At 53.0% G+C, this 127,432-nt stretch overlaps 2 protein-coding genes and 1 pseudogene across 4 annotated transcripts; 2 read left to right on the top strand and 1 right to left on the bottom strand.

Annotated features, from left to right (window-relative positions):
- The first annotated feature begins 11,482 nt into the window (after positions 1-11,482).
- Positions 11,483-14,663, top strand: LOC122754003 (annotated as a pseudogene).
- A 26,632-nt stretch (positions 14,664-41,295) lies between these two features.
- Positions 41,296-67,263, top strand: VILL (villin like). The gene is made up of 19 exons (XM_043976545.1): positions 41,296-41,426; positions 41,629-41,703; positions 42,804-43,000; positions 43,295-43,403; positions 44,379-44,489; positions 45,033-45,232; positions 45,848-45,926; positions 46,319-46,417; positions 47,028-47,181; positions 47,277-47,377; positions 54,244-54,381; positions 57,317-57,475; positions 59,863-60,042; positions 60,947-61,092; positions 62,286-62,430; positions 64,004-64,192; positions 64,409-64,477; positions 65,035-65,367; positions 66,936-67,263. Exons 1-19 carry the CDS (start codon positions 41,361-41,363, stop codon positions 67,047-67,049), a joined length of 2,664 nt encoding a protein of 887 aa, XP_043832480.1. The 5' UTR covers positions 41,296-41,360; the 3' UTR covers positions 67,050-67,263.
- A 1,398-nt stretch (positions 67,264-68,661) lies between these two features.
- PLCD1 (phospholipase C delta 1) lies at positions 68,662-116,371 on the bottom strand. 3 transcript variants are annotated; one of them, XM_043978991.1, is made up of 15 exons: positions 115,774-116,370; positions 91,440-91,604; positions 82,958-83,186; positions 80,067-80,196; positions 79,242-79,473; positions 78,752-78,953; positions 78,434-78,578; positions 78,093-78,242; positions 77,323-77,475; positions 76,318-76,462; positions 74,894-75,010; positions 73,715-73,893; positions 73,300-73,432; positions 70,748-70,897; positions 68,662-69,379 (listed from the first exon to the last, which is right to left on the bottom strand). In XM_043978991.1, exons 1-15 carry the CDS (start codon positions 115,805-115,807, stop codon positions 69,294-69,296), a joined length of 2,250 nt encoding a protein of 749 aa, XP_043834926.1. In that variant the 5' UTR covers positions 115,808-116,370; the 3' UTR covers positions 68,662-69,293. The 3 variants fall into 3 exon arrangements, with proteins under 3 accessions (XP_043834926.1, XP_043834858.1, XP_043835006.1); XM_043978923.1 differs by lacking the exon at positions 115,774-116,370 and adding an exon at positions 102,654-102,753; XM_043979071.1 differs by lacking the exon at positions 77,323-77,475 and having other exon boundaries at positions 115,774-116,371.
- Positions 116,372-127,432: the final 11,061 nt, after the last annotated feature.

Below are 127,432 nucleotides of genomic sequence, written 5' to 3'. Positions count from 1 at the left end.
CCTTCCCTTATAACAAGGAATTGTAAAAGCAAACCGCCATATCTATGGAGTCAGAGAGCATATATGATGTCTTGCACCCCTAGTCCCCCACCTGCCTCAGCAGAGAGAGGAGAGGTGCATTTTATGAATATTGGTTCTTGCTGAATACAGTGACAGCTGCTATTGGAGGATTGGCTGGTGACTGGCAGCTGGCCCGTCCAATGAACTCCCTAAAGCTGTGACCTTTTTTTTTTTTTTAACAGAAGTAGGAACCATTTCCATGCCTCATAAACGAACAGCCTACAACACTAAGCTAACAGAAAGACTGGCCTTTTGGGTAGAACACCTGTCCCACACAAATGGGCCCTGGACAGGTGCCCCCTTTGGCTGCCATTCGGGATCAGCTCAGGAGTCAGGAACCCCCTCCCACAAAGGCAAGCCCGGCTAAGGGGCTGCTTTGAGGCCCCGGCTGTGCAGGGGCCTGGCTACTCTAGCCTGGGCTCCCTGCCCTAGGAGGGCTTTGCATCTGCTGTCATGCCGGAGGGTTGTGATGGGAAGATGGAGCTCCCCTAAAGAGCAGTGCAGGTGCTCTCGTTGGAATACTCCCCCCACATCTGTTTCACCCAGCTCAGTCCTTAAAGATACCAGGGTGATCGGTCAGCCAGGAGTCACAAAGACTGGAGCTGAGGCCAGACAAGTCCCTTCTCTGGGACCCCAACACCCCCGTGTTTAGAATGAGGTAGTGTGGGGCAGCGGTCAGAGCGCCAGCCGCGGCCAAAGAGCTCCAGGCCTATCAGTGCTGTTTGCCAGCTGTGTGACCCTGGCCAAGCCAAAGGCTGTCTCCGGGCTGGATGGCCACTAAGGTCCTTGCCAAGATTTATGTGTCGCCCCATCTGGTCAACAAGGTGGGCAGCAGGATCAAAACAGCCGTGGCATAGCCACTGCTCTCTCAGCCTCAGGCCCTTTATTCTGTCCCTCCCCAGTGTTCCTGGGGCCATCTGTCTCCCCCTGTCAAAGGCACTCCGGCCTCACGACCATGTAGGCCATCCTCTACTAGAGAGAACAGGAAGGGAAACTGAAAGAAACCATCGCTGGTGGGATCCACGATTAGGTGCCAGGCGCACTCAGGCTCAGCCCATGGAGCCAGGGCCAAAGTGAGCCTGTCCTTGCCCATGAGCAGCCTGCGTCCCATGCAGGGGTCAACACATAGACATATGGGTGTAGGAAGAAGGACGAGCTGATGGGTGGAGAGAAGGAGGGAGAACAGCTGGCAGGAGCGGGGAGGCGGCTGGGTCAGGGATTCTACGTGGAGCCAAGGTGTGGGTGCAGGAGCAGTGAGGGTACACAGAGAATGGGGGAGGGAGCCAGTTTGGCTTGACCATAGAGTTCAGGGAGGGGAGGGGTGTCGAGGCAGGCTAGAGAGGCCCCACTGTGCTCCTTTTCTACAACTGCCCATCTTTGGAGTCCTCATGCTGACCAGTCAACCTCCATATCCATGACATCAGAGGTAGGAAACCAAGGAGATGCACCTCAGCAGGGTCCTGCCCCTCCCAGCAAACACCCCTGGCCCTGGTCTGCTCCCTTGTGGCCCCAGGAGGCAGGCCGTCTTCATAGGCCCAATCCCCACCCAGCCCATCCCTGAAAAGGAATTCCACTAGAACATCTCTGACCAAAGCTTGTCCAGACTGAAACCAGACAGACCTCCGAGAAGGGGCCCCACCACCTCCCTGGGCAGCCTCTTCCACACTGGGACGGCTCTCGTTCAAGTTTTCCCTGACAGCCAGACCAAATCTGCCTCTTTGCAACCTCCCGTCCCCAGCCCTGACCCGCCCCGCTTGGTTCAGCCTCAGGGGCTGCTCCCCTCGGGTTCTCCATTCCTAACCATGTGGGCTTGGGTATGGGACGATCCTCTTTGCTAGTTTGGGAGGCCTCATCTCCTGGCCCACGTATTGGGGGACGGGGAAGCTTCTGTGTCACCTTGGGGGCAGCCTCCTCTCCCCGCTTACTGAAGCCCTAGCCTCCTTCCCAATCCAGAGACCACTGTGACTGAGGTTCTGTGGCCATCCCATTGGTATCTTGGCCTGGTTTGCCAAAGGTCCCCTTCTGTCCTCCCCTTCAGTCCTCCCCTGCACCTCTGGATGCTGCCTCAAGCCTTCTTTAGGGTGTCATGTGTGGGAGGCAAGAATAGACATCTCTACCCTTTTCTGAGGTAGAAGCTTAATTCCTGCCGGGCAGGGGAGTGTGAGGTTGGGGTGAGAGGCTGGAATTCTATCTGCCTGCTCCCTTAAATGTTGTTAGTCTAGGATTTCATCTAAACTCCTGCTCTCTATTCATTAATGGGGAAAGAGAGGCCCCCCCCAAGATTTCTATCCAGGGCTTGATGCTCTTCCCACCAAACACCCACAGGAAGTGCCCACTCCTCCAGTTCCGTGACAAACACAAGTCAGAGAAGGTCTGCAGAGGAGAAGAGACCCTGGGAGCAGGGTTTTGTGGCTGCTGCTGCTGTTGAGGTGTTCCAGTTGTGTCTGACTCTTCCGGACTCCATTTTGGGGGGAACTTGGCTCAATTGAGAGTCCCAGATCTCGCCCAAGGGGAAAGTTCCCCGTCGCCTCTAGTGTAGCAGTTGGGATAGAGAGATGCTAGCTGATGCTAGCTCCTCCTGTGCTGGTTTCCTCCCAGACTCCCTCCTTTCAGTCCTGGGGAGAAGGTCACCTTGTGTATCACCTCCCTCAATAACCCCACCCAAGCCCTCCTGCAGGAACAGGACACTCATCTCCACCAAGGAAGAGTCCCATGACAAGGGGCTCACTCTGGGGCTTGGCTTACATGCCAAGTTCCTAGTCATCTCTTACCAAAGTTAATGCTATAATTCCTTTACCTTCTGCAGGGGTGGTGACAGGCCTGGCCCTAAACGTCTTCTAGGGTTAACTCCACACCTGAACGATCTGAGAGAAACTAGCAGATCCAAAATGTAGCCAGTCTTTTTCAGTGATGCAGATTGTTCTCGATCCTGAAGGGGAAACCCGGGATTCAGTTCCCCACTGAGTTCTTGTCCATATTGAAGCCAATTTCTTCCCATTTAAAACGGAACAGTGCCTTGCTCAGTATAACCCCACCCCAATCTATTATTGAATGATGAATGAACCAACCATGTTTGACCTCCCAAGGCAAAATGAGTTGACTGGGGGAGCTGCCTGCTCTCTGACCAGGGCTTGCACTGGGTTGCCCTGTGGCCACAGAGATGTCTCTGGTCTCTCCCTGTTCCAAGATATCCTCCACACCACTGCCAAAGGGATATTCCTATAGCCCAGGGAGGACTGTGCCATTCCCTGGCTTAAGAAGCTTTGGGGCCTGACTCCTTAATTCTGAGACAGCAAAGACACCCATTGGGCATTTTAGGCTGATCACACCATCCTATTGCTGGGATCATTCCAGCCTGGACTCTGTGCCTGACCTTCCATCTCCTACCATCATGCCTCTGACCATCTGTCTCAGGGCCCAGGATGCCATCCATCCTCCTAGCTAACTCCCTTGAAGTAGTGGCTCAGGTGTCCCCTCCTTCCAGAAACCTTTCCTGAGCTGGAGAAGACAGAGGGTTGTATTCAGAAATGATCATGTGGGAACAAAGGATATCAAATTTTTAAACTGTACATAAAAAAACCCATGTTAAAAGAAGACTTTTTCTGATTCTCCAAGTTGTTGGCTTCCTTTCCTTCGTGAGATCATTGAATTTATCTTGGACGTGTCCTGGTCACCTCTGGCCCCAGCCCTGAGTTCACTGGTCTCCTAAGGAGGTCAAGGATCTTCTCTTCTCTACTTGGCTCAAATCCCCCCGGACTGTACTCCTCCCATTTTAGGGTCCTAGATGAGCCTCTACTCCGTGAGCTGCCCTAATATTAGGTTCCTTTGACAAAAGAATATTTGCTTCAAAGATATCAAGATCAAATGTACAAACATTCTCCCCAGTACCTCCGTAGCATCATCTCCCTGATCACCTCCCTTCCACCTTCCCAAGGGAAGAGTATCAGGCCTACTTACAGCTTTGCTCAATTCCTACATTGCATTAGACCCACCTAGTTCAAGTCCAACGTCCCACGGCCAGCAGCCTGGCCCCTCAATCCCCAGGGCTTCACTGCTGGGCTGGTGGTCACGTCTGGACTAGGCTCCTAGCTCCTTGTCATTGCAAGGAGCTTCTGGGGTGTGGGGAGAAGAAGCCACTCCCCAAACAGAGACTGGAAAAAGACAAAGGGAGAAGCCGCAGCTGGGGCCTACTTCATGGCCTCTTGGCCTAAAGGTTAATAGGGAGAAGATGAAGGCCTTAGGGACCTCCCCGCTCTATCTCATGACATAACAGACCTTCAGATAAAAGAAAAAGCCCCAAGCAGGCTGAGGCCCATAGTTCTAGGCTATGACATCAATGAAAAAAGGCTGTTCCCAACACGTGGGAGGCCAACACAGAACGTCCACAGTTTTCTGGTCTCCCGAAAGCAGATCCCAGCATCTTCCACCCAGTTAACTCCATCTTTGGTGACTGAGGCACGTGCCAAGTCCTCCTGACAGGTTCGTAGCCAGTGTTTGCTTCTCTGGAATAGCTTCCATCTTCCCTGTGAACAGAGGTTTCCTGAGGCCCGGGAAGATGTCACTTTTGCATTGATATCCTTCATACTTAGCACAAGGCCTGGCCCGTGGAAGGCGTGGCTGAGCATAACTGCTCCCTAGCTCTCTCGATCACTCTCCCTCCCTCCCTCCCTCTCTCTGCCTCTCTCCTTTCCTCCCTCCACCTCTCCCTGCCTCTTTCCTCCCTCCCTCTCCCTCCCTCCTCCTCTCCCTTCCCTTCCCCTCCCCCTCCCTCTCCTTCCCTCCCTCTCTCGCAGCTATTCCCTAGAATATGCTTTCGTCAAAGGTTGGGCTCCCTAAAGAGCAGCTACAACTTGGGGTTCTTGGGAGCTAGATTACTGATGCTGTTGCTTGTGAACCCACCTCCTCTGTGTTTCCCACTGATTGTCAGTCAGTAGCCTCAACCCTCTTTTAGCAAAGGGATTGATTATGATGGCATAGTCAGGTCACCACAAAATATTCCCCCCCAAAGGCTGGTGCATGAGCTCCAGCCCAGCACACCAGTACCCAGTACGTGGGTACACCACCCAGGGCAAGAGCTGGCTTAAGCCTAGAGTCCGACTCAGTGAGGCCCGTCTGTGTAGACTAAATGTGACAAGAGAGTGAGCTCTCCCAGGGTTCTTCGGTCCCCAGCCAACATCCCCTCTTTTCTGACGAGTCGCACTTCCTGGAGTTGCTTCCTCCACCGGCTAGCTACTCCCATGTCCATATTTGTCCTTTCTGGTGTCTCTGCTCCAAGATCTCCAATCACATGGTCAGTGGGCAAAGGGGGATCAGAATCCGAGCTCTGGGCTCCCTGTCCCTCTCCCTGCTCCGCCCTCCGCCCCGTCCAGCCCAGGGTCTGCCTCTTCAAGCTATTCTGATACCTGGAGTCGTCTGCCACTCAGCTGGACTGCTGAAATTTCTCCCAGCTTTAAATTCACCAGAGATATGGTTAGCTTGTTTGGTTAGCTGATCCCTAACTTCCTGGCCCAATTCAAAGAGGAGTTCACACCTAGTGAAAGGATCAAAGGGTATAAAGACAATGAACTTGAGATAGGTTATACATGTGAAGTCACCAAAACACATTTCCACATTAGTCATGTTGTGAAAGAAAACACAGACCAGGAAAACAAGAAAAACAAAGTCTGCTTCCATCTGCCTTCAGACTCCATCAGCTCTTTCTCTGGAGGTGGTGGCATTTTCTTTCCAGTCAAATGGTGAACCAGAGAGTTGGAGCCAAACCCCTGTCAGGGAGTCACCCTTGGGGGTTTGGTGAAGAGGGATGGTAGTGGTGGAGGAGAAAGTTTGACTGTGTTCTTGAAGAAAATGAACCAGTCAAAGACAAGACATCAACAGGGATCAGAGAGACATATCTGAGGGCAAAGTCTCCCAAGAAAAGAAGGGACACTTCTGTTCTCCCATCCCCTGTTTTAGTGCCAATAATAGCCTGAGGGAAGAGTGGGCTGGCTCAAGCACATAGCACCTTTGTTTCTTTTGTGTTTATTCTTTCTTGATATCAGAAGAATGACCTTCAGAAATGGAAGTTCCAAGTAACCACACATATGGGACTTATCCAGACATCATATCAGATGGGGACTTGGGGAACTGCAGTAGCCACCAACAGAAAAGGTGTTTGCAGATGGAGTAGAAAGATAGTTTCCCAAGGATGGCAATAACTTCATGGAACAAGAGCCCTTGTGACAGAGAGAATGTGACTGTGGGTTCAATAACCCTTGGAGCCCAGAAGAAAGCTATCACTAAGAGACAGTTCATTAGTACTCTGAGAAAGGAGAAAAGGAATGCCAGCAAACAGGAGTTGTGACTTGACCCTTTAGTCATATAACGTACTCTGAGTGTGAGCCCACTTTCCCCAGGGACATATGTGTTTATGAGGAGAGTGTGCTCCCCAGTTTGTGGGAAATGTTTTTGTACTGACCTTTCTTGCTAACAGGTTTTAGGGAGAACCCTTTTCTATTTTTTATTTTATTTTATAGCTTTCAACATTTATTTTTATAAGATTTCTAGTTTCAAACTTTTTCTCCCTCCCTCTCCTCCTTCCCCCCTCCCCAAGACAACAAGCAATCTGATATAGGTTATATATGTACAATCACATTAAACATATTTGTGCATTAGTCATGCTGTGAAAGAAGAATCAGAACAAAAAGGAAAAACCTCAAAAAAGAAAAAAAATAGAAATAGTATGGTTCAATCTGCATCTAGATTCCACAGTTCTTTTTTTCTGGATTTGGAGAGCATTTTCCATCATGAGTCCTTTGGAACTATCTTGGACCACTGCATTGCTGAGAAGAGTAAAGTCTATCACAGTTGATCACTACACAATGTTGTTGATACTGTGTGCAATGGGAGAACCCTTTTCTAAAATGAAGTCTGTCTGACAAACCGATGTTAAGGAGTAGCTCACCAATGGGGGCTCATGATCTTTAACACTAGAAATCCTAGTCCCACAGGATTTCTCCAGAACCTTGAGTGAAACTGTAGCCAGCAGCCCTTTGGGGGACCCAGCCTGCAAGTGGGAGTGGAAACTGGAGAAGGGAGCCCACAGTGCATCAGATGCCACAAAGAGACAATTTCATGGGAAACAATGATCTTGCTTTGCCGTGGATAATGCTGAACTCATAGATGATATAGTTAGATTTTTTTTTTTTTTTGCAGGACAATGAGGATTAAGTGACTTGCCCAGGGTCTCGCAGCTAGTAAGTGTCAAGTGTCTGAGGCCACATTTGAACTCAGGTCCTCCTGAATCTAGGGCCAGTGCTTTATCCACTGCGCCACCTAGCTGCCTGATATGGTTAGATCTTGAAGGGACCTTAGAAGTCCCCCTAAAATATCCCTAGCAAGTGATTATCCGGCCTCTGAAGTTCTATCTCTAGACATCTCAAGCTGCCTTCGGGATGCCCTCAGCCCCTCAAACTCAACACACCCACATCTGAATGTTGAACATATTACTGGCATGATGTGCTATGGTGCTGAGAGCTATACTTAAGAGTCAGAAAGAGCTGAGTTCGAAATCTAACTCTGCTACTTCCCAATCATGTGACCACAGACAAGTCTTTTAACATCTCAAATCTCCATTTCTTCCTCTACATTTAGTGTGTGGGCATAGCACCCAGGCCTCGTCCTCTCTGAGCTTGCTCCACTCACCCAACCTGCCTTCCTTCAGCTTGCTCAGGGCTTCCCAGAAAATGCTTCTACAGCGAGCTTTCTCAGGGTTGTAGGGCCGACTCTGATGGGAGGAACAGTGTATTCAGGAGCGTAACTCCCAAGTGTACTTGGAGTCAGGGTGCTTCCCATTTACCAAATCAGCCGAGACAATCGCACTGACCATCGGTCAGAAACATTCAACGGAACAGGGAATGGGGAGGACCAGGAGTAGGAGCCACAGGCCTGGGCAGCACACACCTCTGTACAGTGGGCCCTGAAGTCTTTGGTTTCATGCAGGGACAGGGTGCGCCATAAGTCACTGCCTGCCTAAGCTGTTCTTTCTAAGCCTCTCCACCCTCCTCCTAGAGGAGGACCACTGCTCTGCTAGATGCTGTGCCCAGGCCATGTTCAACTCTTTAAGCAAAAACAGTTTCAGAGGCAGCTAGGTGGCGCAGTGGATAGAGCACCGGCCCTGGATTCAGGAGGGCCTGAGTTCAAATTCGGCCTCAAACACTTGACACTTACTAGCTGTATGCCTCTGGGCAAGTCGCTTAACCCTCATTGCCCCACCAAAAAAAAGGCTCCCCGGGCCTGGCATGTGCCTAGCTTTTCTATGTGTGCTCGCTTGCCTGGCTCTGAAGGATTTCCTGCACAGTCAATCAGTCAAGAAGCATCTATTAAGCACCTACTATGTGTCAGGCACTATGTTATATGCTTCACAAACATTCTCTCATTTGAGACATCCCAGGTCTCCAGCTCCGATCTTAGTCCTCATCAAAGTGATATGTGAGGGGGCAGCTAGATGGCGCAGTGGTTAAAGCACCGGCCCTGGATTCAGGAGTACCTGAGTTCAAATCCGGCCTCGGACAATTGACACTTACTAGCTGTGTGACCATGGGCAAGTCACTTAACCCCCATTGCCTTAAAAAAAAAAAAAAAAAAAAAAAAAAAGTGATATGTAAGTTAGATGCTGGGGAAGTGGACCTTCCAGCCACCTTTCCTCTGGTCTCATGTGTTTTCTTTTTGCTTTTTCAGTGTTTTCTCACAACCCAGTTCCAGCAATAAAAATGTCCCAGTCAGAAGAGGGTGTGGCCTTCTGAGCAACTGTGGGGATGCCCATCTATCCTCCTCTTCACCTCACACCTACTCCCAGGGCCATCTCACTCGGCTATCCTGGATTCTCCTTTCTCTCTCTCACCTTCCATCACGGCTCCCTCTGCAGCACTCTTGTATTCATCCCCTCTTCTCTGCCCCACCCCACCAACGCCCCGGCAGCCTCTCCTCACCTTCGAACTGGTCTGTTGTCATGGCTTCCTAAACCATCTTCTCCCCTCCTTCAGGGACAGATTAATCTAGATCAGTCACAGATCTGGTCATGTCAGTCCTCTTCTCCAGGCCCTTCTGTTAGAGACTACCGAAGGTCAGGGTCTGCCCTGAGCACATCCACTTCCCAAGGATGCAGATCCTCTGAAATGATTCCAGGAAATCCTGCCCTTGGCTGAGGGGTGCCCTGTATAAATGTGATGCTCGAGCCTGAGGTAACAAGCCACTCCATCCCTCGGGGCTGGCCTGGCCACCTTCTGGGGGGAGATTCTCCACGCGCAGCCCCCAATCATTCATTTATCCCAATCCGTGTTCCAGCTGTTATAATCACTCTCCTTCTCCCCCACCAACACACTCAGCAGGATTTACTGTACTCTTTTCCGAAGGGGTAATACACATCTGTTCAAGGAGATTTAGAAGACTGAACAAAAGCCTTGGCCCAACCCAAGCGGGTGTTTCTTCGGTTGAAATTCCCTCTGGCCTTGGATCGGGGCTTCAGTGGCGTCTTGAGGCTCCAGCTATTTCCTACTTGACAATTTCTTTGCCATCTCTCCCTCTAATAAGGAGGGAGGAGAAAATACTGAATCGAATCTGCGTTAGTTTCCCCCCATTGTTCAGAAAGAAAGAAAGACTAAGTCGGCCTGACCTCAGGTAGAGGTCTTGGTTCACTCCCCTAAGTGGCAGAAGATATTCCTCTCTTTACCCGATCACTGCCTCCAGATACTTTCCACTGAACCTTTCTACAATGAGAGCATAGCCTCACCGGGGCAGGGGTCAGGACCACCACTCCCTTGCTCCGGACCCTGCTCCTTTGGAGCTGCCTCGGCGTGCCTTCATCCTCTTGGCTCTCAAGCCAAACCTGCATCATCCTGAGCTAATCCCCGCCCGCCCATCTTCTGGACGTGGGGAGTCGCTGTGCGGCCAATCTGCCCTGTTCTGCTGAAGGGTGAGGGTCCTATTTACTCTGATCATTTCATAGACAGAATCTCAGCCCTTGAGAGGTGGAAGCCGCCTCACTGGTCATCCCGTCTAGCCTCTAAACCAGCCTGGTCCTGCCGGCTTCATGACATGCACAGGGGTGCGATGCCGGCTCGGGCCCAGTGACCGCGGCTTTCTGACTGTCCCCTCCTCTTCTCTGCCCCCCCCCATTCCCGGCTTCCTGCGGGTTTCCATTGGACCCCACTTCCTACAGGAATCCCCTCGGGCTCCCCTTAACTCCGGTGCCTCGGCCGGGCTCATCGCTTCAGCTCCGTTAGACTGACTGTAAACTCCTCCAGGGCAGCTTGTCTTTTGGCTCCGGGCATCCTCGGGCATCCTCGGTGCTTAGGGTGCTTAGCACAGCACATATTAGGCACATATTGGGCGCTTAATAAAGGCTCCTGTATTATTACCCCCAGTCCGGAAACCCGAGACCGACAAGGGCATGTGACTTGCCCACGGTCACCGGGTTTCAGGCCTGCGGCGTCCCCGCCGCCTCCAGTGGGAGCCTCCGGGCCCATCTCCAAAGAACCGAACCAGGGTCCAGTCTGGACCCAGAGGAAGGGGCCCGGAACCGGCGGTGGAAGATGCAGAGGCCCGTGTGGGCTCTCAGACTATCTGGGCCAACGGCATCCTGGGAGGTGCCGAGGCCTCCGTGCAGGCGGACCCCCCGAGGGCCGAAGATGACAACCATGCAGAACCGCGCGCACTCAGCGCTTTCAAGTGAAGAAGCGCTTCGAGGACCCAAGCGGGCTCTGGCGCCCCCTGGTGGCCCCCGGGCCTCCCCGCCGCGAGCCGCCTGCGCATGCGCACGGCCCCGCCCTGCCTCGGTCGCCATCTTTCCAAGGTTCACACTATAGTCCCCGTGTCGCATTTCTGAATTAGGGGAATGACCGGGGCCCAGGCGGGGGGGGGGGGGGGGGGGGGGAGAAGGGACGGAGGGGGTCGGCGGATAACTCCCTTTTCTCTGACGGGCCCCCGCCCCCTGTCGACACAAGTGGAAGCTCCTGGAAGGCAGGCGCCAAATCAATGCTCTTCACCCGGGGGCCTCGAGAGAGCGGGGCCGCAGGCCTGCGACGGTCCCCTTCCGTATCTGGCCTTCCTCAATCTTTGCAAATAAATAAATTAATAAATAATGGGTAGGGGGCGGCGGGGACGGATCTGAGACCGGCGCCAGGCGGGGAGCAGTGGCCCGGGAAAGGGGTTGAGGTAGAACCAGCGAGAGGTGGAGGACCGAGCGGCTAGAGGGGCCAGTGCCGACAGCCCAGCCTCAACAACTTCCGGCTCTCAGAGGCCGGGAGTGATGCATTTCCTTGGAGGAGGTGAAAGTAGGCGCGCACACGCCGCGGGTTGGTGAGGGGCGCCATGGGTGTGGTGGCGACGGAGGCCTGACTCAGGCGGAGCCGCCCGGCGTAGGGAAAGGGTCGTGATTGGTCACCTGATGGTGACGTTCGCGAAGGCCGGAGGGAGGACTACAGGCACCTTAAAGGGGCCGTACTTCCGGAGCCTCGGCGCCCTTTTCCCCCTCCCCTCCCCCCCTGCCCCGGGACAGACAAGAAGATTAGGCCGCAGGTTAGCGCCAATGATGGCGCTCTAGAGCGCCTACCGTGTGCCGGGTACTGTGCCAAGCGTGTGGGCCCTCACAACAAGCCGGGGAGGGAGGTACAGTTATGGTCATACACATTTTACAGAGGGGGAAACTGAGGCAAACAGGGGGGAACGACTTGTCCAGGGCGGCACAGCTAGTAAGCGTCAACAGGCAGATTTGAACTCCAGTGTCCTGGCTCGAACAACTGGGGGGGTTTTAGGTGGAAAAGAGGAATAAACCACCCCTGAGGGTGGTGCCAAGACCAAATGCCACACCGCTGAAAGAATCCGTGCAGGGGAGGAAAGGGGGCATCTTGTCCTCCCCGGAGAAGAATCAGTCCAGGCTGGACCCGACTGGCCGAAAGGAGCGCCCCTCCCCCCCTCTATGATTCTGTGCTGCCTCTAAAGGCAGAGAACCCCGGACCTCCACGTGTGACACGCTTCTCTCTCTGGCTCTGCAGCCCGACTGCTGATGTCATCGAGTAACTGACACTGCCCCTGCGGCCACCAGACCCACTGGAGGATGCCGCCTTCGTCCTTCTTTGCAGCTCTCGACCTTCGACCCTAGCCATCTTCCCTTCTCTGTCGGCTCCCTCCGGGGCTCCTCCTACCTGTCTGACCACTACTGCCACCTGGGGGTGCCCCGCAGGTCTGGGCATCGGGCCCCCTCCAGCTCTCCGTGCGCCAACTATCAGACACCTCTTGTGATCACTGAAGTTAAACGTGCTGGAATGGAAATCATCTCCCTAAACCCTTCCTTCTTCTTAACTTCCCTATTACCCTTGAGGATACCACAATCTGTCGGGTCACCAGGGCACCCCCTTCCCCATAGGACTGACCGACCTCTCTCACTCCACATACCTAATCTGTGGCCATTTTGCCTTTGTAACATTTCTCATACCTGGCCCCATTTCACATCCCCTCGTGCCTGGTTTATTTTGGTAGCTTTTGAGTTGCCTCCTCTCCACCTCAATCCATCCTCCATTCACTTGTCAAATATTTTCCTAAAATGGTCAGGAGGGCAGCCAGGTGGCAGTCATAGTGCACAGAACACCAGGCCTGAAGCCAGGAAGACTCACTTACCTTGCTGAGCTTCAGTCTAATCTCAGACACTCACTAGCTGTGTGACCCTGAGCAAGTCATTTCACCCTGTCTGCCTTGGTTCCCTCATCTCTAAAAGGAGCCGGAGAAGAAAATGGCCAACACTCCAGTGTGTCTGCCAAGAAAACCCTATGTGGGGTCACAAAAAGTCAGACATGACTGAAAACAACTGAACCACCAAAATACCCATCTGACCATGTCCCTGCCGTGGTTCCCTATCCCCTCCAGGATCAAATAAAGCCCTTTACGATTCCTTATACCCTGGCCCCTTACCCTCTCTCCAGTCTAATGACACTTTGCAATCCAACTGTTCTGTGAGACCCTCTGACTCCCCGTTCCACTTTGTCACTGGCTGTCCCCGTGCCTGGAAATCTCTCCCTTTTCACCCTCTCACAGCCTCTCTGGCTCTTTTCAAGTTTCAGCTAAAATCCTACCTCTTACAAGAAACCCTTTAATTCTAGTGCTTTCCCTCTCTTGATTATCTCAGTCTGTCAGTATCTTGTTTGTACAAAAAGTGCTCAAGAGCATGAGCTGGTTTTGCCATCCTTTGTATCCCTGTGGTTCAGTGTGCTGCCTGGCACATAGTAGGGGCTCGTTCAGTGTTTGTTGATGGATTACTTGTAACAGGTCGAGCTCTATCAGATCTTTGGATCTGATAGAACTGCTAAGATAGCGTTCCAGTGCAGCAGTATCACTCAGCTTAAAGGGGTATCTCCCTCTGAATTTGTGTGGTGGATGAACAGCCTTCTCTTGAGACAGAAAGAAAAAGAAGTGACACAACCTGGTGGAGTGGATGCCGACGGCCTACGAGGATGGACTGAACTCAGGGTCACTTAAATGACTGCTACATCCAAGCAAGAGCCTTGGGTTTTTGAAGAGCTGGTCCATGCTGGAAAAGTATCTAGGGAGTGAGTGCTCCAGATTGCCCACATGAAGAAATCTCAGTTTCTATGACCTTTGGAACAAGCCACAGAAGGAAAGCAAGAAAACTGCACAATCCATAGAGATTCAAAGTCAGGGCTCCCAGAGAACCTGTTGAAAATGGAGTTGGGGGCACCTAGGTAGCACTGGCCCTGGATTCAGAAGGACCTGAGTTCAAATGTGACTTCAGGCACTTGACACTTACTAGCTGTGTGACCCTGGGCAAGTCACTTAACCCTCATTGCCCCACCGAAAAAAAAAAGAAAATGGAGTCCAAGACAAAAACACTCCACGTAGTAGATCAAGGGCCAAGAGTGGAGGGGCCATGACAGACCTACATGCCAGTGTCACCAGTGGGACACAGATGGAAAGAGCTCTCTTCCTTTCCCGGTCGGTTCTGAGACGTGCAGGAGGCGTGAGTCGGACTATCCGGCTCGCTCGGCCAAAAGGCCGGTCGCCAGGAGCTGGGTGTGTCGCAATACGTACGTGACGCTGCGGTGGCCCTTCGAGAAGTCAAGGATGGACCAGGAGCTGAAGCTGATGGGCGAGTAAGGGCTCCTCGACAAGCCAGAGGTGTGGCCGGTCAAGTTCATGCTGGCCAAGATCTGCAAGGCCGTGGGAGCTGCTGACGCTGGATGAGAGGGACCCTTGGCATCTGTTCAAAGGCAACGCCCTGCTCTGGAGGCTGGTGCGCATCAGCGTCCTAGACAAGGGCAAGATGAAGCTGGATTACATCCTAGGCCTGAAGATCGAGGACTTCCTGGAGCAGCGCCTGCAGACGCAGGTCTTCAAGCTGGGCCTGGCCAAGTCCATCCACCACGGGCTCGTGCTGATCCGCCAGAGGCACATCAGGGTCCAAAAGCAGGTGGTGAACATCTCCTTTATAGTGCGACTGGACTCCCAGAAGCACATTGACTTCTCCCTGAGCTCACCCTACGGAGGGGGCTGGGCAAACAGGGTCAGGAGGAAGAATGCCCAGAAGGGCCAGGGGCGATGACAAGGAGGAAGATTAAGTGCCAGCCCCCACCTCTGCTCCCCAAAGTTTGCTGCATTGAAATCAAACTCTTTGATCTCTGAAAAAAATTGTTTAAATAAATAATATTTTAAAAAAGAAAGAGCGGGGCAGCTGGGTGGCACAGTGGATAGAGCACCGGCCCTGGAGTCAGGAGTACCTGAGTTCAAATCTGGCCTCAGACACTTAACACTTACTAGCTGTGTGACCCTGGGCAAGTCACTTAACCCCAATTGCCTCACTAAAAAACAAAAAAAAAAAGAAAGAGCTCTCTTTTGCTAGAACCGGGACCCTCTGTGGACATCTCATATCCACGTCTGAGAAAGGAACAAGAACCAACATGGTACTGAATTCCAAGTACTGTCCACCAGGAAAATAAGAGGGAGCCCAGGAAGGAGGTCATAGGAATGATGTCATCACTTCCTGTTGGGACTTTGCTGCTGGGACTCATTGGACCCTCCACAGAACCGTGGTGATGATTGCTAATGTCGATTGCACTGCTCTCCTGCACAGTGGACCTCATGGCCATTATATTCCAGTCATTTTGTAAGAGACACTTAAGAAGGATACCACAAAAGTAAGCTATGAAAGGCTCAGGGCTTGCAGGATTGAGTGATAAGAGCCCTTATGCTTGGAGTAAGCTTGAAGTCTGTCAATGAAACCCAGATGCAGCTAGATGGTTCAGTGGGTAGAGTTCTGGACTTGGAGTCAGAAGACCTGAATTCAAATCCTTTGTCAGACACTTGAAAGCTCCTCACATTACTTCTGTCTACCTTGGGTTCCTCAGCTGTTACCTGGGGATAATGATAGCACTAAAGTCCAGGGTTGTTGTGAGGATAAGATGAGATCAGATCTGTTAAGCGCTTTGCAAACCTTAATGAGCTACCAGATGCCAGCTACTATCCTCATCATGGGAGGATCATGGAAGGGTCGGCCTTGATTGGAACCAATTCCAGTCTGTTCCAAATAGTGACAAGATTCTGCAAGTAGCCAACACCTGCATGCCATGACCATCCGTGGGCAGTGACCCACAGGAAGATGGAGGCAGGTGTGGGTGGACTGTGGGAAAGCAGTGAAGAAATACTGGCTATATTGACAAACTATCAAAAGCACTGGAAATAACAAAAAGGGGGAAAGCTTGCTTCCTAATGGGGAGACACATTTATGACTGGATCCATACCAAAAAAGACACAGAATAGGCAGAAAGTAACCCCAGAGGGAAGACGCTGACAACTCTGGGGGAGGGGCTGAGAATTTTTCTCCCCCAGAAGGTGGCACTTGAGCTCAGTAAAGTATAAGAAAATTGGGAAGGTCCTGATTGTGAAGAGCTTGAAATGCCAACCAGGAGACTTTCTGTTTGAAGGTAACAGGTTGCCCCTGGAGTGTATTGAGCGGGTGTACTTATGTGTCTGGGGGGAGGAGGGTGGTTCTTGGTCAGAATTGTGCTTGAAGAAAGTCACTTTGGCTGGTTGAGTGGAGGATTGATTGGAGCAAAGAGAGACTTGAGGCAGGGAACCAATTAGAAGGCTTCTAACAGTCCAGGCAAGAGGTTTCGAGGACCTGCTCCAGACTGGTGGGTGGGTCTCCATATTCAGAAATGCAGTGTTAGAAGGTAGGAAGGATCAAGAGTCAGAAGTTCAGCAAAAAGACAGGTCATTCAGTCAAGTCAACAAGCATTGGTTAGGGGTTTACTTTTTTTTTAGTGAGGCAATTGGGGTTAAATGACTTGCCCAGGGTCACACAGCTAGTAAGTGTTAAGTGTCTGAGGCCGGATTTGAACTCAGATTCTCCTGACTCCAGGGCCAGTGCTCTATCCACTGCACCACCTAGCTGCCCCCAGGGGTTTACTCTTGGTGCCTAGAACTGTACTGAACACGGGGAATACAAAGAAAGGCAAACAAACAGAAAACAGGCCCTTGCCATTCTAATGAGGAAGACAACGTGCAGTCAACTATGTATGTATGGCCCGGATAAATGAGAGGTAAGTTCAGAGGGGAGGGAGGCCCTGGGGGATGCCAGGTGGGGTTTGATCTGAGCCATGAAGGAAGTTGGGGATGAATGGAGGTGACAGGGCAGAGCGTCCCAGAATGGGAGTCAGCCAATACAAAGGCTTTGTAAGAGCATGCAAGAGACAGATTGTACTGGCAGGACAGCAGATGTCCCTGAGGGTGAGGTGTCTGTTTGCATGATGTGCTCAAAGAAAAAGCACTACCAGTTTGAGCTGCATATTTGGAGAAATGTGAGCACTGCGAACATTCAGAACTTGTCTTCATGGGCTTTTTTCTCTGGAATGAGAGCAGAACATAAATCACATCTTTGTGGTGACTGATCGGTTTACCTGGTATGCTGGGTGTGCCCAACCAGGAAGCAGAAAGCTGCCTCACCTGATTAAGTGTTTCTCAGGGCATGGTGTCCCTGCTGAGATCCAGCCCAACCAAGATGGCGAGCCAGCTGACAGAAGGGACAGATGGTCAACTCAGTGAACTTCAGGTAGAGTCTGCACACTTCTCCAAAGTCTGTTGGAACAGGCTGAGAAAGCAACCTTGTCTCAGACCGAGATGCGCCCCAACTCAGAATCCTTCACTGTCTGCCTCAAGTCTCTCTTGAGGCTGCCCAGGTGGCACACTGACTGCTGCTCCTGCATGTGCTGTTGCATCTGCTTCCTCTATGCCTTTGTCCAGGCTGTTCCCCCATGTCTGGAATGCTCTCCTGCCTCACCTCTGCTTCCCACAGCTCAACAAATATCAATTAAGCATCTACTATGGCTCAAGCTCTGTGCTACAGACTAAGGATACAAATACAGTGAATGAAACTGTCTACCAGCAAGGAGCTTATCTTCTATTCATTGATTGATTGATTGATTGCAGGGCAATCAGTGAGAGTTAAGTGACTTGCCCAGGGTCACACAGCTAGTAAGTGTCAAGTGTCTGAGGCTGGATTTGAACTCAGGTCCTCCTGAATCCAGGGCTGGTGCTTTATCCACTGAACCACCTTGGTGTCCCCAAGGAGCTTATCTTCTAAAGGAATTCCTGCTCTTAAGGCTCAGCTGTGTTGCATCCCCCAATAGACTGTAAGCTCTGTGAGGGCAGGAACTGCTTCAATTTTTGAATCTAGCACAGTTCCTGACACATAGTAGGCTCTTCACAAACGCTCATGGATTGACCAATTAATCCAGTCCTCATTGCTCTGAAGCTGGTGCTTCTCCTGAAGTCTCTTGTCTTCCATAGTTCTCTCCTCACCTCAGCCTCCCTCCAATCTGGCGTTCTGGTATATCAATGGAGAGATTCACGGACACCCTGCTGCTGGCCTCAGATCAGCTGGGAGGCACCCAGTACACTGCACTTGCCTCAGGTGGCGACAGAGAGACAGAGAGGTGGGAAAGCCTCTTGTCTGGCCCAGCCCCAGCAGCCCCAGCAGCCTCCTGTGGGCAGACACTCCACCCATGCCTCCTGGAGGGGATAGGGTGGCAGCACCTGAGGAATGCTCCTCGTGCATCCTTCCTCACCCTCTTTCCTACTCTTCTACAGCCCTTCCACATTTCAGGGGCCAGCATCTGGTGTTGCAGTGGCCAAACACATAATCCTTTGGAGGCCAAGCTGCTGGCAAGAGGCCAGTACCCGGGGCAGCTGGGGAGCTCAGTGGATAAAGCACTGGCCCTGGATTCAGGAGGACCTGAGTTTAAATCCAGCCTCAGTGTCAGACACATGATACTTATTAGCTGTGTGACCTTGGACATGTCACAACCCTCACTGCCCCGCAAAAAACAAACAAAGCAAAACAAAAATAGAGGCCAGTACCCTTGCCTTTTCCCAGGTGGAGTTTCTGTTTCCTTGGCCCCACTTCTGAGAGTTGGGGGTCACCTTGGGCTTGGGCTGAGGTGTAAAAGTGGGGCCCCACCACCCTAGTGCTCAGCAGAATGCTTTATATGAATGAATGAATTTTAACAAGGACATTGTCTTCCTGGGACTTTATGAACAATGACAGTCTCAAGATTCAGAAGCACAGAAGAGACTCTTGCTGACCTGTCAGAAAGACTGGTGAGGGAGGGAAAGGAGCACAGGGTGGGTCTGCAGCAGGGTGGGCAAGTGGGGATGGGGTGCAGCCATCCACATTCTCACTTAGCCCTTGTGCTCAGCATAGCGTCAATGTGCTCTGTTGGTGCTCTTTGCCCCTCCTCATTGTTTTTTGCAAGGGACCCTTCAGAATCAGGATTCCTGAAGGAGGATGCTTTGGAGGTGATGTAGGGACCCTAGGAGTCCAGACCCAATGATCCTACATTGTGCCCTGGGCTTGTGTCCATTCATTCATTCATTCATTCAGTGACTTGCCTAGGGTAGTGGGAAGATGGGTGAAGCTGATGGAGGAAGGAAGCATGAAAAAATGGGGAGTGAGATAGTGTGTGGGAGATGGGAGATAGGGGTGAATGTGGAGGGCTTGGGGAAATGAAAGAGGGGGCTGAGGATAAGGGCATAAGAGATAAGGAGAAGGCAGAATGGAGGCAGAAGCAAGGATGGGAAATGGAGGCTGAGTATGAGAGATGGGGAAATGTTTGGGATTGGAAATAGAGAATGGAGAAGTCATGGGGTGGCCCGCCACCATGCCGGCCAGGAGGCCCAGTGGATAGAGTGTCCCAGCTGGACTCAAATCCTGCCTCAGACACGCTAACCTTGTGACCCTGGGTGAGGCGCTTCTTTGTGCCTCCACTTCTTCATCTGTAGAATGGGCATATTGACAGCCCCTGCCTCCCTGGGTTGTTGTGATGATGACTGTGAAGCACTTGGCACGGTGTCACATATGTGCTAGCTACTATGGTTATTATTATCATGGAGAAGGGGGGCAGCTCCAGCCTTGCTGCTTAGAGATGAGGCGGAGGGAGCTCACAAGAACTTGAAGGGAAAGAGAGGGGCTCTGGTGTCCACTGGAGGGAGATGTTCTTGGGCTCCAGCTGGGGCTCCCAGGTGTAAGGGGGCCTCCAGAAGACAATGGGGCTGGAGGAGGGCAGCCTGCCCCAGGGAGGGCAGTGGGAGGGGGACAGGCTGTCCTGGGGCCTGGGCTCTGAGCTGCAACTGTTGCAGAACAGGTTTTCCCCACGGCAGCCCTCTGCCTACTGCCCGTTGTTTAGAGGAGGAGGAAGGGGGAAGCCAGGGCCAGCTCCTTGGGTTCCCACGATCCCTGGGACAGCCACACCACAGAGACCTCCCCTTTGTGGGAACCACTCCAGATCCCAGGCCTGCGCTGGGGTGGGGGCTTGGAGGAGCCCCAGGCTTGATGAGGTGGGGGGTAGGGGCTCCAATGGCTCTACAACTAATATCCCTCCCCCTCCCTGGTCACACAGGGGCCTTTGTTAATATTTACCGAGAGCCAGGAGGCCATGACTCAGAGATAATGGCAAGGAAAGGGAAGGGAGCAGGCTACCAGTGGCCCAGCCACCCCTTGTCCTTCTCACAGGCCTGAGGGTCACAGGAGCCTTTCCCAGTGTCAGGAAACAGCCTGTGGCCCTGGCTTCTAAGCCTGAGACCTGGCCTGGCCCCATCTCCCAGGAACCCTCCACCCACAGTGCCCCCCCATGGCATTGTTGGTGGTGATGGGAGACAACCTAGGGTCTGACCCCACTCCTCAAGCACCAGCCCAGAGAGGCTGGGAGTTTTCCTTGAGGCAGCCAGGTGGTGCAGTGGCTAGCATTGGGCCTAGAGTCAGAAAGACCTGAGTTCAAATCCTACCTCAGACACTTAATAGCTGTGTGACTGCAAGTCACTTTACTGCTATTTGACTCATTTTCCTCAACTCTAAAATAGGGGTGATAATAATAGCACTGACCTCTTTTTTTTTTTTTAGTGAGGCAATTGGGGTTAAGTGACTTGCCCAGGGTCACACAGCTAGTAAGTGTTAAGTGTCTGAGGCCGGATTTGAACTCAGGTACTCCTGACTCCAAGGCCGGTGATCTATCCACTGTGCCATCTAGCTGCCCCAGCACTGACCTCTTAAGGCTGTTGTGAGGGTCAGATGAGGTGTTTGTAAAGCGCCCCACAGTGCCTGGCACACATACATGCTCCTTTCCTTCCCTCTTTCCCTCTTTCCCTCTTTCCCTTCCCTCCTTCCTTCCTCCCTCCCTCACCAACTTCCCTCCCTCCCTCCCTTCCTCCTCCCTCCCTTCCCTTCTTCCTTCCTCCCTCCCTCCCTAACCACCTTCCCTACCTCCCTTCCTCCCTCCTTCCTTCCTTTCTTCATTCCCTCCCTCCCTTCTTCCTCCCTTCCCTTCTTCCTTCCTCCCTCCCTCTTCCCTCCTTCCTTCCTGGGGTCCAACTTCACTCCCAGGGAGGTCCAGGCACCAAAATCTACCCCGGGGAGTCAGTGGCCAGCTCTGGGATTCCTCAGGGGCTATGCAGAAAGTGTGACCGGGAAGCCCTCAGTGGTATTAGTGTAAGCAGGGTGGAATCTAAGGGAATCTCGAAGCTGGCTTAGTTTCCACAATCCCTGAGCACTGTTCTGGTCCAATTAGGCGGGCTGCCTGAGTCTGGGGTTTCCCTAAAGGGAAGGATGGAGCAGGACAAGCAGGATGAGGAGGGAGGCTGGGCAGCGAGCGGGAGCTCCTGGGGTTAGTCCTGTCCTGGGGGGGGGGGCTGGTTTCTCTCTCCCAGGAGCAATGTGGAAGCAGGGGTGTTCTGGGTGTGGTTTGGCTGCAGGCGGCAGCTTTGGAGCACACATCTGTGGCCAGTCACACTAACTCCACCTATCTGTGCCATGCCAAGGCCCTTTCATTCATGCGTCTCCACTTCTGCCCTCTTTGTGCCAGGTCCTGTTTCCCATCCTAGAACCCTGGTCCTGGAAGTTGGGCCTCAGATACCAACTGGCTCAGCCTCCTCCTTTTACAGAGGAGGAGACGGTGGCCCTGACGGGGAAGGGACTGTCCCAAGGTCACTCATCCAGCCAGTAGAGAGCTGGGAGTAGGCTCCTTCGACCCCTGGCACTACCCTAGGCAGGAACAGCCACAGTGGGGCTGGGAGAGCTTCTGCCCCTTGCCCAATTCTGCCTTCAGATAGCGGACACCTGCTTCTGTGAGGGTTGTAAGCAGGCAACAGGTTTGGCCGAGATGCCCCCACCCTCCTAGTCCTCTCTGTGTGGCTCAGATAGAATCAGCTACCAAAAGCCAAGATGTCCTGAAACGTGCTGGGGAGGACCCCAAAGACCTGGGGTTGAATCCCTTGCCTCACTCCTGACCATGCATGAATGGGCTCTGGGGTCCAGCTCTGAATCTGGCTCAGTGGTCTTTCCTCAGATCGTAAGCCCCTCCTTGTAAAGCCAGTCCCCTTCCTCCCTGTGCCTCCTCTGGGAAGCCTTCCTTGATTTCTCCAACCCACACTGTATTCTTCCTTCTCTGACCCCTATTGGCCCTCAGAGGAATTACAGGCTTAACAATGGGGGCCAGCCTGGGTGGTCCCTTTCTCAGCCAGTTTCTGAGTTTGGGGGCAGAGGAGGGGGGCTTCCAACTCCACCAGCTGTGGCTCTGCCTCCAGAGGAGCTCTGGACCCACTCAGGTATACCTGAGTGTGAGCCCTCACCTGCACAGCATCACCCTACCACCGTCCCCAGGCATGCTTCGTGCGTGTCATTCCCTTGCACTGGCTCCTGTTCTCAGTGAGCACCTCTCCTTAGCCTCGAAGGCCCCCCACAATGCAGCCCCAGCCTGCCATCCCAACCTTATTTCATGATCCTCCCTCATACAATCCCTGTAGGGGGAGGCACTGGCTCTAACCATTTATTAGCTGGGTGACCCTGAAGGGATCACTTAACGTCTCTGGGCCTCGAGTTTCCTTCTCTGTAAAATCAGGGGCTGGGACTGGATGAATGAAGAAGCATTTATTAAAGACTGCAAAGACGCTTGGATACGTCTAACGTCTTCGCTTTAAATCTCTGGCCCGATAATATTGGCCTGTTCTCTTCCCCCACCCTGACCCTGCGCCTTGGTGCACACCTTCCTTGGGCACTGGTCATACTCACCCTAATGATTGGAACACCCCACAATGTCCCCTCTGAAAACACTTCTCTGCTCCAGGCCCCTTCCCACCTCCCTTCCTCCTGCAATCTGCCCTAACTGCACAGCAGGATTGCTCTCTCCTTCCCTCCTTCCTTCTGCATCCCAGCTTGAGGCTCCTTGGGGAGTTCTCTCTCCCTGTTTTCCATCACTGGTAACCCAAGGGAGACGAGTCCTCCACCATGGAGTTGGGTTCCTGTCCCCTTCAAAGTCAGGATGCCTGTGTCCTTGTCTTTGTACGGAGACAGGAGGGATTGCCCTGGGGAGAAAATGGACTAGTGCCTTCCAGGGATGGGCCTTTCTGGATGTTCTTGAGGAGTGACTCGCCCTCCCTGTGCCCCTGGAGCCCAAGTGGAGAATGAGAGGGAGGAAAGTGGGAGCACAGACTGACAGAGCCTTCTTCTCTAGGCCAGGGGGAAAGAGGTTCAACTTGGCTCAATCGAGAAGCATTCATTAAATGCCTACTGTTTACCAGGCACTGTGCTAAGGCACTTCGGGGCCTGTCCTCTGCCCTCAAGCAGCTCATGGAGGGCAGGGGGATTTCCAACCCAGACAGGAGCCATCTGTTAGTGTCTGTTAGAAGGGAGGAAACCTCTGAGAGCGAAAGGTGAGGAAAGTCCACCTCCCCCTCACACACCGGGGGAGGAGGGGTAAGCATTGATTAAGTGCCTACTGTGTCTAGGCTAAATGCTTAACAAATATGATCTCATCTGCTCCTCTGAGCAGGCCCTCTCAGGTAGGTGGGGTTATCATCCCCAACGGTAGGGCAGGCACAGAGCTAGTGACTCCAGACCCAGCTTTCCACCCGCTCTGGTGTGGCCCCCCAGCAGAGCCACAGGGGACTTGGTTCTTCATTGAGCTGAAGAGGTGATTGGGGCCCAGAGAGGTCATGTCCCTGGCCTGGGGTAGCAGTTTAGCCACTAGCAGGCCTGGGATTGAGCCAACCCCAAATCTTCATCAAGTCCACTCTTCTCCCTGTACAGTCGCTTCTGTTAGCTGGACCTAGGGCCTCAGGCGCAGCTTGGGACGAGCCAAGCTCCCCTCTGGCCTCTTCCTAGATAGGTGCCAGGCTTGGGGACACCCAGGGCGGAGGGGGGGAATCCCCTCAGTCTTTGGGATTGTGACCAGCCTTCGTGCCCATGCTGGGCTTCTCCATCCTGATCCTCCTGATTCAGGCATTGCTGCTGCTTCTGGATGGGGGCAGCCACAGGCCACTCTGTGCTAGATAAGAGAGCTAAGGTGGCCAGCAAGGTGGGCTGGTGGCCGGGCTAGGAGTCAGCCAGTGCCTAGAGTTAAGGAAGAGGTAGACAAATGATCAGGGGTAAGAGTCAGCCTGTGGGAAGGTTTAGGATTAGGGCTCAATCAGCAGCCCGGGTTTGGAGGAGGGCACTGGCCTTGGCTGAGCAGGGTCAAAGGTCAGCATGGGCCCAGACCCTCTTGAATTGTCTAGCCAGGGAAACAGTAGCAGCGGGAGCCTTCAGCTGAGGGCCCGAGCCTGAGTTTCCTGATGGCCAGAGGCTGTCACAAAGAAGTACATGGGTTGGGCACCCAGGGGGCACTGGCTCAGAAATTTCTGTGTGTGGGTGTTCCTGTCAGCTCCTGGGTGTGCCGCCTGGGGGCAGCGAGAGCTAGGGTGAAGGCACAGGCGGATTGGGTTACATAGCAGCCTGGTCGGTGCCCAGGGCTCTGCTGCCTGCAGGAGCAGCTGTGGGGGGAGAGGAGGAGGGGGAGGGGAGGAAGGGCGGGCACAGAGGGCCGGTCACAGAGGCAGGGGGGCACCAGGAGGGGGCCAGACATTCAGCCTAGCCCATCCCAGTGCAGACCGCAGGCCCCACTGGCCACAATCAAGACAGGTGAGGCGCGCCAAGGTGTGTCCCGGTGAGTCCTAGGTGGGGAGCCCCCACACGGAGGGGCCTTGGGGGAGGGAGGTGAGGGTCAGAGTCCCAGCCACTCTCCCCCCCAGTTTTGGGCCCTGGGGGGCTGTGCTCAGGAATGCTGGTTCTCAGGGGAGCCCAAGGCTGGAGAGAGGACTTTGGGGGGAGCAGGGTTGGGCTACAGGGCGCCCTGGGAACCTGGAGGGGTGCAGCCGCATCAGGGGGCTGCCCCTGACTGGTTGGACCTGCTTGCCCGCCCACCCCCACCCCGACCCTCGTCCGTGGCCATGGGCCCTGCTCTCTGGAGGGAGAAGGGGAGGGCTAGTGAAACATTAACATGCAGGAGCAGCTGGAGGCTGGCACCCGGGGCTCCGAGACACCAAGGTGTGGTGGGCTGCAGAGAAGTGAGTAGTCAGAACGCCGCGGGGGCCCCAGGTGGGGGAAGGAAGGGGACGAGGGGCGGGGCCGGGGGCTCCGAAGCCACCTTCGCATCTTTCTCGCCCGTGTATCCCAAGGGCCCGAGATCAAGGCATCCTCTCCGCCCCCCCCGCCGCCACCCCAGTATCCTCGCTCCAGGCGGCGTCTGGGCTCCCTCTCTCCCCTACCCAGCTCGTGAAAGTTCCCCAACCCAGGAGCCCGTGGGGGAGAGAAGGGCTAGAGTTCGAGGTTCAGGTCCATGTTTGGGGTGGGGAGCTGGAGTAGGGTCAGTCAGCCCACTGAACCTCCCGACTACGCTCTAGCCATCAGGGCGGGCCAGTTTGTGAGGGCTTTGGAAAGCCCCTCTCCTCCTGACCCCTCCCTTGCCACCACACCCCAGGGCTTTAGGGGGTACAGGGGACGAGGGGGGAGGGGGACTGGAGGCACGAGAGGGAGGAGGAGGAAATCACCCGCCTGCTCCGCAAAGTCTTAGAAAACTTCCTGGGGGGCGGGGGGAGAGGAGCAGGCAAAAGAGGGGGGAGGGGGGTTCTTGACCAGAGGTGAATCAGGGGCTGGAAGTGAAGGGGGTGCTGGGGGTGGGGTGAAGGTGAACCAGGGAGAGGTTTGGGCAAGGGGAGGCAAAGTTGGCTCCCCCTTTTCTGCGTGTGGAAATGGATGGAAAGGGGAGTGGCCCACTCCCGGGCCCCCCTCCTCCCCCGCCTCTGCCCACCTGAGCCCCCGCCAACTGCCAGTGTGCTTCCTAGAGTCTCCCCTGGCCTCAGCCTCTCCCCATGACCCTAAAGAGCACGGGGGCGCCCCCCGCCCCCGGCTGAGAGGGTCGTTCTTTCCTGCCTCCGGCCGGCCGGGGCCGGGACTCACCTGGAGACCGCTTCCCCCGCCTAGAAGCCGAGCAGCCAGGCTAGGGGAGGGGCTGGAGTGGGAGGTGGGCGTACGGGTAGATCGTAGGGGCAGACCCAGCTGCGAGAAGCAGAATGGTGGTGAGAAGTAGAGGAGAGGGACAGGGCGGTTCATTTCTGGGGCCCCCGGCCAAGCCGTCTCGTCGGAAGAGACCGCCGGACTGCTGGGGGGGTGGGATGCGGCGAGGGGGCGCCATGGCAGAGCTGGCTTTGTCTCCTGGTGGCAGAGACAGATATTTGGGCTTGATGGAAGGAAAAGCTATTTGGACCGAAAGGGAAGGGACAGCCCCCCAGATGTGCTCTCCACATCCAGAAAAAAAGGACCGCGGGAATCTGGATGCGGATTGAACCAGACTTTCAATTTTGGTTCTTTTTGAGGTTTTTCCCTTGGGCTCCGATTCTTCTTTCACAATATGACTGAAGTGGAAATGTGTTTACTGTGATTGTACATGGAACCTCTATCAGACTGCCTGCTGTCTTGGGGAGGGGGAGGAAAGGGAGGGAGAGAGAGAAATTTGGAACTCAAAACCTTAGAAAAACAAATGTTGGAAACTATCTGAAAAAAAAATTAAGATTGGGGAAAAATACCCAAGGCCATCCCCAGTCATCCTGACGTCTATCTCACACTGGACCCAGCCGGCTCTGGAGGAGAGAGGCTGGTGACCTTGCATAGCCTCCCTCACTTTAATCCCATTCACTGTCACCATCCTCTTCAAGGATGAAGGACAAAAGGCAACAAGCATTGATTAAGGGCCTACTATGTGCCAGGCACTGTGCTAAGTGCTGGGGAGTACAAAGAAAGACAAACATAGGCCCTGCCCCCTGGAGCTTACACTCTAGTGAGCACAGACAGAGCCCAGGCCCCAGGGCACCTAAAATCAGTTAAAAATATTTGGATAACTATTTCAATATAATTGGTAATCCTACATATTTCATTTTGTGCATTTTAAAATTGGTGCTGTGGGCAGCTAGGTGGTGCAGTGGATAGAGCACCAGCCCTGAAGTCAGGAGACCTGAGGTCAAATCCGGGCTCAGACACTTAACACTTACTAGCTGTGTGACCCTGGGCAAGTCACTTAACCCCAATTGCCTCACCAAAAAATAAATAATAAATAAATAAAATTTTAAAATGTGGTGCTGAGAAGGGTCCAAGACACAGAGTCCAAACTCCCGCCCTAGGGGACACACACCTTCAGAGAAGTGAATGAAGGTCAGAAAAAGAGACTGAGTAGATTTGTCCAGACAAAGGGGAGAGAGGCATGGAGCCCAGAGAGAAGAGCATGTCCCAGGAGGCAGGACACGCTGTGTCCAAAGCTTCTGAGAGGGCAGGGAGGACGAGGGCTGAGAAGATGCCTGGGGATGGAGCAATTAAGGAATGTTTGGTAACTCTGGAGAAGTGGGGGGCTGTTTGTAGGTCTTCAGACTTACTGGATGGGGTTGAGAAGTGGAGCTCAGGTAGTGAAAGCTACCTTTTCTAGACTTTGACTGTGAAAGGAAGAGAGGATTGGGGGGCTAGAACCACAAGAATTTGGAGCTGCAAGGGACCATTAACCATAGTTGGACACATACGGAGACACAAAAGGGAATCCCCACCATGACAGTGTGAAGCTGGGATCATCCAGCCTCTGCTTTAAGGAAGGGGACAGGTGCCAGGGCAAGGGCAAGGTTAGGCTTGGTTGTTAGGGTGTGTGTGTGTGTGTGTGTGTGTGTGTGTGTGTGTGTGTGTGTGTGTGTGTGTGTGTTTTGGGTAAAGATATCTGGCCATGTTTGGTAGGAAGACAGCTGATCACACACAGATGGTTGCTTTTACTGTTCCAAGGCCCCGATGTTGTAAGGCAAGTTGGGTTGTGACTTGCACAGGGTCACACAGCTATAATTGTCTGAGGTGAGATTTGAACTCAGATCCTCCTGACTCCATGGGCAGCACGCTATCCCACTATACGACCTTGCTGCCCTGTCAATTGTCATTTAAAAATATGAGTATCCACCAAAAGAGAAGCTGATCAAAATGTTGCTAGTACCAAAAAAAATTAGAGGGGGCTGACTTAGAAATGCAGTTAGACAAAAAAGAAAAATATTGAATATTGGGGGAAGTGATCTAGACAGTTTTATATGATTATAGATAGCTTTGAGTTTCTTTTCTGAAAACTGCCTGTTTCAAATCCTTTGACCATTTATCAATTGGAGAATGACTTATACTTTTTATAATTTGACTCAGTGCTCTATTATTTGAGAAATGAGGCCTTTATCAGAGATACTTGTTTCAAAAATTCTTTCCCATTTTCTAGTTCCCTTGTAATCTTGGTTACATTAATTTTGCTTGGGCAAAAGCTTTTACTTTTATATAATCAAAATGATTTATTTTACATTTTGTTTTGCTCTCTATATCTTCTTTAGGTCCTGAATTCTTCCTCTGCCCATAAATCTGATAGATAAACAGTTTCCATAATCCCTTAATTTGCTTGTGGTATCAGCCTTTATGTGTAAATCATATGCCCATTTGACTTATTTAGTAAACGTGTGAGATGTTGGTCTATAACTAGTTTCGGCCATACTGTTTTCCTAACAGTTTTGTCGAATTAACGAGTTTATGTCCCCAAATCTTGATCTTTGGGTATCCTATACTAGATCACTGGAGTCATTTACTGCAGTGTAAGGTGTCCTATTCTACCCCACGATGCACTTCTATGTCTTAGCCAGGACCTACATGGTTTTGACAATTACTGCTTTATAATACAGTTTGAGATCTGGATCTGAACTGTCTTCCAGAAGCCGCCTCCTCCAAGAAGCCCATCCGGTTACCCCAGTGGGGAGGGTTGGCCTGGACCCTCAGGGTTCTTGTATTACTCACCCTTTCCATGTTATAGAGGTAGAGTGTCTGACCCTGCCTGCCTCTTCCATGGGGTCTCTAAGACCTGGATTGCGCCCCTTCCTCCGGCCACCTCGTGGCTTCCTTCAAGACTCAGCTAACGTCCCTCCTTCTGTAGGCGCCCTTTCTGGGCAACCCTTTGGCCACTAGCTCTAGTCCCCTCTGTGGTTACCGGCCATAAACTCTGCCTCCATCTTGTCTGATGTTGAATTGAGAGCTGTCAAAGGTCAGATCAGGCCAGGGGTGGCCCCGGATAATCTCAGAGGCCTCATGGCCCTCTGAGAGCACCCGGGCTGGTCTCTCTACTCTTGGTTTGTAAGGTGGGACCTGGTGCCATCCTCAGAGCGGAGGGCTGTTGGCAGAGTCTGCCACTCCTCCACGGGGTCTCAGTGGGGGTTACTTGCAGCCCCGGCTGGTCCTCACAGATCTTGGTGGTTGTAAAGCCTGGTGCTATTGGTTTGCCGAGCCTGTGCTTCTGGGGAGATCCTGGTTGTTGTTTGCCAAACCTGGGCCTATTACAGGATTTGCCCCCTTGGACAGATGGTCATTTTAAGCAATTGCTTAGCACCTTTAAGGGGGGCAAGCAGCCTCTGCCCCAATGAGCCTTCCCACCATTGTGCTGCTGCCTCTGACCCAAGCTATGACTGCCGCAGGGCACCCCCAGCTCCATCTTTATTTAATGTGGGCCTTCCCAGAGTTCTATTTCTCCCCACTCTGAGCACCCCCCATTCTTAGCCTCCCTATAAGACAGTGGGAATCCTGCCACTGAGAGCAGAGGGGAGGGGCTTGCAGAGAGAAGGCATTGAGAGACAGTGCTGAGGCCAGGCATCAGCCCCGGCCTGTGGACTGACTCCTGGACTGTGGGGATGCTGGGCAAAGGCTCCACAGAAGACCTGACCCGCTCCTTCCCTTGGTTTGTTTTGCTGGGGCTGACTCAGCCGGGCCTAGGACCAGCACGTACCTCCCTCCCTGGTGAGAGGCTTGCTGGGAGCAGAGCCAGGCCACTCACTACAGTGCTCTCCTCAATGTCTCTGGGTTCCAAACTCTCTGAGGGGAAGCGGAGCTTCTTAATCCTTGGGCTGAGCCTGTCCAAGTTTCCCCTTGCTTCCCCCAACCCTTCTCCTCTTGGCCGGACAGGAGCAGTCTCAGAGAGGGGAGCTGACCTATACCATAGAGACCCTGGTATGAGGGCAGAGATACGGCCCTTGTTCATGGACTGGAGGCAGGGAGGTGAAGCTCCCCAGGGCAAGGAAGCCAGACAGCCTAGTGGGCATAGGAAGAGCCTTCCCTTGTTGAAGTAAGAGAGATCCTGACCCTGTCACCTGTGTGGCCTAGGCTTCTGCCCAGGGAGGGGAGGTCTCTAAGACCCCTTGGCGCCATCTTTGCTTCCTGCCCTTTGGGACTTAATCTGTCCATTTTCACTCGGGGTACTCTGCAAACATTAACCCAGTGTCGGCTCTCCGGCCTGGGGACCCTGGGAGAGGTCCAAAGATTAGGGTGGACAGAGTACGAGCGGTCATGGAGCTCTCTGCCTCTCAGGAAGGGGACGGCACCAGCTCAGCCAATTGTAACCCTGGGAATGAACGCACCCAAGAGCATCAGGAGCGAAGAGTCAGATGGAGGGAGGGGAGAGAAGAGGACACGTCAGCAGGGGAATCCAGGAAGGCCTCCTGAAGGAGGGGGCATTTCACATGGGCTTGGAGGAAATGCAGCAAGTGCTAGGGAGAGGGATCCGTCTGAACTGTGGCATTGACACAGGGAAATATGGAGGGTGGCTGGGAGGGTGGCTGGGAGCCACGCTAGGCCTCAGGCACGTCAAGCGCTGGGGGAGGGGGCCGGGGCATGGGAATGGAGCCCGAAGAGCTAGATTGTAGGCAGATCTCGGAGGGCAGGAAGCGGCAGGTGGGGGACTAGGGAGCCCTGCACAGGAGGAGATGGGGAGAGCCCGGGAGGGGACATCACTGGTGAGCAGGGAACCACACAGCTGATGAGGCAGGGCAGGGAGGAAGGCCAAGGCCAAGGAGGTGTCCAAGCAGGCTGGGAGCCCATCTCCTGGGCCCCAGGCCTCTCCACCATCCTCCAGGCAATCTAACCTAACGCTTCCTTCTGCCCAGCCTGGATTTCCTGAGCATTTCTCCTTGAATTTTGAAAGATTCTGGATGTAGCCAACATCGAGAAAGAGGAACATTTGCATATGTAAATTAGACCAGAGGGACAGGATTATGTACGAAATCTGGGATTTCTCCCACACACAGGTGGCGGGGAACTTTCCAGGTCGACCGGCTTAGCTGTGCACCCCTCTGTTCTCTCCTGTGGGTTTTTCTTAATCTTCAGCAATCTTTTTTCCTTTTTTGGAAATCTATGACTTCCTCCTTCCCCCTTAACTAAAAAACAACTCTTACAAAAAGTGTGCATGATCCAGCAAAACAAATTCCTGAATTGACCGTCTGGAAACAAGCCGCTGTATGCACCTCGTCAGGAGATGGGCAGCATGCTTCAGCGGTCCTCTGGAATTAGAGCTGGTCATTAAGCAGAATTCTTGAGTCCTTCCAAGGTGTTTTTCGCTAAGACGGGTCTGTTATTGTAGTCACTGCTCTCTTGGTGCTGCTCACTTGACCCTGCATTCATTCAGACAAGTCTTCCTAGGTTTCTCTGAAACTGTCCCCTTCCTTATTGCTTGTGGTGTGGTAATATTCCATAACACTCACCTGTCATAACTGGTTCAGCCATTCCCCAGCTGACAAAGACTCATTGAGTGTTCTGTTCTTTGCTGTAACCAAGCTTGGTGGGTCCACCTCCCACCATTCCTCCCCCCTCCTCCACTCAGTGCCCAAAGTGAGCTTCCTAGCCTCATGACTGGGGCTCGGTAAACTCCAGTGGCTTCCTGTGGCCTCCAGGCTCAAAGCCCCTCATAACCTGCCCCTTCCAACCTTGCCAGTCTTATGACACATCACTCCCCAAATGTTCTCTCCATTCTGGGTGTTTTCTCTGGATGTTCCCTATGCTGGGAACTCTGCCTCCACTCCTCACTGTCCTGGCTTCCTGTAAGTCCCAGTTAAAATCCCATCTTCTGCAGGAAGCCTTCCCCAACTCTCTTTGTTCTGGTGTCTTCCCTCTGTTCATTATCAACACTAAAGCCCGTATATAGCTTGTTTGTGTATAGTTGTTTGCCTATGGTCTCCCCATTACACTGAGAGCTCCTTGAGGGCAGGGGCTGGTTTTTTACCTTTCTTTGTATCCCCGGTGCTTAGCCCAGGGTCTGGCACATAGTAGGTGCTTAATGTTTGCTGATAGACAAAGAGAGCTGCTTTATTTTTTGGTCTTTTTCTTCTTTCTTTGAGCCCTTTAGGGTTTAGATCTAGGACTGGCATCTCTAGGTCAAAAAGTATGCCGAGTTCAATGACTTTGGGGGCATGCTTGAAAATTGCTTTCCAAAATGATTGGACCAACTCACAGGTCCGCCCACAGACCCTCCCCCTTTGTCATTGTTAGGTTTTGTTGTCTTTGCCAATCCGATGGATATGAGGTAGAATCTCAGGTTACTTTAATTTTTCTCAGTTTTAGTTATTTTGAACACTTTTTCATGTGGTTGTTGAGAGCTCGGATTTCTTCCTTGAGAACTACCTTTTCACATCTTTTAACCATTTGTCTATTGAGAAATGACTTATTCTGATATATTCAAATCAGTTCCTTATATATCTTGGATATTACACCTTCACAACAGATACTTTTTTCAAAGGCTTTCCCCCAGTTAAATATTCCTCTCCCAATTTTAGCTGCATTGTTTTTATTTGTGCAAAACTTTTAAATTTTCCGTAGTTAAATCGTTCATGACATCTTCTGTGGTTCTCTGTATCCTTCATTTGCTCATGTTCTCTTCCCCTACCCTGGTTTTGAGAGGTCTTTCCTTCCTTGCTTCTCCAATTTCTCTATGATATAACCTTTAATGTATAGGTTACATGTCATTTTAGAGCTCATCTTTGTATGTGGTAGGAGATGTTAGTCCAAAAGTAATTTTTTCTAGCCTACTTTTGAGTCCTTCCAGCAATTTTTGTGGAGCCGTGAGTCCTTAGCCCCGTAATTAGAGTGCTGAGGCTTATTTATGATTGCTGTGTGTTATAAACGTAGTCTGTTCTACTGTTTGATCTCTCTATTTTTAACTGGTACCCATTCACTCTCACAATGGATAGGCATCCATTTCAAGGATTTCTGTTTTTCCATTCTTTTTTTTTTTTTTTTTAGTGAGGCAATTGGGGTTAAGTGACTTGCCCGGGGTCACACAGCTAGTAAGTGTTAAGTGTCTGAGGCTGGATTTGAACTCAGGTACTCCTGACTCCAGGGTCGGTGTTCTATCCACTGCGCCATCTAGCTGCCCCTGTTTTTCCATTCTTAAACACCTTGCCTGTCATTCTTGTTTGACTGATCTTTGGTTTTGGGTCCCCACCGCCCCTTCTCTCTCTCTCTCTCTCTCTCTCTCTCTCTCACACACACACACACACACACACACACACATAGAGCCCATGGGATCCCCCCCAGAAGTCACTGATAGTTAGGGGTTTCCAAGCTCCCATAAGGCCCTCAGGGCTGCAGAGAGATTTCATTAGCTCCTCATTTCACAGGAACATTGAATGTTAGAACGGGGTGGGGGGGGGACTGAGAAATCACCTCTTCCAATCACCTCATTTTCCAGATCCCATTTTCTTCCTCCCCTCTTCCTCCTCTTCCTCCCCCTTCTTCTTTCTCCTCCTGCTCTCCCTCTTCCTCCTCCTCCTTCTCCTCCTCCTCCTTGACAAGGCCACCCCTTCCACTTGTCCCATCCAAAATGAAGTCTTCGTGAGGTCCTGACGTGGCTCTGCCAGCATCATCTCTTTCGTCTTATGATTTCATCTTCCTAGGAACTCCCCTGGCAGAAATTTAAGGTCTTAGAGAAGTGCCTGGGGCATTGAGGGGCTGAAGGGGTCCCAGGGGCTGGCATGAATCAGAAGCAAGCTTCAGGCCAATGTCTCCCTGACTCTAGGCCAGCTCCCTGTCCCAGCCGAGGCCTTCCTGCCTCTCACTTTCCCCTGTTCTGCACAGAGAAGTTCTTTTCAAGCATCTGTTACTCTGAATCTGTTGTCACACTTGACTGTTTGACTGTATTTGTCCTCACTGACCAGAGCCAGGCCTGGGGTGGAGACACACCCAGTGGGCAGCACCCAAGGAGCCAGATTCAGGGAGCAAGGACTTTGAATAATATGCCTTTGAATAGACACATGTTCTTTCTTTTTAAAATATTTTTTGATATCCATTTTTCCATAACCTTCATTTCTGGATACATCCCTCTCCCTTCCCCCATCTGATGAGTCACCCTTGTAATGAAAAGGGCAGGAAAAAAGCTGCTCAACAGACTCAATTCTCCAGGCCTGTATGAAAGTATATGTCCCATTCCACACCCTTGGTCCCCCACCCCAAAAAGGAGGAAAGAGAGATATCAGCGTAGGTACTTTCCGTAGCAGAACATGTGGGTCTCCACATCTATGATTTGTTTGGGAATGAAGGCTGTGTTGCCCGTCGAGGCCCCGGGTCCCTGGGAGAGGGGAACATGGGAGGCTGGGGAACTCTCAGCCCTGTGCTGAGCAGGACTGCTTGGCCTCTAGGACTCTAAGAACATCCTTTTAACAGGGAGCATTCACAGGTGCCCCGTGTCCCAGGAACTGGGCCATGGCCAGGCTGGATGGGCAGAATCACTTTAACTGAAAGATCTCCTGGGCTCAAGCGATGCTTGAACATTGGAGTCACTGACAGCTGCTGCCAACTCCAGGACAATAGAGGTGGATGTAAGTGCAAAGTATGGCCTTCCCTCCTATAGAGGGCGCCCCTGCTTCTTAAGTTAGCCGAGTCCTTCAAAGACAGGGACCCCTGGGCTCCGAAGCGCCCCCCCCCCCCCAGCATGAGCCCTGGCTGCCTCCTTCCTGTCCTTCACAGACAGGCCACTCTCTTTGAACAGGAATCTCAGCTCCCATGGCCAGGACCAGGTGAAGCAGCCTCTATTGGAGACACCTGGGGCAGGGGGACCACCACCATGTCCCCCACAAGAATTTCCACCCTGGGCAGCTCTCCTGGTTGGACTTTTCCTCGGCGTTATGCCAGAACTGGTCCCTGGAGTGTTCACCCATTGATGTGGGGTTGGGGACAAGCCCCTTGCCAGCGCTTCAAGTCCTGGAAGAGGACAGCTCCCACAGCCCTCGGAGGGGGACGGGGGTGGGGGTGGGGGGCTGTTCTCCAGGCTCAGCTCTCCCAAAGCTCCTGCCTTCCTGGTTTCCCTTCCTGGCCCTTCTTGCTATTGACTTGACTTCCTCCTGGCCCCTAAGGGTCCCAGGCCCTCGGGCCCCAGCCAGCCCCTGGCTTCAGGGCTGTTCAGCTCCAGCCTGCCTTGGGCAAGCCAACGACAACAACGAGTGTCTAGGGTGCCCCCTACCCCTGATCTGTCCCCTGAGCACCCCAGACTTCTCAGACTCAGCCTCCTCCTTGTCCTCTGGACACCTCAGACGCAGTATGCTCTAAGCTGCCCCCTCAGCATTCCCAGCCCGACCAGTTCAGTTCAGAGCCCTGGAGAATTTCTTTTTTCTTTTCCTTTCTTTCCTTCTTTCTCTCCTTTCTTTCTTTCTTTCTTTCTTTCTTTCTTTCTTTCTTTCTTTCTTTCTTTCTTTCTTTCTTTCTTTCTTTCTTTCTTTCTTTCTTTCTTCCTTTCTCTCTCTCTTTCTTTCTTTCTTTCTCTCTCTCTTTCTTTCTTCTCTTTCTTTCTTTCTTTCTTTCTTTTTCTCTCTTTCTCTTTTTCTTTCTTTCTTTCTTTCTTTCTTTCTTTCTTTCTTTCTTTCTTTCTTTCTTTCTTTCTTTCTTTCTTTCTTTCTTTCTTTCTTTCTTTCTTTCTTTCTTTCTTTCTTTCGTGGGGTAATGAGAGTTAAGTGACTTGCCCAGGGTCACACAGCTAGTGTCAAGTGTCTGAGGCCAGATTTGAACTCAGGTCCTCCTGAAGCCAGGGACACTGCTTTATCCACTGTGCCACCTAGCTGCCCCCCCCCCCTGCCCGGAGACTTTAAAAGAGAGAACAGCCATCTCTAAGCCCCACTCCCCAGGGCTTCCAGGGTGGGCCTCCACCTCCCTCTCCCCACCCCCAGCCCCCAACTATTTAGAAATAGTTGCTGGGTCTTTGGGGTCTTCCTCCCCAATACCTCCTGTATCCAGCCCCTTCTGTACACTACCAGGCCACCTCCCTGGTACAGGGTCTCATCGTGTCTTGATGGCTTCCTAACTTGGCTTCTTGCCTCCAGTGCCCCCCTTATCTCTGAACCCCCAATCACAAGGACGCCAAACCTATCTTGCCACATCTATGCTCAGGACCCTTCCTCCGAGGGTCTCCCTCACCTCAAAGGCAGAGGATACCTTCCTTCTCATCTTTGCATTCAACACCAGCCAGTCTTCTTCAGGCATTTCTCACACTCCTCTGTCTGTACTCTCCCTATTCCAGCTCTTTGGAAAGATGGCCCAAAACAAAAATAGCTCCTGCCCTCAAGGGGTTTCCATTTCAGGAGGGGAAACAATGTATGTGTGCCTGGTGATAATTAAACAGCAATGAATTCAGACATAGAGAGGTCATCTGAGAGAAGGGTCAAACTCGAATGTCTGAGGTGACGTTAGGAGGGAGGCCGGAGGCTCTGAACTGCTAAGTAAACAAATGGAAAGTGTATGTCATGCACTGGGGACAGACAGCTGGGCAAAATCCTGGAGAGGGCAGATGGGAAGTGTTTGCAGAGAACATGGGGCTGGAACTGAGTGCTAATGTGTAAGAAGCTTGAATGGCTCCCTGGGGCCCGACTCTAAAGACCAGGAGTGTGAGTTTGATCCCAGAAGCCATGGGGAGCCCCTAGGGCCTTTTACAGAAGGGAATGACAGAGCAGATCTGGATTGTGGGAAGATTATCTCCCTGGTCGCATGGAGGAGGGACTGGCCTGGGGAGAGATGAGGCAGGGATAGGAAGGCTCCCAGGATGGTTCAGGAGAAGGGCAGCCAAGGGCCAGAACTAGGGTGGTACTTGTGGGACTGCGGAGAAGGGAGACGGACAATGAGAGATGTTGTGGACAAAAGAAAAACAAAACTTGGCAGCTGATTGCGATGTGGGATGGATTTAGGGTCAAATTGATCATGAGTCATCCCAAAAGAATTACAAGACTCAGTGACTCGGTTTACCAAGTTTTATTGCAATACTGTGAGTGACCACAGGGACAGCACTATGAAGGTGTCTCTCCAATAGGGAAAGAAAAGCTAGTTGTATTTATAGTATGGATGATGCAGCGAGCATTAAGGTTCCTTCCAACTGTCAAATCCTGCAATTCATCTTCTGTTCCTTGCTCTTGTTTCCATCTTCTCCACACATCCTTTTATAATCTGATTTGATTGGTGAATTCCCTGTGTCGGGATGGACAAGGAGAAAAAGGAGCAGGCTGTGGCTATAGTCCAGACAAGAGGCAATCAGGGCATGGGCTGGGGCGTTAGCGTTGTGTGGGAAGAGAAGGGGATGGGAGAAATGTCGAGAAGGCAGAAATCACAGGATGGGGGTGTTAAGAGAATGAGGCATTGAGGAAGACACCAAGATTCTCAGCCAAGGACACTCAGAGGATGGAGGTTCCCCCAACAGGAAGAGGGACCTTCAGAAGAGGGGAAGGAGAGCAAGTTCTATTTGGGATTTCCTGAGTTTCACATGCCTACAGGAAATCCAGTTCAAACTGTCTATCAGGTAGTTGGGGAAGAAGTTGGTTATATAGCTCTGGGAGTCATTTGGATAGAGACAATAATTGAACCTTTGGGAATGGATGAGGTCAGCACGTGATAAAATATAATAGGAAAGAGGAAGAACCCAGGACAGAACTTTGGGGACACTCACGGCTGTGCGGCAGGATATGAATAATGTGTGTCAGGACATGCTTAGCTTTCATCTCCTTCTCTAGAAAACCTTTCCAAACGGAAGAGCCCCTTCCCTACAATAATCCCATCATTTCTACTCCCCAGAAACCAGTTCTTCCCTGTTAGTGAGAATCAAGGCCAGAAGACAATTTTTATTTGTTTATTTACCTTTTGAAGTATGAAATTATCATGAAGGTGAATCAAGAAGTTATTGGCTGCTCCACTTTGTCATTTCCAAATGAGATAACACTTGTGAAGTGCGTAGCATTGTGCCTGGTACATAGCTGTGCTTAATAAATGCTTGTTCCATTCCTCCCCCTTCCCACTTCTTGTGTGTGAGAAAGAAAGAGAAAAGGGGGGGGGTAGGGAAGGGGGATAGGGAGGGAGAGGACATTTATTACAGCCAAATAATATTATCCCGCCAATCTAAGTGACGTGTGTGAGGTCACATAGGCTTGCTCCGGTTGGGGTCTTTAGCTCCCCTGGCTTATTACCCGGACTTGTTATCCGGAAATGACTTTGGTTTAACCGTGGCAAACACTCTGCTTAGATGTCTAGATGTCCATTTGACACTCAGTTTGGGTCAAGGCCAAAGACATTTGGATAGGGGGGAGGCAGGGATGTAGAGGGCAGTGCTGTGCTCTGGCGTGGCCGTGTCATCCAGTCTACTTCCTCTGGGTCTGTTTAGTTTGGAGAGGAGAAGAATAAGTGGCTTTGGAGCTATCTGTATTGGGGTGGGGGTGTCTAGTGGAAGGTTTGATTTGTTCTGCTTGGCCCCGGGAGACAAAACCAGAAGACTGGAGAGTAGACGTGGGCGGTGCATAAGGAAAACCCCCTTTTCACCATGAGGGCTCCACCCGATGGACCAGGCTTGGGCAGCTGAGGGGTCCTGGTCCCAGACCGCTTTAAATGGAGGCTGAATAACCACCCTCCCACCTCTTCCTCCTGCTCCCCCCTCCTCTTCTTCCTCCCCCTCCCTCCTCTTTTTCCTTCTCACCCCCTCCTCCTGCTCCCCCCTCTTCTTCCTCCTCTTCCTCCTCCTCCTCCTGCTCCCCCCTCCACCTCTTTTTTCTATTTCATAAGTCTAAGAGTGAAAAAGAGAGCTTAAAGGTCATCCAGCCCAACGCCCTCATTTTACGGAGGAGGAAACAGAGGCCCTGGAGGGCAGAGACCCACCTGATGTCACACAGGCTCTTTCATGCTGCCCTTTTCTCTGCTTGTTGTCCATGCTGTGGTGCAACCTGCGTCTAGGCCACATAGAGCTGGTCTTGAAAGTCTGAAGATGGAGATTGTACAACCAAGTGTTCATCTGTGAAATGGGCTGACATCCCTGGGCACATTCTTATCAAATTCCAAGCAGTGGCAGATGGGAAGATAAGGGTTGGTTGGAGCAGAGGCTGGGACACAGCAGCTACCCTTCCCCTTCCCTCACCCTCTTTCAGCAGCTTCTGACATATCAGGGCCAGGGAGAGGGGGGAGGACTGTGAAGGGCCCAGCCTGCAGAGCCTCGGAGTGCAGGAAGTCAGGCAGAGGGAGCCCCAGGCTGAATTGGGGGAGATAGGCAGGTCTCAGTAGTCATCATATGGTGGAGAGAGGGACTGCTCTTGTGTCCCCCCTGACAGCTCATGAAGAGGCCTGGGAGGAGGCATTTGGTTTGAAGCAGGAGGAGTCGAGGGCAGATGGAAGAAGACCTATGTGGGTGAAAGGGTAAACTGAGGCAGGGATCCTGAGGCCGGGAGAGGCTTTCTCTGCAGGCACTTGAAGAGATGATGCTGTTAATGCCTCCTCTGTCATCCAGCTTGAGCCCTCCCTGTCTGCTGGCTCCTGCCCTCTGCCCACAAAAGTGCCAGTGTCTCCCCCAGCCTCAAAACCCTTCACCTGCTCTGCCCATCCCCACCTGTATCTCGCCTCTCTCTTGTGACCCAGCTCCCTGAGAAGGTGTCTACATTTGGGGCTCTAAAGTTACCAATCATCTTATTTTTGTATAATAAACATTTTTATTTAAAGTTTAGAGTTCCATGCCCAGAGGGCTGTGGGGCTGTGCAGACCCTCTGACCTAGCAATACAGCTAGGGCTTATCCCAAGGAGATCCTAGAAGAGGGATAAGGACCCACATATACACAAATATTTCTAGCAGCTCTTTGTGGTGACGAAGCATTGGAAATCAAGGGGATGCTCATCCATTAGGGAATGGCTAAACAGGCTGTGGTGTATGACTATGATGGAATTCTGTTGTGCTGTAAGAAACGATGAGCAGGCAGATTTCAGAGAAACCTGGGAAGACTTAAGCAGACTGATGCTGAGTGAAGTGAGCAGAACCAAGAGAACATTGTACACAGTGACAGCAACATTGTGTGATGATCAGCTGTGATAGATTTAACTCTTCCAAGACAATTCCAAAGGACTCATGATGGAAAATGTTCTCCACATCCAGAAAAAAGAACTGTGGATTCTGAATGCAGATTCATCCATACTGTTTCTACTTTCTTTTTGGGAGGTTTTTTTTTTTTTGAGGTTTTTCCCTTTTGTTCTTATTCTTTCACAACATGGCTAATGCAGAAATATGTTGAATGTGATGGTACACATATAACCTATATCAGATTGCTTTCTGTCTTGGGGAGGGGGGAGGGAAGGGAGGGAGGAAGAAAAAATTGAAACTAAAAATCTTATGAAAACAAAAGTGGAAAACCATCTTTACACATAACTGGAAAATAATAAAATACTTTGACGTTGAAGTTTTGAGTTCCAAATTCTATCCTCCTTCCCTCCATGCCCTCTCCCCTCCCTGAGGCAGTAAGCAATCAGATGTGAGTTATACATGTGCAATTATGTAAAACATGACCAGATTGGTCATTTTGTGTGAGGAAACTCGAATAAAAGGGAAAAAATGAAAGGAAGACAGTGAGAAATAGCGGGCTGTAGCCTGCGTCCATCGATACCAGTGCTTCCTCTGGAGGCGGCCGGTGTGCTCCGTCCGTCCTTCGTCCTTTGGGACCACTGGTCACTTACTCTTTGGCTTCTCAAACACTCTCGCCTCTCGGCCCTTCTTACTGGAGACATTTTTCCTCACCCACAGGTATAGGGGCTCATGACCTAGGTCTACAGAACTTCTTACTCTTACTACAGAACCCCCACACTCAGTCACTGACCGACCCCACGTGGGGTGGAGACCCACAGTTTAAGAAGCTAGGTTCACTCCCAATCTTGTAGCAGTTTCTCAGGGGCGTCCTTCCTAACCACTGTGCCTCCGACACAGTCCTCACCTCCTTCTCCTCCTCTCTCTCTCCTCTCTAGGCTTTCCTGCCCCTGCTCTCCCTTGCTTCTCCTCCCACCTGCCTGGCCACATCTTCTCAGCCTCCTTTGCTGCTCTTGTGCTAGGCCATGCCTGCTAAGCATGGGGACCCCCCAGGGCTCTTCCCGAGCCTTCTTTTCTTCTCCCTCGGTCCCATTTCCCTCGGTGATTTCACCAGCTCCCATGGATACACGATCGTCTCTATGCTTACCCATCTCACCCACCTCTGGTCTCACATCTCCAGCCGCCTTTCCGACATCTCACACTGGATGTGGTGTAGACGCGTCCAAAACAGACCCTACCCCCCACTCACTGCCCCAGCCCCACTCCTTGTGCTTTCAGGCCAAACCCAGAAAGATGGACAAGGATAGTGAGCTCCCCACCATCGACATGTTGCGAGGTCTGCAGATCTGGGTCATTGAGGTGAGAGGCACTGAGCCCAGACAGAGATGGAAGGCAGGGATGGGACAGTGAGGAGGGTCATTAAGGGTCCTTCCCAGGAGGAGGCGGAGCATCCTTGTACTCTGAGGAGAGGGGGCAGCCCTAGAGGCCTGGCCCCTAATCTGGGCTCCTGGGGTGGGGGTGGGGGATGCAGTACACATGAGTCTGTCACCCCCTTCTCTAGAAAATGAAGATGGTCGGCATCCCCGAGAAGGCTTATGGGAGTTTCTTTGAAGGTGACTGCTACATCGTCCTGCACGTGAGTGGTCCTGGAGCCTGGCCCCAAGCTGGCTGTGTCCACTGCAGTTATCCGGTCAGAGGAGCCTGGGCCTGGGTGCTGGGAGTGGGTAGTCCAGGGTCCAGGCTCTCCCCCACCCCAGTGCCAGGCATGCGGGCACCTCAGATGACACACATCTGAGCTACATTTCCCTTTCCCTGATCCAAGTCACTCCTTCTGTCTGGGGCACCATGAGGGCTGGCTTTGAAGTCAGAGGACCTGGGTTTTAATTCTGCTCTGCCACTTATGGAGTGTGTGACCTTTGACAAATCACTCGCCCTCTTAGCCTCAGACTCTTCATGTGTGACATGATGCAGTTGGACTAAATGCCCACTAACATCTCTCCCAGCTCTTAATCGGGGTCCGAGTTTTGGTCTCTGGGGTCCTTTCCCCCCTCTTCTGTCCCCCTCACTTCCTCTTATCCAGCCCGTCTCCCAGCTCAGCAGCCTGTTTCAATCCTGCCGCCCCTCTGACCCCACTGCGCCATCCCAGGCAAGGCCCTCACTGGCCACCCAGCTGGACTTCTGCTGCAGCCTTCTTCCTGGGCTACCCGCCTCTCCTCTCTGCCCCCCCCCACAATATGGTGTTCAGTAGCATCCCCCTCAGGCACTAGTCTGGCCTTGTGTACCCTGCTCAAAGCCAGGAATGGTTCTTAGAGCCTCCCCAGTGAGATCCAGGCTGCTTGGCCGGGCACCCAGGGCCCAGCCTGCCCACTGCTTCCTGTGATGTCTTCTTGGCTCCAGTCGGTGCCCTCCCCGTCCTGAAAAGTCCCCTGTCCTCCCTTCTGCCTCTTAAAAGCTGGCCCATTCAAGACTCAGCTCAAATGCTCCCTCCTCCATGAAGTCTGCCCTGATTGAACCTCAGAAAATTCAGTTCAATCCAACAGACCTTTATGAAGTGCCACCCATGGGCCTGGTGTGAGGCTGGATGCTGAGGACACCGGGTGTGGTCTTCAGGGCCCTTACATTTTCCTGGGTGGTGGGGGTCCAGCAGAATGGAACCCATGCCAAGAGAAGAGAGAAGGAAGGAAGGATGTCCCCCTGTGGGTCTGGCTCCCAGCCTGCACTTCTCGGTGTCCCCAGAATAAGAAGAGCAGCCGGGGCCTCTCCATTGACATCCATTACTGGATAGGCAAGGACTCAGCGGTGGATGAGCAGGGGGCGGCAGCGGCCTACACAGCCCAGCTGGACAGTCTGCTGGGCGACATCCCCGTTCAGCACCGCGAGGTCCAGGGCTACGAGTCGGATGTCTTCAAAAGCTACTTCAAGAGCGGGATCATGTGAGTGGGGCTGAGGCCAGGGTCCCCGACAGTCACCACCTTGGCTCCATTGTCACGACTTTGGGACATGGCGTTGTGATTCCATTTTACAGATTGGAAAACTGAGGCCCAGGGAGTAGGGAAGTGACCTGCTCAGGGCCCCACAGACGGGAAGGAGCAGGGGTTGCCACCTGGGGGCCCACTCCCTGTCCCTGAAGGAATGAATGGTCAGCGGGTGGGGAGCTGGGTCCTCCTGCCACCCGCTGCTGCATCCTATAAGCCAGCGAGTTGAGGCTCTCTCCCTCCCTAACCCAGTTACAAGAAGGGGGCCGTGGCCTCTGGCTTCAAGCACCTGGAGACCAACATGTACAACATTCAGAGACTCCTGCACATCAAGGGAAAGAAGCCTGTGTCGGCCACAGAGGTGAGGAGGCCCTGGGCCGCCCTGGGGAGAACAGGGGACCTCCCCCCCATCCTTGGGCCTGGGCTCCTGGGCCGAGGCATCCAGGGAGGGAGGGCCCAAGCAGCGTTGCCCGGCTCTATCCCCAGCACTTGGGTGTATCTTAGAGCTCAGGGCAGGAGGAGTGGAGGCCCGGGGGCCCCGAACAGGGTGCTTGTCCCAGCCCTCCGCTGACATGAGTTTGTGGTCAGTCCCTCCATTTCTTTATCTGCCCTGCTGCTGCTGCTGGTGCTGATGGGAGGGTCTTCCTGGCTGTGACCAAGCCGAGCCAAAGTAACTGAGCAGGAAGAGGGTGGCCAAGTGGGCCAGCCGGTGGGCCCCCAGCTCCCAAAGGGAACGGTGATGGGGAGGGGTTCAGGGACAGGAGGAGGAAGAAGGCCGCTGTGCTGGGGTCCTGGCCCAAAGCCTCCTTGGTCACTGAGAGCTCTTTACCAGCCCCCCTCCCCCTACTCACAGGCGCACACATGCACACATATCACACACAAGCACACAGACAGAGGTACAGTCACACAGCCCCCAGACCCCTGCCCAAAAGATACAATCACCCACACTAATTATGCCCAAACAGCTTCCCCCCATACAGACACCTACTCACAGTAACAACAGTCCCCCCCACACACACACACACACCTTCACACAATCACACACCAGGTCCTAGTGACACCATCACAAACACTCACACAACTACACACGACCACACACAGATTCCTACCCAAGCACAGCCAGATGGGTGGACACAGTGATAATGACCCGCAGTCCCAGAGCCCCACAGCTGCACGTGTAGCTGTCGGGACAGGGACCCCCAGAGACAGTGGAGACAGTAGAGCAGAAGGTTCTTGGAGCCCTGGGACCATCAGAAGGCTCAAGGTAATAGGTGGGAGGGGCTTCCTGGAGGAGGTGGGGGCTGCTTTGTGCTCCCACCTCCTCCTGGCTCCCCAGGTGGACCTCTGCTGGGACAGCTTCAACAAGGGAGACGTCTTCCTCCTGGACCTGGGAAAGGTGCTCATTCAGTGGAATGGTCCTGAAGCCAACTTGCCTGAGAAATCCCGGGTCAGTGTCCCAGGCTGGGGGCCCCAGCCCTGGGCTAGGCATCCTGGGAGGGCGGCTGGAGGCAGGGAGGGAGGAGCAGGCCTGCAGTGGCCCTCAGGGAGCCAGGATTTCTAGGAGAGTGGGAAAAGTGGGATTTGCCCTGTCCCTCCTTGCGTGGGTGTGGGCAGGGGGTGGGCGAGGCTCTCCCACTCAGCTGAGGATTTTCCTGGGCACCAAAGAAGCCCCTCGCACTCCTCTGCCCCTCCTCCCCAGACTGATCTTGGGGGGCTTCTGCCCGCCGTGCTCCTGGTGACTTCAGCGCCTGGGTCCAAATGTCGAGGGGTTGTGGGAGATAGCGGGGCTGAGATAGGTTGGGGCTGAGTACATCCAGAGGAGGGGAGTTTGGCCCCTGCCTGGCCTTGCTCCAGCCTCTGAGGAGCCCAGAGCTGAAGCAGGAAGATTTCGGGAGGAGTGGGAGACGGCGGGGAGTGGGCGGCTCTGGTGGGCCTTCTGGCTGGCGGCCGGTGCCCGCTCTGCATGTCCTCCCTGGTCTGTGGCCCCCAGGGACTAGCCTTGGCCCGGAGCATCCGGGATGGGGAGCGGGCCGGCCGTGCCCAGATCGGGGTGGTGGACGAGGAGCGCAGCTCGGCGGACTTGCTGCAGATCATGGAGACGGTGCTGGGGCCGAGGGTTGGCATGCTCCAGGATGCTGTCATCACGGACAAGGTCGATGAGTTCCAGAAGGCCAACCTGCGGCTCTACCAGTAAGTGGGTGTCTGTGGGGCTGCTACCGTTCCCATGGTAGGGGTTCGTGCTTTGGAGCTGGGAATGACCTTAGGTATCTGGTCTGACCTGCAACTGTGTGGAGGAGACAATCACGGTCACACACCATCACACAGACACACACATCATCACACACAACCAGGGAGGACCAATCCTTTGCTCCTCTCCTTGGAGGCACTGAGGCTCCCCCAGAGCCCCTATGATCACATACAGCATCTTTCTGGGGAGGAAGAGAGGCCCCGGAGCTGAGCTCCAGCCTTCTCCCAGGAAAATCAAATGAGCTGGAAGCCAACTGGAAAGGCAGGGCCAGAGCAGATCTCACTGACTTCCGGGACGATGGAGCTCAAAGATGGGGCAGCTCGATCACCCCTTTTTACAAAGGAGGAGATGGAGACCCAGAGAGACGGAGGGGCCTGTTCGAGGCAGGTCTCCTGACTGCCAAGCCCAGGGTCTTTCCATTAATGTAAGAGGACTGGGGGGGGGGGGGTTATGGGGCACATGGGTAGGACTGAGCCAGTGAGGAAAAGGAGAGCCAGCCCTGGGGAGGGAGGAGGGGGGATGGAGCAGGTGGGGCTCACCCCGCCTACCTTCTCCAGCCTCTACGAAAAGGACGAGGACTTAGTAGTGCAGGAGATTGCCACCCGGCCTTTGACGCAGGACCTCTTACAGCACGAGGTAGGCTCATGGCTGGCCCAGGGGCCCTGGGACCAGCTCCCACTTCCTGGGCGTTGTGGTGGGCAGCAGGCGGGTACCAGGCGCTCCAATGGATGGAGGGCAAGGACCTGAGCTCCTTGGGCTTAGAGGGAGTGGCGTGGCTTCAGGGCGACCCTGAGGCTCTTGCCCATGATCACGTTGCCCTCTCCCAGCCACACCAAGTCCTGTGCTTGGGCTCCAGCCCAGCTCATCTCTGTGGCTGCACTCTGCAAAGTGAGTGGGAGGTCCCCACTCAGGAGGCGGTCATCAGTTTCCTTGTCTGGAAAATGGGCCTTCAGAACCTGACCCGACCTCCTTCCCAGCGTGGTTGGGCCACCCCGAAGCACATGCTCTCGCGGCCATTCTTCTCCTAGGACTGCTACATCCTGGATCAAGGGGGCTTCAGGATCTACGTGTGGCGGGGCCGGGGCTCCAGCAAAGAGGAAAAGAAGGCAGCCTTCAGCCGAGCAGTGGTGAGGAGCAGTAGGAGCTTTCCCTGGGAGTCCTCAGGCAGATGTGGGGGACACAGCCTCCACTTTGGGGGAGACCCCTTCCAGTGTAGGAGCCACCCCTTTCAGTGTAGGCACCGTCCCCTTCCAGTATAGGAGCCACCCCTTTCAGTGTAGGTACCCCCCCTTTCAGTGTAGGCACCGCCCCCTTCCAGTGTAGATACCCCCACTTTTAGTGTAGCAGCCACCCCCTTTCAGTGTAGGTACCCCCCCTTCCAGTGTAGGCACCGCCCCCTTCCAGTGTAGGAACCACCCCTCATGCCAGATCTAGGGCAAACCTGGCCAGATGTCAGGGATGCTGGGATGAATACCTTGCCCTTTAGAGAAAGGCAACTGAGTATTTGGAAGGAAGTTGTGAGAGGAACAGATGGTCAGGCTGTCGTGGGTGAAGAGTGGGCTTCACTGATCCCTCAAGGGGACTCCCAGCTGTGGAGAGCGGAGGGGAAAGAGTAGGAGGTGTGATGCACGGGCGGGGGCTGATGGGGAGCTGCAGGGATGGGGGTGGGGATGAGGAGGAGATCTTCTCCCATTCACATGCATCTTTCCCCCTCCCCTCCTGCCTCCCCCTGCCCAGGGCTTCATCCAGGCCAAGGGCTACCCGGCCACAACCAACGTGGAGGTGGTGAATGATGGCTTCGAGTCGGCCATGTTCAAGCAGCTGTTTCAGCAGTGGACTGAGAAGGGCCAGACAGAAGGGCTGGGCCAGACCTACAACCAGGCCAAGACAGGTGAGGGAGGCCTGGCTGCGGGGTGGGAGGGGGGTGGAGCTGGGGTTCAGCGGGGCCCCTGGACTGAGAACCATGTTTCTTTGGCCCATCCCCAGCCAAAGTGGAGCCCATGAAGTTCGACGTGACCCACCTGCATGGGTGGCCAGAGCTGGCTGCAGAGCAGAGGATGGTGGATGACGGCTCAGGGAAGGTGGAGGTGAGGGGGGGCAGGGGAGCCTCGGGAGCCAGTCCTCCTGGGGGAGCACACCCAGAGCAGCCGTGCTGAGGAAGCTCCTCCCCATGGGCCATGCCAGGAGGTCAGCAGACACAGGGGTTGGAAGCAGTGCCTCCCCGGCCTCCCCTTGCAGGGAGGGCAAAGAGGCCAGCGTAACTCCAGAGCTAGTCTGGGTTTGCTTTGGGAATCAGGCACACCATGCTTCCAGAATGGCACCTGCCCTGGGCAAGGGGAGGGACTGGGGAAGAAGACAAGGATGACACCTGGTTCTGAGCTTGGGGCACTGGGAGATGGCGGTGCCCTCATCTGAGTAACAGGGAAGTTAGGAAAGGGGGAGAGTTCGGGGAAAGAGAATGAGTTCAGTTTGGGACATCTTGATTTTAAAGGGTCCACAGGGCATCCATTTTCTTATGTCCATTAGGCATTTGAGATGAGAGACTGGGGGCCAGCCAAGAGGCTAGGGCTGGAAAAGTAGACTTGAGAGTCATCAGCAAAAATAGAAATGATAACAGAATCCATGGGAGCTGAAATAGCATAGAGGGAGCCCAGAAGAGAGCCCAGGATCCTGTGGGACACCCACCATTATTAGGAATAATCTGGATGAAGATCCAGCAAAGAAGGTGGAAGAGGAAGAGGAGAAGGGGGGGAGGAGAGAGGAAGAGGAGGAAGAGGAGGAGGAGGAGGAAGTGGAGGAGGAGGAAGAAGAGGAGAAGGAGGAGAGAGGAAGAGGAGGAGGAGAGAGGGGTGTCCTGAACATGTTTAAACTTGCTGACTTCTTGATCATCAGTGGTAATGGTTTAATGTCGTATCTAGTATTTGGGGGGCAGTGTTCTTCAGAGAGGCAACATGAATGCCTCAGCCAGGAAGTAAGATACTGGTTGTGAGACCCTGACCATGGCAGAGCAGGTGCCAACCTGTCTTGGTGGAAGAGGGAGTTTCCCATTAGGGGACTTCATGATACTGTGGAGATCACAGTGTGGAAAAAATGATCTAATGAGATTTGTCTCCAATTCTCTTGTTCGGTCTTAGTCTTGTCACTTGCAGGGTCAAAACCATCTCCTCCTTCTGGAAAGCAATGGGTAGCCTAGGACCTGTCTCTGTTGAGAACCAGTCTGGACAGTACAGGGATGGCTTGGGCTTCCAGGGCTGGAGCAGAATTCCCTTTGGATTTTGTCTTGGGCCCTGTCGTTGGTCAGGCGGCTGATGCTCTGGGCTGTTGGGCTTCTCTTTCAGACGGTAGTTTCATCTAGTTGGGATAATTGTATTAAGTAACCATCCCTAAGAGTCTCAACTCTTGGCTGTTGGTTGAGCTGGGTGCAGGGATGGAATATTTTTTAAAATTTCTTTTGCCCTGGTTGTGACCTTGCTTTGTTCTTTTCTAATAATTTTGTTCATTTGAGCTCGAACGCTTTAAAAATTGGAGTTGCTCTTTATCTGTTTAGATAGATAGATGATAGATAAATAGATGATAGATAGATAGATAGATAGATAGATAGATAGATAGATAGATAGATAGATAGATAGATAGATAGATGACAGACAGATAGAGCATTTGTTAAGTATTGACTATGAGCCTGACACTGTTCCAAACACAGGGAATACAAATAAAAACAGAAAGGAAGTTAGCCCTGCCCTCAGGGAGCCTACCTTCTAATGGGGGAAGACAATATATACTGTAGATAGAAGGTGAACATGGTGTGGAGATGGGAGGGCTGTGGCCTGGAGGCCTGGGTCCCAGCAAGCTAAAGTAAAGTCTGGCCTGTCAGCCCACAGTGGAATCCAACATGAGGTGAGGGGGAGGGGGGGAGATGAGAATGATCATTGTGGCACCTTCTACAAGGTGTGGGAATGGTGGTGGGGAAGATCCTCTGCCCCCAACCACCACCAAATTCCTCATTTTATTTATAAATTTGAGGCCTTTCTCATGTTCAGACATATTCATTCCTGCCTCATTTGGATATTTCCCTCTTCCCTTTTCCCATTGGAATTGCACTTGGTTCCTTAGTGAAGTTTTAAAATCATGGAGTCACCTCCATTCCTTCCCTTTCTCATTGGCTGGGATTGCCCCACAACCTGTTCTGGCCTAAGTCCAGAGATTTCGATAAGGAGGAGTTGTATTCGCCTTATCTTGGCTTTAATTAGCTGGGTGATTTCAAAAAAATGATGTCCTCTCTTACCCCTTTGGCTGACTGAGGATCACCACTGCCTACTCATTCTGGGACTGGGATCCCTAAATCTAGGCTAATTTGGGACTCAACAAGCAGTGGATCGATCTTCTTAGGGATCTTCCTTGTGTGCGGGGGCGGGGTATCCTTTCCCCCTTGAGTGCTCTCTATATGAGTATTTTTGTTTGTTTGTTTGGGGGGGTTGGGGGGGACAGGGCAGTGAGGGTTAAGTGACTTGCCCAGGGTCACACAGCTAGTGTCAAATGTCAAGGCCGGATTTGAACTCAGGTCCTCCTGAATCCAGGGCCGGTGCTTGATCCACTGCGCCATCTAGCTGCCCGTCTATATGACTATTAATGAATGAATGAAAAAGGCACTTATTAAGGGCTTCCTGTGTGCCAAGCACTGTGCAGCACTCTGGGGATACAAAACCTGAAGCAAAGACAGCTCCTGCCCTCAAACACACATATGGGAGCTGTGGCCTCTACATACCGGGAAGAGGGTTGGGTTTGGGAATTTCTAGTGGAGAACTTCCATTCTGAGGAAAGCCCCAGACGCAGCTGTGCTTCAGTGTCCGGTGGAGTTCACCAAGCACTTCCAAGAAGGGTCCTCCTCACCTCTCCTCCCCCACTCCTTTCTGTTGTCCTCAGTGCCTGGCTCTGAGGAAGTGCAGAAGGAAGGTTCATTGACTTGACTTTCCAAGGCACTGACACTGTTGATCATGTGTCCAGACGGGGAGGTGGGGGAGAAGGTAAAGTTGTGGAAAAGATGGCAGGAAAGAAAGTGACTAGAAATATGGCTAAAACCAAGTGGTGTAGGGGCCTCAAGTAACCACCAACCGGAAGGGAGGGGGCCAAGGCAGGAGTCTGGGAACAAAAGGGTCTTAGAGGGAGCGTCTGTGCATTTGTAGTCCCACTGCCAAACCCAGGGCCTTGTACTCAGTAGGTGTCTAATAGATGTCTGTTGAAGTTAAAGGAACTGAATTCAGCTTTATAATCTCCTCTGTCTCTGTCAGTCTCTGTCTCACTGGAAAGTTTTTTTTAAATAGATGTCTTAGTAAATAGACATTTATTAAGTGCTTACTATATTTCTAGCATGGATTTCAATTTCTAAGTATTTTAAATGTGAACAATCTCATCACAAGGAATGGCAGTTTAATGAAGGATTTCTGGATAACTAAGGGACATTGAATAAATCACTGACACTGCTAGAGTACCACAAAAGGCTTAGTCCTAGAAATAAGTTGGGTTAGTAAACACAAAAGTGTTAACAAAACAATACAGGAGACAGGGCCGGAGTGGAGTTTACAACGGCATGCCTTGGAATTGACTGATTCTTGACCTAGTGCCAATGCCAATGTGGTTGTATACACTGGAGTGCCTTCCATACTTTTAGCAAACACACACATATCCTGTTTTGTTGTTGTTGTTAGTATGAATGCTAAACTAACGATAGAACAATAGCTGTGTCCTAGAACAAAAGCACTCAAAATGCCCACCTTGATTTGTTTGTTTGTTTTGTTTTGTTTTTTTTGCGGGGCAATGGGGGTTAAGTGACTTGCCCAGGGTCACACAGCTAGTAAGTGTTAAGTGTCTGAGGCTGGATTTGAACTCAGGTACTCCTGAATCCAGGGCTGGTGCTTTAACCACTGCGCCATCTAGCTGCCCCCCACCTTGATTTTTAACGTGACTTTTCTAAAAACCCAACAGGAATCTTACACCAAGACTTCTTTGCTAGTATGGATGGAATTCAGTTGCATGAGGATTTCTGTGTAATGGCTTCTGCCCAGTCTCTCTTGCTGCATTATCCAGTAGAAGAGAGCTCTAGACGTCCAGTTGGGAGGGACTTGGGAAAATAACTCTCCTGTGACCCTCAGCAGCTCATAAACCAGGACTGAGTCACTCAGGGCCTCTCCAGGCTGGGCCCCATACTACAACCATAAAATGGGGACAAAAGCCTCTTAATTGCTTGAGCAGGTGCTATCTGCATAGGTAGAGGGAGTTCCCTCACCTGAGAGTTCCCTATGACAACAAAATCTCAGCTCCAGTTAAAAAACATACAAGGGTATCTCTCATCCAAGGACTGTTGGGAGGCTCTGAGAGACCGTGACTTGCACAAAGGGCCTTGTAGCCTTATCTTTTGGTTGGATTTATTCCAGTCTGATAGTGAGATGTTAACACATCCTACTACCATTCTCCCTTTTTTGCTTCCTCTTCTGAGCCTTGGACCTGCCTAGTATAACTTTGCTGCAAACCTCTTAGGTGCTCCTAGATTTTAAAGGGATAGACTCTCATTTTGGATTGAATATAGAAAAATGTCTGTCTTCTCCCTCATTACTTTCTGATTTAAATTAGACTTTCTCCAATGGCAATGCATTTTAGCTTGCTGTGGTTAACAGCAATATTATAACATTTAACTGTCCAGACTGAGTCTGTCAATTCTTCTGGAATGAATGTGGTTCCTGTAAATAACATATTGTAGAACCCTGGGTTTTTTCCACCTCTTGTCTAATTCAATTTCTTTTTCATTGAAAAATTCAGGTTGTTTATATGCAGCATTATGGTGACTTGAGTTGTTCTTTCTTCCCCACCATGCTTTCTTTTTGTTTCATTTACCGCCATGCAATGCCATCTCCCTTATTGTGAGAATCAGTAGCGAACACAGGTAGAGTGCTTTGCACACTTCAAATACCATAGAAGTGGGAGCTGTGTTGGTGGTTATAATCACTGGTATTTGTGTCAATTTCTCAGAACCACATGATTCTTACAAAGGAGGCACCTGCCAAGTCTATTTCTGGATAGCTCCCAATCAAAGATAAGGACTTTGAGATCACTCTCTTTTCCATCTTTCCCTGCCTTTTTTTAGTCTGAAACATAGTGATTTAGTCAGTCCTGTGTTGGGAAGAGTCTTGAATGCTTTTGACTGGTGCTTAATCTGATCGGAAAAAGTGCCAATCGTTTCCAGTTCTTCTCACTCGGATTTATCCTGGCTGATTTTCAAAAGCCCCTTGGAAATGCATGTGTCTCTCTGGGAAGTCTTTGGATGCTTCCTCTTGATAATCCTGGACTCAAAGCTCTTGTTTCTTAATTTTGTGCATTAGATTCCAATAGTCCAAATGCTCTGCTATCTGCACTGATTCCCCCATTTGATTGTGAGCTCCCTGAAGGGAGAAAGGTTTTTGCCCTTTTTTTTTTTAATCCCTGTGCTTAGCACAGTGCTTGACATTTATAGTATGTGCTTAATAAATGTTTATTAGCTGGCTAACACCAATCAGCCAGCATCCCTTAGGATGGTGTTTCTTTCTGTCTTCTTACAGCTGTGAGATATTTTCCCTATTGCTACAGTGTTCCACTGTAGCTACTGTGTCTAGAAGAGTCAGCACAAAGTTTTTTAGGGTTAGGTTTTGCAGATTCTTTCTGTTTCTATGTTGCCACTTGTTTTCAATCATTCTTAAATTTTTCCTGGATGATTTTCTGGAATACAGTACTTGGATTCTTCTTTCTAGCTTTTCCAAGATGTCAGTAATCTCGAAGCTGCCACCCTCCAGGTCCATCACTTGGGATAGGCATCATTTCCAGTTCTCTCTGGGGTTGAATTGTTTTCGGAAATAGCTTTTCATCTTCATGTCAGTTGCCTGCCCCACCCTAGTCTGTGGTGTTTTGCTTCTATTGTACTGAACTTTTTTAGTTTTTTTATTAGATTCTCTTTGGCCTTCATCTCATTAATGTCCCTTACTGCTGCCCTTTCAAATCCTGTTACACCGTTCCCGATTCGTTACTGGTTCTTTAGCCTGAACCCTTTGGCGGCTTCCCACTAAACCTGCTTCCTACCAGTTGGCTTAAGTTAAATTGGCTTAATCAGTGGTTAAGGCTTTTCCCTTGTTCAAATGCTAGTCTCCCTGGGAAGGGGGACACCCTCTGACCTTTGTTAGTTATTAATACTTTAATGAAGATGAGCCTTTCTCCTGAGACAGTTATTGGCTCAAAGGTAGGTCCGAAATTGGCTCAAAAGACCTGTGTCCCAGAAGTGGCTTGGGCTGTGAAAGGGACAGGGGGTCGGGAGGAGCTATGGGGTCCAGGGGGTCAAACTCTACAGTTTCACGAAGGGAGGCCTCTGGCTCTCCTTGTCCCCTTTTAGACCCTGGGAGATGTCTTAGGAAGCTCAGTCACTGAGAAGAGGCAAGGGGAAAGACCAGAATGAAAGAGGATGCAGCAGGATGGGAGTCAGAATGGGTCCCCACCTTTCTCCAGGGGAAGGAAGTGCACAGAGAGGAGGAGAGAGGAGAGTCTCCTTCTCTGGGGAGGTGGGAGGATGGGAGGACGTATGGGAGGGAGCCTTCTCCATCTTAGGGTCACTGAAGAAGCTAAAGGACCTCCCCCCCTGCCTCTGGTGGCTGGGTCTGGAGATCAGGAGGTGGGGAAGTAGAACTGAGAGGGGCCACTAGGTGGCGCAGTGGATAGAGCACCAGCCCTGGATTCAGGAGGACCTGAGTTCAAATCTGACCTCAGACACTTTCCACTTACGAGCTGTGTGACCCTGGGCAACTCACTTAACTCCCATTGCCCCCCCCCAAAAGAGCAGCAGAAGAACTGAGGGACTGGTCCTCGGAGGCTGGGGTGGGGCCACTAGGACCCATCTGGACACCTTGCCCCTCCCTGCACTTCCTATCTCTGCACTCCCCAGGTGTGGCGGATCGAGGACTTACACAAGAAGCCTGTTGACCCCAAGAAGTATGGGCAATTCTATGGGGGTGACTGCTACCTGGTGCTCTACACCTACCAAAAATCTGGGCGGGCCCAGTACATCATCTACATCTGGCAGGTGAGGCTGCCCAAGCAGCAGCAGCAGCACTCCTGGACCCCTCCCACCTCAGGCCAGCCCTTCAAGGTCAGGAGGTCTCAGCCCTGTGACTGCAGAGAGACCAAAGAGAGCTTAGATGTTCTAGTGCCCTCGGTGTGCTGGGTCAGTCCTAGCTGGCCTGGCCTTAGAGGAGGGGAGAGAAGGAGCCTTTGGTCTGGCTGCAGAGACCAAAAAACCGATCACGGCTTACACGCGTGCATGCGCACACACTCTCACTCTCACTCACACACACACTCTCACTCTCACCCACACTCTCACTCTCACTCACACTCTAACCCACACTCTCACTCACATACACACTCTCACTCACACACACACTCTCACTCTCACCCACACTCTCACTCACACACACACTCTCACTCACACTCTCACTCTCACCCACACTCTCACTCACACTCTCACACTCTCTCTCACACTCACTCTCACTCACACTCTCACCCACACTCTCACTCACACTCGGCCTTGTCCACACGGAACCTCATCTGACCCTCCCAATAACCAGGTGAGGCAGGTGCCCTTCTTATTCCCATTTTATGGATGAGGAAACTGAACTCAGATGGAGTGACTTGCCCAGGGTCAGGCAGCACGTACACATGCCAGAGGCACAGGGCTCACCCTGCCACATTGTGCCGCTCTTGGAGTCAGGAGATCTCAATTCAAATCCAACCTCAGACCTCATATGGTTGAGGGACTTTGGGCAAGTCCCATTGCCTCTTTGCTTCTCCATCTTCAGGGCTGTGAGAAAAGTGCTTTGCCAGCCTTAAAGAAAAAATGGAGAGGGGAGTCCTTATTTCTGTTGACATTAGGGAACTGTGGAAATATTTTAACTTACTGGCCTAATTTGGGGGGACTAATCTGACCGGGGACTAATGTGGGGACTTTTGACTGACTGGCTATCTGACTGCTATTAATTTAATATGGGCCGTTTAAAAATTTCTCCACACTGCTCCCAAATTGATAAGCAAATGATTAAGAAGCCTCTTAATTAAATAACCAAAGCAAAATTTATTTATAAAAATCAATGTAAACGATAAGGGTTAAGAAATGCAAATTATACAACCTGTCTGCTTTTAATACAATAAGGGCCGTTGCCGCCTCTTGCTTTAGGGTATGGCCAGCTTTCTCCAACTTTCACTCTTTTTCTCCTTCACTACAGCTTCCCTGCTTCACTTTCACTTCTTTTATTTTTTGGGGGGGATGAGGCAATTGGGGTTAAGTGACTTGCCCAGGGTCACACAGCTAGTAAGTGTTAAGTGTCTGAGGCTGAATTTGAACTCAGATCCTCCTGAATTCAGGTCCGGTGCTTTATCCACTTCACTTTCACTTCTAACTCCAGCCCCTTTCACTTTGTTGACCCCCCTGAAAAGCCCCTTAGCGTCCTCACCTCTGTTGCCAACCCCCTGGCGTCTCTAGTGTCTTGCTTTCTCCAACCTCCTGTATCGTCCACCCCCCTTTCATTGTCTTCTCCCCTGTATATATGTTCTTTCTCCCCCTCAAACCTCAGGCTCTCTGCGCCCCTGCACATGCCAAGCTAATCCGCCAGCCGCACTAGGACTGTGGCCAGCGGGGCTTGAGGGGCCCGTGCCCCATGCTGAGTGCCTGGGACCTCCGCACGGGCTATGCTAGGGTCTGGCAGGACAAGCCTGGGATCTCCTGGCAGCTCCCCTCAGGGTGTAGGGAGCTGAGGCTTCCCTCCCCCCCCCCCCAGCCATCTGACCTGGCGTCCTGAAAAGCCCACGGGGCTGTTTTGGCTCAGCTGAAGTGGAGGGGGAGGGGTACCAGCCCCTAACACAGAAAAAAACCCTGAGAGCCTAAGGCTTTTTCATCTCAGCCCAAAGGCAGGGTCCCCAAATCAAAATAAATTCCCACAGAACCATTAGGGTCCTGACTATGGAAAGAAAACTGCTCCTAAGCAGGGAAGGGGGTCAGAGAAAGGGGACATCTTGAAGGATCAGGGAGGCATCCTGATGGATGGGGGTGGAGCTAGCCAGAGGAGAGGGGTAAGTGCATGCCAGGGGCACCAGACTGAGCAAGGGCGTAGAAGTGAGACCGAATGGGCTTTGTCACAGGGACAGTGAAGAAACCAGCCAGGCTGGAGCAGATGCTGGGGGGGGGGAGGAGGCTGAAGACAGGCTGGGGACTCTTTTGAGGGTCAGTGTGAAGAGGCAGCCAGAGAGAGGACAAGTGGCTTGTGAGAAGTCAAGGGAACTGGACCGACAGGCCCTGAATATTTAGAACATGAGCCGACAAAAAAGGTGGGAACGAGATGGGAGAAATGGGAATCTTGATTAAGACAAGAGGGAAGGAGAGAGCTCTTGGGGGGGTGGGGAGGAGAGGCTCACCCTGGCATGGCATGGGGAAACTGCTATGGCCAAGCCCACCAGTCTGGGCTGGCACTTTCTCCCTGCCCTGGGCCTACGCATGAGCTCCTCCTCACCCCTCTCCTCCTGCCCTGGGCCTGGGCACCAGCTCTTCCTCACCCCTCTCCTCCTGCCCTGAGCCTGGGCACCAGCTCCTCCTCACCCCTCTCCTCCTGCCCTGGGCCTGGGCACCAGCTCTTCCTCACCCCTCTTCTCCTGCCCTGAGCCTGGGCACCGGCTTCTCCTCACCCCTCTCCTCCTGCCCTGGGCCTGGGCACCAGCTCTTCCTCACCCCTCTCCTCCTGCCCTGGGCCTGGGCACCAGCTCCTCCTCACCCCTCTCCTCCTGCCCTGGGCCTGGGCACCAGCTCCTCCTCACCCCTCTCCTCCTGCCCTGGGCCTGGGCACCAGCTCTTCCTCACCCCTCTCCTCCTGCCCTGGGCCTGGGCACCAGCTCTTCCTCACGCCTCCCCTCCTGCCCTGCCTCCTCCTCTGGGGGGCGGGCACCGGGCCCTCCTTGCTCCCCTTTTTCTATAGGGACGACATGCGTCGGTGGATGAGGTCACAGCTTCGGCTCTCAATGCCATAGAGCTGGACCATATGTACCAGGAGGAGCCCACACAGGTGCGGGTGACCATGGGAAAGGAGCCTCGGCACTTCGTGGCCATCTTCAAGGGGCGGCTCATCCTGTTCCAGGTAAGGGGCCAGTGGCGACAGGTCCTGGGAGCGCCCTCCACTTTGTCGTCTGTCAGGTGGCGTGTTGGATCAGGGGGCCTCTGGGCAGACCACTGAGAGGCTGGAGTGCATCCAAAGAGGGCAGCTGGGCCAGGGAACACCCCCAGGCCACTCTGTTTGAGACTGATTGAAGGAAGTAGAAGACACAAGAGGCTTGCCAGCCCGGCGCCATCTTTCTTCCAGGGGCTCCCAGGCTGAGGAGGGCAAGAAAGGGTCCTGCTCTTCCTTAGCAGGAAGTCCCTAGACTAGCAGATGATCAGATCACAGCAGCGTAGACTCTGAGCCAATCCAACCAAAGAAGAATCACCCCACCAACAAACGGTCATTGGTCATCTGGGCTCTTATTGAAGGATGGGGAGCTCACCACCCCCTCTGTAGGTAGCCTATTCTACTGACCCTGGGACAACTCTCATGGTTGGAAGCTTCCCCTGCCCCCCATTGGTCTTTTGGACCCTTCTCCTGGGTGCTCCTGGTCCTGCCCCCAGGGCCAAGCAAAAGTCAGTGAATCCCCTTCTCCAGGATGGTCCTGTGTGTCCTCTCTATCTCTGGTCTTCTCTTTCCCCCCTAAACATTCCCAGTGGCTTCAGCCAGCCCTCTTGTTACATGAACTTCAAGCACTCCACCGCGCTGATTGCCTTCCCTGGGCACTCCAAAGCTTCTTGGGGTCTTTCCAGAGGTCACTGGGAGGCCTCAGGAGGCCCAGTGACTTAGCCAAGGGAGCAAGTGGCCATGGCCTCTGGACCCGAGCCTCTGGTCCTCATTTCAGCTGAGCAACCACGGAGATGCTGCTTGTCTGGTTCTTAGCCAGGCCTGTGGCCCCTTCTCGCGGGCTATTCCAGTGGCCACAGTGGAGGGTTGTCCCCTTTAGAACAGCCCCGATAGGTGAATCTATTCCAGGCACAAGAGCAGTAGCCCACAAATGGGCTGCTGTCCATTTGGAGGAAGGTCTCTAGTGAAGTGCCCCAGGGATCTGTGCTCACTCCTGGGTCGGTTCCCGTTTTGATCAAGGACTCGGAGGAAGGCATAAATGGCCTTCTTACCCAAACTGCAGATGGTGTGGAGCTGGAGAACATAGCAAGCCCTGACCAACAGAGTCAGACTCCAGCTCAGAGATCTGCTCCGGCTAAGACACTCGGCCAAATCTAATCATTTACAAGTCTACATTGGGATTAAAAAAACCAACGACTTCCTGCGTACAAGATAGAAGGGAGCATGAGTTCAGGGGAAAAGATCTGAGGGTCTTAGGGGACCACAGGCTCAATCTGAGTAAATGATGGTGTCAGAGGCTGTGCCAGGAAAGGCACAGCATCCTGGGTGAAGAGGTGATAGTCCCGCTTGGCTCTGCCCACATGTCATCTGAAGTCTTGTGTTCAGTCCTGGGCACCCTCATTTAGGCGAGACCTTGATGAGGCAGACTTGCAAGGAGCACATTTATTAAGTACTTAGTGTGTATCTAGCACTGTGCTAGGCACCAAGGATATAAATGCAAGCAAAAAAAAAAAAAAAAAAAGATTGTACCTGCCCTCCAGGGCAGGCCACGTCCTGGTCAGCATGGGGGAAGAGCCCGAAATGGGGGCTGAGAAGGGAAGGAGTGGGGCAGCTAGGTGGCACAGTGGATAAAACACCGGACCAGGATTCAGAAGGACCTGAGTTCAAATCCAGCCTCAGACACTTGACACTTACTAGCTTTGTGACCCTGGGCAAGTCACTTAACCCCCATTGCCCCACAAAAACAAAAACAAAAAAAGGAGAAGGGGAGGAGGGGGAAGGGTCATGGTATCAGAGTGCAGAAACTGGGGTGGGGAGGGGAATGATGGCAGCTTGGTGGGGTCCCTCCTGGAGGCCCTGGAGAGCAGCTCCAGGGTGAAGCTGCCCACAGGAGAGGGATGGCGGCAAAGCCTGTCGAGGCAGAAAGCTGGGGCTGAGCTGAGTTAGCCAGGGAAGAGCTTGTGGAAGCAACTGAGGGTCAGTGGTGGCGGCACCAGCAGCACCAGCAGCACCAGCAGCAGGCAGCACTGCTGGCTCCAGAACCCTGAGCCAGTGCTGGAGCCCAGCCGCTTAAATGCCACATGAGGTGGCAGAACCAAATGTGGGGTTGGGCAGAGCTCTGTATAGGCCTCTATGCCCGGGTTGTCTTAAATGGTTCTGGGACGAAAAGTGTCACAGTGCTAGAAGGCCTAGACCTCAGGGGCCAGGCCAGGGCCAGTGGAGAGTGGGCCACGCGAGTCGAGTCTGCCAATGAGGACAGCTGGGCTGGGCTGGGGCGGCTGCCTGGCAGCTCACTGCAGGGCCTCCTGTGGAAGTGCTGGGGGCTCGGGCTGATGGAGGCACCGGCCCTTGTTTTCCAGAATGGCACTGGCAGGGATGGCTGTGCGGATGCCGAGCCAGCCATCCGGCTGTTCCAGGTGAGGGGCACAGATGAATTCAACACCAAGACCGAGGAGGTGCCCGCCCGAGCCTCTTCCCTCAATTCCAATGATGTTTTCCTGCTTGCCACCAGCCAGATCTGCTACCTGTGGTGTGGGAAGGTAGGAGAGCCCTCCCCGCCACCTTGGTGGGCAGGGACAATGTGGAGGGGGTGGGGGGGGGATCTAGCTGAGGGCCCGTCCTGACCGGATGGCTGCCTTCTAGCCATTCACTCTCTGTTTGGCCAGGAATCACAGTCTCAGCCCCATTCCTGTCATGTTCTATGTCTGCTGGGCAGCCTCCGATGCACCAGCCTTCCCTGCCTCAGCCTTCTGGGGCTTCCCCAACCCACTCGCAGGGCCTAAGAGTTCCCACAGGGGCAAACCCATGGACGCTTTGTTCATTCCCCCCTTCTCTTCCTTGATGATGTCATCTTTCTTCAGCTGCCCTTAAAACCCATTTGTGCTCCCTTCTCTCTGCCCCCTGTACATGTGGCCTTCATTCTCCCTCTTCCTGCTCTTCTGTCCTCTCCCTCCCTTTTCCTCCCCTCCCCTCCTTCCCCTTCTCCTCCCTTCTCCCCTCCCCTCCTTTCCCTTCTCTTCTCCCCTGCTCCTTTCTCCCCTCCCCTCTTTTCCCTTCTCCTTCCCCTCCCCTCTCCTCCTTTCCCTTCTCTTCTCCCCTGCTCCTTTCCCTCCCCCTCCCCTCTTTTCCCTTCTCCTCCCTTCCTTTTCCCTCCCCCAGTCCTCCATCCAGCCCCTGAGTGTGAACATGTCCTCAGCTCCATTGTGTGCCAATGTTGAGCTTGGCTGTGGGCTGGGAAGTTCTGGACAGGTCTCAGGGCTGAGCAGTCAGCAAGGGAAGGGCCTGCAGAGATGGGTGAGCCCGAGGCCTTTCCTGGAGCCACACAGTGGAGAGCTGACCTCTGCCCTGTGGGTACCAGCTGGGCTCTGGTCTTATGCAGGGCTAGAGCTGGAGGGGGGGCAGAAGCAGGCTGCACACCCAGTCCCTCCTCTTGCTCCCCTGCAGGGCTGCAGCGGGGATGAGAGGGAGATGGCTCGATCAGTAGCAGACATCATCTCTCAGACGGACAAGCAGACAGTGTTGGAGGGTCAGGAGCCCCCCAGTTTCTGGGAGGCACTGGGGGGCAGAGCCCCATACACCAGTGATAAGAGGTAGAAGAAAGTGGGTGGGGAAGAGGGAGAGGGGAACCAGGGGCTCCCAGAACTGCAGGGTCAAGGGAACAAACCCTTTCTCAGGGACAGTTAGGCTGAGAAGCTGCCTACAAGTGCTTTCCCATCCAGGCCCTTGTTGGACACCAGTCTTGACAAAATCAGGGGTATGAGACCCATGCCACAGATGAGCAAACTGAGCCCAGGAAGGTTCTGTGCCTTGATCAGAGCTCACCCATGGGGCCAGGAATGGAGCCCAGGCCTTCTGGTCCCCAGGTCTGGGCCTCTGGTTGTGACATGGGAAGCAAAGGGCCAGGGGCTCTCATCACCCCTGCTTTTTCTGTCATCCAGCTGAGGCCTTGGCTAGCCAGTGGGTGAGCCAGTAAGGGGGCACGGCCTGTCCTTGGGAAGCTCCCGCTCTGCTTGTGAGGGAAAGACCCAGACAGAGGGCACAGAGGGGCAGTGTGTGAGCAAGCCCAGGGGCATCTCCTCAGTGGAGGTCCACAGGATGGGGGAAGGGGCCAGCCATGGTATCCAGAGACAAGGCGGGGCTTGGGCCTGTTAGAAGCTCCAGGGCTGCAGAGGAATGGGGAGACCTCGAATGCCAGGCTGCTGAGGACAGGGCAGGCACAGAGGGAAGGAGCCCGAGGTTGGACCAGCTATGAAGAGATCAGGGGCTTCTGTCTATGCGAGGCCATGCACTGAGCTGGGAAGGGACTGGCCAAGGGGGGAGGGGGGCAGCTTGCTTCCTGGTGCTCTCCTGAAGGGAAGGAGCTGCTCCTTCCCATCTGAAAGACACAGACCCAGGCCCGGCTTCCACAGGTCCCGGGGCCAACATCTCCCTTCCCAGAGATGAGGTGGGAAGCTCACCCACGGCTGGGCCCCTGGGAGCCCCCACAGCTCACGGCCCACTTGCCAGCGGGAGCCGATGAGAGCCTCTCTAGCACTGGTGCCCACCTTGCTGGGAAGCCTGCAGTGAAGGCTATGGGAGCCTAGAATGGGGGCAGGATCAGAGCAAGATGGGGTCAACCAGGAGGGCTGCCTGGAGGGGGAGCGGAGTACAGAGTCGGGTTTGGGAGAAGAGGGTCTGGCGTGGAATTGGCAGAAAGAAGCCAAGGTGGGGGAAGGCCCATGTTTTCTCCCTCCCCCTTGATGGTTGTTTCCTGCTCTTACCACCTCATGGGTCATGGACCTAGGGTCCCAGAGAAGGCCTCCTCCCACCAGCCCCGCCTATTTGAGTGCTCTCATCACACCGGCCAATTCATCATGACAGAGATCATGTTCTTTAGCCAGGAGGATCTGGGTGAGGATGACATCATGTTACTGGACACCTGGGAAGAGGTAAAGCCTTGGAATACCCTCCCTGCCCTCCCCTGCCCTCCTCTCTCCTCCCTTCCTCCCTTTCTCTCCCTTCCCCTCCCCTGCCTTTCTCTGCCCTGCCCTCATAAAGCTTAAAATAAACATGTCTGTGTCTGAGAATATGTGTGACATGTATGTGCGCATGAGAGAGAGAGGCTGTGGGAGCCTCTCCTGGCATCGTGGAAAGCCCTGCACCTGGGCACACGCACCCACTGATAGACACCATCAGTGGGAAGGGTATGTACATGGAGGGAAGCCACGGTAGCTGGTGGAGGGGGCGTAAAAGGCTGGCACGGTTGTGTCAGAAGTGCTGCATGAATGAAATACAACGAATGGGAAGCATTTATTGAGCACTCACTGTGTGCAGAGCCCTGTGCTAAGCTCTGAAGATGCACAGATGAAAGGGAGGCAGGCTGCCTCAGAGAGCTGAGATGCTCATAGGGGGACACAAGCAGAGGACGGGGTGGCCAGGGAGGTGGACATTGGCTGAGGATGTCACTGGATTGGTGAGGGGAGCCACAGGGTGTGGACTGATTCCTGCTTCCCAGAAACAAGAGAGGGTTGACAGTCTAGAGATGGAAAGTGAGGACGGCTGCCGGCCCAGGCGGAGGCCAAAATGGGAGCTGAGGTCTGGCCAGGGGCTGGGTAGAGATGAGGGTGACAGGAATTGGTTCTCATGCCTCTGAGCTGGGGAATTCCCTCAAGGCAGATGGCAAGAGGGTGATGGCTGAGAAGCCAGAACGCAGATTCGGGGTTTTCTGGGGGTTTGTTTGTTTTAGATGTTTGCTTTCTTTCGGGGGGGAGAGGACAAAAGTCCCAATAGGACTGTTGCTGGGAGTGACTGGGATTCTGATATCCTGGAGATATTAGGGAGAAAAAGCAGAACAATTCAAGAAAGAGGACCTTTGGCGGGGGGGGGGGGGGGGGGGGGAAGTGCTCAGATGAGCTGCTGGGGGGGGCCCTAACTCCAGCCCAAGCTTGACCTCCAACCTACTAGTGGTTTCAGTGGGGCAGCTAGGTGGTGCAGCTGAGTTCAAATCTCACCTCAGACACTTACTAGCTGTGTGACCCTAGGCAAGTCACTTCACCCCAATTGCCTCAAACATCCAGGGCCATCTCCAGTCATCCTGATAACATATCTTGCCACTGGACCCAGATGGCTCTAGAAGAGAGTGCGAGGCTGGTGACTTTGCCCAGCCCTCTCTCACTTAAAGCCAATTTGGTCATGACGTCTGTCATGGTTCTCTTAGAGAAGGAAGGACAGGGGCAGCTAGGTGGCGCAGTGGATAGAGCACCGGCCCTGGAGTCAGGAGGACCTGAGTTCAAATCCAGCCTCAGACACTTAACACTTACTAGCTGTGTGACCCTGGGCAAGTCACTTGACCCCCATTGCCCCGTGCAAACAAAAAAAAAAGGAAAAGAAAAAAAGAAAAGAGAAGGAAGGACAATGGCTCCAGCCCCTCCCTGCTGTTAGAGCCCACCTTCCCCCACCAAGGAGGATTCATTCCCACAGTGTTGTTGCCAGGGGCCACAGGACTGTTCTCTTCCATCTCAGGTCTTCCTGTGGATTGGGAAAGACTCCAACACATACGAGAAGAAAGAGTCAGTGGCTATGGCCCGAGAGTACCTGAAGACCCACCCAGCGGGCAGGGACCCTGCAACCCCCATTATTGTGGTCAAGCAGGGCCATGAGCCCCTCACCTTCACTGGCTGGTTCAGTGCTTGGGACCCCTACAAGTGGAATGTGAGATACAGTCAGCCCCAGCCCCCTCCCCCATGTGTTCCCAGCCCCCATCCCTCTCCCCAGCCCCCTCCTCCTCTCCAAGCCCACCCCTTTCTATCCCCTTTCTTTTGCTCCATTCCTGTCCCATCGCCCATTCCATCTTCATCCTTTTAGTCCCTGCACCAGCCCCATCCACCCCTCCCTCAGCCCTAACAGCGCCCTCCTCCATCCCCTCAGAATGGCAGGTCCTACGAGGAGATGAAGAACAACCTTGGAGATATGTCAGCCATCTCTGAGATGACTGTGGTGAGTGAGCTGGCCTGGGCGGGCTCTGTGACCCTCCCCAAGCTGACCAGTTGGCAACCACGGATCAGGCCTCACCAGGGCAGGCCGGCTCCCCACTGGGCAAGCTGAGGCCCAGAATGAGGTGGGACTGACCGAGGCACCTTCCCCAGGCTCAGGCCAGGCTTGGCAGCTGCCCTCTTGTCTGAGTAAGCCACCGTGGGGGGAGGGCTCAAGGGATTGAAGGGGAAGGGGCAGGTGAATCCTCCCCGCCCCCTGCCCCAGGAATTAACCCTTTGCTGGATCTTTCCCTCCCACAATTTCATGTGATCCTCACAGGAGCCCCACAAGGCAGGCAGGGCAGTAGGAATTTGTCTGCATTTGACAGATAAGGAAATTGAGGTCCAGAGCAGAGTAGTGTGACACCCTTGCCTAGCAGTGGTGGGGGGGGGGGAGGCAGAGGCCCTTCTAGCCACCAGGTGTGATGATGCCTGAATGCCCCTCCCCCACCCACCCCAGGGAGAGGGGGGCCCCTCCTCAGGGACTGCGGCTAGGCCTTCCGCTCTCCTTCCCTGGCATAGGAGCTCAACAACATCAGTCTGCTCCAGTGGCTGTCAGACAGCGGCCCTGCCACCCCGGGGGTCGCAGCCCCTCTGACCCCCAGTGGGCTCCCGGCCATGGCCCCAGAGGCGCTGAGCCGTGCCCCCAGCTCCAGCTCCAGCAGCCCCAGCACCAGTTACTACAGCGGTAACAGCAATTACAACAGCAACGACCTGGCCCCCAGCTGCCCCATGGCAGCCGCCACCCCCACTGCAGTCAGTACCGCCATGCCCACCATCCCCATCCCCGTGGAGCAGTTGATCAACACTACAGTGGAGGATCTTCCCGAAGGCGTGGACCCATCCAGGAAAGAGGTGAGGGGGGAGGGGGAAGGGGGAGGGGGAGGGGAGGGGACCGAGGGGGAGGGGGAGGGGGGGAGTAGGAGGGAGAAGAGGAGGAGGAGGACAAGGGCAGGGCTGGGGCCCCTGGGAACCTGGAGCAGCTCAGGAGTGGGGGCCAGGGCCCGAGGGGGTGCTGCTGCTGGTGTGGGGGGAGGCAGAACCACTGAGGCAGAGGCAGTGGCCCCAGGACCCTTTCCAGGATCCTGACAGTCCTCCCCCCACCCCATAACTTCTTGGACCTTCTGTGGACACGGACTCCTCCCTGCTGTGTTCCCTCCCTACAGTCCCTTGCTGTGAGCCCAGGGCCCAGCGCAGGGCACAGGGTGGTGGCAGATGGGGTACAGGAGGGGCGGTGTTGTACAGCACAGGACCGAGCCCTGGAATCTGGAGCCATGACATACACCCTGTGTGACCTTAGACAAGTCCCTTCCCTTGTCTGGGTCTCTCAGCTTCTTCCCAACTCTAAGCAAAGATGAGAGAGCAAAGGGAGATGAACAATTGTAATAATTTAGAGACACCGAGCATTGACAGCGATTTAAGATAATCTCATTTTGTCCTCTGAGAGGGAGGGGCTGCTATTACCCCCATTTCTACAGAAGAGGAAACTGAGTTTGGAAGAATAAGTGACTTGCCCAAGGTCATACAGCTAGAGGCTGAGGCTGGATTTGAATTCAGATCTTCCTGACTCCTGGCCCAGCGCTCTAGAGGGGCAGCTATTGGACCCCATCTGGTTGTCAGAGCCCTAGCCTTAGGGGTCTGTTGTGGTGTCCTGAGTCGACACCTCAGGTTCCCTGTGGAAAGTCATCCCTGCGGCTGACTGCCCTGGGGCCTGACCTAAGGGCCCCACAGACTCTGGTCAGACCTCGCTTGTATTTGATAAAGGGTTCGAGGAGGCCAGAGAGCAGCGGCAGCAGAAGACCCCCTCTCACCCAGTGAAGCTCTGTTAGTACAATTGGGGCCCTGGGCAGGGGGAAGGGCAGCCCTTCTTGGTTCTTCTCAGTTCTTTTCTGTTCCAGCCACACTGATGAAGTGCCTACTGTGTGCTCTGGTGTCACAGAGACCACAAATACCCTGCCCTTGAAGAACTGACCATGGACTGGGGCACAGACAGAGCAGATGCAGAGGGAGGGGGAGGGGGAGGGAAGGTCTCACGCTGGAGGAGGAGTTTGAGCTGAGCAATGTAGTGAGGAGAGAGTGCTCTCTGGGCAAAGACAAGGAGGTGGGAGATGGAACAACCAGCAGGTCAGGTCGACTGTGGCTCCTGAAGGGGAGGAGCGCACGGGAGCACCGAGGTCAGTGTCCAGCGCATGAGGGCTGGCAGCTCTGCTGATGGCATGTGGAGAGTTACGGGTCAGGCCTATTCTCTTGGAGCCTTGGTGTGGCCTCAGAGCTGGCACAGATCAGAGGATACAGAGGCTCTGGCCGGTGGAGACCTTGGCCTGAGCCCCCAGAGATGCCCCAGGGAAGGCCCTGGCCCGGGGCAGCGCCAGCTGAGCCCACACCAACCGGGCGCCCTCATACCCTTCTGCCCCTCCCCCCAGGGCTATCTTTCTGATTCCGACTTCCAAGACATCTTTGGCAAGTCCAAGGACGAATTCTACCGGATGGCCAAATGGAGACAGCAGATGGAGAAGAAGCAGCATGGCTTGTTCTGAGGCATCCCCGAGAGCGCTCCCCTGCACGCCTCGGCCCCACCCCTGCCCTCTCCCACCTCCTTCAGAACAGCCATTCCAGCTGATCGGCCGTGGAGACACTCATCCTCCCTGGAGTTTGGGGGGCTGAGCAGAGGGGGGGGTCATCAGCCCTGCTTTTGGGGTGCCCTCAGCAGAGCCAAGATCAAGAGACTTGTGCTGCCCCCACCACTGCCCCCATCTGACAATAAAGCCTTGAACATCATGCACCCCCTGTTGGCCTGAATGGGGAGGCTGGGCCAGGGCTCCAGGTGGGCCTCTGGGAGGGAGGGGAGCCCCCCAGCCTGGAAGTGCTCCAGGGTCAGAAGAACCTTGTCCATCATGAGGAGTGGAGCCGGTCTGCACACACCTGCTCACCCATTTTTCATGGCTACCTTGAGAGGGCAGGGTGAGGGTGGAATGGGGTAGAGGACAGTCGGCTCCCTCAGGAGAGAGGGCAGTGGAGGCACACACACACACACACACACACACACACACAGACCCTAGAACCCTGGAATGTTAGACCTGGAAGGGCAGTGTGCCAAAGCAGTTATCGATCAGAGCTTGGAGTGAGGACAAGCCCACCTCAGATCTGGCTAGCTGTGGGAGCCTCAGGGATCTACTCTACCTCCCTGGGCCTCAGTTTTCTCATCTGTGAAATGGGCATAACGACATGCCCCCCCCCCATCTTGAGGATCCTATAAAGCAGCGCCCAACAAAGTGCTTTGCAATCCCCAGAGAGCTCTGGCAATGAGGAGACCAAAGTTCAGCCAGGGGATGTGTCCGGCCATGGATACTGGGGTCAGAGCAAAGACCCCTCCCATTTGAGGCCCAGAGCTCTCGCCACCTCCCTATGTTTGATGACTGCTTGGCTTATGAGAGACTTGGAAGTGACACCCAGAGTGTGTGTGGGGTCATTCCTTCTGGGCTTTGCAGGGGGAGGCCCTAAGGGCCACCTCATTTTCTTCAGCTTTCCCCAGACTTCCACCAGAGGGCAGAGCTCCCCAGGTGAGCTGGGGGGAGTACAGGAGGGACTCGGGGAGAAGGCAGAAAGAGCAGGATTTGGAGTACCCCTGGACCTCAGTTATCCAGACTCTCCCCTTTCCTTGGCCCACAGAGTCAATGGTAGCAATGGGACCAGAGACCCAATCTCCCATCCCATGGATTTCCAGGACCAACACCCAACCTGTTGCCATCTTTGTTCTGAAAGAGCATCATGACATCAGAGTGATGTCATAACTTGCAATGAATTGGATTGAAATGGGGGGAGGGGCTGGGCAAGGTCGCCAGCCTCACTCTCTCCCCCAGAGCCATCTGGGTTCAGCAGCAAGATACCCATGACTGGAGATGGTCCAGGATGTTTAAGGCAACTGGGGTGAAGTGACTTGCCCAGGATCACACAACCAGTGAGTGTCTGAGGTCATATTTGAACTCAGGTCCTCCCAGCATCAAGGCCAGTGCTCTATCCACTGTGCCACCTAGCTGCCCCACCTCCCAACCTAGGAGGACCTCAAAGGGAGACCTGACGTCTTCCCGATTCCCAGGCCCTGGTTCTGACGGACGGTCCGTGCTCAGGCTGGATTCAGGAAGCATGGGGCAGAGGTTCTGCTCGTTGGAGCCTGAGGTCATTCTAACTTTATTCAAAGCCAAAGCAGGCGTCCAAGCACAATTGTAGTGTAACCTTTCTACTGGAATTCACTGAGACAGAGCTAGTGAGCCAGCAGCCCAGGGGGCATGTGCCCGCCTCCCCTGGCTCATAGGTCTCTTCCTGCCTCCTGGCATCTCCTTGAGGCACTGCCAAGGGGTGGCTGGGGCAGATCGCAAAGCCCTTCTGGGCTGCGGCTGAGCAGGGCACACGGGGGTCTGTGTGGGACATGGAGGGACCAGCACTCCCAGGCCCTCTGGACCGTAGGAATCCTGGCTCCTTTGGCTCAGGAGTGGAAGGGGGAATGTCACCCAGGCTTGTCTGCAGCAGTGAGACTCACTGTGTAGCCTGAGAGCGATCCCCAACCTGGAGCCCTCCAAATCTTGGCCAGGGCCCAGCAAGGCACATTTCCTTTCTTCTGCTGGGCTCCCCTCCCCTTCTCACTGGTCCCAGGACGGCCCCACCTCTCAAAGATTGGGGTCTCTTTGGGTGAGCAGGGCACCGAGTGGGCAAAGTGCCCCTGGTTCTTTGTGAGTCAGCCTCTTGTCATTCCCAGGCAGGGAGGCCGGCCAGATCCTTCCCCCTTAGTCCTCGGTGTTGATCTTCACAAACAGTGTGGCTGACGGATATTGGTCCCCATTCTTGGACAGGAGGTGGATGTGGCGATAACCTAGTGAGAGCAGAGAGACAGAGGGAAAGAAAGATGAGCATCAGAGACACAGAGAAAGGGACAGAAGGACACTTCCACAGACAGACAGAGAGGCAGAGACAATGAGAAAGGAAGGGAGAGACAGATGGAAGATATGAGGAGAAAAGGAGGGAGGAAACAAGGAAGGAAGGGAGGAGGGAAGGAAGGAAGGGGAGGGAGGAGGGAAGGGAGGAGGGAAGGAGGGAAGAAGGGAAGGAAGGAAGGAAGGAAGGAAGGAAGGAAGGAAGGAAGGAAGGAAGGAAGGAAGGAGAAAAGGAAGGAAGGGAAGGAGGAAGAAAGGAAGGAGAAAAGAAAGGAAGGAAGGAAGGGAAGGAAGGAGGGAAGGAAGGAAGGAGGGAAGGAAGGAAGGAGGGAAGGAAGGAAGGAGGGAAAGAGGGAAGGAAGGAAGGAAGGAAGGAAGGAAGGAAGGAAGGAAGGAAGGAAGGAAGGAAGGAAGGAAGGAAGGAAGGAAGGAAGGAAGGAAGGAAGGAAGGAAGGAAGGAAGGAAGGGAGGGAGGAGGGAAGGAAGGAAGGAGGGAAGGAAGGAAGGAAGGAAGGAAGGGAGGGAGGGAGGGAGGAATTCTGATGTGCCTGACCACGGGGTAACTCAAAGTGTTCACTTGTCCCAGACTGGCCAGTCCGAGCATTAACCTGGCCCAGGATCAAAGCAAACAGCAGGAGGGACCTTCTGCCTAGCACTCCCCTCCCCCCTCCCTTCCAGAGCTTTCCTGCTGCTGATTCTTTCTGTTTCATCTGTGCCGTTTCCCCCATTAAGGGGTAGGTAGGTAGAGCAAAGGAACTCAGTGGGTGCTTAATAAAGGCTGAGTGAGTCAGGGGTGGCAAGTTCAAATCCTTCCATGTACTGCCTGTGTGACCTTGGGCAGGTCCCTTTCCCTCCCTGGCCTGCCTCAGTTTCTTCAATGGTTGAGGGGGCTGGCGTTGGTGGTGTCTGAGTACTTCCCAGCTCCGCCCTGATCTTAAGACCTCTGTGCATGTGGACATCCCAGCGCATGAGGGCAGAATGGAAAAGAGCCCAAATCCACAAGTGCGTCTGAACATAAGGGCTGCCTGATGGGGGGAGGGGGCCTGAGAGAACGGATGGGGGTATGTGCAGGGGGTTGCTGAGAGGAGGAACTCATGGGAGAACTTGAGGAAGGGAACCTGGAGGGAGGGGGCCAGGGCGGGATTGGGGGAGGCCCACAGAGCTGTGGGAGCCCTTGGGGAAGGGAAGCCCTGCGGGGTGAGGGGGACCTGGGGATGAGGGACGTTCCTGGGCAGTGGCCTGGCCCTAGGGGGCGCGGGGGGGGGGCACCTGCAGGCCTTGTGACCTTGGAGGTTGCACGGCCTCACCTTGCTTGAGGCTAAAGAAGGGGATGGTACATTGGCCCACAAAGTCATTCTTGGAAGATGCATCATAGTCTTCCACCACGAAGCGGACCAGGGCGAGCTCAGGGACGTCCACCTCAAACTGGAACTCTTTGTCCCACCACGGGTTGAAGCCTGCAGAGGGCGGTGTGGGGGGAAGTGCAGAGAGACATGGGCTGGGGTCATTCTGTCCTTCCTCCAGCCTCGGGGCAGGGCTGGGCCTGAGGCTTCCGGCTCCTGGAGAGGGACCAGGCTAGCCCCTCTGCCTCCCCCCCCCCCCGCCCCCCTCCCCCCGGGAAGTTCAGCTGCGGGCCCATGGCTCCTTCACTCCTGCACCTCCTGTCCTGGTCCTAGGAAAAGCCCTCGGAGCCCTTACGGAGCAGTGAAGGCCTCCATGCCCAGACTCACAAAACTCTACTATCCCAGAAGAAGAAACGGCACCCCCACCAGGCTAGGCCAGCCCCGCCCCGCCCCACCCAGGCCAGGCCAGGCCAGCGATGGATCACCTGGCCTCCCTGTCAAACCTCAGGACCAGCCCAGGCCATTTAGAACACCACCCCTGAGCCCTCTATCCTCTTTCCTTCCCACATTGCCCAGGGGCCTGGCAGCTCGATTGGTTTCCTTCAGCCGCCCCCTCTTTCTGGGACCGCCAGCCTCTCCTTCTTGGTTCTTCCCCTCTGCCTACAAACGCTCAGAGGAAGTGAGGGTCTCATTACTGCAGGTGTTCAGACAAAGGCTGCGTGACCAGCGACTTGTCTGGGATGCTGGGGATGGGGATTCTTGCGTTGGCACAGGTTGGATGAGTCGCCTCAGAGCCTTCCCCCAGGTCTGGAGTTCTCAGCCTCCCTTATTCCACCTCAAGCTTCGTGCCCTAAGCCCCCCTGCCCTTCCCACAATGGACTGTCCTCTCTCCTCCCCTTCACTGCCAAACCCCGCTGAGCACGCGTCTGCCTCCCCTTCCTGACTGCCCCCTCATCCCCGGGCCTTTCCAGCCCCCCTGAGCACAAAGGCTCTCCCAAGGCCACCAACCCATCCCTTCCCTGTCCCAGGCCCCCCCACCCTGCCCCGCTCCCGGCCGCCTTTCCTCCGCCAGCCCTCTCTGCTCAGCTGGGGCTCACCTGTGTCACTTCCTTTTTCTTGCCTAACAACGGGTTCCTCCTAGTTCTGTCTGGGGATTCTCCCCCTCTCCCTCTGCCTGCCCCTCCCCCAGCTCCTCCATGCATGGCTGCATCCTTGACCTTCTCCCTACACTCTCCCCTCTTAGTTAAATGGCCCCTAAACACTGATAGGCACCCCACACACACTCTCCCTGGAGGTCAGCTCTGCTTCCTAGTTACCCACAAGCCATCCCAAGTCCCCAGCCCCAGCTCCTTTGTCAGATTGAAACTCAGTATAGCCCCCAGCCCCCATCTGCCCCTGCCCCCCATGTCTGCACTGACACATCCTGACTGTGCGGCCTGAGTCACTGATCTTTCTGAGCCTCAGTTTCCTCATTTGTAGAGGGGAACATTGCCAATTGTAGCACCACTCCTGGGGTCATAATGAAACATTAGCAAAATGGGAGTCTCAGGGTTTGGGTCCAGATCTGAGGTTTCAAGCACTCGTCCCTTCACCCCAAGATTATTGTGACGGCTGCAGTTTTCTGTTCAAGGGCAGGGTCTTTGTCTGAATAATAATAATAATAATAATAACCTTTAGAGACATGACATTGTGGGACCCTCCCAGAAGCCCTGAGACAGGCACAAGCAAGGTGACGTGGATCCACTTTGTGGATGGGAACACAGAGGCCAGAAGATGCTGAAGGTGTGATGTGAAGCCCAGACCCCCATGGCATGTGCCTGTACTCACCCCCATACAGTGCACAGACACACACACACACACACACACACTCACACTCACACACACTCACCACACACAGCCTTTGGATATGACCATGATGTGACACTGTCCAACCCCCTCTTTCCCAAACACTTTCCAGCTGCCCCATATCTTTCCCCAAACTAGCTGCCCCAACGTGGCATTTACAGCTCCAAGGCCAGGCCCCTCTGGGGGCCTCCCTCACCTGCCCTGGCTCTGCCCTTGGGGGCCGGGCAGGATGGGCAGCCTGACAGCCAGAGCCACAGCCATGCCCAATGAGCTGCTGAGTCCCTGGCCCCTAGAGCCCCCCTTCCACCTCTGAGTCTGTGTGACTGTCGCTGTCTGGCTGCAGGCCCTCCTGTGGCCCTGGTAGCTCCTCCTCGCCTGCCTAAGCGCCACCAGCTTCTTCACCCCAAGAGTGCACAGCATGGCCACCAGGACCTTCGTCTCTTGGTCACCCAGCCCTGCCCTGGATGCCTCCCAGCTTACTGATGTGTTTCTGCCCCGAGCTGAGCCCAGTGCCTCAGAGCAGGACAGAGCCCCAAGGGACTTGCCCCTCCTCCCTCCTGGCCTCTCTTGACTTGCTTTTGTGTCACAAGGCCCTAGGGCCCCAGGCCACCCAGCGCCAGGCCCCAAGGATGTCCTGGGACAGGCCCATCCCTGCCGGAGCCTGTGCTCACCATTGTTGTCCACCACCGGGGTCTGCATGCTGGCGTTATCACGGGCAACCCCATGAATCTCCACAGTCACCTTGGGGTCCACGATTGAGTTTTTGTTCTTATTCACTTTGGGCAGCTGCTGCCCGGAGATGACCTGAATGGCAAAGGAGGAGCAGGAGAACGAAGAGGTCAGGGACGCCAGACTGAGACTGCTTGGGAGGTGCCCAGAGCACAGCTCAGAGAGAGAATGGGGAGAAGCATGGCCAGAGCCACCCCAGAGATGCCAACGGTAGTCAGGCCAGAAGCAGAGGGAAGGGGGACAACGGCCAAGGCGGGGGCCCAGGCTGGTGGGAGGCCCCTTGGCAGGGCTGGGCGGGGCAGCCTCCTCTCAGCTCCTCAGACCCCAGCAGACAGACCTCCGCCCGCACCCCCCTACCCTGACTCGGAGTCTCTTTCGGTTCCACCACGGCCCCTCAGCCACAGCCCGGGGGTTGAACTTGGTGCTGGGGTCCCGAAGGAAGTCAGGCTTCAGAACGTAGCCAGAAAACCCATTGTCCTGGAACCGACCTTGGTACACATCCATCTCCGTCCCCGGGGTCTGGAAGTTCAAGGCCACTAGAAGGGGGAAGGGCAGAGGCATCCCTAAGGAAGGCGCAGGATGCCTGGGGACAGACCCTGGACATCACTTGGTCCGACCCCATCATTTTACAGAGGAAGCTCAAGCCCAGAGAGGAAAAGCCCACAGTCACAGAAGGAGAAAGCTCAGAGCTAGGACTAGGCCTCAGGCCCTGGGACACAGTGACCTGGCTTGGGGTCACCAGAGGCAAAAGCATCAATTCAGTCCATTCTCAGTTGAGCACAGGCCCTGGGCCTGGGGGGGCCTGAGGGGGAGGGATGGGAGCACGGTGCACCTGGAGTCAGAGGGCATGGCCTTGTAGCCAGATCCCACCCTCTGTTTGCCTCAGTTTCCCCATCCATAAAAAGGGGGTAATCATAACACCTGCCTCCCAGGAGGGTTGTGAGCATCCAGTGAGCTAACTATGAGTGACTGACACAAGAGCTACCCAAATGCCGGCTGTCACTGTCACATCTTATTGTGGAGGGGCTCTGACAGGAGCATCCCAGGGATGCCCCTCTCAGTCATCCTGCTTGCCGATCAGCACACACACCCCTTGTCTCTCTGAGAAATGGGAAGGATGCCCAGCTCCTCCTGAGCTGACCCGGGAGCCGGGCCTCCCAGGGGGCCTGGAAAGACCAGCCCAATAATCTTGTATTTGTCCTCCAGGAGAAGGTAAACTCTCTGAGGGCGGGACTGCGTCCTTGGGTCTGCACCTCCACAAGGACCCAGGGCTCTGAGCACTCAGTGAATGGAAGTTTTCACTCCAGGTTTCAGTCCTTGACTCTGAGGATTAAGTAAACTAGCCCCAGCTTCAGGCCCGCATTTAAGGGAGGGCAGGGGGCCAATGCAGAGGGCCCACCCAACCCAACCCACTTTCCCTTTACACAGGACCGATCCCGCCCCCAACAACCCGATTCGCTGAGCTCCCCAGCTTCCCGGCCCCCTCCCTCCCCGGTGTCCAACCCCCGAGCTGGGTCTGACACGCCTCCCCCTCACCTATCTGGCAGCCAACGTTCCACATGTCCACAGGGTTGTAATTGGATGAGTCCGTCCTCCAACCAGCAGGGTAGATTCTACTCAGGTGCTTGGTGTTATGGCGGATCAAGTTGTTTCCTGGTTGGGAGCAGAGACCCTTTCCGCTGCCACCTCTGGCTGGACCAGGAGACTCCCCCCAGAATGGGGAAAGTGCGGCAGACAGAGGGGGCAGCCCAGTAGTGACCCCAACCCCAGTGCATGCGCACACACATCCCATGCTGACCACAAGCCCCAGCCTCACAGCCTTCCAGGCCCCTTGCTTCCTGCCTCATCCCTGCGCCTGGCTTCTCTCTGGTGGTCATTGGACAGCAGGCTGCCACCCCTGCCTGCCCCCCCTTTCCTTCCCCTCCCCTCCCCACCTCCTGTGGCAGACCATAAGTCTGAGGCCAGCTGAATTCAGATGGAAAAGCAGCTGGATTCAGTGAGCTCAGAGGTCCTTCCAGTCACCTGGGGCCTCTGCCACTTATTCTTTGGGACCCTGAATAAGCCTTCCCCTCCGTGGGACATTCCCCAAATGACCGCACCCTGTAAATAAATCACAGCCAAGCTCCACCATCCCTTGATGACAGATGGGTGCTGTGTAGGGGGATTCCCTCTCATCTGCGAGGAAGTCTAAATGACCAGGTATAGGTGACAGTTGTGGAGAGCCTCACAAAGGTTTACAAAGTTCTCCAGACACACCGGATCATTTGAGCCCTGTGGCCTTCTGCAGAAGGTGCACCAGGTATCAAGATATCCATTTCACAGATCAGAACACGGAGGCCCAGAGAAGTGACATGATGGCACGATGGCGACAATAGTCAGTATTTATGGAACACAAAGTGTTTCCCAACCGTCTCACAGGTGCTAACTCATCTGATCATTTGACTTGCTCACTGTCATCTAGCCAATCGATGGGCGAAGGGGGCTCTGGGAGAGGTTCCCAGTCCAATCTCTCCTACATGGGGAAGAACTAGGGGAATCTCTGCATCCTACCAGGCAAAGGTCTCACAGCCCACTTTAGGAAAGATCAGGGCCCACCTACAACCTGCAGCAAACAGTGGCTGGTCTCCTAACCTGTCAGAAAGCTAGCCCGTGTGTCCTGAGGCTTACCGCAGCCCCCAGAATGTCATTGAAGAGTTCCCCAGCCTCCTCCCCCTGCTCCCCCCAGAGCCAGTCAGATTGCTTCCCAAGGAGCACAAAGCAGAGGGTTGTGGGAGTGACCTCTGCCTTGGGAATCCTTTTCTTTTGGGGGAGGTGGCCGGTGGGGGAGGGAAAGAAGGTAGGACACAGCTTTGCCGGGTCCTGCTCTGGGGCCTGCTGGCCCACAGTCCCCACCGAGCAAGAAAGTTTGGGATGATTCCCGGTCCGGTGGGACACTGCTGGCTGGCTGGCTGCATACGCACCCGATTCCTGGGCCAGTTTGAGAGCGCGGTTCTCTGTGAAAGACGACATCTCGTAGAAGGCGGGGTCCTGGAATCCACAGAAGTGAACGCTCTTGCAGTAAACGACCAAGTCGGACAGCTCCTTGGCCAACTTCAGCTTGTCATTCTGGGAGGGAGAACAGCGATGGAGACTCAGAAAGGATGGAGAGACCCAGAGACTGAGGGAAATACGGAGACGGAAGGAAGGACAGAGAGAGTCAGAACAGGAACAGACGGTTCCAAAGGCCCACGTGCAGACCCAGCCAGAAGAAGGGACAGACTCAGAGTCGCACCTGAGAGCAAGAGGCAGAAAGACAGAAAACCAGAGGAGACGAGACACACAGGGAGTTAGAAAGATTCAGGGTCTGGGGGAGAATTAGAGACAGGAGGAAAAGAAAGAGACTGAAAACAAAAGGGACCAAGAGGCAGGGACAGGCTGAGAGACACCCCTGGAGAAAGAACCAAAGACACCGGAGATAAGGAAACAGTGGGGGCTGCTGAGGATGGGTGTGTCCCCAGAAAACAAGGGGATGACTGGAGAGCTGCTCAGCAGTGACCTGACCCAATCAACCTCACAGGCACACAATGAATGCACACACATGTATACATGGATGCACGCCTACACATGCACACACATGCACGGGTGCACACAATGCACGGATGGTGTGCGCATGCACAACGCATGGATGCTTGCATATGCACATGCACACACATGCGCACCCATACATACATGGATGCATGCATACACACCCAATGCAGCACATACATGGGTGCATCACACAGACATACATGGGTACACACATGCGCATGCACGTGCACACACACACACACACACACACACACGCTTTTCCTGGTTCTCCTTCCTACAGTCAGTCACAGCTCTTGAGCCGGAGTCTGGGGACTGTGGGACCCAAAGAAGGGACACGTGGGGACACAGAGACAGCCAGAGAAAGCGAGAGCCCCCGAGCCCCGGCCAGGGCTCCCTACAGCTAGTTTCTGCTTCACTTTCATCTTCACAGCCTCATCCTCCATTTCTGCAGCCTCATCCTCATCCGAGACGTCGGCGGCCTCTGAGCCCCCCTGGGTGGCCAGCAGGCCCCCCAGCTTCTTCCCCTTCACCAGGATCTTCTTCTTTAGTTGCTGGGGATGACATACAGAGGCTCAGGACTTGCCCAAGTGGCACCCATCACACTGGGCAGCTTCCATCTGCCCAACATGCCACCCTTCCTGCTGCTCCAGCTACCCCCGGCCTTGGGGACAGGGAAGATGAGGTGACCTTCCAGGCTCCCCTCCAGCCTGAAGTCCATGAATGAGCAAGCCCACAGCAGAGTGTGGCTGTGGGCCTCACGGCCCCATGGCTGAGCCCACGGGAGGTGTGCCTCCCCACCTAGGCACATACGGGGCAATGTGGCACATGGAGACAATGAGTGCCTTGGAGTCAGCAAGACCCGGGTTCCAATCTCACTTCAGACATTTACTAGCTGTGTGGCCCTGGGGGACGATGGGGAAAGCACAGAGCTTCGAGTCAAAGGGGACCTGGGCCTGAATCCTGAGGCTGCCATTGACTGGCTCAGATCAGTCACAGACTGCCTCTAAAGCCTCAGCTCCCTCATGTGCAAAATGGGGAAAAATAAGAGCCCTTTCTGCTACATCAGGTGGTCATGACAGAAAGTGAAAGGAGTGCAATCAGCAAGGGCTCTCCCCCTCCCCCCCCCCATGGAGAGGCCTCCTTGCTCTGCCAGCCCCTCCCCCCTCACCTCAGGGGAAGGGAAGTCCGTCACCAGGTCATCCACCGGCCTGTCGAGCAGTAAGTCCCCCAGGATGGTCCGAAGGTGATGGGCCATGACTCTCTGCTGCTCCAAGGTGCAGTGATTCTCCAAGGAGATGATGACTGGGTATGGTGACACCTGAGGAGAGAACCGTGCATGGTCCCCTCCTCCAGGAAGCCAGCCCAGACTGACCCAGCCGATGTCCTCATGGAATGGGATCCCTCTGGCCTTAGAGCAGGCCTCGCCCCGACAGCATGGGATGTGGGGGGGGGCAACTCAGTACAGACTCAGGAAGAAAGCACCCCTCCTCCCATCCCAGCCTGTCTCACCTTAAACGCGTAATTCTTGATGGCCTTGATGACGTCACAGAAGAGGACCTTGGAGGTGAAGGTATAGCCATGGTAGATGACAGGCTCCATGTTGGGGCCGTCCCAACAGTCCAGTTCCACACAGCGACAGCCTTTGCACAATGCCCTGCGGACATTTGGAGGGAGGATTGGGGACTGCGGCTCCCGGGCTCCCTGTGCCTTAGCAGCCTCAGCGGCGCCACCTAGTGTCAGGCGGTGAGGGAAATATGGAGACGGGGCATGGGCTCCAGGAGCCGCTGGGCAGCAGGTCCCCTCCTTCCTCCTCTCCCTGGCTCCTACCGGATGTAGGCCTCTGTGCTGCTTGGCCCCGTGAGCTGGTCCTCCATCAGGTAGGTGTTATGGGACGAGGAGATGAGGTAGGCGCTGAGCGGCTGGCTCATGTCCTGGTAGACTCTGCGATGGGCCAGGCTGAAGGCACTCCCATCCGCCGATAACAAGTACATGAGGAAGCCATCCTTGGTCATCTGCTTCTGCTCCTTGGCTGTGGGAGGACAGCCCCACCCCCGATAGCAGTCAGACCAGGCTTGGTCCAAGACTCCCCCCAGAACCCAGTCCGGAAGTCCGCCTCGGCCTCCCTCCCCATGGGGTCTTAAAGAAGGCGTTTCCCTTCTCCATCCCTAAGAGGAGGGGAGGCCCCAGATGCCATCCTTCCCCTCTGGGCTTCAAGAGGCAGTCACGATGGGCTGAGTGGTTCTAAGCACAAAAAGAGTGCAGTTCCCTAGGGAACAGGGAGCTGGGGAACGGCCGCCCCCGCCCCTACCACACTCACCGGCCTCACTGGGCTCATATGTCTGAATGAGAGCCTGGGCCAACTGGGGACCGGCCTCCTTTTCCTTCTGCTCCTGCTTCAAGAAGGCCGCCAGCTGGTCCACAGACAGGGTCTCCCGTGAGCCGGAGAGGGCCCCAAACAGGCAATTGATCTCTTCCCGCTGGGTTAGCATCCGGTAAAACGTCTCAATCTCATCGTCCTCCAAAGATTCTGTCCGGGATTTGTCACATTCCTGCAAGGGTTGGGACTGGCTCAGGGGCCCCACCACGGGAGGGTCCAAGGGCCACATGCCTCAGGAGCCCCCAGCCTGCCTAAGCAGCCCCAAGAGGGACCGAGTCTCTCCCCCCGCACCCCCAGCGTGAAGCCTGTGGGGCTGGTAAGGAAGGTGCCAGTGTCGCCTGGCAAACTGGATCAGAGCCCAAGACACCAGGACCCCCATCACACGTTTCAGGGCTGACCCAAAGCTGCAGCTGCACCCCCTGAGACTGAAAACTAGGGAATTGTTTGTAGATCCAGGCCTGCCACAGCATTTCCTGGGACCCCCAGCCCCCCACCCTGCCAAGGGTTGGCCCTCTGGACCTCTGGAAAAAACGTTTTGTTATCTTGCATATGCTTGGCATTTATGGACCTGGGATAGGTAGATGGGCTCTCCCTACTTGTTTGGAGGCTGGGGGTGGGGTGGGGGTTGGGGTCTTCATCACATAGTAGGTGCCCTGTACATTTGGGGGATGAACTGCATTTCTGATTGGCTCAGATTATGTCACTCCCATGACGCCACGGGGCACCAGATAAGCCTCAGGGCTGCCAGGAGCACCTCTGTCTTACCTGAAAGATCTTCCGGGCATAGCTGTCATCCATCTGGACGTTCACTTCCTTCAGGAAGTTCTTCAGCTCCTTGAAGCTCATTTTGTTGTCTTTGTTCTTATCTGCCTTCCGGAGGCACGAGTGGATCCAGCTATGGCTAGATGTAAGGAAAGCCGGAGAAAGAAGGGGCACCCAAACATGACTTTAGAAAATCTGGAGTTGACTCCTAGCTTAGCATCTTGATCCTTGTGTGACCTCAAGGAAGCTCTGCAGTTCCTGAGCACCTTAGACTCCCTCACCTGACCTCCAAGGGTCTTCCCAGATTGACATCTCTGAACCTGTCATCACTTCCTTTAACTTACGTGTGCCAGGGACCCAGGGAGAGAGAGAGGCAGAGACAGAGAGACACACAGAGAGAGACAGAGACAGAGGGAGACGGAGAGACAAAGGGAGACAGAGATGAAAAGAGGGGGAAGGATGAGAGACTGTAGTCCTTGGGGGGAGGCTCACTTAAGTGGGGAATGGGGGCAAAGGAGGAGGGGTTCAGAATACCCTCACATGAGGCCTTGTAAATGTCCATTTTCCAAAAGAAAAGAGGAGAGAATCTGCAAGCTGGAAGCCAGTGAGGCTACCTTTGATTCCTCGGAATATCCTCTTCTAACACCCTAGAGGTAATCATTTGGGGGGTAGGGGGAAATGAGGGTTAAGTGACTTGCCTAGGGTCACAGAGCTAGTAAGTATCAAGTGTCTGAGGCTGGATTTGAACTCAGGTCCTCCTGAATCCAGGGCTGGTGCTTTATCCACTGCACGGCCCCAAGGGAATCATTGAAAAGCTGGTCTCCAGCATCCAGAAAGGGAAGCATTGATTCCTAAGGGCCAGTGTGGCTGCATCAAGCCCAGGCCTTGCCAGGGAAACTAAACTGGTAGATGAAGAGGAAGGCTCTGGTTTACCTGGATTTTAATAAGAGGTTTCATCAGGTATCCCATATTATTCTTGTGGAGAAGACAATCATAGCCACCATTTATGTACTGTGTACCTGGCACTGCGCCCAGCACTTTACAAGGACCTCATTTGATCTTCACAATAACATTAGGTGCTAACATTATTTCCCTTTTACAGTTTGGGAAACTGAGGTGACAGAGGTGAAGTGACTTGCCCAGGGTAACACAGCCAGCAAGAGCCCCAGGTTGGATTTGAACTCAAGTCTTCCTCCCTCTAGGTCCAGCACTCTGTCTACTGCACCACCTCAGTGCCTAGATGGAAAGAAGATGGCAAAGGGTGGACAGGGCAACCACACAATTAGAGTCACAACCAGTTGAATGGCTGGCAGACTCAGTAAGTAGCCATTGTTGCTCTGAGGTTGGCTTGGAAGGAGATCTTCAGTAGAGAGCTCCAGGAATCTATACCAGGTCTGGGCACTTTCACATTTTTATCGGTGACCTCGATAAAGACACAGATGACTACTCCTCAAATGTACACATGGGGGTGCAAAACTGAGAGAAAAAGGAAGATCCAAAGAAGTCTTGCTAGTCTACAGCACTGGGCTGAATCTAATAAGAGGGAGCTCAATAAGAAGAAGTGGAAAGTCTTACACATGGGTTGAAATAGTCAGCGACACAAGAATGGAGGAAATATGCTCAAGATAGCAGTCAGCCTGAAAAAAAACCAACGATCTAGAGGTCTTAGTGGGCTATAAGCCAAACAGGAGTTGACAGCTCAATGGGATCTTGTGGGAGGCTGTAAGTGATATTCCCTGGGCACTCTGCTCGGGTCTCATCATCTCTAGGGGCCACTGATAAGGAGATGAGTGTCCAGAGGAGGATGGCCAGGATAGGGTTGGGCCCTGGGTAGGTAAGACCCAAGCTGTGTTCAAGTGTTCAAAGGGCTGTCACTTGGAAGAACCAATAGACTTTGCATTTGGCCCCCAGGGACAGAACCAGGAGAAGTGTGTGTATGGAGGAAAGCACATGGATTTAGAACTGACATCTGGAAGGATTTCCTAACGGTGAGAATTCACCCTGAATGGAATTGGCTGCTCCAGAGAAGCGCTGGGAGCCTCTCCCTGGAGGTCTCTGAGTGAAGGCTGGCAGAGCAGAAAGCCAGGCTGGGCAGCTGCATGATTGTGAGAGTCCTCTGGGAATTCAGGCTAGACTAGGTGGCTGATGTCCTTTTGAAGTCTGCGCTAAAGCTGCTCACTCACATCAGCTTTGAGGTCCACTAAAATCCCTGACTCTCTCTCCTATTAACTCGCCAAACTGTGTTTATACACACAGCTGGCTCCAAGTAGGCTCTCTTGACCCCCCAGTGCACAGTGGAGCTCTCAGAGATGGCCTTTTGTGCCTTTGTGTCCCTATTTGTAGATAAATCCCTGCTGGGGAATGCCCCCTTCATCACAGCTGGACTTGAACAGGCTGAGGTGGAAGCCCCGTCCCCATATTGCCGGCCCCCAGCTTGCCCTCAGTAGCTGCTGTTTGTGGCTGCCAGTGTTCACAGAGTCCAATGCTCCCAGAGGCAGATCTCTGGACTTCCAGGCTTTTCACTACCTAACCCAATGATTCTTCATATCCCAACACTGGACAAGCTTCTCCCAGGGTCTCCCTTCCTTCACTGTCTCTGTCTCTCATCCCACTGGCTCTTTCAGTCAACCAGGGGCTTTCCCAGGAAGGGACAGGAAGGCAGCTGCAAAGGCCCATGGAAGTCTGTAGAGGGAACCACCCAGGCCTTCCCAGGGTTATTATGCTCAGAAGTTCCACTTGAATGGATCTGCATAAGAAATGCATGAACCTAGACCTTCCTAGGCAGAGAGCCTCACTGTGGGTCCCTGGGGACATCCCTGCCCCTCAAGCCCAGGGCCAGGCAGGATGACAGGGGGCTGGGCGTGGGAGGATCCCCCCCTCAGCCAAGAGGATACTGCTGGAGTTTCTGCTTCTGGCTCATGGAGCCCGCGTGCACGATGATCTTACGAAGCCCCTCCACCCAGTGCTGGGCTTCCGTCTCAGACTCTGCAATGAGGTCCAGGTTGCTTCTCTGATCCTTGAAGATGATGGAGAAGCATCGGTGTTCCGGGGCATCCCGGGCAAACTTCTCCATGCCCTCAGTCTGGTGGCCCTGCCTCACCTCCTGGATGTCTTCAATGGAAACTGGGAGACCGGAGGGGGAGAGGGCAAGGGGGTTAGGGAGAGAGAAAGCCAGAGGGAGGGAGGGAGGGAGGGAGGAATTAGAATCCCCCCCCACCCTCATGTTCACAGCTTTTGTTTCCAAAGCTCTTTCCCGCCTGTCACCTCACTCACTCACCCGTAACATTGCCAGCCTTGAGCTGAAGAAGGGAAGAAGTATTGATTAAACACCTACTACTCAAAGAGTCACCTTATTTGATCCTGAACCCCAGGCAGTAGGTGCTATTAGGATCTCCATTTTACAGTTGAGGAAACTGAAGCAAACCAAAGTGATGGGACTTGTCCAGGGTCACACATCCGGTTAGGCAGGTGTCTGCGGCTGGATTTGAACTGGTGTCTTCTTTTTTTTTTTTTTTTTTGGTGAGGCAATTGGGGTTAAGTGACTTGTCCAGGGTCACACAGCTAGTAAGTGTTAAGTGTCTGAGGCCAGATTTGAACTCAAGTCCTTCTGAATCCAGGGCTGGTGCTCTATGCACTGTGCCACCTAGCTGCCCCTGAACTGAGGTCTTCTTGACTTGAGCTCCTGCACTATCCATTAGGCTTCCTAGCTGTCTCGAAGGGCCACAGACATTGTTTGGACCAGGGCTTCTCAGCTGTAGTCTCACCTGACTCTGGAACCCAGGAAGGCCAGACCGCAGGATCCCAACTCTGGCGTTCTAAGGGATCTGGGGTGCCAACTAGTGAAAACCCCTTAGTTTGGAGATGGGAAAATGGAGGTGCAGGAAAGGGAAGGGACTTTTTCAGATGAGCAAAGTGGACTCAGCAAAGTCAAGCAGTTTAATTTGTCCAATGAATTAGAGGCAAAGCCAGGACCAGAACCCAGGTGTCCTGATCCCTAGTTTCCTATTGGGAGCGGGGAGGGGGGAGGCCATGACAGAAGGCAGAGAAATGCAGAGGCTCAGGGACAGGCAGATGGGCTACATCTCAGACAGAGCCACCCTCCCCCACCCCGTAGTCTTGGCCCTTTTCCTCCCATCCCCAGCCCTGAGGATCAGGGGGTGACAGCAAAGCCCAGCTGCCCCGATATCAGGTCTGAACACTGCCTGGGAGGCTGCACGAGCCCCTGCCCCCATCCCCCACCCAGGTTCTGGGTGGAGAAGAAAAGAACAGGAGCCAGGACAAAGGGGAAGCAGATGTCCCCTCTACACAAAGCACCGCTCTGTTTGCAAAGAGGTTGCTCCCATCCTCCCATCAATAGACCCCGAGACGTAAGCTGTGGCCAGAGCAGAGGGGAGGGGCTGCACACAGCTCCCAGACATCTGCCAACGCAGCCCCCTGCAGCCCTCCTGCACTGGTGTCGAGTCCCACCCATGAGAACTGCGGGGGCTGCATGGGAACAGAAGGAAGGGAGTGGACCCACAGGGATCCGACCTGTGCCCTTCGTGTGGCTGAGATCACTCAGTGCTGAACTAGCTAAGACAGAGCTGGGATCAGATACACTGTAGCCATTCTCTGTGCAACTGTGTATCTAAGGTGGGAGTCAATGGGGTGGGGGCTGCCAATGATGATCAGGTGATTAGTGAATCCAGCTTCCATGGCCCTGCCCCTCAATGCCCCCCAACCCAGGCCAGCTGTCCTTGGAGCCCACTGCAACGGCGGTCTCCCCTAAAAGAATTGTAAAGTCCAGGCCAGAAATTATGCTCCAATATGCTCCCTTCTCTCCTGCTGCTCCCCCCAAGGCAGCCTCAGATCATGTTATCCTTGAGGTTCTGCCCGGACCACAGAGTATCAAGCTTGCAGTACACTAATGCCCCCAGATTATTTTCAGAAAGACACCTTTCTTGTCCTACACTTGTAAAGGCAGGTAAACATAAGACTTTCTATTCATCCCTATTCAAATCCATCTCATCCGATTTGGTCCAAAGCTCTCACCTAACAGGGTCACTTTGAATTCTGCCTGCCATCCAGTGTGCTGGCTAGCCCTCCCAGCTTAGTGTCACATGCTAGCTAGTTGGCACAGTGGATAAAGTACTGGCCCTGGAGTCAGGAGGACTCAAGTTCAAATCTCACCTTACTAACTGGCTGTGTGACCCTGGGCAAGTCACTTAACCCCAGTTGCCTTAAATATCTGGGGCCATCTCTAGTCATCCTGTTGTCTGTCTTACCACTGGACCCAGAAGGCTCTGGAGGAGAGAGTGAGGCTGGTGACTTTGCATAGCCCTCCCTCACTTTAATCCAATTCATTGCAAGTCATGACATCACCCAATATCATGGTCCTCTTTGAGAAGGAAAGACAAACAACAACAATGCAAAGTGTGCGAACAAGTCACCTGGCGCTAATCCAAGTCAGTGATTTAAGTGTGAAACAGTACAAGGCCAAGCCCAGGGACTTTGGCCGCTCCATTCTCCAAGGGCCTGTCCCTGAGTGCAGTCACTGAACCAGCTTTGAGTGCACCCCTCCCCCGCTACAAGAACAGCATGAGTGGCTTCAGTCAAGGCTTTGCCATAATCCAGGTAATGACTCAGCCTCTGGCACTTCCTCATCTGCCCCTTCCAAGGAAAGGGGTCCAGGTGACTGAGCAGGCTTGAGGAAGCCAAGCTGGCTGTGGGTGATCACAGCTTTCTTTTCTGAGCCATCACAAACCATCCTTCTAATGACTCAGGCTAGAATGTTGGTACCAATCCATGGCAAACTCAGCTCTACCTCCTTTTGTGGTTCAAAACTGGGACATTTGCCTTCTCCAGTGACACCCTCCATCTTCCAGGTCACCGGCAGGTCTTCCAAACCCAAATCTAACACCATTCCCACTGACTAGTTAGAGGGGTTAGAGGGGCCCCACTGTGGTTCTGTACCGGCCCAAGCCACAGAAGACTCCAGTGCAGCAGGTGACAATGAGACAGTGTAAAGCCCTGCAAACCCTGCCCAACACACACTCAGCCCCCTCCCCTTTCCCTATGGTCAGGCACTGGGAAGACCTCAGGGCCGGGGAGGGGGGGCTCCCCTGCTTCCCTACCTCTGGAGGGGGAGCTTGTGCTTCCCTTGCTCCAAAGCGGGTCTTGCTGCTTGGAGGTGAGAATGCAGAGAACTCCCAAGATGGGGTTTCGCCAGGGATGGGGACCCTGCTCCCTGCCCCGCCCTGGCATTTTCTGATGGCCTTATCCCCAGCGGGCTCCAGTTGCAAAGCTCCAGTGTCAAAGCAGGGCCTGGCCAGCACTGACAGCAGATCTCGTGGGCTTTAGAACCAGAAGAGACCATAGAAACCGCCTTGTCTAACACCTGCATTTCACAGAGGTTACTGGGGACCACGGACATGTTGTTCACCCTATCTGGGACTCGGTTTGCCCATCATTGTCATGGGAAGGACCCATGGGGCTTAGGAGAGTGAAGAAACTCACTAACAGTGTATAAAGCAAGATGAAGATTTGAACCCAGGTCCTAACTCCTAATCCCTACCACTCTGGGAGTGGGGTATGCCCCAGACCCTCTTTTATACCCCCCCATCTGGGCCCTGCATCCCAAATCCTACCCAAGGCTGAGCACTTCTATTTCCCAGGGAGGAAGTAGGGAGCTCTCCCCACCCATGTCCTGTAGGCAGCCCCCTTTCTGGGTCCCTCCCCCACTGCTACCAGCAGAGAATATCCAGATGCCTCTGTCTTCCCAGGCCAAGTGATAAGGCCATCCTTTGTCTCTGGAAAGAAAGGACCTTGAGTCTGCAGGGCAAGCAGGGAGGGTGATAAAGCAAGGGGCCAGGGAGGCATTCACTCCCTCTCCTCTCCCCTTCCTTATCACCAAACTGGGGACTTACAGACCAAGATCCTCCCAGCTCTCTGTCTGCCTGAGGAGGGGTTCTCACCCTGCTACCAATGGGTATTCTGAAGCTCGGACAGGGTGGCACCGAGTAAGAGAGGAAGGGGTCCAGAGATAATGGGACATGAAGATGGGTGGGGGAGGTCAGGAAAAGGGTCCCCCCCTCCCCTGGCTCTCATAGAAGGTTCCATTGTTGTTCAGAGTAGAGCTACGGAGCCCTCCCAGTCACTAGCTTTCCCAATGTGGGCCTCAGTTTCTCCATTTGTAAAGTTGGATTAAAGAGGCTAGTTCCATTAGGGGAGAAGGGGAGCCTGACTGAGTTAGAGGACTGTTCCCCAGCAGCCCCAACATGAGAGCCTTTTCTATCTGGAATGGGGTGCATTCTTCCCAGGTAGCTCTTCTCCTCCAGAAATAAAAATAACCGTTCACACTCCATAATGCTTACCCCACAACATCCATGCGTGGAAAGATGTGTCGGTCATTTTTATCACTATGGTTCCCTTTGTCTTCATGTCCCTGAGGCTTAGCACACAAGTAAGCCCTGAAGACATGTTGACCCCCTCACACATGAGGACAAACTGAGGCTGACTAGCCAGATTAGGTGACCTGGCCAAGGTCAAACATCTAGCAAGGCTCAAGGGTGGCCCTCAGCTCTGCTGCGTTCTGGGTTTCTCTTATGGCTCGACCTTTGGCTCCTTCCCCATCTTGAGAGCTCCTCAGTGACCTCCCTTCTGTCCATCACTGTCCTCCCTCAGATACTGTGCCCCAAAGTGAGCGCCAAGAAAGACCAGGGCAAAGCAGGTATATGCTCTTAGTGGGCTTGGTACGCACAATACCAGCAGGAGTGACTAGGTGGCGCCATAGTGCACAGAGCTCCTGGCCTGAGGTCTGGAAGACTTCTCTTCCAGAGTTCAAATCCTGCCTCAGACACTTACTGGCTGAGTGACCTTGGACAAGTCACTTCACCCTGTTTGCCTGTAAAATGAGCCAGAGAAGGAAATGACGAGCCATTCCGGTATCTCTGCCAAGAAAACCCCCAATGGGGTCACGAAGAGTTGGACACGACTGAAATGACATCTATGCATATTTATGAGTTATCATGTAAAGTGCTATGAGGATGCTGTTGCCATATCTGTATATGTGCCTACACGATCCTTAAACATGAGCTCCCAACTGCATGGAGGACGACTGGCCTTTCCTGACCAGAAATCGCGCTCGTCCCCGCCTTAGGTCTGACAGCCTAGTTCTTGCTGCCTCTGCCCTCTGTCTGAGCTTCAGTGACACCCCCCATCTTCCCCTGCCTTTACAGGCTGTGGAGGCCACACCTGTGCCCACCTGGACCATGCTTCCTCTGAAGCCCCCTGGCATCCCCTGTGCCCATTCTGCTTTCTCTGCTTGTTTGCTTGCTATGCTCCCAGAATGCATTGTGATATGCCCACCACTCTTTAGGAAAAGAGCTTGGGGTGCAGGAAAGATGATTCCAGCACCCCAACTCTGTGCCTCAGCTCCTCTCAGCTTCTGCCAGCAAACCCAGGCAGACTGAGTGTTCAGATACAGCTGGGGCCCAGTCTGCAAAAAAGGAACTCCCCGAGATTCTAAGGGGGCCTTTGTGGTGCTGGGGATGACAGGCCAAGAAATGGCCAGTGTTTCAGAAACAAAAACAGGGCAAAGGCAGAGAGCCCCACTGGAGTCCTTGCTGTTTGGCCTTGGGAAAGTCACTGCCTGTCTCTGAGCCCATTTCCTCATCTGTGAAATGGGGATAACATCTCCATTACCAACCTCACAGGACTGTGGTATAGACCGGAAGAGACCATGGATGGGAAAGGACTTGGAAGCCCAGAAGCCTTCTGGAAAGGTGAGCAGCCCTTGGGTTGTCCCTTTGCCCCCACCGACTGGCAAACTCCCCAAGGCAGGGGCTGCCCTTTGAGTTTCCCCCAGAGCTGAGTGAGCCTGGGCCCTGCACCAGGCTGGCTGGTGTTTGGCCAGACCTTGGGGGATGAGTGAATGAACTGGGAGGGGCACTTCCCTGGCCTGTTTCTTCATGTATAGGAGGAAGAAGAGACGGCTCAGGAGGCTTTTCCAGTTCTGGGCTGAGGATCCCAGGATCACTGACTCTTAGCCTTGCAGGGACCCCTCCCTTGCCCAGCAAACCCAGCATAAAGCAGTCAGCTGCGTGAGTGTCCCAGGAGTGGACGTGCCACCCACACCCAGGAGACTCCATTTTCAAACATTTGCCTCTCTGGGTGGGACACATTAAACTTTAAAGGGCTCCAGAAAAGAGAGCTCTCAGAACTGTGGGGCCTCCCTCTCATTCTGGTTTTTCTCTGCAATTCTTATGCATGTCCCACCATGACTTGGGGCTCAGAGGTACTCCCTCCACCCCCTTCCTTTGCCTAATTCCTGACTCCTCTTAAGATCAGGCACTGCAGCCTCCCCTGTTTAGTCTCTCAGAGAGCTCCCAGCTTTGATGAGGGCCAACAAACATCCAAACTGCAGCCAGGCTAGGGTCTGAAGCCCATTGCTCAGATCAAGTCACTGAGATATGCCCTGTTCTCTCTTCTCCACATACTCCATACATAGTAGCCTTAAACTGGCAGGGAAGGGCGCAGGAGAGGGGAGTCAGGTCTGGTGGGAGTGGGGGAAGGGAAGACAGAAGGAGCCCAGGACAGTTTGACTAAATAAGCAGCGGATCTGCCAGGCAATGGTGTCTCAGAAGCTGTCCTAGGTATTAGAAGATTGCGGGGGGGGGGGGGGGGGGGGGGGGGGGGGGGGGTCTGGGGAAGGGACTGAAGCTGGGCCTTCCAACTGGGCGGGGCCAGCTCCCAGGACAGGAGGCTCTCCTTCCACAGCACCTATATAAGCAGGAAGCCAGCCAGCTCCGCCCCCCCCCCCAAGTATCTGCCTGGATCTATGTCCATGCATGGGACGAGGGCGGGGTTGGGGTTGGGGGGGGTGGGAAGAGCATAGACAGCACTCTGGATCTCCTCCCACCCCAAATCCTACCCCCTAACCTGCTCCCAGAGCTGGCAGGCTCCACCCTCATCTCACAGCCAAAAGTCCCTGGACCATGGGACTCACACTTCCTTGACACCCTGTACCCAGCTGCCAGGCTTCATTTTTGTGCTTTTACTCAATTTGGCTACCCTGGCCTAGAGCCCCATGTTCTGTGGTCTGGTTTCGTGTTTGCTGACTCATCACCCCACATTCTACCACCCAGATTTCTGTCACTTCCAGGGACTGTTGCCCTGTTGACCTCTGCCTGTCACCTGGCACACAGGGTGGGTCCTAGTTGGGTAGGGCTGGTAGTGGCAGTCCAGAGAACTATGTTGTCTCCACCCTCAGGGCCAAACCCTGAAGGAAGGAGGAGACAAAGGTCCCCAGACTGTGAGACTTGTGAATGAGAAGTTCAGAGCACCTGGGTTTGAATCCCAGCTCTGTCACCCTGACCTGGGCAAGTCCTGTCATTCCAGGACCTCCTCTTTCTTATGTGCAAAATGCAGGGAGTGGCGCAAATAGCCTCTACATCTTTCGACATCTTTCAGCTCTGATTCTATTGGCCTATGACCTTCCAGAGCCTCAGTTTCCTTATCTGTAAAAGGGGGGATCTTTGATGGCCTCCCAAGTCTCTTCCAGTTCTACACCTAGAATCCCATGACCCAGAGGTGCTCATTCTACAAAGGGCTTCTCACCAGGCTGACACTGGCTTTATAATCGCCACTTCTGCTGGGTGGTGATTTTTCCTTCCAGTCACCTCCAAATTCTCTTAACTAGACTTTCATCCAAGCCACCTCCTTCCAAGGACTGTGAGACTCCATCAGATGCTCTGCTGAAATCCCCCACCCAGGCCCATCCTTGACATCAAGGGGCTATCTCCCCCAAAAGGAAATGAGATGAGTCTGGCAGCAGCTGTTCTTGGTCAATCTACAAGCATTCACCAAGGGCTTGCTGTGTGCCAAGCCCTAAGGATGCAAAGGAAAAGTCCCTGTCCTCAAACAACTGACAGCCTAATGGAGGATACATCTCAAAATCAGAACATATGAGATAAATGCGGGGGGGGGGGGCAGGGAGGGCAAGGGATGGCAGCAGCCATTGGGGCTGGAAGCAGACCATAGTGGTGGCTGGACCTGGCCTGGAGCCTGGTGATCACAGCTTATCTTTCTTGGTGCCATCCCTTTAATAATACATTCTAGAAATGTACCAAGAAGCCAAGTGATACTCACTGGCCTATGGTTTGGAGACTCTACCTGCCCCCCCCCCATTTCCCCTACCTTTTTAGTGTTCCTTTACCATCAGCACTCTTTCTCTCTCTCTCTCTCTCTCTCTCTCTGCTGGGTTAAGTGACTTGCCCAGGGTCACACAGCTAGTGTCAAGTGTCTGAGGTCAGATTTGAACTCAGGTCCTCCTGACTCCAGGGTCAGTGCTCTATCCACTGTGCCACTTAGCTGCCCCTCCAACCCTTCTCAACTCACAGAGCTGGGACTCCGGTGAACGCATCATTTTCTTGGACTCCTGCCAAATGGTCTTGCAGTCTTCCTGTAGCTTGTAGAATCTATCTTTCCGCCATGAGCTGGACTTGACCTTCTGGAGTTGGGAGCCTTTCAGCAGGAACTTCAAATCACCATCGTCCTGTAGGCCTAGGGTTGGGGGAACAGAAAGAGCATCGAGGGCTGGGTCAGCACACTCTCCTCTGCCTGGCTCCTCAACCACCTTCCCTGAACGTGGCCGGCCCTCGGCACCTCCTCCTGTGGTGGCCCCAGTGTTCTGCTGCTCCTCACCCCCACCCGCCATGGCCGACAGCTGGCTCTGGTTTCCCTGGCCAAACCTCCATCTCCTTGGGCTTCTTCTTGGGCTTCCCCACCCCAGAGTCAGTGCTCTCCAAGTTCGATCTATGGCTCTCCACATACTCTCACTGCTCTCCCTTGGTATTCTTGCCCACCCTCCAGCTTCCAACTACTATCTCTCTGTGTGACTTTCTGGGAAGGGTCTGCACCTCAATCCAGAAGACCCTCCCTCCACCACTGTGCATCAGTAGCCATTCTGCAGCTGAAGCGCCTCAGAAGGTGAGCTGCCCAGACTCACACTGGGGCTTGGCAGAGGCAGAGGGAGCCAGCCGGGCTTCTGCCTACTCACACACAACTGCCAGATGCCCTAGGTCTGGGCCTGGACCCTCTTCTCCGGCCCCAATCCTGGCTTTCTATCTGGCCTTAGAAGACTCCTCCTCGGAGGTACTCACACTCAACATGTCCAAAGCTTGTTATCATTCTCCACAAACCTGCTCCTTCTTCCCACATTTCTATCTCCTTCCATTCTATTCAATTCAACAAAAATACAATAAATAGCACACATGTGCAGGGCACACAATCAAAGGGAGGAAAAGTCAGGCCCCCTGCCCTCATGGGGCTTAGAGTCTGCTGGGGAGCTATCACACACACACACATGCTCCCAATTATCCAGGTAACCAGAACAACTGTCTTCACCTGACCTTTTCCTGACCCAGAGTAAACCCAGCTAGATGTTCAGGGAATCAATAACCCTGAGGCCAATCGAAGGCCTACCTGACTGCAGGATATGTGACTATGGACAGGGGCTCCCCAACTTTGGAATAATCCTTTTTTTTTTTGGTGGGGTTAAGTGACTTGCCCAGGGTCACACAGCTAGTAAATGTCAAGTGTCTGAGGCCGGATTTGAACTCAGGTCTTCCTGAATCCAGGGACGGTGCTCTATCCACTGTGCCACCTCGCTGCCCCCCTTTTTATTTTTTAAGAAATCTCATCAAGACCTTGCACTGAACTGCCAGTCACCAAGAACGCCCTCGGATTCGTGGATCGAAGGCCGTACCCTCCCCCAACCCCTCACGTGCAGCTCCCCCTTTGCAAGTAGGCCGTTCTGAGTCCAATCTTTCCTCCAAAGTCCTTACCTGCTGAAACTGTACAAAACCCTTGCAATCTATCGCGCGGCATCCCATTGGGCAACAGGGTGGAGGGCGCTCATGATCGTGCGGAATTTTCTTCCCTGCTTAATAAAACCTTTCTTTTCATTTTTACTTGCATCCCTCTTAGGAAAAAAAGGGATTTAAATCTGGAGAACTGGCCTTTGGGTTCTCTGGGCCTCCTCTTTGGGCTCCTCCCACTCCCCTCCCCCTCCCCCACTCGTAGAGCTGCTCTCACCTCCTTCCATCTCAACATCAGACTCTCCAGCCTTCCCTCCCCTCCTCGGTGTATATTTGCCCCCCTACTCTGACTTCACTTCCCTTTTAAAACCTTGGTCCAATAGCCAGCCACTTCAGCACTGAAGGGTCATTCACCCTTGAATTTTTTGCTTCCTTGTGCATCCATCATTCCTGCCCTGCTAATCCCCAGGCTGAGGCCCCCTGCCCCCTCCGAGGTCCCCACCACTAGACTTCTCTACCTCTGGCCTTCTCTACAGGGCTGGGAGGGAATTTGTGCCGCCCACCACCCTCACAGCAAAATCAGCCATGCCTTCACAACTTCGGGGCAATCTCTGATCTCTCTGACGCCTCACCCCAGCCCCTCCAAAGCTTCTTCTCTGTGCCCAGCCCCACAATGGGCCCGTTCCCCTCCTTCCCAGCTGACCACCTGGCTCCTGTTCATCTTTTTTTTTTTTAAATGAGCTTGGCAAACACCAACACATGAACATTTCCAACACAAAGAAGACAAAAAGTCCATCCATGTGTTATGGGGAAAATGTTATGGGCCTAGCACCCCAGAAGTTTTCTGGGGTACATCAAAGAAACTTCTCCTTGAGAAACTAAACCAAAGGACAGACACACCTAAAGAGATAAGTGGCACCTGGATCCTGACTGAGCTAGCTCCAGGACCCCCACCCTTCATTCCAGTCTCCCCCATGCCTGGGGAGATAAGATTAGGTGTGGCTGCTGCCTTTGGGGCATGAGGAGGAGAGAGGTGGCTTGAGAGATCGGTAGCTACCCCTCACCCAACTCCCCCAGCCACCACCAGTACCTCCCTCCATAAGGGGACTTTCCACAGTCAGATGATCACCCCCATCAGTCCTCTATAAAAGTATCTGCCTGTCTCCCGCTCATGGAGATAGGTATCTCAGAGCCACACCTCAGTCCTATGCCTTCTCCCCATGAGAAGAAGTCCAAGGATTTCTCTCTTGGTTTTCCTTCCCCAGCCCCTAAATAAACTACGATCTTATTCTATTGGATCTGTGTGCAAGAGGGTGGAATTCTTTAAAGAGGAATTCCTAAGGACCCCAAACCCCTACCTATTTTCCCCATAACACATGACTCCATTACCAACTCATTTTAAAATAATAATTTTAAAATAATAGATTAAATAAATCAAAATTGTGGCTTAACATATGATATTGCACATTAGAATGCCAATAAAACCCAGTGTGGCATTCCCCAGAACTGTCCCCATATTGCCTTGCTCTCCTGGGTCCCATTCTGAACCTCCAGCTACTCTCTTCTGTAGAGTTTTCAAATATTTCTTTGATATTCTTTTCCTTTTTATCACTATCATTACCCCTCCACCTTAACTCCTGACTCCTCCCAATAAAAGTTCTTCCTTGTAACAAACATAGTTAAGCAAAAAAAATCCATTCATTGGCCAGTCCTGAGAACGTATGCCTTACTCTACTACCTAGTCCACCATTTCTCCTCCAAGTAGATGATATCGTTCAGGATCATTCTGTCTATTAGTGGGTCAATAAACATTTGTTAAGAACTTACTATGTGCTAGGGTCTGTACTAAGCACTGAGGATACAAAGAGAGGCAAAAGACAGTCCCTGCCCACAAGAGACTCATATTCTAACAGGGAGAGAATAAGCAAACCAATGCACACAAACAAGCTATAGAGGGTATCAATAGGGATAATCAGGGAGAAGGCACCAGAAATGAGGGGTGGGGGAAGGCTTCCTGGAGAAGGTGAGGTTTTAGTGAGGAATCCTGGGAAGTCAGCAGAGAGTTGGAGGGTCTCCCTTGTCAGACAGCCAGGAGGCTAGGGTCCCTGGAGTAAGGTGTGAGAAGACTGAAGAGGGCGGAGGGGGCAGGGCTTTGGGTTCGTGCTTAGCCTTGTGTTGTGCAGAGGCTAAAGGCTTCCTCAGTTGTTTTCCTTCCATTTCCCAGCCTCGGTGCAGCCTCCTCCTTTCCTGACAGCACTGAGGCCCTTCACAAGGAGCATCTTCCCTCCACAGGGTGACACCTCCACTCTTTTCATCCTCCCAAAGGAGGAGGGGGCCCCTCTTGCCAAGGCAAAGTCCTTCCCCCAGCTCATCTCCTGCCTCCTCTTCCATCTCTCTTTCCATTGTCTGCAGACAGGCTCAGCCCCCCCACACACACACACACCTTGGCCTCTCTCAAAGGCAGAGGGGCCTGGCAGAGGAGCAGACCCCTCTCTCAAACCAACTTCCCCACCTACAAGCCTCATTAAAGCTTCATTCAATTCTTTTCTTTTCTTTTCTTCTTGGTGTATAAATGTAATGGCTCTGTGATTTTATTCAGTCTTTTGGCTTGAAGGTACACTCTATTTTGTTCATTTAGTTAAGAATTGTCATTGAGATTGCACAACACAGGGCTATAAGGTGTTGGGTGTGAAGGCATCTGTGATCAACACCAACATTTAATTCCTTTCTTCAAACATTGTTATTAATGAATACTCTAAATTAGGGAATGTCTTTCTCAAGTTGGTTGTTAGCAGTCCTAGTATCAGCTGTGTTTGATATGAATGTTTCTTAAAATCAAAAGGTGCTCTGTGGTTAAAACTAAAAGCCTGGAATAGATAGAATTTGGAAGCAATAAAAGAAATAGCTTGGTAGAGATGGAAACTAAGGTTTCTTGGGGAAAACAACAGAGAATGGAAGGTGAGGAGAAGGAGGAACCCAAGTATAACTTCCTCCTCAGTTGCTCATTCAGAAAGAAGGAAAATTTAGAGGTTTTTAGGATGGCAAATTGGCTGTGTCTTTTTAAATAAGCATTTTTATTTAAAGTTCTGAGTTCCAAATTATATCTCTCCCTCTCCTCCTCCTCCCTGAGGCAGTAAGCAATCCGATATGTTATACATGTGCAATTACTACATATTAGTCATTTTGTACAAGGAAACTTGAATAAAAGAAAAAATGGAAGTGAAAAATGCTTCAGTTTGTGTTCAGTCAATATCAGTTCTTTCTTTGGAGGTGGATAGTCTGCTTCATCATTAGTCCTTTGGGATTGTCTTGGATCATTGTATTTCTGAGAATAGTTAAGTCATTCATAGTTCTTTATCAGACAATATTGCTGTCGCAGTGCACAACTTTTTCTTGGTTCTGCTCACTTCACTATATATCAGTTCATACAAGTCTTTTCAGGCCTTTCTGAAGTCCTCCTGCTTGTCATTTCTTAGAGCACAGTAACATTCCATCCCCATCCTGTACCACAGCTTGTTCAGCCATTCCCCAGCGATGGGCATCCCTTTGATTTCCAGTACTTAGCCACCACAAAAAGAGCTGCCAGAAATATTTTTGTACAAATGGGTCTTTTTCTCCTTTTTTGGATGTCTTTGGGATATAAACCTAGCAGTGGTGGTTGTTTTTGTTTGTCCTTCATTCTCAAAGATGACCATGACATCAGGAGGTGATTTCATGATTTGCAGTGAATTAGATTTAAGTGAGGGAGGGCTGTTCAAGGTCACTCTCTCCTCCAGAGCCATCTGGGTCCAGTGGCAACATATATATCAGGATGAGTGAAGATGGCCTTGGATGTTTTAAGGCATGTGAGAAAATAATGGGGGTTTGGGGGTCCCCCTCTTGAGGGATCCTTGCCTGACTTCTTTTAAGGCCAGCCCAGAGTTAGTAGAATTGCAAAAGAAGTATAGACTGACCTTCCTGACTACCTAAAGGAAGTTCACTGACCTAGGCGACCCCCAAGTCATGTCAATCAATGGACTGGCCAATTAGCTTGGATCAATGTGTAGTGACCCATATCTACCTGAGAGAGGATAAAAATTCTTGGGAGAGGGGGTTCTCTCTCTTCTCTCCCCTGCTCTTCTCACTGCGCCTCTCCCCATCCTGGGATTTTTTTATGCTGGGCCTGGGATGCTGGAGGAGGTAGCCACATGCCCCCCCCTTTTCTACCTATGTGTGTAGGGATTCTAATTCTGAGCAATGTGTTCTCTCTCTTTACTAACATTTAATGTGCTTTAATAAATGCTTAATGCCAAAGACTAGTGCTATACCCTCTAATTTATAAGTAGCAATATATTAGAAACCCCAGCCAAGTTCCCTAAAACCTAGAACAGTGATAGGCACTCCCATATATTTTCAAATGACACAGATAATTGGGGTTCAGTGACTTTCCCAGAGTCACACAGCTTATAAGTGTCTGAGGTGAGATTTGAACTCTGTCCCCCCTACTTCAGGGCCACTGCTCTGTGCATGGTACCACTTAACTTCCCCCTTAGTAGTGGTATTGCTGGGTGACCCTGGGCAAGTCACTTGACCCTGTTTGCCTCAATTTCCTCATCTGTCACATGAGCTGGAGAAGGAAATGGCAAAAACCACTCCAGTATCTCTGCCCAGAAAACCCCAAATCCAGTCCTGGAAGTCGGGCAGGACTACTAGGACTGAACAACAATGGGTGGTCTAGCCAAAGGGTGGCCTCGGGCACACACAGTTTGAGAAGTGGGAGAAAGAAGAAATGAATATGTGCTTCCTTCCGAAGAAGGAGTGAGGCAGTGTGGTCCAGTGGGAAGGTCCAGAGTCAGACCACCAGAATTTACATCTCAGCTTAGCCATGTGACAACTTGAACAACATTGAGCAGTCACTCCATGGCTCTGGGCCTCAGTTTCCCCATCTGTAAAATGGAGTGGGTTGGGCCGGAGAGTCCCTGAGGTTCCCTCCTGCTCTAACCCCATGACTATGCACAAGAACAGTACAAGAAGAAACTCCAGGAAGAGAACACAAGCAAAGAGAAGGGCAGGCTGGCCCAGGGGCTGAGCTGGGAAGGAAGAGCAGGACTGCCAAAGGCAGAGGGGACAAGGGAGGGCCTCTGCCCACCAGGAAGGCCCTGACTGATTGATGGGTCTGGGAGGAGGCCACTGGGCTAGGGGGCACAGCCCCCTGCAGGGAGGGGAGGGGCCCTTCCCGGAGGAAAGAGCTCCAATCTCAGCTAAGCAGGGGCCATTATCTCCAGAGCCTTTCCTTCCTCCAGTCAAGGCTTGGAGCCATCCCCTTCCCTTCGGGGACAGATAAGAGATGAGGAAGAGCCACAGAGACAGCCCCATTTTCACAGTGACCCAGGAGCTAGTCCCTCCCCGTCCCTGAGCCTCAGTTTCCCCAACTGTCAAATGTGGGTAGGCTGCCAATCTCCAAGTGTCTGGACCTTGCTTCTAGCTCCGAAGTGCTAATTAGATGGAACCCAATTACTCTCTCCCTCCAGCTGCAAGGGAAGTCCAGATTCCTCCCTCCCCAAAACCGGAATCATGGATTTTCAATAGCTAGAAGGGACCTCAGAGCTGGCTGGTTCAAACCACATCTGAACAAGATCTCACTCTACCATTGCAGACAAGTAGTAGATCCGATTCTACTTTTAGATCCAGGAGGAGAAAGAGGAAAAGGAGGTGGGGAGGGAAGGAGAGGGGGAGGAGGGGGAAGAGGGGGAGGGGAGGAGAGGGGGAGGAGGGGGAAGAGGGGGAGGGGAGGAGGGGGAAGAGGGGGAGGGGAGGAGGGGAAGGAGGAGGAGAAAGACGGGGAGGAGGGAGGAGAAGTTGCTGTCTATCCCATCAGGGTTCAGCAACCCTCAGAAAGGTGATGCTTCACTATGGACAGAGGCCTGGCTTGGGAGTCAGGGAAACCCTCACCCAAATCCGGTCTGAGACACCAGCCAGTAGCCCACCTTTCTGGCCTCCATCTCCTCATCTGTAAAATCAGGCCTCCGGCCCCACATCCTCGAGCCAAAGTTGGGGCCCTAAACCTGTCCTCTGCAGCTTTTCCCCATCGGGCTTGGTTCTCCCCTCTGGGGATCTCTCTCCTGGTTTTTTGCTCATTTTTGTGCCTTGATGTTTTGGGGTTTTGTTTGTTTGTTTGGTTTGGTTTTGGTTTTGGTTTTTGCAGGGCAATGAGGGTTAAGTGACTTGCCCAGGGTCACACAGCTAATGAGTGTCAAAGTGTCTGAGGCTGGATTTGAAATCAGGTTCTCCTGAATTCAGGGCCAGTGTTTTATCCACCACGCCACCTAGCTGCCCCCCTCGATGTTTTCATGAAAGAGTTGGGCTCTGTTCCTGCACTGTCCCAAGTTTTTGTGCTGAGGCTCTGGGTCTTATTGGTGGCTTTCACTGGGCTTTAGGCTTTCTTTGTAGATAAGCTTCCCTTCTGACTGGTATGGAGGGGAGGGTCAGTTCTCCCTTTTGGCCTTGGGGATCTCTCTTCTACAGAAGAGCCATTGTTTGCCCCATAACTCAAGGGTGTGCTGGTAAGTGTTTAACAATCTGCTCTCCAAAATCATGTACACAGGACACACTAAAGTTTAATCAGTTTAATCATGAATACCTCATCACTCTCTGAAGTGTAGACAAAACAAGAAATCCAGCCCCAACCATTTGTAGCATTTGCTGATTTCTGGGTGTGAATGCTCACACTGAAAATTCCACGGGCAGTGTGGGCTGCCCCAGCTCCTGCCTGCCCTGAGTCTTCTCCTCATTAAATACTCGCAGTTCCCACAACTGATCTTCACCAGAGAGGATCAGTCTGTCTTAACTGACCTTGGGGCTTCACTGCCCCAGAGCACCCTGCATCAGCGGCCACCTGGCCACAGACTGGGTCTGCCCTGAGGGGCCAACAGCCTCCCTCATGGGAGAGGCATTTGGGCCTTGAAGAGTTCCCCAGAAAAGCCTCTTGACCTCCATAAAGCTACCTCCGAGCACCCGAGAGGAGGGAAGTCCGCAGGAGTCCAGACACCCAGCACCCAGTAGCAAATGACATCATTCACCTCGCAGGCCCGGGAGCAGATGGGAGAGCAGGGCTCAGCTCTCCTCTCCCCTGCCCCCCAGGTCCAAAAGCCTATTTGTCACCGATGCCAGCTGTTTGCCCAGCTGCTGCCCAGGTGATGCTGGTGCCTGAGCATGACCAAAATCATTCAGATGCACTGGGCGGCTTACAGCCACCCAACCTAGGAATAAGCCTGCTACAGAGCGATAAGGGAGCCCCTCAGACAGTAGAAATGGAAGTGAGAGCACTAGCCAACAAAGTAGTCCATCCTTGTCTCCAGACCAAGCCACAGGGAGCCCCCATAGGGCACTCCCACCTCCCCCAGGCTGGAAAAGGGGAAGAGACACTGAGCAAACAGTAGTCCTCCCTTCTCCCCACCTCCCAGGCTCTGGGCTGAGGCCCAAACAGAGAAGGGGGTAGGGAGGAAGGGAAGGGAGGAAGGGAAGGGAGGAAGGGAAGGGAGGGGGGGAAGGGAGAGGGAATGAGAACCCCTTGCCCTCCAGGCTCAGTCTACGGTTGCTAGTTTACTAGTTTTCAGTTTCTAGTCAGTGTGTGACCCGGGGCAATTTAGAACCTGAGACTGATTTCCCCCATTATTCCTAAGAACCTTCCCCGAGAGGGGGAGCCCCTGTGCTGAGCCCCAGTTGGTCTTGCCATAGTTCTCTAATTATTCCCCCTGTGTAGGCTTCCTCTGCTGAACTGAAGTCTCCTCCTCCTCCCCCTTTTTCCCGTCTTCTTCCCCGCGCCTCAAAGGAGCAGAACTGTGGAAGAGGAAAAATATCAGTAATTATTAAATTACTAACCAACTAGTGGGAAGCCCTGCCTGGCCCCAGACAGGGGTCTGTAGCCAGTAGAGGCCATGTGGCTCATTAGGAAGAGCTCTGGATTTGGGGTCAGGTCTACCATTGACTCCATGGGTCACCATAATGACCTCTCTGGACCTGTGTCCTCAACTGTAAAATGAGTAGGTTGGGCTAGACAATAATACTAATAATTGGTGTTTATATAAAGGCTGGGGCAGCTAGGTGGCAAAGTGTATAGAGCCTGGAGTCAGGAAGACCCAAGTTCAAATCCAGCTCAGACATTTAACCCAGAACAAGTCATTTTACCTCTTTTTGCCTCAGTTTCCTCATCTGTAAAATGGGAATAATGATAGAGCCTACCTCCCAGGGTTGTTGTAAGGATCAAATGAGATACTTGTAAAGTGCTTAGTACAGTGCCTGGTATATGGTAAGCTCTATAATGATGTGGTGTAGTGGCGGCAGCGGCAGCAGTATGCAAAGCCTTATTAAGGTTTGTTTGCAAAGTTCTTTGAATCACTCGTTTAAGGGCTCCTGAGGCCCCTTCCAGCCTCTGACCAATGGTCTGATGGTAGCAGAATGAATCTATCCACAAATATTCTTGAGTGACCTTGGCACATGTACCAATGAAACCATCCCCAGAGAAGAGCAGACTAGCTCCCTTCTGGGTGGGTGTGAAGGTCTGGTGTCTGGATGTGGGGCAGCCTGACCTGGTCTCCCCCTCACTCAGGGAGCTGCTCAGAAGGAAGGATAGGAGCCATCCTTCCTGCCAAGCCCATGATGATATTAGCTATCCCTCTTCCTGTTGCTGATCTTGCTAATAATACCCAGCCAGGCACCCCTCACCTCGGGCCTCCCACACTTGACAAGCAGCTTGAGGGAGCCAGGGAAGGACGCTCTCTAATGGTTGGGTGAGGGTCTGTCTCTATGTATCCTGTCCCTGTGGAGAGCCAGAACTCAGATCCACACTCCATCAGCTAATGTTGCAAATAGTGAGCCCAGAAAGAGAGCCTTGGAAACTGAGAGACATTCGATCTGGCCTGACCCACCTGGCCCAGGCAGCAGGCTCAGGGAGCAGAGAGAATATTCAGGCGATGTCCGTAGGACCTAGGTGTCCCACCTATGCCCACGCCATTCTGACCAGGACTGGGCCGGCCTTACACACCGGAGCCAAAGAGAAGGCTACAGATAATCTTCTCTTCTTACCGCCCACCACCCCAGATCCCCTGCACATGTGCAGATGCATGTGTACAAAGATAAGGAAATACAGGAATGCTCACCACTTGTACTACTTCCACCTATGATGGCCTGGCTGCTCACACCCCTCAGACACACACACACACACACACACACCAGGCGCGTGCGATGGTACCAACCCCAGGGCTTACGTGGGGAGATGCTGCACAGAGCAGCACACAGCTGGACATCTCAGTCACAGCCACACAGCCGTAGATGCTGACTCTGGTAATCCCATGCACATACGCCCAGATGTGGAGAGCTGCACAGATGTTTCCATGTTGTGCATCCATTAGCTCCTGCCACATCCGATCTCTAAGGTCCCAGATGGCCAGCTGGCTCCGGAACGGAAAGGGACCTGTTGGCGGAGCCCGGCTGGGAAGTGGCAGAGACGGGCAGGAACCCGGGTGTCCTGGCCTGGGGCGGGGAGGGAGTGGGGAGTAGCCTGATTGCCCTCCCGGGCCGCAGATGTGCCCCGCTCCGCCTCGGCGGCCCCGCGCACACTGGCATGCACACTGCCCAAGTTAGGCGGACACACTGTCCCAAGCGCCGTCCCGAGGCGGGTGGGTGGAAGGCATTCTCCCCTCTGCTGCCCGAAGCAGACTCGCGTTCGCTCTGTCTGCTGGCCCCCATCGGTCCGCCCCGCCACGCCCCGCCACGCTCCGCGCAGTCCCTTCCTACCCGGGCTGAGCCCACTCACCCAGCCTCTGGCAGTTGATCGCTGCCACCTGCAAGCTCTGCTCCCTCAGGAAGAGCTCCCGGGAGCGGCTCCGCGAGGGGCGCCAGCCCAGGCACTGCATGGTGAGAGGTGGACCCGCCCGCCCGCAGCCCGGGAGCCAGAGGCTGCTCCCGGCACCTGCAGCCTGGGCCGTCCCGTCGTCTGTCCCACCCCCCTCCGCTGGGCTCCCGGCCTTGACAGGGATGGAGGCGGGGCAAGGAAGCCAGGGGCGGAGTCGGGGAGCCGGCCCCACAGGGGTGGGGCAGGAGCCAGAGTCCAGCCGGACTGTCCAGGGACCTAGAACAGCGAAAAGGTGGGCGGGCAAGGGGAACTCAGAAGTTGAAGGGTGCCCCGGAGCCCCAGGCTTGTGGCATAACCTCCCTAATGCCCCAGCAGGCCGGGAGTCACTTGAGGCCAGTGCCCGATTCTTGGTTGTCTGTCGGAGCCAGACCGAAAAGACCCAAAAGAGTCGCCCAGATAATGAAGTCGCCCAGATCGATGAAGCCCCGGCCAATGCACGCGCGCGCGCGCGCGCCTTCTCTTCTTCTTCTTCTTCTTCTTCTTCTTCTTCTTCTTCTTCTTCTTCTTCTTCTTCTTCTTTGTAGGGCAATGGGGGTTAAGTGACTTGCCCAAGGTCACACAGCTAGTTAAGTGTCAAGTGTCTGAGGCTGGATTTGAACTCTGGTCCTCCTGAATCCAAGGCCAATGCTTTATCCACTACGCCACCTAGATGCCCCTACGCCTTCTCTTCTTTAGCTAAACACCCCATGTTCCTCAAATCACAGCTGGAAGTCGCTGTGGAGGTAGGTCCCCCATCCCACTCAGTTCGTGACGACTGAGAAAGGAAAGCGGAGGCTCAGAGAGGGGAAGCAGCTCATCCCTGGTCACACAGCTGCTGTTCGGCAGATCAGGAGAGGCTCTATGGTCGGTGGCCAGACAGCATGTTCTCCAATTTCCTCCACAACCTGGCACTTGCTGACAGTGAACTTCCTAAATGTTCTCGTGAGAACGGAACGGAACGCCGCCTCCACCAGTGGTCTAGCCACAGAAGAAAGCAGAGTCCCCCTTCCTCATCCTAGAAACAGTGAGGCCCCAAATACTAGCCCAAAGGCTCTAAAATGGGCCACCTTGTGCGGGATGATGACCCAGGGTCTCGAGGGACCGGGCTGCCCAGTTAAGAGACGGCCCAGAGCTGGAGGAGACACCCCAGTGTTTGTGCCACTGGGTGAAAGAACAGAGCAGAGAGGAAGCAGGGCAGGTGTAGCCAAGGCAGGATGGAGGCAGAAAGTGTCTGCTTCCCTATTGGAAAGCATGGAGCAAAGAAGGAAGGGGTGAATACGCATTTATTAGGCGCCTTCTGTGTGCCAGGCACTTCGCTAAAAGCTTTACCGATATTATATTTTTTTTTCTCACAGTGACCCTGGGAGGAAGGTGCATTATTATCCCCATTTTACTGATGAGGAAACTGAGACAGAGGTTAAGCAGTTTTGTGTCCAGGGTCACACAACCAGCAAGTGTTTTGGGGGCATTTGGACTCAGGTCTTCCTGACTCCAGCCCAGGGAGATAGAAAGGCTCCCAGTCAGGTTCAATGCCCTCAGGGCTATTCCCCACCCCACCCCCAAGGCCTCGTCCTGGGGTTCCTCCTTTTCTCTCTCTCTCTCTCTTTTAGTGAGGCAATTGGGGTTAAGTGACTTGCCTAAGGTCACACAGCTAGTAAGTGTTAAGTGTCTGAGGTTGGATTTGAACTCAGGTACTCCTGAATCCAGGGCTGGTGCTCTATCCACTACACAAGTTTGTAACATAGAAGATAAATATTAAATGCCAAAAGTCCGTGATTTCGATATCTTAAGTCATCAGGGGGCAGCTAGGTGGCGCAGTGGATAGAGCACCGGCCCTGGAGTCAGGAGTACCTGAGTTCAAATATGGCCTCAGACACTTGACACTTACTAGCTGTGTGACCCTGGGCAAGTCACTTAACCCCAATTGCCTCACTTAAAAAAAAAAAAAAGACATCAGTCCCCAATTGAGAAATGATCAAAGGATATGAACAGAAAGTTTTCAGATGAAGAAATCAAAGCTATCTGTTGACATATGAAAAAATGCTCTAAATCACTATCGATTAGAGAAATACAAATTAAAACAACTGAGGTACCACCTCATAGCTATCAGATTGGCTACTATGGCAAAAAAGGTACATAATACATGTTGGAGAAGCTGTGGAAAAATTGGAACATTAATGCATTGCTGGTAGAGTTGTGAACTGATCCAGACATTCTGGAGAGCAATTTTGAACTATACTCAAAGGGCTTTGGGACTGTGCATACCCTTTGATCCAGTAATACCACTACTAGGCCTGTATCCCAAAGAGATCATAAAAAGGGCAAAAGGACCCACATGTACAAAAATATTTATAGCAACTTTCTTTGTGGTGGCAAATCATTGGAAATCGAGGGAATGCCCATCAATTGAGGAATGGCTGAATAAGTTATGGTATATGAATGCAGTGGAATACTATTGTGCTGTAAGAAATAATAAGCAGGCAGATTTCAGAAAAACCTGGAAAGACTTAAGTGGACTGATGCTGAGTGAGATGAGCAGAACCAGAAGAACATTGTACACAGTATCAACAACACTGTGTGATGATCAACTGTGATAGACTTGGCTCTTCTCAGCAATCCAATGATCCAAGACAATCTCAAAGGACTCATGATGGAAAACATTCTCCACATCCAGAAAAAAGAACTGTGGGGGCAGCTAGGTGGTGCAGTGGATAAAGCACCGGCCCTGGATTCAGGAGTACTTGAGTTCAAATCCAGCCTCAGATACTTGACACTTACTAGCTGTGTGACCCTGGGCAAGTCACTTAACCCCCATTGCCCAGGGGGAAAAAAAAAGGGAAAAAAAAGAACTGTGAATTCTGAATACAGATTGAGCCAGACTGTTTCTACTGTTTTTTGAGGTTTTCCCCTTTTGTTCTGATTCTTCTTTCACAACATCATTAATGCAGAAATAGGTTTAATGTGATTGTACATGTATAACCTATATCAGATTGCTTTCTGTCTTTGGGAGGGAAAAAGGAGGAAAATGTGGAACTAAAAATCTTATGAAAACAAATGTTGAAAACTATCTTTACATTTAATTGGAAAATAATAAAATACTTATATGATTTTTTCAAGAGTCATCAGATGGGGCAGCTAGGGGGCGCAGCGGAGAGAGCACCGGCCCTGGAGTCAGGAGGACCTGAGTTCAAATCCGGCCTCAGACACTTAACACTTACTAGCTGTGTGACCCTGGGCAAGTCACTTAGCCCCAATTGCCTCACTTAAAAAAAAAAAAGTCATCAGATGAGCTGGGTTGGGTGGAGGGCACAGGGTCACTCCCCTGTGGGGTGGTTTAGCAAATAGCGAACCAGTTTGGAACATGAGGAGCTGAGCTTCTGGCTTCAGAAAGGAGAGCACTGCTCTGGTCAAGCCCAAGTGTCTGAGAAGGAACCACTTGGAAGGAAGAATGAGAAGAGCACCAGCTTTGGTATCCTACTCCCCTCTCCTATCCCTTGACCAGAAGAGAACCTTATGAACTTCAGAAGGTTGGAGGATTATTATCGGCATCCTATCAGCATCCCTGGGGCAGTAGCAGTTGTTGCCAGTGTCCACACTAGGAGCCAAAAGCAGCGGGAGCATTATGAGGAAAGGCAGATTCAAGGAGCCCAATAGAAATTCTCTAACATGCCTAAGGGGAACTCCACAAATACCCCAAAAGGAGGGGAAGAACTTCCAGCTACCAGGAGCCATGGTACCCCTTTGCCAAATCGGGCTCTCTTTAAGCTTGCACCCACTTTCCTCTGGATTCTGTCCTACTGGGAGACTGTGCCCATGGTTCAGGAGGCTATTTTGGACTGTTACCAACTTAGTACATATGCTTCCAAAACCTAATTAAGTTTGGCTGACTGATATCAACTGATAATCATGTCAGGGGAGCAGTCGCAGTTGGAGTCTCATGAACTATATATAGCCTTAGAAAACCACCCCCAACTCCTCAGTTACCCCTAGACTCTGAGGGCACAAGGAACTCAGCTGAGCTCTGCGATCAACTTGACAGGGTAAGGGGGGGGTGGGAGAGTAGCTACAAAGCCTACATGCACCACATTGGCTACAGTCATCTTAATAGTTTTTGAGACAATGATTATTTATGTCAGCCCTATTCCCTAGGACAAGCTCGGGACTTTTTGGAAAAAGAAATATATCCAGTCACACTGACTTCACTAACATATTATTTATAGTAATGATATGTATATACTACTGCAACCATGATTTCATTAGTAGAGGAAGCTCCCTCTACTAATACATGTAAGTACTTTCTCTGGCCTATAACTTATGGTCTTGGAAGACTACCCAGAGCACTACAATGCTGAGTAACTTATCCAAGATCGCGCACCAAGCATGTGTCGGAGGAAGGATCTAAACCCAGGCATCCCAGTGAATTGAGTACTAAAACCAGAGTGAGGAAGACCTGAGTTCAAAGTGACCTCAGACACTTACTAACTGTGAGACCCTGGGCAAATCACTTAACTTCTGTCTGCCTTAATTTCCTCATCTGTAAAATGGGGGTAGTAATAGTCGGGAGGCTCAAAAGAGATAATATTTGTGAAGTGCTTTACAAGCCATAAAGTACTATATTGATGCTTGCTACTTCTGGCCTTGAGATTCTCTACACATGCACAAAATACAAATAAATTATTAAAACTTATAAGATTTTAGTGAAAGAAAAAAGAGTTTTGTGCCATTGTCAAATAGAAACTATTTTAAAATAGCATTTATTTCCTTTTTTAAAAAAATCTGTTTAGGGCATATGTTTTCTCAATTAATCATCAAGTACTTTTTTTTCTTTTTCTTTTTTTTTAGTGAGGCAATTGGGGTTAAGTGACTTGCCCAGGATCACACAGCTATTAAGTGTTAAGTGTCTGAGGTCGGATTTGAACTCAGGTACTCCTGAATCCAGGGCCAGTGCCACTGTGCCACCTAGCTGCCCCTATCAAGTACTTCTTAAGCACCTACTGTGTACCAGACACTGGGGTAGGCAATGAGGATGAAAAGACCAAAACAAATCAGCTCCTGCTCTTAAGGAGCTTACATTTTTAAAGCTACATAATATATTAGGATACATATGCAATAGTAGATAGATAGATATAATTTATAAATAAATATGCATAGATCAAGGAATGTTTGCTTTTTCTTTTCATTTTTACTGATGGGAGAGTTTAGAGACCACTGCCATAAACAATAGGGAGTCACCGATAGTCACTGAGCAAGAAAGCAGTCCACTTAAGGCAGCGTTTTATGAAGATACATATGGCAGTGTTGTACAGGATGGGCCATAGGAGAAGGAAACAAAGTGAGGAGGTTATTGCAACAGTCCAGGCAACAGTCCAAGCCCTTGACTAGGATGGGTAGCAGAGGTAGAAAGGAGCAGGCAGTGATGGGAGGACTATTAGGAAAGGAAAACTGTTGACTAACTTGGTGTGGAGAACACAGGCTAAGGAGAAATAGAAGATGAGTCATAGCTTTGAAGCCTGGATGACCAGGAGAGACGTAGTGCTATCACCAAAAAGAGGAAAATCGGCAGAACCTTCTGGTCCAGGGAGCCCAGTAATAGGCACATACCCCAAGGAGATGGGTAAGAAAGAAGTATCTCATATACACTAAAATGCTTGTCAGTATTTTTTGTAGAAGAAAAGAACTAGAAACAAAGTGTGTGCCCATCCACTGGGAAATGGCTGAACAAATTGTGCCATACAGAGATGTAATGGAACATTACTGTAACAGTTCAGATCCTGCTTGCCAACTGTGTACCCTTGGGCAAGTCATATAACCTCTGAGTCTCACGTTCTTCATCTGCAAAATGGGTGGTAGTAGTCTAGATAGCCTCTGAGGTCCCAGTTCTAGATATCATGTTCTATGACTATGGGGAATTCAGACAAGCACAGAAAGAGGCAGGGAGGATAGAACGAACACTATAATTTCTATGAAAGGAAAAACAAAATGATGTTGAACACTCCATAATGGTCATAATTTCCTTTGGCCCCAGAGGGAGAGCTAGGGAATGCCTTTCACCTGGAGAGGTCGAGTACTGGGGTGTGGAATGGCGTATGCACTATCAGACGTGGCACCTACTTTGATTGATGCTCCTGATCTGTCTTAGTTACAAGAGAAGCCCCCCTGGGATATCCACGTGGATGGAGGTCCCCAGGAGGCAGAGTAAAGGGGAGCGGGGGAGTGGGGGATGTTGGTTTGAACCTTCACACAGAGATGGATAATAACTCAATCCTCCAAGAGTAGACGAGACGGTAGGGGGAAAGCCCAGGAGAGATCTGCAGCCATGCTCTCACTAAGAGTGGGGCGAGGGGATGGGAAGAACGAATCAGGGACAAGGAAAGCCATGCTTCCATTGGGAAGCATGTCAGAAGCGCCAACTTGGGATACCAGAACTTTCTGCCTCTGCCTCCGCCATCCATCCATGGCACTGGGGTGGGTGCTGCCCCCTCCCATATCTGTAAAACAAGGGACTAAGCCTTAGTGAGCACAACAGAGAATAACTCCATTTTCTGCCCCTAAGCCCGAGGTCCTAAGATCCAGGATCCCACAGAGTCCTCAGGGCTAAGAGGGACCTCAGAGGTCATCAAGGCCAACCTGGAAGCCCCTTCTCCAGGACTCACAACAAATACAGCCTCTACATGGACACCTCTAAGGATGAGGAGCTCCCAGCCTCCTCTGGCAGCCCAGTGCACTCTGAGACAGCTCCTACTGCTAGGAAGCTTTTCCTCATCTCAAGCCTAAATCAGTCTCTATCACCCGAGTCCTTGTGGAACCAAGCCGAACAAAGCTCAGACTCCTCTCTCCTCCCCAGATTTGACGCCAGCCCCATCCTGAGTCCCCTCTTCTCCTCATCTCCAGCTCCTTCAACTGATTTTCACGTCAGATCTGGAGACAAGAGAAATGGTGGTGTGTATCCCGAAGGGCCTCTCACCTCGGTGGCTCACACTGCCCTCTTCTTCTTGAAACACTCACAGGCCCTACAACTGAGTTACAGCCACGCTGGTCTCTCGTTGAGCCTCTGGCATCCGCCACCTCTTTTCCATGCCTAGTGAGAGCACACTAGTTCAGGCCTCATTTGCTCTTGCCACAGTGGCTATGGCACCACAATACTGGACCTCAGAGGCTTTTCCACTCCATGCTCATGCCATTCCTTCTGCCTAGGATACCTTTGTCCACACTTTCTCCTGCCAAATGCATGCCCATTCCTCAAGGCCCAGTTCAAATGCCAATTCCAGTACAAAGTCTTTCCTGAGCCCCAGGTCCAGATGGAAATGTTGTTTCCCTCATGTGAATTCTGCTTGTGCCTCCTACATTCATCAAATCTTGTATTTGTATTCTAGTTGTTTATGAATAATGCCTGGGGTTTTGTTTTGTTTTGCTTTGTCTTGGTTTTTGTGATAGCAGAGAACTGGAATTTTAAGAAGATTCCCTTCAGTTGGAGGATTGGGGGGGGGTGTTGCAAATTAAGGTATATGAATGCCACAAAATATTATTGCAACATAAGAAATTATGAAAGAGAGGAGTCAGAGAAATTTCAGAAGACTTATATGAATCTATGAAGATCGAAGTGAGCAGAACCAGGAGAACAATGTATACCATAACAACACTATTATACAGACAAGCCGCTTTGAAAGACTTAGGAGCTCTGATCAATGTACTCATCAATTTCAATTCCAGGGGACTGATGATGAAGCCTGTTGCCCACCTCCCACCAGAGAGGGGATGGACTCAGGGTGCAGAATGAGATAGATACTTCTGGACACGGCCAATGCAACCACGCATATTGTTACAAGGATTTCTTTTTCCTTTGAAACAAAAAAGATTCTTTGGGGGAAAGCTGGAAGGAGAGAACTAGGGTAAGACTTTCCATTAAAAAAGAAAAAGAAAAGAGCATAGCCCTCCTTTTAACAATTCACAGATGAGATGAAAGGCGCAGGGCAGTTTTGAGTTACATGCTGAATGTATTCGAGCCTTTAAAGGAAACGCCAAGCTTCCCGATAAGGGATTAATTGTGTCACTGTAATCTGTTTCTGTTCTAAAAGCCACAAAGAAACATTTACTTTATTTTATGTTTGTTAAGTTCAAAATGTTCACACATTGAAAAAGAAAAAAGAAAAAAACACGAACATTTCAATAGCTCAATAAGGTTTGCTTGACATGTACTATCTCATTTGAGCCTCACAACGAATCAGTGGTGAAATTATCCCCATTATGCAGATGAGAAAGCTGTGGCTGAGGGAAGTTGTCTCTTGCCCAGGGTCACACAGCTAGGAAATACCTGAGGCAGCTTAGAACCCCTATCTCCTGGAGTCCAATTCCAGTGCTCTGATAGGTCTGAGTACAGATGGGCCACTCTGAGGACTTGAGTACTTATGGGATCCAAAGGCCAGTAAGGATTCCCCAGAGGTCCTTGAGCAGAGCAGTGACAGAAGGAAAGCAGAATGTGTAGGAATGGTGGCGGTCCTCCTTCGACAGCCTCACTCTCTCTTCCAGAGTCATCGTAGGAGGGCTAGTAGGTGGTGCATCAGATAAATAAAGCACTAGCCCTGGATTCAGGAGGACCTGAGTTCAAATCCTACCTCAGACACTTGACACTAGCTGTGTGACCCTGGGCAAGTCACTTAACTCTCATTGCCCCACCAAAAAACCAAAACCAAAACAGAGTCATCGTAGTCCAGTGGCAGGACAAAAATCAAGATGACTGGCGATGGCCCTGGAAGCAATGGGTGATCTTGGCATCTTCAATGTCTGACCAAGCTCTAGCACTCCACAGTGCCTGCTTCAGCCACCTCCACAGCCATTGGAACAAATTGTTCTCCTCCCCCCATTCTGCCTCGGGAGTCGTCATGAGCTTGGGGTAGTCGGTTCCCCTCAGTCTGGTTTGGCTCGTCTACCCAGATGGTTCGGCCAGGGTGTGGCTGCTATGCTTGCTACAGCTTCTTAGAATCATAGGTGAGAGCTGAGTGACAGGTGGAGCTCAAGATGGATGAGTCCCACCAGAGGGATTTTATAGGGCTAAATGTTTTGTGAAGCTGGGGGCAGCTAGATGGCTCAGTGGATAGAGTGCTGGGCCTGGAGTCAGGAGGACTTGAGCTCAAATCCAGCCTCAGATACTTAGTAGCTATGTGACCCTGGGCGTTTGCCTCAGTTTCCCCATCTGTAAAATTAGCTGGAGAAGGAAATGACAAACAACTCCAAATGGGGTCACAAAGAGTCAGACACAGCTGAAACAAATGAACGACAACAAAAGCTATTTTATGTAAGGAAACTGAGACCATCGGAAGGGGAAGGAAACCCTGACAGCAGTAGCCAGGTTTGGCCAGAGCAGGACAAAGTGGGAGAAGCGTGTTTCCCACTTATGAGCGGTGCAGTCTGCTCTGACAAACATCTGAGTATCTCCTGCTCTGTAAAATCCACAGCACCGTGATGGGTGAGGATGGGGAGAGGGCCTGGGGAGGAGTAGTGTCTGGTGTGGAAAGCTTGAACGATGGAGGGGGAGGGTGTCATCTGGGGAGCCAGCCAGGGCCAATGAGGCCGCAGAAACCAGCGGGAGGAGGCCAGGCTTAACTCAGCACACTTAACGCCTGGAGCTGCTGGCCCGAGGCCGATGCTCTTAAGGGATGAATTCGGGCAGAGACTAGAGAAGCCTGGGTCATGATGCCTTGGGCCCGGGAAGTCAGCTGAGATGAGCCCTGTGGCTCTTGACCCCACTAGGAGTCTAGGAGTGAGCAGGGTGGTAGAGGTTATGTACAGCCTGAGGGTACACTCAGCTCCCAGGGGCACTCAGGTCTGGGCATTCCTTGTGCTGTGGGCTGCTGTCATTTACCTGGACCCCGGGGCTGCCAGCCTTCCTACCCTCTTCAGATGCAACGAGCCAGGCTGGGACACGTTCCCGGAGCATCAGCTCATCCACCTTGGCGACACATAGCGTCTATGCTGAGTAATGGCCCCAGATGCGTTGGCAAAAGTGGCTCTTTACCAGAGATCTTGCATCCCAGTAGAGAACACTGCCAAGGCAGTGCAGCACAGTGGCTAGTGCTTGGAACTCGGTCTTAAGACCTGACTTAGAATCCTGCCTCAGATACTCATTAGCCCTTCTGCCAGTCCTCTCCCAAGGCAGGGCCTTCATTCATCAATACACTAATAGTCTCTTGGGGGGAGGCGGGACTAAATGAGACAATACGATCCAGTGCTTTATGTATCCTCAAGGTCTCTAGAAATGTCAGCAGCTAGTGTTGTGCACGTAAAATTCTAGCACGGAATGGGGAAAAGCATGCTAGACTTGGAGTCAGGTCATGAGTTCAGATACTGACTCTCTCTGTTACCTTGGGGGAGTTGCTTCGCTTCCCAGCCTCAGTGTCTTCATCTGTAAAAGGAGGCATTTGGCTTTGATGACCTCGGAGGCCTCTTCCCAATTCACTGCTACAGCCAATGTCTAGGATGTGCAGGAAAGGACCTGGGATGGGCAGCGGGAGCTGCAGTAGCAGCCAAGGGAAGCCTAGGGCAGCTGGGTGGCTCAGTGAATAGAGCACCAGGCCTGGAGTCAGGTAGACCTGAGTTCAAATCCAGCCTCAGACACTTAGTAGCTGTGTAACCCTGGGCAAGTCACTTCACTCTGTTTGCCTCAATTACTCATCTGTAAAATGGGGGGGGGGACACATTGGAGAAGGAAGTGGCCGACGACCACTCCAGTATCTTTGCCAAGAAAACCCCACGATGGAAAGCTGGACATGACTGAAGAACAGCACCAGCCAAAGGCAGATCCCCTCCCTGCTCCCGCCCAGGGGTCTGTTATCTCCCTGATCTCTATGATTATGGATATAGTCAAATGCTACTCTTTTTTCATTTCCACAAATGAGCCTCTAGGAGTGGGCTGGGGTGGGGGCTCTGCATTTCTGATCTCTATCATCTGAGCAACATCTCTTCCCTCCCCCTTCCAATAAAAAAGAGCCCTGCTGTAGTGATGGGTGAAGGGCCTGCCCCTGGCAGAGGCCAGGCAGAAGCCAGGATTGGGGGGTGGAGCCTGGGAGGGGACATGGAGCCAGGGTGACCCTAGGCTTGGGAAGGTGGGCAGGAATGGGACTCTGGCCTTGACCTCCACCAGGGAAAACTTGACTTTGAAAGAGACATAAAGAAGCCATTGAAGGGCAGCTGGGTGGCACAGTGGATAGAGCACCAGTCCTGGATTCAGGAGGATCTGAGTTCAAATCCGACCTCAGCACTTGACACTTACTGGCTGTGTGACCCTGGGCAAGTCACTTATCCCCAGTTGCCACACACACACACACACACACACACACACACACAAAGCCATTGAGGCTGGCAGGGCAGAGCCAAATGTCTGTGGTCTGTCTTTAGCCAGGGTTAAAAAAATCCCTGCCCTGGCCATTCCTCCTCCTTGCTCCACTAAGACAATGTACCTGGACCTGGATTCGGGCCCATTGAGAATCCTGACAGTGGCCCCTCAAGCCATCCGGCCTCTGCCTGACAGGCCCTGAGGTAGGAGTGGGGGGAGGAGCCCGCCCGCTGCCCTTTTCACTCCTCCAATTGCTCTCTTGACCACGGGTCTTGCACCCAATGCAAGAACGGGCCCTAGATCTCTCCCTGACCCGTGGGGCTGAGGTGGAGCCCTTCCATTAGATGGGAAATGGGAGGGACAAGAAGGCAGAGAGGCAGGGGTCCTGCTCCTAAAGGCAGTGTGACTCTGGTGAAGTCCCTTCCCTTCCTGGGGGTTCAGCTCCCTCTAAGGGAAAAAGGGCTTTGAACGATAGACTCCACTCGGTCCCTTCCAAAGCCCCGGTTCTCGGTTCCTGGGGAGACCTCGGCAGTGACGGCTCTGCCCCGATCTCACAGGGCGCCCTCACAGTTCGCCTTCCCACCCCTCCCGCTTCAAGGCTCTGACTCCCTGCCCAAACTAGGGGACGCCCAGCCCCCTTCTCCAAATAAGAGCAGAGTAGGGCTCCCGTCAACAAGAAGAGGAATATTTCCCAGGCCGGACATACCCACGCCGCGGGGAAAGCTGGCGGGGCCCAGCGTGAGCCCCCTACTCCACAGCCCCAGCACGGGGCGGGGGACGGGATTCAAAGTGGCCCCACTGGGGGCGTATCTTCAGCCCGAGCCTCTGGCCAAGGTGGGCCGGCTTGGCCCGGCTTGGGGAGGCTGACCCTCCGCCGCCTTCCGGTGCTAGCCCGGGGCGGGGTCCATCGGAAAGGGAGAGGGAGGGAAAGGGGCGAGGAGTGTCCGTATCTCTCTTGTCCCTTCCCCAGCCTTCAGAATTCTTGGCACCCCGTAGTACATGACCCCCACCCCCGTCCCCAAGCTGAGGGAGTCTACAGGCAGAGCCCCTACTAGTCCTGGGGGAAAAAGCGTGTGTGGGCGGGTCTCCCTCCCTCGTTTCCCCCCTCCGCACACAAACAGAGGGGCCAGGGATGGGCAGTGTGAGCCCCCCAGGCACACACCCTAAGGAGGCTCACTCACACACGTGGCCATCCGGTTCCAAAAGCTATCAAGTCAGAGGGATGTGTGTGTGTGTGTGTGTGTGTGTGTGTGTGTGTGTTTACTAAAACCTGCATTTTCCTAGCCCTGCTGCCCCGCCCCGGTCTACGCCAAATGCCCAAACCGAATCCCACCAAATGCGTCCCCAACCAATCCCCGAAACGCAGTGAGGCGCGAGCAGTATCACACAGAGTCTCGTAAAAAGTCTCACACGCACGCACACGCACGCACACGCACACACACACACACAGACTTCAAAGCGCACAAAACTTGGTCACACACGCTTCTACCTCCCAACGCACACGGTCCCACACTTACACAGTTACACAAACACGCACACAGGACCCTAAACTCACACACTTGCAGAGACACAGCCCCCCCCCCTCCCCCGTCACACACACATACACACAGGTACGCGGACCGAGTTACGCCCAGATACCCGGGAGAAATCAGGGGCCCGGGGGCACCCTCGCAAGAGGGGCTAGAGGAGGGAAACGGGGGCCGGGACGCTCACCGTGCAGCGTCAGGAAGTCCCCGTTGGAGTCCATGGCAGCTGTGGCTCGGGCCAGCTGTGCCAGTTGCTCCTCGAGCCAAGCTTCAGGGAGCAGGCTGCCGCAGCAAGAGGCTGGAGGCCGGTCTTGGGAGAGGAGGCGGGTAGACAGGCGGGAGGGAGGGAGGAGGGAGCCCAGCCCCAGCCTCGACGCTGCCTCCCGGCCTCAGGGAGCCTCCAGCCCCTCCCCCGGGGCCCAGACACTGACACCCCCGCCCCCTGGGTCGCCCCGCCCGCAATGAGCTGCGGCCTGGGAGCTCTAGGAGTGGGCTGGGGTGGGGGCTCCAGCCCTGCCCCTGCTCTAGGGACACCGAGCAGGCCCGGCCAGCTGGCGACCCTCTACCCCCGGGCTCTGAGAAGGGATTGCAAGGAGGAGGAGCAGGAGCAGCAGGAGGAGGAGGGGGAGGAAGGGGAGGCTGCTCCGGACCTCCAGCCCTTTCTCTTATTTCCAACCACCTCCAGATTTAGACCCCTAAGGATGGGCCTGAGGCACCCACAGCTGCTTCTCTCTTTCAGCCCCGTTCCGTAGGGGGCTGGCCCCTTCCCCTCCCTTTTCTTCTTTCCCAGTCCCAAAATTCGCCACACTGCGCTCTCTCTCTCTCTCTCTCTCTCTCTCTCTCTCTCTCTCTCTCTCTCTCTCTCTCTCTCTCTCTCTCTCTCTCTCACACACACACACACACACACACACACACCCGCACACCCCCACACACACACACATACTCCTGGGGGGGGCGGGGAACTAAGGCTGGGGTCTCCGCAGGATGTAGCCCCCGGGACCCTTGCAGCGGTCCCGCCGGAGGTCCTGACCCTAGGTTCGGAGCCCCCAGCCCTGGTTGGGAGGGGGACGAGGCTTATCCAGCCTCAGGCAGAGCCCAATCCCAAACCGCTCGGCCGCCCCGAGCCGGGCACGCCCAAAGCGGAGCCAAGAATAGCCCTGCACTGGGAAGGAGGGAGGCCGGCGGTTGGGCTTCTGGCCTCCCATCGCCTCCCCTGCCCTCGCCTCCCCGACCGCAAGTCCTGACTCTTTCATTAGCTGAGGGGGGCAAGCGGGGAGCGCGAGACATAGAGCGCTTTGTGGGGAGCTGGGCCCCTCAGGCCCGCCCGCCCGCTGCCTGGCATCGCCTCAGCCCTGCCCTCCTCCAGGAAGCCTCAAGGCGAAGCGAACCCTTCCCACCCTCTCTCCTCCCCCTTCTCCCCCCGCACCCCCGGCCCTGGAAGAACGCTTCGGTGGCTCCTGGCCGTCTGTGGTTCATGGGTCTTTGGACTTCCAGGGCAGTGATGCTTCAGGGCGGCGATGCTTCTGCCGGCAGCCTCCTCCCTCCCGCCCATCGGATAGAGGGTGGCCTAAGGACACAGGCACTTAGATTGGCTTCGGAGGTTGTAGGCTGGGATAGTGGAGAGAGAATGCCATGGGAAGGATCTAAACTGGGCCTCAGAAAATCTGTCTCAGGCTGTGTGACACTGGACAAGTCCCTAGCCCCTCCAAGACTCTGTAATCATCTGCAAAACAGGCATGCTTTTCTCAGTAGCATCTGTCTCGCTGAGCTGTTAGGCAGGAGACCAGAACAGCTCATAGAAATGAAAACTACTCTCTCCCCCTGGGAAAAGGGCAGTTACCAAGAAAGGAGCGCTTCTTCAACCAGCCAACCACTTCCCACCCCCCAGCCCCACTCTCTCACCTCCACCTCCAGTGAGTGCCCAGTTCGGGACCACACACGTGGCCATGTCAGAGCCTAAGTCAGGTGACTAAGTAACTTAAGGAAGAGGCCCACTGACCCCTTTCTGGAGCACCAAACACACCATTGTCAGAGGATGAGGAGCCCCTAGGCCTCCTCCCCAAAGGAAGTTGTGGGCAGGCTAGCCAAGGTGACTCACTGGAATTCCCACAGACCATCAGGCCAATCCCTCCCTAGTTTGGGGGCACAGAAAATGCCAGCCCTCAGCTTGGTCTCTATTTTTCAGGTATCAGAGGAAGATTAGAAAAACTGGTGGAAATCTACAGATGGATGGATGAAGGAAGGAAATAAAGAAGGGAAGGAGGGAGGGAGGGAAGGAGGGAAACAAGGAAGGAAGGATGGAAGGAAGGAATGAAGGAATGAAGGAACAAAGGATGGATGGATGATATATTTGTGCAGGCTGGTCCCCAGACCTGGAATGCACTCACTCCCTACTCATTTCTGTCTCTCAGAATCCTTGTCAGCTCAAATGCCACCTACTCTCAAAAACACCTCTCTCTCTGTCTCCCTCTGTGTTTGTGTGTGTGTCTGTCTCTCACACATACACACACACACACACACACACACACACACACACACATAGAGGCACCGGGAAGAAGCTTAATAATCTCTCTCTCTCTCTCTCTCTCTCTCTCTCTCTCTCTCTCTCTCTCTCTCTCTCTCTCTCAGGAATGAGCAAAGGCTGTTTGATTATTAGCCTTCCCTCCTTCCGAAGGAGCCAAGCAATTCTATTCATTTTTTTTTAATTTTTAAATTTATTTATTTATTGGCTTAATGACATCTCACTGAGTTGTACCCACTGTGGCACCTCCTCAGAGTGGGGAGTGGACTCGGAAAGCTGCTTCAGCCCCTTGGGAACAAAGAGAAGTTTGAAGTGTGCCAAGAGGAGCGCAGAAAGGCTGAACCCGCCTGGCTCAGCGAAGCCAGAGAAAACTAGGAGGAAATGATCTTAGCATGTGCCTCTGGGACTGGAATTACACTGGAGGTAGAATTTCCTGACTCTGCAGACCCACAGACTGAGAATGGATCACAACTGGCAAGGCCCATGCTTTGCAAGACTAGGACAGTAGCCAAAGGTGAGAGCTCTTTCTCTTGTTCTCTCTCATCTCTCCCTTCTTTATGTTCCCCAACCCCACACTCACTTTCAAATGATGAATCACCAGACATTGGCTGAGCACCTACTGCATGCATGTGAGCATGTATGTTCAAGTTCCTGTGCCCAATCCTGTGAGGAGGGAAGATGTAACTTGGGCCTCCAGTTAGGGTTAGCATCAGAGCCATTTCGGGTTAGGGTTAGATTAATTTCATTTATTTATTTATTTTTAAATAGTAAACATTTTTATTTAAAGTTTTGTGTTCCAAATTTGATCCCTCCCTCCTCTCCTCCCCTCCCCCTTCCCTGAGGTGGTAAGCAATCAGATATAGGTTATATATGTGCAATTATGTAAAACACTACCATATTAGTCATTTTGCATAAGAAAACTAATAAAAGGGGGGAAATTACAGAAATAAAGTGAAAAAATAGCATGCTTCAGTCTGTTTCATCAATATCAGTTCTTTCTTTGGAGGTGGATATGTTTTATTCTTAGTCGTTTGGGATTGTCTTGAATCATTGTATTGCTGAGAATAGTTAAGTCATTCACAGTTCTTCATCAAACAATATTGCTGTCACCGTGACAATGTTCTCTTGGTTCTGCTCATTTCACTATTCATCAGTTCATACAAGTCTTTCCAGGTCTTTCTGAAATCATCCTGCTTGTCACTTCTTATAGCACAATAGTATTCCATTACAATCGTATACCACAGCTTATGATATGTGTGAAGATTTAAAGAGAGAGAAAGAAGACAGCTCAGTGTAGGCTTATAAAATATTTTCAAGAACAACAAATTTTCTTCTCAAGTAGGATATACAGTAATTTTTCCATTTTTAAAATTTTGCTTTCTATAACTACTCTGTTACTTTGTAATAAACTTGGATCATAAATCTACTTTTCTTATCCATTACTGATACTTTAATAAACAGATAAAACTTATTTAAAATTTTTATTACATATTTCCACTGAAATGGAAAATTGCCACATTTTATATACAAGGAAAAGTTCAAATAGTTCAAATTTTAATAATGGAACTTCTTAATGTGATTTCTTATTTGAACTCATTTTGATGTAGTTATATTTCATTTTGTCTATTTTCTATTTTTTATATATTCCCTAACACATTCCTCTCTCTTCTCCCTCCTAGAAAACTATCCTTTATAATGTTGTGCTTCAGTCCTGTCAGACTCTTCTTGATCCCACTTGGGGTTTTCTTGTAAAGATATTGAAGTGGTTTTGCTATTTCCTTCTCCAGCTCAGAAACTGAGGCGATCAGGATTAAGTGACTTGCCCAGGATCACACTAGCTAGTAAGTGTCTCAGGTCTTCCTTAGTCTTCTTGACTCCAGGCCCAGTGCTCTATCCATCCACTGCACCACCTAGCTGCCCACCCTTTGTAATAAGGAAGATCAAAAAGTTTTAGAGAACTAATCAATATACTGGACAACTCTAACATTGTACATTGAGCTCTATCCTGTGGAGTGTGACTGTGCCATAACACAGGATGACCAAGAACACCAAGAAACACGTATAGATAATTACAGAACCTGAAACAAAGTCAAGTCAACGGAATAGAAGAAAAACCTGAACCTGAAGCCTACAACAATGTAAGCAGAAAGAACAACAAAACAGGCTGCAAAGGGACACTCCCAGCCCTTCCTCGGCCACCCTCCCAGCAAACCTCGGGTGCTCTGGCAGCCTCCACCTCCTCTCCTCCCTCCCTCCTCAGCCCCTCCAGGTCTGACCACGGACCTCATCATTCCACTGACTGGGCTCTCTCGGAGATTACCCAGGACCTCTTCGTTGCCAAAGGGGCTGCTCCGTTTTCTCCTTCCTCATCGTCCTCAGCCTCTCTGCTCCATTTGACGCTGTCGGCCAACCTCTCCTCTCTGGGTTTTCGCGACCCTGCTCCCTCCTTATTCCCCTCCTGCCTGTCTGATCCCTCACCCTCAGTCTCTTTTCTGTGCTCATCCTCCTCCTCACTCAGTCTACATGTGGTTGTTCACACAGCCAGTCTTCCTGAAGGACCTGAGTTCAGATCCTGCCTCAGATACTGGCTGTGTGAATGTACACCACACCACTCAGCTGCACACATACATGTATGTGTGTGCACATGGGTGTGCGTGTGTACAATGTGCTTTAATCTTCCATTACTTTTTTATTCTTTGCCACAAAGTATGGCTTGATGTATGAGAAGAACTCACCCTCTGCATCCTTATTATTCCTTGAACAAGCCCCTCCATCCCTCAGCTGTGGGCATTCTCTGGGGCTGTGGCCGGTGCCTGGAAGGCTCTTCATCTCTGCCTCCCACCTTCCCTGGCTCCCCTCAAGTCCCAGCTAGAATTCCGCCTTCCATGGGATGCCTTTTCCAACCCCCCTGACTCCAGGCCTTCCCTCTGTTGTTGCTTTCCAGAGCATTCAGTCTCTATCTTGTGTGCACATACCTGTTCACATGTTGTCTCCTCCATTAGATTGGGAGCTTTTCAAGGGCAGGAACTCAATTTTACCTTTCTTTGTATCGCCAGCTCCTAGAGTAGTGTCTGACACACAGTAGGCACTTAATAGATGCTTCTTAACCAGCTGCCCATCATGTGGAGATCAGCTGAGGGAACAGGGAATCCCTATCCCAAAGAAGAAAAGCCATAGGTATACATTTGTGGAGGGTGGGGAGCAGACAAGAAAGGCTCTTGTGGAAGAGGGAGAAGATTTGTTCTGCCAGGTGAGCCAACAAAGCCTCCCACATTCCCCGATTTACTCACCTGGTGAACCTGCACATTAAGAACAGAAGGTGTGTCTGGTGCAGGCCATTTGTGATGGAGTCCTGCTGGTGCTCGGGAATCACTGCCTCCCTTTCAACAGTTTGCCACTGATCGCTAGGGTCTGTTCTAGGAAGGGAAGCCAAGCACGTGGACCAAAACTCTGTAGACTTTGTTCTCTTCCCTAGTTTGAAAGTTGGGGCAGCCTTCACCTTTCTCCCATAGTGTGGTGCTTCTGTTTTCCATGATCTCTCTCTCTCTCTTTTTTTGTGGGGCAGTGAGGGTTAAGTGACTTGCCCAGGGTCACACAGCTAGTGCGTATCAAGTGTCTGAGGTCAAATTTGAACTCAGGTCCTCCTGAGTCCAAGGTCAGTGCTTTATCCACTGCGCCACCTAGCTGCCCCCATGATCTCTTAAAAGTCACCCACGTTGGCAGTTCTCTCAGGACCAAGAGGTGTCATTCACCTGGGCCCAGTGAACCAGATCCACCAAAGGCCTATTCTCTGGCCATCTCCCTATTACACGTTCTGATTGGTCCCCTGCAGACTTAAAACAATTTTTCCTTGTCGGAGAGAGCAAAAGTGTCCCCCTGCACTGGAATCTGGCCCCATGTCAAGGGAACCAGAGAGTGTCAGGTACTTTCCTAGGTTTCAGCTGGTCACCAAAGTCATGAATTATTTGAGGATTTCTGGGATCTTTAGTAGAGGGGGCTGCAGGAGTCCACATGGTATCAAGGTGGGGGTTCTGTCTTTATTCCAGGGGCAATGGAGAGATGTTAAAGGTTCTTGAGGAGAACAATGACACGGTCAGACCTATGCTTTAGGAAAGTCAGCTGGGTGGAGTGCAGACTGGAGCAGTGAGAGACTAGAGGCAGGTAGACCAGTCCGAAGGCCATTCTAGTAGCCCAGGCAAGAGGTCCTGGGGTCTGAACTAGGGAGTGACTGTGTGAGAGGAGAGAAGGGTCACAGGGTCATCGTCTCCCAGGACCTTGGAAGTCATTGAGCCCATTTTGTCCATCTTGCTATGGAGGGACCAAGGCCAGGGAGGAGGTGAAGCTCTGTGCCCAGGGTCACAGGCAGAACGAGCATTGTGGAAGAGGAAGAAGGTACAGGGATGCTCTCCTGGGGCCTTGTGCTTCCTCTGGGCTTGCAGTAGATGCACTCCGAGGCCTCTCTCTGATTCCCAGGTCTCTGGGGAGGCCCACGGGGATGACAAAGGAGATGCTGTTGCCGTAAATCAGGAGGAAGTGGGGACAGGGAGGAAGGAGGGTGAAGATGTTGAGTTCAGTTTTGAGCTTGAAGAAAGGGATGGATGAACAAATGAACAAATAGAAACACTTCCATGAAGCACCTTCTGCGTGCCCTCTCTAGGGATACAAGTACAAAAATGAGATAGCACTGCCCTCGGTGAGCTTGAATTCTACTGGGGAGACAATACACATGTGGGGAGCGATGGACAGGAAAGGACTGTCTGGCAGGGCTCTGGGAGCTGGGCTCTGGGATAACCCATTCACATGCTTCTCCTTTTTCTTTGTGGTTTTTACACAGAGATATTGACTTCGAAGGGTACACAACATGTGCCCTCCTTCCCCTTACATCACTGTCCCTGGGGAAGGGGAGGAGGCCAGGAGCACAATCTAGCTCATCTCATCCAGCACAGTTCCATTCAAGTCTCAGGCATTTGGCTTCTCAGGGCTTCCATGCCAGGCGGGCCACTTGTACAGCTCTGCCTACAATCCTGGCCCCAAGATCTCCATGGCCTGAACTTCCAGTCCTGTGGGGATTGGCACCAGAAATGGAGGCCAAACAACACAAAACAGAAACAGGCCCAGGCCCCAGTTCTCAGAGGGGAAGGTTGGTAAAAGGGAGCCGGGGAAGGAGCGTCCTTCCCTTCTCATGGCTTCAGTTCTTGGCATCCACACTGGGCACAGGGGATCAGAGGTGCCAAAAAGAGCAAAGCAGAGAAAGGGTTTTGGAAAAGAATGCAGCCCAAAATGGTTGGTTTCAGAGATATAGGCAGCCAATCACAGGACACCTGCCCCGCCCATGTGGTAAGGGATGAAGATGCTGCCTTTACCCAAACTGGGCATGTCCTGACCAGCCTCGGTTACACATGCCCTGTCTGAAATTGGCCATCCCTGGAACACTGGGCCAAAGGCAGTGGGTTTGGAGGGTGGTGAATAGACCTAAACAGGCAGATGGTAACCGAGGTCCAGGGCATAGTCTGCTCTGGTGGCCAGTTGGCTTCAAGCTCAGGACCTCATGAATGGAGATTGTGTGTGTGTGTGTGTGTGTGTGTGTGTGTGTGTGTGTGTGTGTGTATGTGTGACTCCAGCCCAATGCTCGTTTACCAACAGTGGATTCCAGTCCTTTGCAGGGACATTTGTGTGGCAGGCCAGTCGAGAGGTGGAGGGTCTGGCTGGAGCCCCAGGAGGTGGGAGTTTGCAGGTAGAAATGCAGGTTCTAGAGTCTTCTGTGTAGAAGGCATCATGGAGGTTGGGCAATGGGTGGCATTGACGAGGGAGGAAATGGAGAGAAGAAAATCTTGGAGACAGACAGACAGAAAGAGAGGGCAGAGGAAGGAGGCAGGGATTGGCTGGGGCCGGAGTGTGGCATCGAGGAGGCCGAGGAGGGAGAAGACGGTGCCGAGGGAGGGGTCGAAGGGACTGACTGCAGCAGAGGAGTGAGGTCAGAAGATCATGAAGACAGAGAAGGGCTTTCCCATCAGGCTGGGAAGTCACTGGGGCCACTTGGTACATGCTTGTCGCTCCACTGGTTGAGCTGCAAAAAAGCTGGTCTGAGGTGGGGGGTGCTGAGGGTCCTTCCAGAAGCTAAGTCTGGATGGGAAGGACCTGGAGCGTCCATCCTGGAAAGGATGAACAAGAAAACTGCCCAGGGCTTGTGAGGACCAGTCTAAAGCCACCTGATTCATCCCCAAGGGAGGGTGGGGGGCCCAGGCTGGAAAGGGAAATGGAGGGTGGGTCATTAGGGGAGGGGAGACTATCGTCATGGACCCCCATGTCCCCGGGTCCCTTCCCTGCTCCCTGCTTGGCAATGGCCCCCTTGCTGCTGAGATCAGCTCACTCATCCACACCCTGGGTGTTGTCTCAAATGGAGGTGGGGGTGGGGAGAAGGGAGGAGGGAAGATGAAGGGCCAGGCCTCTCCTGTTTGGACAAGGGCCTTGAAAACAGTGCTTTCTCCCAGGATTAGCAGCCGCTCTGGGAATGACAAGCTCCTAACAAATTTCATCTTTCTGCCAACTTGTGTGGAGCACGGAGGGGTCAGTCCCCCCGCCCCAACCTATCAGAGCATCCTTGGGCAGGGCTGGGCCAGGGTCTTTGGGAAGGAGGAGGTGAGGGAGCCCCCGGGGGGAGGCAAAGGCGGCTCTAAACCCAGAGGGTTAGGGAGTGGGTGGGGGGAGGAGCAGGAGGTAGGGTGAGCCAAGGGAGTCACGACATGACTCAGAACTGTTCTGAAAGAGAAAAAATTTTGCCCCATGGATGCGCCTGTGAGTCACAGCTACTGCTGCTTTGCAGGCTGCAACACGTGGGACTTGGGCTTAGCTGACATTCAAACCCCAACCTTTTCTTCTTGCCGCCCCCCCTCATTCAAGGGCTTCTCTTGGGCAGGAAAGAGAATGTGTCTATTAGAAGGCCTAGCCTAGATGTGTGTGTGTGTGTGTGTGTGTGAGAGAGAGAGAGAGAGAGAATGTCTCTATGTGTGTCTCTGTGTGTGCATGTGTGTCTCTCTGTGTCATATATATATATACAGAGCTATGTATATAGAGCATGTGTCTATGTATATGTGTGTATGCATGTCTCTCTGTGTGTATGTGTATGTGCAGATATATGTGTGTCTCTGTGTGTATGTGTTTGCCTCTTTGGGCAGGGAGGGAGCCCCGACTTCCTGCCCTGCACACTTCCTCTACAGGCCTGTTCAGGTTCTTTTTCCAGAAGTTTCTAGCCAGGAGCTGGCCTCCCTCTTCCTCATCCTGGGGAAAACAAGGGAGGTGAAAGGCAACACCCCCCCCCCCGACTTCCAGGGCTGCTCCATGTTCTCTGGCCTCCTGATGCCGCACCTTTATCCAGGCCCTGCCCCTGCTGAGGGCCACCAGATGGTCAATGGCCCTCAGAGCACCCCCTCCCCCATCGGAGTGGCTCTGGCCTCCCCTCCCCGCCAGGTCCCTCTGTCACTGGGCTGTAGAGCTCATGCTGGAAGGGACCCGAGAGGGCAGCCCACCCAAACCCTTCATTTCACACTCAGAGAAGCTGAGGCCCAAAGAGCAGGAAGAACTTGCCCAAGGTCAGCGGCAGAACCAAAACAGGAGCCCCATCCTCGCTTCCCAATTCAGCCCCTTCCTACTTGCCCTGCGAAGGGTCATCCCCATTGACCGGATGAGGGAGGTGAAGCAGAGGCCCGCCCTGCCCCCAGGGAGCTTCCCACTGGGCAGCTGGTCCATCAACATGCATTTATTAAATGCATGCTATGTGGCATGCCCTGCACGAAGCACTGGAGCAGAGAAACGGAGAGGCCACACACACACACACACACACACACTCACACACGCTCATACATACATACATACACTCACACACACTCATACATACACACACTCTCATACACACATATTCACACACAAACTCTCATACACTTACTCTCACACATATTCACACACACTCTCATACACATATACACACACACTCTCACACACACACACACACACACAACTAGAAGAAAAGTTAGAATGGGATTAAGTACAAGAGAAAAATTTCTAAATGCTGTTACAGACAATCATTCCTAGAGTCCTGTAAAGTGAAGGGGTGGACTCTCTAGGGATCTAAGGCTCCTTCCAGAGCCAAGTGGTATGACACCAAGAGGGAGAAATGCCTTTCCTCGGAGGAATCGGGGTGGGTTTCATAGAGGTGGCCCACGAATGACGCTGGCCTTGAAAGACAAGACAGGGGCAGCTAAGTGGTGCAGTGGATAAAGCACCGGCCCTGGATTCAGGAGGACCTGAGTTCAAATCCGGCCTCAGACACTTGACACTTACTAGCTGTGTGACCCTGGGCAAGTCACTTGACACCAATTGCCTCACCAAAACAAAACAAAACAAACAAACAAATAAAAAAGACAGGACAGCCTTTAGTAGCCGGAATGAGGACTGGGGAGCCCAGGAGGAGGGCACAGCAAGAGAAGAAAGAATGTGTCTGGGCGCAGCACATCGTTTAGTCCGGTTTGGACAGAAGGGAGAACAGAATGAAACAAGACCGGAAGCCTGGATTAGAGACAGATCGAATCCTGAGAAAGTCTGTCCTGCTCTGGAAGGCCGTGGGGAGCCAGCCCCTAATGGCTTTCCCTGAGGAGAGCACTGCGTTAGAATGTTTACAGAGGCCACCCATTGAAGACCAGCCTGGAGAGGGGAGCCCAGTGAGGACGCCATCTCACCAGTTCAGGTGTGAGGGTTACCTCGGTATGAGTGGAGACAAGGAGATGAGTGGGAGGGCTGATCCAAGTCCTGCTCCCCTTTCCCCTCTGGCATGGCTCTTGGAGGGTGGGCCCCAGGGATCCCCAGGATGAAGGATGCTCTGCTTAGCCACTTAATGTGCACTCCTCTCCTGACCAACGTCTGGTCCATCAAGGTTTCAGCCTCCCAGCTGGCCATGTGTTGTCCTGTGGGTCCCGATCTATATTAGCCTCTGCCGTGGCAGTCCCCTCCTCTCCCTTTGTCCCTGTGGACCTTGTGCAGACTCTTTCCTCCATCATGCTGCCTCCCAGCAAGGCCCCTGCCCCAGGGCTGTGGTGCCAAGGAGTGCACAAGCCGCTCCGTGGAAAGGCATGTTGACAGAAGACATCTGGCAACGGTTGGCTGGGACAGAGGCCCTGAGGGTGGTCACTGGGCACCACAGCAAGGCGGATCACGCAGGATAGGGACAGACACAGCAGGCAGTGGGCTGCTAGAACCCATAGCTCTGGGTGGCCACCTGAACATGAGAGAGGAGGGAAGAAAGGTCCTTTTTCCTGGGCTCTGAAGGGGGGTG

This window comes from Dromiciops gliroides, chromosome 1 (assembly GCF_019393635.1).
Source record: "Dromiciops gliroides isolate mDroGli1 chromosome 1, mDroGli1.pri, whole genome shotgun sequence".
Classification (NCBI taxonomy): Eukaryota; Metazoa; Chordata; class Mammalia; order Microbiotheria; family Microbiotheriidae; genus Dromiciops; species Dromiciops gliroides.
This window is presented reverse-complemented; position numbering and strand designations above follow the sequence as displayed.

Coding starts and splice junctions, on each gene's coding strand:
- VILL (XM_043976545.1), top strand. CDS start 41,361: ATGGACAAGGATAGTGAGCTCCCCACCATCGACATGTTGCGAGGTCTG. Junction 46,418..47,027: donor CAGCCTTCAGCCGAGCAGTG/GTGAGGAGCAGT, acceptor CCCCCTGCCCAG/GGCTTCATCCAGGCCAAGGG. Junction 57,476..59,862: donor GGCGGCTCATCCTGTTCCAG/GTAAGGGGCCAG, acceptor CTTGTTTTCCAG/AATGGCACTGGCAGGGATGG.
- PLCD1 (XM_043978923.1), bottom strand. CDS start 102,753: ATGCAGTGCCTGGGCTGGCGCCCCTCGCGGAGCCGCTCCCGGGAGCTC. Junction 80,197..82,957: donor CAGAAGCAGAAACTCCAGCA/GTATCCTCTTGG, acceptor ATCTAGCCATAG/CTGGATCCACTCGTGCCTCC. Junction 69,380..70,747: donor CTTCTTTAGCCTCAAGCAAG/GTGAGGCCGTGC, acceptor TGCTCTCACTAG/GTTATCGCCACATCCACCTC.